The sequence below is a fragment of the Chenopodium album genome, chromosome 19 (genome assembly GCF_948465745.1).
Source record: "Chenopodium album chromosome 19, dcCheAlbu1.1, whole genome shotgun sequence".
NCBI classification, from domain to species: Eukaryota; Viridiplantae; Streptophyta; class Magnoliopsida; order Caryophyllales; family Amaranthaceae; genus Chenopodium; species Chenopodium album.
The window spans coordinates 1,732,365-1,833,984 of record NC_137852.1 but is presented as its reverse complement, the minus strand read 5'-3'; the positions used below and the strand labels follow the sequence as shown (position 1 = coordinate 1,833,984).

The 101,620-nt window shown below is 36.5% G+C and overlaps 12 protein-coding genes and 2 pseudogenes across 13 annotated transcripts; 9 read left to right on the top strand and 5 right to left on the bottom strand.

Moving 5' to 3' along the window:
- Positions 1-438: 438 nt before the first annotated feature.
- On the top strand, positions 439-3,603 carry LOC145593616 (cation/H(+) antiporter 15-like; annotated as a pseudogene).
- Positions 3,604-4,302: 699 nt separating this feature from the next.
- LOC145594773 (laccase-12-like) lies at positions 4,303-7,007 on the bottom strand. Its single transcript, XM_081651107.1, has 6 exons — positions 6,886-7,007; positions 6,608-6,759; positions 6,274-6,518; positions 6,047-6,175; positions 4,654-5,613; positions 4,303-4,557 (listed from the first exon to the last, which is right to left on the bottom strand). Exons 1-6 carry the CDS (start codon positions 6,970-6,972, stop codon positions 4,427-4,429), a joined length of 1,704 nt encoding a protein of 567 aa, XP_081507233.1. The 5' UTR covers positions 6,973-7,007; the 3' UTR covers positions 4,303-4,426.
- A 7,599-nt stretch (positions 7,008-14,606) lies between these two features.
- Positions 14,607-15,788, top strand: LOC145596084 (uncharacterized). Its single transcript, XM_081652515.1, has one exon. The coding sequence runs from the start codon at positions 14,607-14,609 to the stop codon at positions 15,786-15,788; it is 1,182 nt and encodes a 393-aa protein (XP_081508641.1).
- Positions 15,789-18,122: 2,334 nt separating this feature from the next.
- LOC145594464 (sorting nexin 2A-like) lies at positions 18,123-23,144 on the top strand. The gene is made up of 5 exons (XM_081650770.1): positions 18,123-19,301; positions 19,733-19,942; positions 20,791-21,051; positions 21,665-21,751; positions 22,736-23,144. Exons 1-5 carry the CDS (start codon positions 18,297-18,299, stop codon positions 22,814-22,816), a joined length of 1,644 nt encoding a protein of 547 aa, XP_081506896.1. The 5' UTR covers positions 18,123-18,296; the 3' UTR covers positions 22,817-23,144.
- Positions 23,145-23,489: 345 nt separating this feature from the next.
- LOC145595125 (putative leucine-rich repeat receptor-like protein kinase IMK3) lies at positions 23,490-26,060 on the bottom strand. The gene is made up of 2 exons (XM_081651489.1): positions 24,293-26,060; positions 23,490-24,197 (listed from the first exon to the last, which is right to left on the bottom strand). The coding sequence occupies exons 1-2, from the start codon at positions 26,052-26,054 to the stop codon at positions 23,590-23,592; spliced, it is 2,370 nt and encodes a 789-aa protein (XP_081507615.1). The 5' UTR covers positions 26,055-26,060; the 3' UTR covers positions 23,490-23,589.
- A 4,006-nt stretch (positions 26,061-30,066) lies between these two features.
- LOC145594949 (PRA1 family protein B1 pseudogene) lies at positions 30,067-31,127 on the bottom strand (annotated as a pseudogene).
- Positions 31,128-32,039: 912 nt separating this feature from the next.
- Positions 32,040-36,204, top strand: LOC145594948 (presenilin-like protein At1g08700). The gene is made up of 3 exons (XM_081651298.1): positions 32,040-32,102; positions 32,204-32,280; positions 34,062-36,204. Exon 3 carries the CDS (start codon positions 34,314-34,316, stop codon positions 35,589-35,591), a length of 1,278 nt encoding a protein of 425 aa, XP_081507424.1. The 5' UTR covers positions 32,040-32,102; positions 32,204-32,280; positions 34,062-34,313; the 3' UTR covers positions 35,592-36,204.
- Positions 36,205-39,834: 3,630 nt separating this feature from the next.
- Positions 39,835-41,788, top strand: LOC145594943 (uncharacterized). The gene is made up of 2 exons (XM_081651294.1): positions 39,835-40,820; positions 41,017-41,788. The coding sequence occupies exons 1-2, from the start codon at positions 39,967-39,969 to the stop codon at positions 41,654-41,656; spliced, it is 1,494 nt and encodes a 497-aa protein (XP_081507420.1). The 5' UTR covers positions 39,835-39,966; the 3' UTR covers positions 41,657-41,788.
- A 2,028-nt stretch (positions 41,789-43,816) lies between these two features.
- LOC145594623 (uncharacterized) lies at positions 43,817-49,226 on the top strand. Its single transcript, XM_081650951.1, has 9 exons — positions 43,817-44,005; positions 45,613-45,801; positions 46,182-46,255; positions 46,747-46,800; positions 47,686-47,931; positions 48,016-48,078; positions 48,390-48,458; positions 48,687-48,732; positions 48,886-49,226. Exons 1-9 carry the CDS (start codon positions 43,984-43,986, stop codon positions 48,945-48,947), a joined length of 825 nt encoding a protein of 274 aa, XP_081507077.1. The 5' UTR covers positions 43,817-43,983; the 3' UTR covers positions 48,948-49,226.
- Positions 49,227-53,158: 3,932 nt separating this feature from the next.
- On the top strand, positions 53,159-58,585 carry LOC145596083 (uncharacterized). The gene is made up of 10 exons (XM_081652514.1): positions 53,159-53,201; positions 53,312-53,493; positions 53,599-54,360; positions 54,543-54,620; positions 55,048-55,363; positions 55,468-55,667; positions 56,197-56,273; positions 57,089-57,190; positions 57,913-58,099; positions 58,200-58,585. Exons 1-10 carry the CDS (start codon positions 53,159-53,161, stop codon positions 58,287-58,289), a joined length of 2,037 nt encoding a protein of 678 aa, XP_081508640.1. The 3' UTR covers positions 58,290-58,585.
- An 861-nt stretch (positions 58,586-59,446) lies between these two features.
- Positions 59,447-67,355, top strand: LOC145594940 (protein RETICULATA-RELATED 6, chloroplastic-like). Its single transcript, XM_081651291.1, has 7 exons — positions 59,447-60,148; positions 61,357-61,486; positions 62,033-62,563; positions 64,504-64,611; positions 64,816-65,361; positions 66,055-66,168; positions 66,941-67,355. Exons 1-7 carry the CDS (start codon positions 59,538-59,540, stop codon positions 67,082-67,084), a joined length of 2,184 nt encoding a protein of 727 aa, XP_081507417.1. The 5' UTR covers positions 59,447-59,537; the 3' UTR covers positions 67,085-67,355.
- Positions 67,356-67,951: 596 nt separating this feature from the next.
- LOC145596082 (cation/H(+) antiporter 15-like) lies at positions 67,952-72,565 on the bottom strand. Its single transcript, XM_081652513.1, has 4 exons — positions 72,557-72,565; positions 70,873-71,073; positions 69,315-70,337; positions 67,952-69,208 (listed from the first exon to the last, which is right to left on the bottom strand). Exons 1-4 carry the CDS (start codon positions 72,563-72,565, stop codon positions 67,952-67,954), a joined length of 2,490 nt encoding a protein of 829 aa, XP_081508639.1.
- Positions 72,566-79,487: 6,922 nt separating this feature from the next.
- On the top strand, positions 79,488-80,457 carry LOC145594737 (protein EARLY RESPONSIVE TO DEHYDRATION 15-like). The gene is made up of 2 exons (XM_081651072.1): positions 79,488-79,828; positions 80,024-80,457. The coding sequence occupies exons 1-2, from the start codon at positions 79,579-79,581 to the stop codon at positions 80,209-80,211; spliced, it is 438 nt and encodes a 145-aa protein (XP_081507198.1). The 5' UTR covers positions 79,488-79,578; the 3' UTR covers positions 80,212-80,457.
- A 14,792-nt stretch (positions 80,458-95,249) lies between these two features.
- Positions 95,250-96,150, bottom strand: LOC145595666 (copper transport protein ATX1-like). 2 transcript variants are annotated; one of them, XM_081652086.1, is made up of 3 exons: positions 95,947-96,150; positions 95,676-95,751; positions 95,250-95,562 (listed from the first exon to the last, which is right to left on the bottom strand). In XM_081652086.1, exons 1-3 carry the CDS (start codon positions 95,983-95,985, stop codon positions 95,402-95,404), a joined length of 276 nt encoding a protein of 91 aa, XP_081508212.1. In that variant the 5' UTR covers positions 95,986-96,150; the 3' UTR covers positions 95,250-95,401. The 2 variants fall into 2 exon arrangements, with proteins under 2 accessions (XP_081508212.1, XP_081508213.1); XM_081652087.1 differs by having other exon boundaries at positions 95,834-95,951.
- Positions 96,151-101,620: the final 5,470 nt, after the last annotated feature.

Here is a 101,620-nt window from a genome sequence, read left to right as displayed (position 1 = left end):
CTAATCTTGTGCCTCATTTTTATTTCTGGCATATAAATATTAGTAGTTTAAGACAAAATTGTAGATTCATGTTAAATTTAGTAGGACTACGAGAACTGTGAATCTCCTCCTAAATTGGGCATTAATCATCGAAAATTAGGGATTTCACAAATGGTTCGCAAAAACTCAATTAATCCTTTTACGATTATTTCTACCTTTTGCTCTGCCTCCTTCATAAATAATTTCTTTGTAAAACATCTATATATCACACAATTTATCATCTTTTTTATTTCATCTAAATTTCACAAATTTACAAATTTCTTTGCCCCTCAAATCATCTAAGGATGTTGTTAATATTTTTTTTGTCAGCACCCACTAAAAAATTTCTTCCATTTCTTAAAATTCTTCAATCATATTTTACTATAATTTAAAAATAATATAATCAAGGATTCATATAATATGAAATTCCTATTAAAAAAACATTGTGAGAATCATTTTATGCATTTATTTGCATTAAGAAGAGGTATTTTTTATGGAGATGATGTTTTTGAAAGGGTGCTTCCTTTCACCATCATCAGATTAACCCTCTTTTTTGCTATCACTCAGTCTCTTCTTCGTCTTCTCAAGCCTCTTAAGCAAACTGAATTTGTTTGCAATTTGCTGGTATAATTTTCATCTTTTTAATCTTCTTTTTTATGTTTTATGTACCATGAGTTATTCGATTTGATTTTGGATCTATTTGGGTCATGTTTATATGTATTATCAATTACGAAGTACTCCGTAGTTTATTATGATGAATTTATAATATACCGATCAATGTTATATACTTATATGAAGTACGGAATATCAATTTTAGGACTAGGGGGTCATTTTCAATTATGTCCTGTTACGTTATGATTTGGCTAGCAATCGAATACGAGTCAATATTATAGGGCCTATTTGAGAGAGTCCAAATGCTCTGTTCCAAACTTCTAAATTTATTCTAACAATCTACTAGTATATACCATCCAACCTTATACTTCCATCATCTTGTTATTTGTCTAATCGTCTCATATTTCATAATAGATTTGACTATTAATAGATGCTTTATTTTTTTCATTTGCCTACACGATTGCATGATTGTAAATTTGTAATCTTTAATGTCTCGCATATTTGCATAATATGGACAAAGTTAGTATATGAATAGTGAAAAAAAAAAAAAAGTCGTAACTTCTTTTGAATTCGAGTTTTATTTAATATGTGCAGACGGGAATTATCTTAGGACCTAGTGTTCTAGGAAAGATTTACAAGAGGTAGAAGATTGTTACAGATAGGCCAGGCCAAGTACAATTCATCAATGTTGGAGCTTACATTGGTGTACTATATTATGTATTCCTCATTAGTGTTAAAACCAATGTTGGTGTGCTCAAAGGAAGTGACAAGAAGGTTTGGGTTATAGGGTTATCATCCCTTGCCTCGTCTTTCTTCCTAACGGCTTCACTCAATGATTTCTTACATCCCCTTACGTTTAAGTATCCTTTCCTTGTTTACGTATTCTCCCTTCAACATTCCTCCACTTTGTTCACGAACCTAGCTCCGATGTTGGAGGAACTTAATCTTTTGACCACGGAGATGGGCCAACTTGCATTGGCCTCATCGATGACTAATGAAGTCGTGACATGGTGCTTTTGGATGTTACTCATGGTGTCATATTTGTTTGGTATTCGTGGATTTTGTAATGGTGTTATGCCACTATGTGCGGTTGTGGGATTTATTGTGCTTGTCTTAAGGCCGGCCTTAAATTGGTTTGTTAAGAGTTTGCCTCAGGGTGAACCTGTGAAACAAGTCTATGTTCTCGGCATATTACTTGGTGCTCTCATTATGTCATTCATAAGTGATATTGTAGCCGGATCACCTATTCTAGGAATTGCATTTCTTGGTTTGGTAATACCAAGCGGACCTCCTCTAGGTACAATAATTCAAGATCGGAGTGAACTGTTTATCAAGAATTGTTTGCTTCCGTTCTTCTACTTGGCTGTTGGTGATATGACAGATATATATGGTATTAAGAATTTTAAAGTTCATATCGGGTATCAATCAATTCTAGTAATTGGATATTGTGTAAAGACATTGGTTACTATGATGGTTGCAACGTATTATAGTTTAACCCCTAGGCTGGGTTTGGCGCTTGGTCTATTGATGAATACAAGTGGAGTGCTGAATACTATGGTGTTCTTCAGTTATACACTACGTCAGGTACGTTTAATAGCCTTGATTCTAAGTTCTGACTTGAATTGTACATACAAGTTAATCATCTGGTTCGTTAAGTTTGTTTTCAATTATGTTATATATGCATATATGATGTATCCAATTTGAAATGTAATCTGTATATGTAAATAGAAAACGCGATACTTTTACCTAGTTTGCACTTTGCAGTATTCTGATTAGCATCCTGTTTTGATGATATGCAGGCAATGTATAGCAACCAAGCTTCTCATCTTGTGTTGAATAGTTTGGTTGTGACCGCATTAGTAACACCACTATCATACTATTTGCACAAGAAGCGTCCAACAAGACCTTGCATTTCTGATGAAGGTTTAGACTTATCATTCTTAGCAGTGTTAGGGGCTCCTCGTTGGCAGTTACAGATCCTTGCATGCATTGATAGCGAAGATGAGATAGCTGGCATCCTAACCTTGCTCAATGCTACACACCCAACTGAATCTGACCCTATTAGTGTTTACTTGGTACATTTAACCGAGCTTGCTGGTCAAGCAGTGCCGGTCATAATGGATCATGGAGAGCACCGAAGGATATGTGATTACAATGGTTGTGTTTACATAGCAAGTGCCTTAAACAGTTTCTATGAAAGTTCGAAGGGTGGTGTTAAAATTCAACTTATGACTATGATCACGCCTTTTAAGAGCATTCCTGAAGGTATTCGGTTTTTGGCTCAGGACAATATGATTCCTCTTATTATCGTCCCTTTTAAATATAAGAGCCATGCTGAAGCTGCCAAAAGTGCCTCAAGTGACCTTAATCGCAAGATACAGTCACAGATGCCCTGCACTGTTGGAATTTTGGTTCATAGGGACAAGGCTAATAAGCTACAGAGTAACCAAGACAAATTCTCTTATCGCGTTGCAGTGATCTTCTTCGGAGGAGAAGATGACAGGGAGGTGTTAGCATTTGCTACACGGATGTCTAAACATCCTCGTGTTAGCATTACATTGATAAGGATTATGGTAAAAGAATTTCGTCATGTGAATAGGGATGACAAGAATTTGGACAAGTCACGGGTGAGTTTGTTTAAGAATAAGGTTACTAGTAAGGTACGTGCTCATGTGTTCCAAGAGATTCATGTTGAAGATTGGTTACAAGCACTTGATGTGGTTCGGTCATTTGACACCAATTATGACCTTGTGATGGTGGGGAGACGCCATGGTGAGACCGATGCAGATGAGGAAGAATTGTCTGTTTTGTGTGAGAAACCGGAGTTAGGCTTCATAGGTGAAATATTTGTTGCCAATGAACATCATTGGGGAAATACCTCTGTTTTGGTGATGCAGCATTGCAGGCACTTTGGAAGAGAAACTAAAAGATCTAAAATTGTTGGAAGGTGATGAATGATGATCATTCTTCAATGATTTTAAGAGGAAAACAAAACAATCCTCTATTCCTCCCAAGACATAGTAACAAAAATTGCGGATTGTTTAGCATTTTTGCCTCGATTATGTACAACCTCCAAGGCACTCGCACTTGAATGGATGTTTATCAGATATGGGCATCAGGGCATGCTTTGAGATAGATAAACATAAACTTTTGTAGAACTTGCATTTGACTCAAACCTATGATTTATGGTATACTTAATAGATAGTTAGACACTACATTCTGCATCATCTAGGCATCATGTTGTCAATGTTTTGAACACGATTTGCATAACCCGAAAATGCTCCAAAATTAGCCAGACCAATCTGTTTGACAGGTTTACCTCGAATTAGAATTTTAGAATTGCCTTTGCACTTTTCATATCATGGGAAATTTGGAGAATATTTTTTTTTTTTTCTTAGATTGAGGAAAGAACAGCATAGTATTACTTAATACAGTACTAGTATGATATATTTCCAAAAATTGAATTTTTTTCTTTGTAACTGAATTCAATTATAGTACAACTGATCAAAAATATAATAAATCACCAAAATATGTCAGGCTAAACATCTACCCTGTGAGCTGCAGTTGCCTGACTGCTTTTACAAACAACAGAAAACTGCAGCCCTCTTACTCTTTAACCCCCTGACTTATCTAATCCTTACAAAACACAAAATTACAACAAAATAGAACTAATGAACAACTTTTCAAATAATGAAGAATAGTATTTCTTTGTTTTCTATGCACTGAATAAAAAATTTTCCCTTCTCTATACTTTTGAGTGTTATTTCCAGTTTATACTGTTTTTCTGTGATCTTCATCAGCATATTGGCAGATCCTCTGGTGGAGCCTCTAGAGTCTCCAACTCTCCGATTCCGTCTTCGACTATGAAGGCCATAGCTAGCCCCCATGTAATGTGCACATCCAAGTGACAGTGCATCAACCATACTCCTGCAATATAACAAACCACATGAAACAGTCAGATATCTAGTACAATTTTGTCAGACACTCGATCAGCTCTAATTATTTGGATTCATGTTTTAGTACCTGGATTGTCAGCAACGAATCGAATGACAGCCCATCCATTGACAGGAACAGCAACAGTGTTCCTCATGGGAGGGTCAATGAGGTTGAATTTTTTGGTATCAGAATTCGGGTTGAAGTTGCCAAATCCTTGTGCAATGATGTAGAAGTCATAACCATGGATGTGCATAGGATGGTTTTCTCCGGTAACAATGCTGGTACCTTGGATCACAATCTGTACTGTAGACCCATACTTCATCTTATATAACTTAGTGGCTTTCTGAGGCTGCCAGAGAGCGCGACTAACATTCCCTGTGTAGTCGAATTGCAATGGAGGTTGAGCTGGAAAGTCAGTTGTAAACACCCTAGGGATGCCGAATTTGTGTGCTTGTAGGAGGGACCAGTTTGAGGGAAGTACAAAGGAGACATTGTTCATGCTGGCAGCGAACCTGGTTCCATTCGGTCCTTGGCATTGGCTACTGCTGAAGCCTGGTGGGCATTGCAGGAGGCCTAGTCCCACTGTGAAGTGGAGGTTCTCACTGATCTCGAGGGGGACTGGTACACGCCTTGGGCTCCGGAGTTTGTTAGTAAAAGAGGTGACTGTCGCGGTGTCATTGAAGGCCGGTAGGGGTGGGAACACAGGGGTAGGCTTGGCAACTCCCTTAGGTGGACAAGGGAGGGACTTGTATTCGAGGATAGCCGTAGTTGTGGTGTTGTCAAAGGCTACTCCTTGTGCACTTTGGTAAGGCTTGGCAGCGATGTAGTACCGTCCTGGTGCTTGGTTTCCTGAGATTAGGACGTCTGTGGTTTGGCCTGGTCCGAGCATTATGACATTAGTTGTGAATTGCTTGAGGTAGCCTGCATCAGCCCCTACTACCGTGAATGGGTGGTTTGCAACCGAGAAGAAGAGCTCTTGGTTTAAAGCTGCGTTGATCACTCGTAGAAGATGTGTCTCGCCTACGTCGATTGGGACAATGACAGTGTCTGCAGATGGTTGATATTTGGTTAGTTCAACTATTTGTTAGGTGTTTGTATCAAGAAACAGGGGAAAAATCAGAGCAAATTACACTTTTCTGCCTTTTTGGTTGATCCATTATTTTTTAAAAGGGAAAAATAAAATAAGTTGACAAATATGCTTTTCACATTAGGACTTATTTTCATTACATAGTTATATTTTGACCAACAGATTATCAAAGAATAAAATTTGGATTAGATAAAAAATAGACAACTTTATCTCCTGAATTAAAGTAACAGAACTGTTTTTATTAAACTTTACACTAGCTACGAACTATATATGGTAATTTATGCTTACTTTCATACTTAAAAGTCCAATTTGGTATATGATTATTTGTGTAGTAAAAATAGTTAGCATGTCATGTAGACTACAATAATTCAGGTGAAAGTAAATAGCACAAACCTTGCTTAGAGCAGTTGTAGAGGTCTCCTGGTTGACCATTGATGGTGTAGGCATCGGATACGTTTGGGGCTGCTCCGGTCCTAGTAGCTTGTCTAACCACGGAAATGGGGTCACGGTTCCACCACTCTCCTGTTTTTTTTCATAAAACACATGAATGGCATTAGTATATATACTTAGTTTCAATCGCGAAATCTAGTCAATTATTGAGAGTAATCTAATGACTTTACCAAGAATGACTGGTGTTTCGCGGGTAGGCTTAGGGAATGGGTACGGAGTTCCTGGCCTAGGACGAATAACTAAAGCTCCATAGACAGTTGCCCTTAGCCATGAGCTATGAGCATGCCACCATAGTGTCCCTTCTTGTCCTCTAATCGTGAATCGATACGTGTAGCTACCCCCTGGTCGGATAGGGCATTGAGTCACGAATTCAGGTCCATCAGCCCATCCGGTCCTCATTTGTCGCACACCATGCCTAGTAAAATAAATTTTGAAAAAGTTAGATGATTTAAACAAGATTTTATTTTTTGACATATTATGTATGTAATTAAGTGTCAATTTTACCAGTGAACTGTGACATTATATTTAGCTCTGTTAACAACATTGACAACAACAGTGTCACCCTCATAAACCTCCAAAGTCGGTCCAGGTAATTGACCGTTAACTGTTATGGCATTCACAGTTTTGCACAGCCTCTTCACTGGTGTTGCTTGCACCTATTTTACATACATATAAAACGAACCATGCATTAAACTCAAAAAAAAAAAAAAAAAAAAAAAAAAAAGTTATGAAAAACATTGTTACAGTAGCTATTAGATAGGAATATAAATCATCAAACTTACAACAAAATCATGGTATTGAACTTTAGCCGAAGCCAAGGAGAACGCGGTAGCAAAAAACAAGACAAGTCCTAGCACAAAGGAAACCATTGTATGGTTGTTTTTGCTAGAGGTGAACTCTATGTGCATGTGTTGGATTAATAAAAAAAAAACTCTACTAGACTTCGGTTGTCGCGGTCTATTAGTGTTCGTTGTTGATGTGTTTGTCTAAGGTAAGAATGTAGGTTGAGAAGAAATGGAAGCGTGAGAGAAGAGGAGAAGTGAAGGGTGATTATATAGTGAGGAGAAGAGATAGAGAGGAGGGTGGTTTTGAGGTTGGCAGATTAGGTTGAGTATAAATTAGCAAGGAAAATGTCAGCTTAATTAATTAATTAGACAACTTTTATTACTAACATCAAATATAATGTTCAACTCTCTAAAGATTGTGTTTGGTGCACCCACTGGCCTATCAAAAGGGCAACAACAAAAGAAAGTAAAAATTAAAATTAAAATGAAAAATTTTTAGTAAGGAAAAAAAGTTGATTTTTAGCAATTCTTGCTTTGCAAGTATCCTCCTAATTTCTTCTTGTATGTTTTGTCTTTGCTTTGATTTTCCACCTGAATTGATCATTATCTTTTGGATTTTTGTTTAATGGTATAATAAAGTCTAACCAGCTATATTTGGTGATTATAAGGAAATTTCTTAACTTAGACTATTATGGTTTTGCTTATGCAAATAATGCATTTATCTCCTTAACTTGTTTAATGCTAAGTTGCTAACATGTACTACATCCAATCTCCGGCCTGTCCCTTTTTGATTGTCGAATGCAAATGTAATACTCTCTCCGAAATACACACCCACCTTTTACTTAGTCTATGCAATACAGAATAACATTAGTCTATGTTAAAGGTGTTTTAAAAGGTTCGACTCACTTTTATTTTATTTTAATTATTTTTAGCAAACTCTTTTGCGAATTACTATATATGTTCCCTCTTATTGGCTTATTGCACATACATTAGCTACTGATTTTCACTCAATCTCTCATTCTCTCTTACTTTATCCACCTTTTTCTTATACACATACACCCAATTTTTACTTTATATCTATTACTTTATTCGCATTTTTTTACCTTTTTTTTCCTAGAACAATCCTAGAAACAAGAGTTTGAAATAAGTTGAACTTTTAGCTATTGGAGTAACGGTAATATAATTTTTAAACGATAAATACCATACAAAAAAACATAATCAAGGGATCTTAGTAGATTTGTCTCATTTTTTTTGTTTTCAAATATTAAACTTTATAATTACAGTACATAGCTTTGCCCAAAGAATTAGTTATATCAAAAGGCAAAGTGACTTGCCAATTAATCCTCCCTATATTTGTTCAATTGATCCCAACCATTTCTCCAATTTTGGAAATAGTTTCTCATATATGAAAGGAGTACATAGTACTTTCAATAGCTATAAGTTTATAATCCAAATCATAGGTTTATTATTAGTCTATCATTATTTCAATGTAAATTGTGCACGGATCAACAAATATAAATCTTGGAGGTTGAGGATGGGGAAATATGAGGGCCACATATTATATTTCTATTTCTATTTCTCTGACTGATTTTTTTTTTTTTTTTTTTTTTTTTTGACAAATTATCTCTCTGATTGATTATTTGATTGCATAATTATTATCTAATGTCTTTATGCAAGATATACATTTAATGCATAGGTTATTGGTTGAACCATATGTAACATATACTTTGTACTTAGTATAAATATTCAATTTTGAAGAATCAACGGGTGACGTATGTAGAATAAAGAAGGTAATGATGTAAACGAAAATTATTAATCCTAGGTTAATAAGTTTTATAAAACGTGTTTCTAAAATTTAGTAATTAAATAAGTATTTTATCAATTACACATAATTAGATTACACAAGGACCCGTATATATAACTTAATAGCTACTTTGTCTATAACATGATAGTAATCCAGCTTACTTTATCTATTTTCTTTTGCTAAAAGTTATCTAAAAAAACTATCTTGATTCTCATACTATAATAACAAAATAATGAGTCAACTTTTTAATAATTTATTTAATGAGACCAAAGAAAAAACTTAAACCAAATGACAAAAAAGTTATATGAACAAAACTGTATATCCTTGTTGTAATTGTACCTTTTGAAAGTCCAAGGTATACTTTTTAATCTATAACCCAAATTAAAGGCGACTTAATCTAAACCCGAGCATCCTAAGTAATATATAATTTGATTGATTGGTCTAATAATACAAGCTTCGTAGTAGTGTATACTTCGTATTTGCTTATGTAACTTACTATATTTAAACTTCTAAACCTAATTTAAACCAAATACACGGATTATGACTATTAATTCAATTCCTAAGAGAAGAAATTTGGAGGCGCAAGAAGAAGAAAAGGCAAACAAGCTAAGTCTCAAGGTTGAATTGCATAATATGTATAGTTTCTAGATTGTTGAACAATAATAACGTCTTTCGGTACCTATTTTCTATTTTCTTTTTTTTTTTTTTTAAATCCAACTACTGTACACTGATATGTATCATATATAACGTACTTTAGTACGTAAGTTATACTCCATTTTAGAAACTTCTTTTGACTCAACTGTTGTCATTTTGAATATTTAACTGTAAATTTCTTTATCTAAGTGCTAACGTCAAATGTATATCTCTGAGGAATATGTAAGTCAACATCCGCATTTTATAATAAGTTGTTCAACGCATACATCAGTCAGCGCAGCGGCTCTACAAAGTCTATATATGTCAAATACTCAAATCTATAAATTAACTAAAGTAATTACCGCTGATATCATTACTTTTCACATATCAATCTCTTATAAAAAATTTCCCGTCAAAACTAATAATGACATTATTATTTTTTTCAACATAAATAAAAATTTTGAAAATCAAAGGAAGGTCAGACTATGTTATTTTCTTATATTTTATACAGAATGTATGAATTAGGGTTTCCGCTCTTTATTAATTTCTCAATTTAATAGATGTTGATTAAATTGTTTGTACTACATACATATTACTCACAAATAAGCTAAACAATATTGTAAAAATCGTAAAATAATATTTATTTCGTGCATCGCATGAGCCTGATCTAGTGATATACCGGTAATAATCTTACTCGTTTTATGAATTAGTTGTTGCATAATCCTAACTCTTTTTGACTAATAAATTAATAATAATACGATATAATTTTACAACAGCATCATACTTGTTCTCGATTTCTCCATAAATTTAGGGTACAAGAACGACGTTTATCAAAGTGTGAAAAGTCTATTTGAATTATTAATAATGACGCGAGTATTACTTCTATCTATAGTGTTAATTAATGAAGGAGAAACTAAGATAGGTAGTAAATGAAATTTATGAAAGTCGGTCACCAATATAATGTATCGGATTATCCTTCCAAGTATGTTGATAAATGTAAGTACAATATCATACGTGGATAATAATCAAAACAATCTTATTGATGTATAATAAGTATCTCTAAATTAGATGATTGAAGCGTGTTCTTTTGGAATTCAGCAAGAGTCAACATTATGCTTCTTATAACTACCATACTGTATAATTTTAGACCAAAATATTGCTTGGATGTATGAAAGTTACTCGTAATACGGAGTATAAGAGTTGTAGTTTTATTGCTTAAGAATTGCACGATATTTTATGGGTTAAGCATAGGTAGTTGTTACATGCTTACATCCTCATAAAAAGTTAAAATAATTATACTTGGGGCTTAGCTAATAAATGACTTTAATTCGCTCCTCCGTTATGTATGTGGGAAGTGCATGGAAATTCTTATGAAAATAAGTGTAATTTTTCATGTTTTTGTCTATCAAACAACTTTCTATCCGATGCGATTTATTAAATTTTTCACATCCTAAAATTTCCTAAGAATTACATAATGTTGGTTACATTTCCCTTGGGATGTTTTTAGTTACTTCCGAGGGCCGTGTAAGTAACTTAAATTAATTACTCCTTATTGTCTTAGCTAATGCATGGGTGATGGGAAGCAATAAAATTTTAGAAAGTGTAATTTTCCTATATATTTATCAACCAAACAACTCTATATTCTTCCACTTTTTTGGATGTTTTTTTACATCTTTTATATGTTTTTTTATGTCAACCAAACAAGCACTTAACTGAAAAATTTCTCTTGTCCAAAATTCGATCTTCCTTGAGTTTAATTAAATTCGCCAGAGTCTAATAGACTTTATTATACGAATAACTAGCAGCTAAACTAACTAATTATGATGAACCAAGCCAAATATACCTTAAAAAGAAAGGTGTGAACGTCATGTTTCATACTATGCTAGCTAATCTAGCTTAAGTAGCTAAAGATACCAACAAATAAAATAATTGATTAGACTTGCGATTGGTTAGCCTCAACAAAATTCGTATTTGAAATTTAGTTAACAACCATTGGTCTTTTGGCGGATCAAATAATAATTCAAGTAACATTATTATGGATTTTTCCCTTTAATTAGGTAGCCTGTCCATAATTTCAATAGTAATCCTAGCTATCTTTTTCAAACAACTTGATATAGACTATAGTAGTATTAGAATTAGATTATACTTTTATTTGATCTACTTTTGAACCTTTAGAAGATTTTGGCACTATATTGTTTCTCATATGACGCGTTACATAGTTTTGACAATTAGTTTTTGATCCATGAATGAGATTTATTATTTATTTTAGTTTATGTCGCGTGGTGGATGATCCGAAATGCTTAGCTCACGCAACTTTTAGTGTGTTTAGCTGGTTACTTGTTTTTCATTCCACCACGTATTTTAACGTTTGTATTTATTTTAGCAAAATGAGTAAATGAGTAATAGTCTGGACGTCTGGTAATAGGTTATTTAGCGATATGTCATTGAACGCACCTAACATTTTATGTATTCAGTGTTTCATTATTACTAGTATATAACTATATATACCATTATGATACCACTTATTTTACTTGGTATTACTCCATGCAACAAATCTATAGTTGATCGATATGGAATTGAATAAGATAGCCAAATCTTATACGGCTTAGAATTTACTTTGATGTAATTTCTAATATGTCCATTATTTCAAGTAGTAGTGGTAAAAGAACCTACGTTAATTAGCCGGAATATATGAAGTATTGCATGGATGTGTACGTTCATGGAAATTACCTGTTAAAAGAAAATAAATCTAGAAATGTAGAATAAGCCCCAAAAAAAATCAGCAAATTTACCATATGTCAAATATTAAAGGTACAATTCTTAGTCAACTTGGAGAATATACACAAGAAATATCAAAATCATTAGGTAAAAATTGAATTGGCAATGACTTTAATTAGTAGCGAATCTAAAGATTCTTTCTTTGAATTTCTAAAAGAATTTAGTAATGTTGCGTAATGACAGTGAATTGCTCCTATATGCTAGTCATTAGTAATAAGTTTCATTAGCTAAATTATGCATAAACTAGTTGCTATTAGCTGAAAGCGTATCAAGCATGCCAACTACCATAGAAACATCAACAAATTGTACGAATTGCAATTCTTGACCAAATGACCAATCCAATTTGAATTAGGGATTCCATCAAAGAGAGTAAAGGATCGGACATCCTAAATTTTTACATGCATCAACTTTATACCAATGCTTTATAATTTATCATGACAATACATATTTTTGTTAATTGGACCCTATCTTTATACCGAGTAACTTTTGTGGCATTATTGCAATTGTAAATATGTTGCATTGGGCAAACTTCAACGTACTATTAAAAAAAAATAGTACAATTTTTTTTTGTATTGAATTGAAGTGGACTGAAAAGATTTGAATAGGAGTAAAATGAGGTGAGCTAAATTAAATTGAACTAAACTAAAGAAAACTAGAAAAGTCCAAAAGAACAGGCATTAGTCTAGTTAGCCATTATAATCAATTGTTAAATCATTAGAGCGACACGGTTATATGTCTTCATTGGCTCCCCTATTTCCATCCTAATAGAGCGGCACTCCCGTCAATTTGTGCAATGTGTGGCAAATTAGCACAAATTGATATTATGATAAACATCTTTTGACAATAACATCTAAACTGTAGGTAAGATTTGAAATGAAAAGAACAAGCATTACTACAAAATCTTCATGCACAAGGGATTAATGAATGATTCATGCGATAATTATGTGTAATGATTAATTACACTATATTCTCGTTGAAACTAACCTATATAGTGCTATATATTGCCCATATACAAAGACTTAGATATAAAATTAACAAACGTTACACACTATTTGATGAAACGAGGAAATTACAAGACATAGACTAAGATAGGTGAACGAAAAACTTAGCAAACTAACAAATATAATCAAACCCAAAGTTGGTGAGTTCGTTACTGACTTTTATTAAATCTTTTTTGATGGAAAACAACACTTAATTCTTAGTTGGAAACTTGGAATCAATACTCAATAGTATAGGTCGTTAATGATAGAATTGAAAGAAAGAGGAATTTTAGTAATTTGAAAGCTACCTTTCCCGTCAAAGTGCTCTTCAAATCTCACTTGTTATTTGTCAACACTTTTTATTTACTGTATTTTATTTTGCTAGTAGAATACTTTTTGTTCGTCTCTTTTTGTTGAATACTTTTTATTTTGTATAAATATCAATATACATAATTTAGCATCAATATTCAATTATGTATCTTAGAAAATTATTCTTCCTCAGTTTTCCTTTAGTTGACACCTTTCTCTTTTCACGCTTGTCAATGCATGTTTTTAATGATTAATATATCTAATTATCAACATTGTAAAATTATAAAAAGTGGATATTAATAAAATATACATTAAAACGATTCAAACAAGATCCCACATAAATATGTTTTATCGTATTTATAAATCACAAAAGTGAGTTAAATCATCTTGTGTGAATAGTGTAAAAATCAAACGGTGTCAACAAAAAAAATAACAGAGGAAGTATATATTTAAAAGATACACATCGCGACAGATCCAACACATGAATATATTATTTTCTTAATTATACACAAATAGTCTTCATAATTGAAATTTTCTTCTCCTCAAATCATCTGGGGGCTCCAATTGACTTTGTGGGAAAAAAGAAAGACCACTTCCAATTCATTATCGACAAAATCATTGCAAGGATTAATTGTTTAAATACTATCCGGATGTCTCAATCGCAAAAGTTAATTTTTATTAACTCTATCCTAGTAGCTATGGCTCCCATGTACTCGCTTGCTATGAGTTACCTGTCTCGGTTACTGGGAAAATTGATTCCTTGCTAATGCGGTTCTTTTGGGCACATTCGGAAAATAAGGGTATGCACTGGGTTAATAAGGATACTATGCATCTTCCTCGTGGCTTAGGTGGCCTGGGCATCCGCTGTCTATCTTCCTTAAACAAGGCATTGCTTATGAAACAGGTGTGGAGATTTCACTCAAACCCACAGCTGCTAGTGTCTAAAGTTTTTGGTGCACGTACGACCTTTTTGTCCACCAATCCTCACACCAGCCGTTCCTTTTCTGGTCGTCATTCGTATGGCCTACGGGGGTTACTTAAAGCGGATACTCTTTTGAAACAGGGCTGCAATTTGAAGATTGGTAATGGCCTCTCCACTCTTGCTGGGTCGGCCAAGTGGGTCAATGGCCGTGTTCCGGAGTTCAAGCCCGGAATTCCTTTGTCGAGCTTTGCTGTGAAGAAAGTTAGTTTTTTTTATCCATCCTCAGACAAGGATGTGGGACACTGCTAAGGTAGTTGACTGGTTTGTTCCTAAGACAGCCTCTACAATCCTCACAATGGAGGAACCTGATACGACTAAGGAAGACTTTCAGTTCTGGGCGACCACCCCTTCTGGAACCTACTCGGTGAAAACAGGTTATGCTATGCTCCAGTTGCAACTTTCTCCTGTTTCCACACCTTCTAGTACTGATTCCTTCTGGAAAGTACTGTGGTCTCTCCAATTACAACCCAAATGGAAGCTTTTTTTATGGAAACTGCTACATCACGCTCTTGCAGTTAAGGTACAGCTCCAGCATAGAGGTGTTCCGATTCAAGATGTATTATGTGACCTTTGTCGTTCCGAACCAGAGGACTTGCAACATCTTTTTAGAATGTGCACTACTGCACGATTAGTTTGGAGGGGTGGATGCCTTGGTATCCGCTCAGAATTTAATGGAGACCTTTCCTTATCGGATTGGATCCAAGATTATATCCGACTTTTTATTAGTCTGGATGGGCCTTCTAGTACTCGCTTAGGTACCTTTGTCGGTACGCTTTGGAGTTTGTGGCTATGTCGGAATTCCAGAATCTTTAGGGATTCGTCCGCATCTCGCCCGTTTGATTCACAGTTCGCAAAGGTAATGGAATCACATTCCATTTTTGTAGCTTCGGATGCCTTTGCAAGTTCGCCAAATGATGTGGGGGGTGATGGTGGCTCCCCTCATCCGCCTGGTTTTTACGTTGCTCAGCTTGGAATGAATTCTCAGGGGAACGCTCTTCTTTCCATGCAAATAGATGGGTCTTGGTTCAAAGACTCTCAACATGCCGGTATGGGATGGTGCCTGGATAATGATGACCCGTTAGATGATCGGATCATTGGTGGTAGTAACTTTGGGGTTTGTTCTTCGGCTTTACATGCGGAGGCACTTTCTTGCTTGTATGGGCTCCAATGGGCTTTGGATACTGGGTTTCATTCTATCACGGTGTTTATGGACTCATGGAATCTGGTTTCCCTCCTACGGGGGGATGGCCATGGTAATATTGCTTATATTTGGCTCATTCGCAAGATTCAACGTCTAGGCTCAACTTTCCAATTCTGTAGTATACACAAGGCTGATCGTCAGCGCGTTCATAGAGCTCATCTTATAGCAGGAGAAGCGGCGGTTAAGTTTATTAGCTTTAGTATTAATATGTAATCTGTTTGTATCCTTTGTCAAAAAAAAAAAAAAATATATAGATTCCTAACTTAAACAATTAAAAAAAGTGGAGGTGGCAATAGTTATATTATATTTTATTTTGGTGTTTACAATAAATGACTTGTTTTTCATGCTTATTAATTTTTTTGGTTATTGCTTTGGTCTTTCATTTGAGACATTATCTTATATTACTTGAGTTCCCTTCCATGGGTAGTTATAGGTTTGGTGTTGTATTTTTGTATATTAGTATGTTAGTATCCCACAAGCAATGAACACTATCATCTAAGTGCATGTCATCATCTAGATTCGTATTTGATTGCAAATATTACAATGATAAATAATATCACTCCTTCATACTATCTTTGGTACTGTACGAGTAGTAAATAAGCGGGTGTTTGGTTCACATAATTTAGATATAAGATATGCGTTTAGAATTGTTTATAAACTCAAAAATGACAAATTTAATTTAAAAAAATTATACATGTACGATTCTTCTCATCCCCTTTTTTTTTGTTGTTGTTTTGATGCAACTCGTCCTTCTAAATTGCTTCTTATATGATTAATCCTTATAAGATTTAGGGTCTGTTCTAATTGACTGAACTCAGCTGAACTGAACTTAACTGAATATTTTATAAGAGAAGGAAATTAGGAGCTGAATTGAACTGAACTTATTAGAGCTGAACTGAACTAAACTGAATTGAACTGAAAATAATCGTATGAGAACAGGCCCTTAATTTGACTCATAAAAGACTTAATTGTTTGCCTGTTTGGTATCTAGATTCAAAACCTACTATGCTAGCTTCCAATTCTTTCAAAAAGAAATGCAAAACCTACTACGTAAGACAATTAGTGGTCTTTCATGTTTGTTACGGAGTATGTAATTTGTAGTATCGGCCCATACTTTGTGCCAATTTTTATTGGGCTTATTGGTATTTACAGACTAATTTTATGATTTGTATGTTATCACTACTTTGCCCCATTGGGCGTTACCATTGAAGCCTGTAGCCATTTTAGCTATGGGCTATTGGGCTTTTATTTTTTATTTTTTTAAAGTAATTTTTAAGACGCATCTTGAACAGCGCACCCCTAACTAACCCTAAGGCCCTTACAAGAAAAAATCACCCATGTTAACGGATTTGATTAGAGGATTTAACAGTATATCACCATGTAAAATATTTTTGGATTAATCTTATGTATATTTTCATTAGATTAAGTTTTTATAACATATAATTATAAATGTTAATGGTCAAACTTATGCATTAGCGTGTGTGAGAATCAAATTATTTGCGATAACTATAAAATAGAGGCAGAACATAATAATCATTTGTGAGGGTGCATTATTCATTTAAAACTTTTTAGGAATATATATTGCATTTTTTTAATCTTTGAAATATATTTTTTTTTTAGTCAAGATATAATAGTTGTACTCACTAAGTATCCACGTGCTATGAAAATATTGTTATAAACATCCGGGTGCACGATGCACCCATGAGTATTTTGTTCTCACATTAATCATTGTTTTTCATTTTATCATCAAATAAATAACAAAGATTAACCTTGGGTTGCTTGAATGCATAGTTCACCACTTCATCCGAGTAGGGGTGGTAATTGAGTTGAGCAACTCGCGAACAACTCGAACTCGATTTGGTCAACGCTCGGTCAAAACTCGACTCAAATTAGCTCGACTCGACTCGTGATGTTAACGAGCACCTAACTCAACTTGATAAGCTCATGAGCAACTCGATAATACTACCTCCATTACAGGTTATGTGCAACGATTAGGCATTTTCTTTCTCTACTTTATGTCAAATCGTTGCACATAACCTTTAACGGAGATAGTATATTTTATTAATATAGAATTTACAAACAAAATTACCATGTTTAAACAATTTTGACACCTAATTGGTGTTAATTTATATTATCATAAAAGAAAGAGCAAATATTTAATAATAAATATATAAAAAAGAAAACAAATTTTTTTTTTTTATAAAAAAGGCATACGATTAGGGAAAGGCCAAAACTTTAACCGAGCAAATCGTGAGCTACCCAATTCGACTCGAAACTTAAACAAGCACGAGTCGAGCATGTTTTATTGACTTGAAACTTTAGCGAGCATGAGCACATGTAAAAAGTTTTTGAGTCGAATCGAGCACCCCTCAGCTCGTGATCTACTCTTTCGATAAGCACCCCTACACCCGAGTGTATATAAAATTTTTTTCCGTATGCCGTGGCAGAGACGTGCCAAGGTGTACCAATGAAATTCCTGTTACCACGTCAATCAAAGTACTCACCTAGTCCCTCGTTTTCCTCATTATTACTCACTTCTGGAAAATTATTGCCCCGTCCCTAAATCTCCAAATATCAGTTAATCTTTACAAATGACAAAACTAATCTAATTAGGATTACAGATTTAAAGATAATTCACCATTTTTCTCTCTCCTACACTCAACTTTCTTCATCTTCATCCTCAAAAATCCCCAAATTCGTCGAAAATTAGGGTTTTCGAAAATGATGGGACACGATCAAGATTCAACTGATGAAGATTCTCACTCTCAAATGGAGAATTTAGCTCTCAATGATAATTTTCCTCCTCTTCAATCGTCTTTCAATGGTGCTTTTCAGAATCCTCTTTCTCCTCCTCCTGAGATCTCCACTACCGCCATTGATGATTCTTCGGCCGAAACCCTAACTCAATCGAATCAGAACAATAACCAAAACCCTAATTCATCGCTCAATTCGTTCCTTGAACCTCCGTCTTACGCAGATGCAATGTTTCGATCGTTTGATGCAGAAGCTGATGTTGTCGGAGAAATCAACGGTCATGATCGGAGTGATTCGCGGATGTCGGATTCGGAGTATATCTACATTTCGGTGTCGGATCCTGAGAAAGTTCCAGAAGCTTCGAATTCGTTGGTTCCAGGTAGTGGTTCTTACTATACTTACTTGATTACAACTAGAACGAATTTGCCTGAGTTTGAAACTACTGAGTTTAGTGTTAAGAGGAGGTTTCGAGAAGTAGTGACGCTTTCGGAGCGATTATCGGAGACATTTCGAGGTTATTTCATTCCATTGAGGCCAGATAAGAGTATAATGGAGAGTCAAATGATGCAAACGAATGATTTTGTTGAACAAAGGAGAGTTGCAATTGAGAAGTACTTGAAGAAATTGGCAGCTCATCCTGTTATTCGAAAGAGCGACGAGTTTAAGGTGTTTTTGCAGGTGGAAGGGAGGCTTCCGCTTGTTAAAACTACGGATGTGGCGTCGAGGATGCTTGATGGAGTGGTGAAGTTGCCAGGGCAGCTTATGGGGGAGTCTACCGTGGCGCCCGAGGAGGTGGTGCAGCCTGCAAGGAGTGGGAGGGATTTGTTTAGGTTGTTTAAGGAGTTAAGACAGGCGGTGTCGAATGATTGGGGTGGTGTGAAGCCTACAATTGTTGAGGAGGATAAAGAGTTTTTGGAAAAGAAAGAGAAACTTAATGATCTTGAACTGCAACTTAGCAATGTGTCTCAACAGGTACCTCGTTTTTTAGCTGTTTAGTGTTGATAATGATCATTATTTTTGTTTATATGAATTCTATCATGTACTTGTATCTAATTTGTGAAGTTTTGTGGCTGACAAAAGCACAGGAAGTATGTCAGTTCATCACAAAGTAGTAGAAAATTTATTTAGGATTAAACATTTTACTGATAGTATTTGTCAATAATCAATAGTAGAATCAATAGTTGGAACTTGAACTGAGTATTAGAAACAGAACAACAATGTGGAGAATGTAACTTAGTTTACTGGAAATTGCAATTTCATGGAGAAGTCAAAAGTGTATATATCTGACTTCTTGTGTTCAGTCATGCAACCACTTAGTTGTTTCTCTTATTTATTTAGTGGTCAAGAAGTTTTGAGTTATTGTATAATCAGACTGATGTGTGGTAGTTGTGTTATCTGTTTAGGCCGAAATGCTAGTGAAAGCACAGCAAGATATTGGTGAGACAATGGGGGAGTTGGGTTTGGTGTTTGTTAAGATGACAAAGTTTGAATTCGAGGAAGCGCTTTATGAATGCCAAAGAACGCGGGCAGCTGACATGAAGAATATGGCAACAGCTGCAGTTAAAGCGAGTAGATTGTATCGTGAACTGAATTCTCAGACTGTCAAGCATTTGGTAAAGATTTGCATGTTATTATAATATTCTGTGGTAGAATTTTTTGTGGATTAATGTATTCTTATTCTTACCAAATATGTTGAATGTGATCAGACAAATCATTAGTTTAGCTTCATTTGTAATTATTGACACATGCTGATGATTATGTTGAGTGTTTTTCATAGAGACAGTTACTGACTACTGTATGGCTGAACACATTTCATATACCAGTTTGTTCATAGTCTGATATTTTCACTAGATATTTAAAACTAGTGCAGTAGTTTTGTTGAGTTCACAAATAAGATGTCAAATACGAGAAATAGCGTTTTGATGCAACGCATTTATGCATGTCGTGTGTCTGAAAAATTGGACACTGTAACAGTAGATTCAACAGCTACCATTTAACATGGACTAATAGGTGTAGTAATGTTATTCTGTAACTATCTCCTTGATATCTTTAGTTTGATGAAATAGCATATCACAATGCTGGGTCTGCTCTGCTCTCCTTTTCCAGTTCTCTTCTGACATCTTAATACTTTAAAGGGCACCAAATAGGTCTATTGACTTCAGTTTCTTTGTTCATTTTTATGTTGTATGAGAAATATATAGATAATGCTTGTTCTGGTTGGTTCAGAATAACGTTGTGGCCGTAAATCGATGCATTTAGGTAAAGGTTGCCATTGGACATCAGTTTCCATGTTCATTATGAATGTTATATGAAATTGTATAGCCAGTGTTTATTTTTGGACAGTTCAGATTCTCTCGTGGTTAATTAAAGTGTTAAGTTGTCAGTAGGAATGTATGCACACTTTTGAATGAATTTTCAGTGTGGTTTCCAAGTTTAATGATTGTTGTATTGTTTATTTCAGGATAAGCTCCATGATTATCTAGGGATGATGCTATCCGTCGACAATGCCTTTACTGACCGGTCTAATGCTTTGCTTACTGTCCAAACTCTTGTATCTGAACTATCTACTTTAGAGTCACGAGTCGAAAAACTAGAAGTTGCTTCATCTAAAATTTTTGGTGGTGACAAGTCCAGAATGCGAAAAATTGAAGAATTGAAAGAAGCAATCAAAGCAACCGAGGATGCCAGATGCTGTGCAGTCAAGGAATATGAAAGAATCAAGGTAGCCAATTGATGCCTTTTAGTTATCAGGCTAAGTTAGCTTTAGAAATTAGATGTCTCTCTTATTCTGACTTAATGAACTAGGGTTGGATACCCATCAACGGCAGGGTACATGCTATAATTATTCATTTTATTGTAGCTGTTTGAATGCTGATGTGTATTTGTCCTGTCAGTATATACCCAGTGTAGGAATGTTCTCCCAAATTTCCTCTTTCATCTTTTTTTGTGTACATGTGGATTGCCATCTATTGTCACAGAATTCCTTTTTTTCACTGTTCAGTTATAGTATTTGGTCTTGCACAAAGGATTTTTCTTTGGCCCATCTTTCTCTGTGAGTGTTTTCCGTATCATTATGCAGTATTGTGTGGAAACATGTCATGCTATGCTTCATAGATGAGGCTGTTGTTACATAAATTGCCATTTTGTGATTGAAATTTAATGATCATAAATTAGAATTAAAAGTTGTGATACTCTTGTGGTCTTTTGTTAGAGGCAAGGCCTCCACTTCTATTAAGTATTTGTGACTGTGGTAAAATTTATGTTCTGTCCATGGGGGCTTTTGTAATTTTTTCTAATTTTGATACGTCATGTGTAAATTCTTCAATATTTTGCAGGAAAATAATAGGAGTGAGCTTGCTAGACTGGACAAAGAAAGGCAGGCAGACTTTTTGAGCATGCTGAAAGGCTTTGTTGTTAATCAGGTACATTCTTCAACCTCTTTAATCTAAATTCATCTGGCTGGTAATTGGTAAATATTGTATGTATTAGATTTAACCGACTGAATATTAATTGCTACTTGATCAGCTAATCCATACTTTTGAGGTATTTTATAAGTAATTAGCTAGCTTAATATATATCGTGGCACTTTTTTTTTTCTTTCCCTTTTTATGACTGATGTTGAACATCATCTCTAGCTATTGATCCTCAATGCTTATTTTAAGCACCATACTGTACCAATTTGAGATACTACTCCGTATTAAGTATGCCTTTACACCACTGCCAGCTAGACCACCACTGCATTTCCAAGAATTCCAACTTAATCCATTGGCCCCCCATAATCCACATCCAATGACACCAACCACCAACATTAACAACACCTTCACAACACCACTGCCACGAGCTCCACTACCCAATACATTGGAAGCATCACCATTTTATCATTGCCACATCAAGTTAGAACTCCATTGCCTCACCAGTCACCAGTTCACCATCTTTAAAGAAAAACAAAGAAAAGACATCAAGAAGCAAACCACAGAGAGGAATACCAATGACATACCCGATACCTCTTTGAATATGTCATCTTCAAATTACTTATTAGATAAACCTTTTGAAGCAATTATAGCTATTGAAGTCCTAGAGCAGAAACTTAAATCCTTGGTCCCATAGTTTATTCTGTGGGGTGGGGTGGGGTGGGGTGACGTAAAGTGAGGGAGGAGGGAGCAGTGACGGAATAATTTGGGATAGGGAGCAATCATTTCCCTTATTTTATTGGTTAATTTTGAGTTAGTATGATAAGGTGGAGCTCAGTTTAAACTAAGTGGCACATTGCTTTCGCAAACTTTGTGACTTTCTCAAAGTTAAACACCATTTCTACTATCATGCATAGATATGCTGATGCATTTTGTTTGTATTTCCTGTGGTTATTATATGGCAAAATCTAACCAAAATAATACTTGCTTTTGCAGGCGGGATTTGCAGAAAAGATGGCTAGTGTTTGGGAAAAGGTTGCCGATGAAACAAAAGGATACGGAAATGGTGTTAGTTGATGTATTTCTTGTATATACTGTACAATTTTTGTTCTGTTGTTTTTGTAGTCTAATTTTCTGTACAATTGAGAACAATTAAGTTCATTTTATAGAACCCTTTTCCACGTTCTGTACATAGCTAATTATTGAAGAGGTCTGTGTCACCTATTTCACTAATTGTGTTGAGAATCTTGTGATCAAATTTGTTGCATTGTCTGAGGCTTCAGCTGTGTACCACCACATTTCAACTTAATTCTAGTCATTCAGAATGTATTCAATCTTGTATATACTCTAATACCGAGCTTTGCTGGTGTGAATGTTATTTTGAATTGAAGCAGCAAATTACTCAGATGTCTCGTTTTTATTTTGCCTTTAGCATTATTAGTGACTTCCTAATTTTTAGTAAGCTCGATTTTATGTTCTTAGTTATTATTCCTAAATCCTAATGCAGTTAGATCGATGGAAGGATTTGTTTTTTACGAGAATATAGCAGCAATACAGTTTTAATTTGAGCTTCAGGTAATAAGGTGTAGCAGCAATTAAACAATAATCAAACAGAGACCGAACACCGAAGTATTGGAAGTCATTAAAGAATGGACTTTGCTTAGAATAAAACAGATCTCTTGTTCCTTAATGGATGGGAACAAGAGAATTTAACAAACCTACTAATTTATGATCATTTAGGAGAAACTAATAAATAGTAATAGAATTCTATATACAAAGCTCAATTAGCAAAAGATGATCAAGACTACTAATTAAAACACCAAAAATCCCTAAAAGAAACCCTCTAAATCTTAATCACTAGCTGATGGATCACCACCACCGTCATCACCCGAAGTAGTTGCAGTATCAGTCGGCCTGATCTCCTCTAACTGCTGCAAAACCTGCTGTACCTCTGGCCTCGAAGCTGGCGAAGGGTCAACACAATGCAAGCCCAACTTCAAGGTGTTGAGCAACTCATCACCAATAGTTGACGCGTCTTTCATCAACTCCAAGTCAAAAACCTCATTAGTCCACTCTTCTTTAACAATGGAAGCCACCCACTGCGGCAAATCTACACCATCCAGCGCTTCCCCGGGAGACTGTAGCTCCAAGATGATCACCCCTAGACTGTACACATCAGTCTTCGTGTTGGCCTTCTTGAGCTTCGACAGCTCTGGAGCTCGGTACCCTAAGGCTCCTGCAGTAGCAATCACATTTGCTGCAGCTGATGCTGTCATTAGCCTTGACAGTCCATAGTCTGAAATTTGGGCATTGATGCTGTCATCAATGAGGACATTGCTTGATGTCAGGTTGCCATGAATTATATTCTCATTGTTGTGAAGATGGAAGAGTCCCCTAGCCATTCCTTGTATCATCCTCATTCTTGTAGGCCAGTCGACCCGTGTGTCTGGCTCTCGAACTGCAATCGAAAACAGCAGGTTACTTTCCCATCACATATGAACAACATTAGAAGGTAAAATAAGTTATGCAGTAAGATTAAACAAATTTTCTTACCATGTAAAAAGTTTGCAAGGCTTCCTTTAGGAATATAATCAAAGACAAGAAGCTTTTCTCCTTTAGGCCCTAAATAATAGGCCCTCAATGCCAAAAGATTTGGGTGTCTAATCTTGCCAATCATATTAACTTCAGCTTCAAATTCTTTCTGTCCTTTTGTAATCTTTTCTCTCAGTCTTTTTACAGCAACTTGACTTCCATCTTCCAATGTAGCCTTATAAACAGTTCCATATGTGCTCTTCCCCATAATCTCAGCAGTAGCACACAGAAGATCATCTGCTGTAAACACCATTGGACCATCAAAATGAACCAGTTTACCACCGGTTTCGCCTGTCTCAACCTCCGGTCCACCAGACGGGCCTCCCTTCTCGGCTTGTGAGGCCCTCCCCGCGGCAGCAACACCCCCCTCTTTCTCTTGTCCTGACACAGACCTTTTCCTGATCAAGCAGAAGAGTAGTATGCAGCAAAGTGTGAGCATGATCACTAGGAGTATACCTGCTGCTATCAGAATTATGTCTTTAATGCTCAATTTTCGGCCTTTTTTCGCTTCTGCTGAGATGCCAATTGAAGGTGATGGTGCTTCTGAAGGGCATGGAGATGAAGAGCTAAACCCACACAATTTAAGATTCCCAATAAAAGAGCTTGAGTTAAACTTTTCAGAAAGTTCAGTTGGAACTGAACCAGAAAGGCTATTATATGACACATTCAAGAAACCAAGACTTTCCAAATTAGAAAGTGAATTTGGGATTTCTCCACTGAAATCATTGAAGGACAAATCAAGCTGTTTAAGGGTAGAAAGATTGCCAATTGATTGAGGAATTCGGCCCTCGATTCGATTCCTCCTAAGGTTAAGCATAGACAAATTATGAAGGTTACCTATATCTTCAGGCAAATCTCCTACAATATAATTACTCTCTAAATTCAATGTATTCAAAGAGAATAGCCTTGAAATACTTTTTGGAAAACTACTCTTGATAAAATTATGGGACAAATCCAATGTCCTAATACTAGAAAGTTTCCCCAAACTAGAAGGCAATGGTCCTGATAAATTATTGTATTGAAGAGAAAGAACACTAAGGCTACTCGAACGAGTTAACTCGCCGGGTATAGGACCTTGCAAGGAATTATAGCTCAAATTGACCCAATAAAGCTTAGCAGAATTAGCAAGACTAGGAGGGATTTTTCCTGTAAGAAAATTATGGCTAAGATCAAGGGTTTGAAGCAAAGGACACTGGCCTAATGAAGCCGGAATCGAACCCGAAAGCCGGTTATTAAAGAGTTGGACACCTCTAAGATTAGGAAGAAGGCCTATAGAATAAGGGATTGAACCAGTGATAAGATTATCATGAAGACTAAGCTTTCTAAGTGCTTGAAATTGGACAATTTTTTGAGTAATTCTACCTCCTAAATCTTTCCATGGAAGTTGAATTACAATAACTTGACCTTTTGCACATTTAATTCCAACCCAACCACCTGAACAAGCACCAATTCCACTATCATTCCAACTCCTTAAATACCCTTTTGGATCAATCAACTCATTTTTAAATGCTTGTAAACCTTGATAATCAGCTTGTGTAATTACCACCCCATCATATCCACTCTCACTTGAACAACCTTGTTGACATAAAATCATCAACAATTGCACCAACATCAACACCTTCTTGTACTTAAACCCGAAACCGAAATCGAAACCACCAAATGGGGTTTTTTCTTTTGATTGTATCTTCCATTTTCCCTTCTTTTTTTGAGTTTCAATCAACATTTGAGAAATTGGGTATTTTCTAAAATTTGAAAAAATTAATGGGTTTTTTCAAAAAAAAAAATTAAAAATTTAGGTGAGGAGCTGAAAATGAGTTGATGAAACAGGGAATAAAACAGAGAGGAGGAGGGTTTTGTAGTTAAGGTTGACGTTTTTTGAGTATCATAACAGCACGTGATGAGAGAGAAAAATCACGTGAAAAGTTAAAAAACCCGGGACAAACTGTCAGTTTTGCAAATGCTTCAGAGGCGCCTCTTAACGGCTAGTTTTTCCTCTCTTTCTTTCTCTCTCTACAAAAAAAATTATTTTATCTCTCTAAAAGTTACTACAAAATTTTGAGAAATGAGTCAATTTTAAATCTTTATCAATTAAATCTAACGGCTACTTTTTCTTGTTTTTTATGTGAGTTATATGTTCTGAACCTTGACTAAATTACAGAAATTGCCATTGGTAATTGCATGGGTTCATTAATAAGTGCATAAAAAAGTGAACTTTTGGGGGGATTATACGAGGTTGAATCCCAACAGTTTTTTGTGTGTCATTTTGCTGTTTTTATTAATTAAATAATGTAATTTTATAACTACTTTTCAAAATTTTGTTACTATTATGTGTTAGTTGTTGTACATAAAATTGTTACCAACTTTTTATTCTTTAATAATATGATTAAAATAATGAGTTTGGAAGTTCTAGGTGTTGAGATTTGGAAGATTATGACATGAAGCTTTAAATGCATAATTCAAGTGTGTGAAAGAATGATGCTTTCAAACAAAATACAATCTTAGGTATACTTATAGACAAAATACTTGTATAACCTAGAAAGTAGAGATTAGAGAGGGTCGTTATCTTGTTTGTACATTGTAGAAATAGTGGTCCAAATTTCCAATTCCATTTCTATGAAAGTGTAAAATTGATGGAAAGAATTAATTATGGAGTATTGCATAGGATTGATGGAATACTTGTCTTTGTTAACATATTTTTCGTTAGATGTTACTTGTTTCTCTCAAATTAAATGCTACTCTTCATTTGTAAAAATACTATTGAATCATTATAAATGGTTGATTTTACGTTTTCATCTTATATTTTGTTTTTTCAAATATTGTTTGCTATTATAGTTCATTAGCAATAGAAGTTATTTCATCTTATTTTTGTCGGTATGAGCCTTAGTCTTCTAACTCTCCTCTAATGTGAGAATTTTTATTTTGGTCTTGTTATAGGGTAGATTTTTTATGTATAAAATCGCAATGACAATTGACTTCTAAAGTACTTTCGACACGTTAGCAACTAAAAATGATTAGTTTTATTTGTGTCGTATGTCTATACATCTATATGTTAGCCATTAAAGATAAAAAGAAAATTCATAAACATATCAATTTTTTGTAGCGTTCTTTCATTATCAACGAAATTAATAGACTAATGGGGGATATGGGGTGGTTGAAGTTGCATGACTTGCCTCACTAGTCACTACAAACATTGTAGTACAAAGTTTGGAGAGCATTCATATCTCTAGCACTCGAGTTTCCTTCTACCCTTCTAACCCATTAAGGCACTATTAAAATGGCTAACTATTTATAGATGTAGCCATAAAAGGTAACTTTTTTCTATGACCTTAGGAAAAGGATGGCTTTTATGACATCTTGAGGCATCTTTTTTTTTTTTTTTTTTTTTGGGAAATTTAGGGTGACTTGACTATACATAATGCATACCCCACATACTAACATACTTCTTTCATTTTGCAAGATCATACATTGTTTTTTCCCCCTTATATATAAATCACATACAATAATCAAATCAAAATTTGTTAATAACGAAGGAATTCAAACTATAGCCATTTCTGTGAAACAGATAGTACAACTGAAACGACATACACAAGTTTTATATGTGGCTGGTCACACCATGTGATTGGGGCTATTCGGTCAAACAGAAATTACTCGGTCGGTCAGAGATTATCTGGTCAGTGTTTTGGTGTGTGTCAACTGGCCACACAGTGTAACCAAACACACTAAAATGCATTAGACTGTGTATTGATAGACTCTTTAGAACAATGTATTTGAATCTAAACTAACAATCTAAGCAGACAGTTCATTTGCATGTTTACATTCAATGTCAAATCCATATTGTTAGTTATTAATAATTACTCCTTAATAAAATGCCAATGACATAAATGTCAGAATTTGTTGGATTTGAGTTATAAAAAAATTTTGTATAGTGGTGTGTCTAGTTTGTATGGGTGACAAACTGACATCCATTTTAATGTCTAGTTTGGTTAGGTGGAGCCTTGTAGTAGTTGTGTGTAGTGATGGCCTTGGCCCAAAATTAAACTAGTCCGTACTTGATAGATACATCTATGAATGTGAGATTAAGCTTAAAACAAAAGGGAAAAAAAAAAAAGAAAAAAAAAAAGTATGTATATCACTTTTTTTTAGGGCGGGGGGGGGGGGGGGGGGGGGGTGGTGGCATGGTAACAATTTGGTTAGGCTACATTATTCATCAACAAATCATGGATTACAAGGGATTCGACCTATGAACAAAGTTATAATTACGAGTAGGAGCTTAAGATACCTACCTTAGAAGCTATAAGGACATCAAAGAAAATGACACCCAAATAAAAAATATCTCTACTTCTAAGACTTGATCATAAAAGCTTGATGCTATAAGTTTCCATCCTTGCCTGTATGACTATTGACTAGAGAGTGTTAGAGCTTTCAAGACAACAATAATTTAAAGTTCTAAGCAGAAAGTCTAAATGTAGGCATAGGATAAGTCCTAAATCAAAATAATTTGGACTTCGCCTATTCAGCCCAAATTTTTAACAAGTTGAACAAAAATAGTCTCTGGCCCACTCTTCTTGCCCAATTGATGTTATGGCCCAATTTTTGGGCTAGCCAAACCCGCCCAGTTGGGCCAGCATTTGGCAACTTTTTAGATAGTGAAGGTTGAAGATCCGAAAAGCCTGATATCCATAGCACCAGGTTAGGCACATACTGCTGAGTGTCTGAGTACTGACAATGCAACATTCACAACTCCAAGAGAGTGAAAATCTATGCTCATTTTAGGAACACAATCAGCCAATAGATCAATTGGTCGTGACTAAGAAAATGGCCAGTTCTAACTCTACGGCTCTAATTCTCACAGGGAAAAAGCACCACCACCTGTACTTTGTCACGTCTTTATGTTCAATTTTGTGAACCCTACCAGCTAATGGTACCTAAATTCCTTCCTTACACCACTGGCCCTCCCAACCCAAAAATTTCATCTCAGATAATGCAAGATAGAATACTCCATAACCTAATCAATGGAGTTGATATAATTAGAAATGAACACCTAACAAAAGACCTCAAGAATATGGCAGCTGTTGTCCATGATAGATCTTTAATCTTTCAAGATTTTTCAACAAAATCTCCATGCTATTCCATGATCTTGCATCCCTTAAGTTCAAATACTATAGCTCATCTTCACGGTAAATATACATTAGCACCGTATGCATACACTTCGTCACCAATCTTTAGTCAAATTTAGCAATACTAGTGGAAACTAAGCCCCAACAACACCACACCACACCACCCCAATCCCATCCCCCAGCCAACTTATTGCAGCCTGGTAAAGACTATCATGTACAATGCTTGGTTCATTTATTTTCAGGTCATTAGGATCCATCTCAACAACACAATTATCATCTCATTATCTATGAGTTGTGAATAAAGTCAAGTCAAAAAGCATACTCCGAAACATGTAACCTACCAGGTTCATGCGATCTATGAGGTGGTTTTCATGGTCGACAACAATCACAAGAACACACTTTTTCGTACATTCATCCTTCAATGATAAAACTACATAAGAACGAGTGTAAACTAATTAAGAGCTCGATTCAAATATAATCATCATCTCTTCGACAAATCAAGGAATGAATTCAACATGCTACACCACCAAAGAGGCAAAGATAACAATTGCAGCCCATCAAACTAAAAGAAACTTCTCTAGAATAAACTCATCATAATAACAATCAGTAATTAACATCAGTGAACAAGCTCATCATACTATTTCTTTGATAAGCAATAATATTTCATAACAAATTCATCAAATTATAACTACATTCAGTAAAAAGAAATTACACTGCACTGCTAGCAAATTGATCAAAAGCAAATATAAGATCTACTACACATTTCTTGTATTAGATCCAGATCAACTATTAAAATAGCTAGCTACAAAACCCTAATAACCAAAGAATCCCCCCATTTTTCCCCTGTAATATCAGATCATATCAATCAAATCAAACCAAAACCAATACCTCAAAATTCAAATTCAGACTCTTCCGGCAGGATTTGCGGCGGCAACAGCAGCAGAGGAAGCAGCCCCACCAAGGAACGACAATAACCCAGCATTAGGACCTTCTTGTTCATCTAAAAACAGATCTTCAGGAACCCTAAAAGCTCCATGAACAGAAACAATGGCGACCCCAATCAAAGCAGCAGAAATCAACAACGACCCAACACTCGTCAAGAAGATAACAACAACAGTAGAAACGAGGAGAATCCCAAGCGTCTCACGCTCAGAAAACGTGCGACCGAAGATGACGACGGGTTGATCGGAGGGGCGGAAGAGGTAGAGGAAGATCCAAGAAGCGAGGAGAGAGAGAAGGACGAGGAGAGAGAAAGGGTGAGAGATGAGAGAGAAAGCGAGGACAGCGGCGAGGAGAGAGAGGTAATTGACGCGAAAGTAGGCGGCGTTTTTGCGGATGCGAGAGAAAGCGTCGGAGAGATTCTCGGGGCGAGTGAAGGCGGTGCGATCGAGGAGTTCGTACCAAGGGCGGCGTTGCGCGAAGGTTTGACGGAGAGAGGTGGTTAAGCGGGAGATGAAGCTGCGGAATGCGGGGGTTGTGATGGTGGTGGAGTTGTCGGCGGTGGTGGCTTGTTGGGTTGTCATCGGAAGTGTTGCCGGCGACGACATTGTTTGCCGGCGGTTGAACGGAGGAAGAAGAAGAAGGAGAGTTGGTTGATTTTGATGGGAGGATGCAAGATTTGGGGATTATGGTGTCTGTGTGGTTTGAGAATGGGGTGTGTTTTGGGTTAACAATGGCTGTTGTCGGTGGGGTCCCACATCCACATTGTGGATCTTATAGTTGTAATTGGCTCTTTGTGGAAACAAATGGAGATGTATGATGATTGATGATACAACAATTTACTACAATGATTTTGAGAGTGAAAGAGAGGTGACGAGCGAATTGTTTGGTTTGAATGAATATATTTCGTTTGGATGATATTGGTATGTAGTTATTCAAATTGATGGCATGGTTAAGGTATAATTTTATTATTTGAGATTTTAAAATGGATCGTAAATATGGTTGGATTTAGACTCAGTTACAATGATGTTATTCAAATTGATGGTATGGTTAAGGTATAATTTTATTATTCGAGATTTTAATATGGTTGGATTTAGACTCAATTACAATGGTTTCAACAGTTTGTGTGTGGCTGACTGAAGATGTAGTTGTGCATTTTGGTTTTCAAGTTGCATGTCATATCACATACGATAATATTTTAGCTTAAAACTGATGCAATCATGCAATTAATGTGGTATAAAGCATATTAAAAGTGGTCAACAATCATACTATTGAGAGTTTGGGAATCTCCATTGATTTGGTTCATGATATGGTCAAGTCGTTCTTGTTTTATTAGTGATTTTGCTACTATAGATACTATAAGAGGGCGGGAAATATGGAAGCTCATTACCTCTAAATATAAATGATAATCAGTAACTGACTAGTTATGAATTATTTCCCTTAATCGAAATAATTTTGACGAATCTTGATTTACAATAATGCCTAACTTTTTTCCTAAAAGACCCTTTATTTTCTACGCACTTATAAAAAATTAAGAAATTACAAATTAGGCAACTAGCAATTTCCTCATAAAAATAAAAGGCAGCCAAGCAAAACGATGACGTTTAGCCAAGATCTTCCTTTCAATAGTCTCCCACTCCCCTTTCTATCATTCTTTCTCTCTCCCATTCTTCTCTGAATTTTCTCGCAAAAGTCGACTTCTGCTACCTCTTGTGGTAAGACTGACTACAATCTTTGGATCAAAACTATTCACTTGAACTGTCCCTTTTCTCTCTCTAAATTTGATTAATTTCTTGAAATTGTGCTTCAAATCCAGAATCAGCTTCAAATTGGCGAGGAATTCTACTTAATCTATCTCTGTTGATGTGGGTTTTTGCTCGAAAATCATTTCAGGTAAGACTACTAATCTCTAATTATTAATCAATGAACTAATTTGATTTCAAATTGCTTTTTTGTAATGGGTTTTGGGTTAACTTATAGTTTTATGAATGATTATTGGCATTTAGTGTAGTTATTGATACTAAATGATTTTAATTAGTCATGTAGTCTATTGATTTAGGAAATGCTGACTCCCTTTTTTCTGGGCTATTTAACAATTAGGTTAAATGATTTAGAAGGAAAATTGGTTTTGCCATTTTTAGCATTTGATGTTTTAAAGGGTTTGTCCAATTGGTTAGGTTCAATGATTGTTGAAAGTTAGAGATTGGGTTAAGTTTTCCCAATTGGATTTTTGTTGTACAGTTGCAAATGCTTGAAAATCCATGCTCTTGTGCATTACATTGGTGTTACTTGATATTTCTGGTTCCAAGTATGTAAGTTTCATGTTGTGAAAAGCTGGTTAAAACTCCACCCTTTAAGAGTAGAAAGAAAAAATGTAAGATTGGGGTTGTAAATAAGATCTTTCACCTCTGTTTAGATTGGCTTAAGTGATCTAATAAGCATGTACTTAGTGATAATTATAAGTTTGTGAGGGTATTTTGAAAATTGAAAAAGAGAGTGAATTTTATTGTTCTTTCTTGATTTCTAGCTCCTTATTTATGTGTTGTTATAGCTTATTAGGTTTTCTAGATGTTGCATAGTCATTGATGCAGCCCTCAATGTGTAGGTTCAACTGCATCTTTTATACTAAACTACCATGTTTTTGTATAGGTAGTTTATTGTACGGGTAGTTTGGTTTGAGGATTGCTCAAGGAACCTTGTCTGTATACCTTAGTTTCCGTTATATTTTGTATATCTAGCTTGATTATTGTAGGTTGCCTACAATCAAAATAATGAAGTTAAACAAAGATTACCAAAAATTTGTAGATTGCCTCCATTGGAGGTATGACTGATCACTGATGAGTAGTGATTAGTGCTTCATCATCTTCTGCCTCACTCTTGCACTCTGAAGTTCTATTGTGCGTCTATCTTCATCGGAGGTATCACTCTGAGTCTCTGATGAAGTGATTCATCGTTGACTGCTGTTTCTCTTGCATTCTGAAGCTATAACATGCATATGTGCAGAACATGTTAAGGAGAAATTTGGCCAGTGATTACAGAATTAGGTCAATTTGAGGATTCACCATTCTTTTCAAGGATCACAAGAGAGAATTGTACCATCTCAAATTTAGCATGTATAGAATGTGATTTACTCTACTTCATTCATGAAGTAATTTCCATTATAAAAAGAAGGAAAATAATAGTAGAGATATTAGTTTTCTTGTTCTTCAACCTTTTTGATGTTTAAACCTTGCAGGAGACAAAGAAAGATAACCTGTGTGAATTTGTGGTTCTATCTTGTGGATTTGTTTCCCTATAAGTATTTGGCATAGCTATACTAATCTGTGGGATCATAGGGTCTTTGTTAGTGATTAATGATTTTCCAAGCTAACTATATTGCCTTTGCTTAACTAAGTTGCTAGTTATTTGACAATGATACAATTGGCTTTATTGTTTGTGCTACGTGTAAAGGGTTCTTAGGTTTCATGTTGGAACTTATGCAAGTTATTTTCATTATCGGTGATGATTGCTTAAGTCAAATTATTTTATAATTGATGTAGTTATCTGCAACTGAATTATTGTATAGTTAATTTAGTGAAGCTTTTTGTTGGATTTGATAGGATTGGATTTAATTCATTTAGAATGTTGGCTGCTATGGTGTCAAACTAAATTTTTGGGCTTCTACCCTTGTGCAGATCATAGTAGGACTCCATTGGGACATCTATCAACACTGTTGTTTGTCCATGTTGAAACAACTACTGTAAAGGCCTAAAGGGACAAATGAAAATTCATGGAACACCTCAATAAATACGGCTCATAAATCTGTGTGAATGAATCATTCTGTTTGGGCTCATTCATTATTTCCATACCCAAAAAAGCCCCTCAATGGCGTGTCCCTGACCTTCTAGTCCCTTGTCTTCTCTTCTCATCTGCACAAAGTCGCTGCAATGGAGGGGAGCATACTTGATTCCCTTGGCATAGAACTAATCGGGGTAATGTCCCCTGTCTCAATTTGTATGCTCCTAGTTGTCCTTTTGGTATCCATTCTTTCTCCGTCCTCTTCTTTCCCATCTTCCCCTACTCCAACTCCCATTGTCACTGCAGCCAACCTTGTATATTCAGAAAATCCATCCGATTCTACAACCCAAAAATTTGAAGGCGCTCTTCTTAATGCTGCTGTTTTTATTGTACTCATTGCAGTAGTCACCTTCGTCCTTGTCCTCCTTTACTACTATAACTTCACCAACTTTCTCAAACACTATATGCGCCTATCTGCTTTTCTCATCCTCACCACTATGGGGGGTGCCATTTTTCTCTCTCTCATCAGCCATTTCTCTCTCCCCTTTGATGCCCCCACGTGTTTTCTCTCTCTTTTTAACTTCTCTGTACTTGGGGTACTCTCAGTATTCGGCAGAGGGGTTCCAATTATCATTACCCAAACTTACACTGTGATTTTGGGGATCATTACTGCTGCTTGGTTTACCCAATTACCTGAATGGACTACCTGGGTGCTGCTGGTTGCTTTGGCAGTTTATGACTTGGTTGCAGTTTTAGCTCCTGGTGGCCCATTGAAGATTCTAGTGGAACTGTCTCAGTCGAGGGATGATGATCTTCCAGCTTTAGTTTATGAGGCAAGGCCTACAGTTTCCACGTCTGGCGGGGGAAGAAGAAATGGGGGTTTGGGTCTTTTGGTTGGTGGGGTTTCAGATAATTCGTCAGTGGAGCTTCAGAATCTGTCAACAACTGTTGGAAATCATTCTAATGAGGAGGAGATAGCAGTTGATGATGAAAGAGAAAGAATGAGGAATGAAAGGGGTGGTGATCAGGGGGAAACAATACCGTTGGTGGTAGCGAATTCAAGTGAGATTGGTGTGGTAGATGAAGAAAGGTCACCCCTAGTGGAGATGGTTGCTGGAGAGGGGAGAGATGGCGGTGATGGTAATGAGGAATCCATGACTGCTGGTATTAAACTTGGACTAGGAGATTTTGTGTTTTACAGTGTTCTTGTGGGTAGAGCTGCTATGTATGATCTTATGACAGTATATGCTTGTTACCTTGCTATTATATCAGGGCTTGCTTGTACTCTCATTTTGTTGTCCGTGTGTCGTCGAGCTCTACCAGCCTTGCCTATTTCAATTGCTTTAGGGGTGATTTTTTACTTCTTGACTCGATTGTTAATGGAACCTTTTGTTGTTCAGACGTCAACAAATTTGATGATGTTCTGACGTAGCAACTTCCTCCAACCCCAAAAAAAAAGGAATAAGTACTACAGTCTACAGAAGATTATGTTTTTCTAAGAGGGTTGTTCTATTTGCTAAGAGGTGTTTGTGTTGTTTGCTGTATTTCTGTCTGGGCAACAAGCCAACACATTCTTTTTCAAGGTTCTCGACATGGATGATAGAGATTTACCAAATATTTGTCTCTGGTTTTGCTGATGTGTGAATAGAGTGTACAAGAAATGCAATCATCAATTCTGATACTCGTATATTTTACAATGAGAACTTGAGAAGTGGTTTCACTCAACCATGGAAGGAAACGGTGTAGCTGTCAATTAAGATTTTTTGCGCAAATGCTCAACTGTTTCATCATAGTTACTTTGTGCCGAGAAATGATTTTCACCTTCAAGATATTGATTTTGGCTTGTGACCAATGCATAGGAAATTGACAAATTGTGCTCTACCTTACTGATACTTTCTTTCTTTTTTTTCTGCTTCATGTTAAAACTATTTCTTTCTAGAACTAATTGTTCGTACAGTTTAACATTTTTTAGCCTCTTTACATCCTAGGACTAATTTTGTATTCCTAATTTCAGAGTAATTTCAAGTTGATGTTGATTGAGTGCATTGATGTGGGATTACTATAAACATAGCTTGGGTTAGGTTGGCATTTGATTCATTAATTACAACTTGTGGGTGTGCACATCCTTTTAGCTTCAAAGTTCTAAAGTGACTACCTAAAACTAAGTACTTTTTTGGCGGAAATTTATGACCAAAAGTCATAAATGTATGAAAAAGATGATGCCACTTTGATTCTAAGAAGCATATGACTTAATTTCAAACCTATAAAAATAAAAAGGATATATTCTATCTTATCCAAAGATATTTTAGCTGTAATAGTAAAACGTGGGCGTGTATGCGTTTTATGTGTAGAGATATAGACGAGATTTTAATTTAAGTTTTCAATATCATTTCCAAGATTTAGCAAATTTAGCTACATTTGAACAAGACGTCTTAGGCCCCGTTCTTTAGAGCTGCTCTGCTCTGCTTTGCTCTGCTCTGCTTTGCTCTGCTGAAATTTGTTCTGCTCTGCTCTGCTTCAATCTGCTCTGCTCTGCCCTGCTCTGCTTGAAATTAATACTTAATATTGAATTATTATAATAATAATGTATATTTAATAAAAATAATAATAAATAATTAATACTTAATGATAATAATAATTAATATTTAATAATAATAAATAAATAAATAATATTTATTAATAATAATTAATATTTATTAATAATAATACTTCCTCCGTTTTCTTTTACTTGCAACACAGCCTTGTGGCACGTGTTTTGAGCTCTGGTTTATGTAATGTAAATGGACAAATTTTTCATTATAATTTTTACAAATGATACTTAACTCTATTCTAATTTTCGTGTAAAAATTATATTGATAAAATCGCTCGTTTACCCTCACTAATCATCTCCTAAAACTGCGTGCTTAAAAGGTGTGTTGCAAGTAAAAGAAAACGGAGGAAGTATATAATTAATATTTAATAATAATAATATAATTAATATTTAATAATAATAATAATAATATTAATAATAATATAATTAATATTTAATAATAATAATATTAATAATAATATAATTAATATTTAATAATAATATATTAATAATAATATAATTAATATTTAATAATATTAATATTATTAATAATAATTAATTTTTAATAATAAAATTTAATGATTATAATAATAGTAATAATAATAGTAGTAGTAGTAGTTGTAGTAGTAGTAGTAATAATAATAATAATAATAATAATAATAATAATCATCATAATAATAATAATATTTAATATTTAATAACAATAATAAATCATTTCAATTATTATTATAGTATTAGTAGTAATAATAATAATAATAATAATAATAATAATAATAATAATAATAATAATAATAATAATGAAATCTGCTCTGCTCTGCTCGGCTCTGCTTTGCTCTGCTTCAATCTGCTCTGCTCTGCTCTGCTTTGCTGAAATCTGCTCTGCTCTGCTGAAATCTGCTCTGCTCTGCTCTGCCCAGAAGCTCAAAAGAACAGGGCCTTAGTCTCTCTTCCGTTTGTAGTGAATTGTGACACAAGTGTCCTTTAAAGATATTTTTTAAATATAAAATAAAATATTTTGTATTTTAATTATTAATTTCTTACATTTTGATTTGGTAGATGGTGATAAATGACATAAGAATGATAACGAGTGTGATTTTAAAATTATAGTCAATAGCAATATAATTCCACATCTAAATAACTGCGGAGTACTGTATTAACTGCGGAGTACTGTATTTTTCATCGTAAAATTCTATCACTACCCTTTCTAAAATTAGATTATTTATAAATGAGTTATCATCTTCAAATGTTGTTGCGTAATTATAATCTTGTCTCCTAGCATATGATTGATATTGAGCTTACATCAAGCATACACATTGAGGATATACTAGAATTTCTGCCTAACCCTATTATATTATTTAGCGTTATCTATCTTTTGACTCGCATTTCAAATTGTTTTGTTATTTATTTCGTCCACCAACATAGTAACAAACATTCCTTGGCGTGAAGAAGATGAGAAGATATCAGCCTCTTATTTTGAACAGATCCACCAATACTATAATGGTATTAACATATATACGTATATGATTTTCTCTTGATGGGTGTAGCAAGGTTATACATACAGTACCCATATGAGTCATTATTTTCTTTGTTTCGGGGTAGAAAAGATTGTAAGAGACGTAATGCAGATGGTATTCAATTTGATGTTTTTAGTACTAATCTGTGACTTTAAACAATTAATATAGCCGACAAGAATATCATAAACAAACTAGTGTATGCCCCGGGTTGATAGTTTGTGTACTTTTTTTAATTTTATAATTATATTTTTGTATAGTTAGTGTGTGGTTCGGGCATTGCCTTAAGTGTTACTTTTTTTTTTTCCCCTCATATATTTATATTCTATTATTGTGAAAAGTAAATGAATAATATTACCTCTAATTTACATAATAAATGAAAGGAATATACAATATTGTATGTGAAATTTGAAACATAAATAGTAGTTGGTTGAGATGGTAAAGACGATACCATTATGTATAGGAGGTTTTGAGTTCGAGTCTAGCTCAAAGCATGTTTTATTTTGTTAAATAAGGTGACAAACTTATGTGGTGAATATACTTTTGGATGATGATGTGGCATTATGACATGTCGCTTATACTTTGAAGAGTGCCACGTGGCACCGTTCCTTTAAAAGGAACGCCTTTTAATATATAGTATAGATAGATGTTTTCATGGCGAATAGAGGCCTATATAAGCATGAGAAAATCTCGGACATCTGACTAAGAAAGTTTTGAATAATACAGAGTATCAATTTTTAAATATAGCAAACATGAAAAATTGCCCCAAACAAATAAAAAAAAAAAAAATACAGACAGTATTTTTGCCTAATTTGAATACATCCCGACTACATTATGTGTACATGTACTTGAGTTCATCTTCTACATACAACGTACCAATATGAACGGTAATCATTTATCATAAGCTAACTTGAACTAACTTGTGTAACACTTATACCTGCAAAAACAAGCAGTTAATTTTCTGCCTCAAATTCTAAAAATGAAGGGTAAAAATAGGTAAGCTTCAGAGAAAAAAAAACAAAGTAAGAATGAAACTGTTACCAAACATCAGTTATTTTCCACAAAGGCTTTACCTCCTATACTCAACAAGCTAGCAGAAATATCAAAGATGCCATGACATGAGCAATTATACTCCAGCTGATATCATACATTACTAAGTTTAGCAATGTATATACAACTTCAACTTTCCTGATATTATACATTTCCTCTATTAGTAAACTGTAAATGTGATTGGAAACAGACTTTCAGATAAGTCCAACTAGATTTTTAATCATATAATCTAATCACCTTAATTAAAAATCACGACTTTAAGGCGGTTAATATCTGACTCATCAGATCATGAGATGTCAGCAGTACAAATCTCATAAGGAACTCAGAGGAGGTGTTTACTTAGGCATATTGCTTCAGCTTGCAGTAACTTAAGCTAACAGAATTTTACCAAATAAAGCTTGTTCATATCCAAAATGCTACAAGGCATCTCATTCTTGTACAAGACATCCCCAAAGAATCGATTTCTTGCGCGATTCACCAATCATAGGCCTCATATATAATTAATCAACCTTCTTAAGGTTCTATGTTCTTTAGACTTTCCAGCATTATTATTGCTTCCTTTTGACCTTTTCACCTTGCTGGAATCTAGCTACAAAAAAAGTTTCTTCCTCCCGACCAATTCTGAGTCTATAAATAGATTCAAAGCTTGTCCTTGAATCGCAGAGAGTAAACATGGATATTGTTACATGTGGAAATGCCGATATATGGGCATGGATCCAAAACCTTCCACCACCAACTCAATGGAAGAAGGATTCCATGTCAACATGCATATGCTCATCAAACACATCATTGGCAACCCTTAGTCTCAACATAACCAGAAACATTTCAACCCAATCACTTTCTTTTGCCATATTCGCAAACTTTAGTCTCCGTGTAACCCTTTGGATCTCAAAACCAGTATATGAATCTAGTAATTCCTCAAACCTCCTGAGTGATGAAAACACAATATACAATCTCATTTCAAATTTCATCCAAGATGTTCTCAAATATGGACCTGCCAAACAAACTCATCCCTTCATAATACCCAAATTTAACTCTCCGCCTAACTTGAAAGACATCTTCAATGTTTCCTTTCTTACCTTAGTTTTCTTAGTTTGCATTTATGAAGCTCCTACTGATCTTCGTTACAATTGCCTTAAATCACTAAAAGATATGCTTTCGACTTCCCAATCTCGTGAAGCCTCAAAGCAACTCATAAGGCTCTTAGGGTCTAAAACCGAGGAGCAATGGATGAGATGCCTAAATCTTGCTATCACAAACTGGAAAATGGAGCTAAGAGCAGCTAATCGCATCCTCAAAGGACCTTCTCCTCTGTATTCTCATGGTTTTTCAACTTCTGGGTTGTGGAAAGTTCAGCTATATTGCCCTCTAATAACCATGGAAGTCGAGAACACTAACGGTTCAGCTGATGAACGTTTAGCTTTTTCTCTAAACTACCACCATCTGGAGGGTGTCATTCAGCTCAACTATAAAACCATAGTAAGGGACAAATGGATAGAAGTAATGGTAAACATCGACAATATAAGGTATTTAGTTATTTAATATATTTACACATCCACATCAATATGCTTGTAATTTGATTTTATTAGAATTAATCTTCAATATTCTGAAAATACTGATATGTACTCCGTACCATTTTCTTCTTGGCTTTATTAAAGTATTTAGCTCAATCTTGTAAGTACAAAGTTTGATTTATGTTTTATATTAAATCTTCTCTTACAGACTAGATGTCATCCGACTTGTAAGTGAGAAAATCCTAAATGATCGAGGAGCAGGGGCAACAGAAAAGCACTTCCCTTCAAGAATCTCACTCCAGGTCACTCCAGCATCTCAGGCAGACATCTTAAGCGTCTCAGTAAGCAAGTCTTCAGAGAATCCCAAGAAGGAGATAGGAATAGAGAAGTCAATAGAAGGATCATTCGAGCCTCTAAACAAAGTGGGAGTACAAATATCAGCAGGAGAGACCACAACAACAGTCTTCACACCATGGAAATTTGAGGAGACTGCTAAGGGTGACAGTGGGGGTTTGAACTGGTTTCTGCATGACAGTGGAAATGGGAGAGAGGTCTTTTCGTCTAAGCCTTCTGTGATGAAATTGTTTCAGCCTAAGGCATGGTTTAAACACCGGTATTCTAGTGCATACAGGCCTTTTACCAGACAGGGAGGGGTCATATTTGCAGGAGATCAGTATGCAGAGACGGTATGTTGGAAGGTGGACAAATCAGCTATCGGGAAGAAAACAATGGAATGGGAACTAGCAGGTTGTATTGGATTAACGTACTGGCCAAACAAATACAGGACATTGTACAATGAAACGAGGAGGGCTGAGTTCAGAGAGACTCTGCAGCTCACTCTAATGTAGCTAGATTAGAGGCCAAGTGGGGTAACCATGTAGAATGTAGATAAATTGAAGTTTAGCTTATCTCTAATGTTATGTTGCACTGTAATGTAATATATTCTCTTTCAAATTTTATCATTAATTAACTGTTTAACCTACAAACCCGTATGGCTTGTGAAGCCGCTAAAGGGCAGCGAGTTGATCAACTGTTTTCTTCGATTACTCTAGTTAATGCAACTACACCCAGTGGCGCAAAAAAAAATATATACGACACGAGTCCATAGTTCACAATAGAGTCATTATACAATATCACCTCTATGGAAATAGACATTATAACTAAAGGTATTTAACTTACAAGTGAACAAGTCAAAATTAGCAATAAAGACTAAATTAATTGGATATCATTAATTGGATTTCAAGTTTTCAACTTTCAATAGACTAAATTTTCTATGATAACAAGAACTAACAAATCAACAATAAATACAGTACTTCACAAAATTTGTTTAAGCAATTGTAATGAACATGTAGAACAGCGACAATGTAAAGCAATGACAATACACAATGCAAGTTTTTTTTTTAAAAAAAATGAATAAATTATGCAGTAAAATAAATCCAATTAACATTAAAGTGTAGAATATGCAATTAGATTGAAAATTAAAGGTGAGAGTATTAAAGAGCTCAGTAATTTACCAAAAACAAGATAATTCCCTACAAAAATTAAAGAAGAGAGGAAAAAAGTGAAATTTATCATGTCAAAAAACGTTCAAAATAAGCCCAATTGAGAAAAAAAAACTGTTCTAGCTATGATCATAAGATTAAGTATGATGAAATTTTCGATTATCTAAACCCTAGGAATTGAATTACTATCAAATTAAACAAGAACAAAAATAATGCAATTACATAATAATACATTGAACATAAGATTAAATAGCGAATACCAGGTCGCCGTCGCCGGTTGTAGAAACGCCACTAACTCGGCCACTTGAGCTTTTCCTTAGCTGCTTAAGTAGGTATTACACAATTACACTACTATCATTCTAGGATTTGGTAATTGCTCTCTCCGTCCTTAAATAATTTCCCCGCACGTTTTTTTACAAATTTTCATGTGACCGCCCACACTCGGATTTAATTATTGAGGAATTTCTCGATCCTTATTCAAGTTTTTTTTAAAAAAAAAAATTATAAGAAGGATCATGACTATACCTCCCTTACACTTTTTTTGGTCCAATATTTACAGGCCACACCCTTAAAAATAGTGGGAAGAGTAAGAGAATCTATACTCCCAAGTACCCTCAATTGGTAGAATTCGAACATGGCCTCAAATTAGAAACTGAGATAAGAGTCTTACCAAGTGATCCAACACTTTGTTAGTGTATGACTTTGAATATAATTACTCCATACTACTTTTGTTTTCAAAAGGTCTTAACAAATACGAGTATAAAGTACTGTATTAATTAAACACACAAATTGGATTTTGAGAAAGGTTTGATGTGCTGAATAGGTGTATGATTAAGTGAGAGTTTTTTTGTAATCAATATTTATCCTTTGGCTCTTTCAACACCCAAGATGATTAGTAAAGCCATGTAAGTAGAGTTAGCCGTCTATTACACGACCAATAATCTGACTAAAACTAACACGACACAAACACGAAAAAAACATGAAGATGACACGACACATCACAAAGCTAACCTCGACATGACCTATTTTGATAAGCTAGCCAAATTATACAATCATCTTACAATTTGTATAGTTTTTGTCAAGCTTTGTGAACAACACGAAATGTACACGAGATCAAGACACAACACGACACAACTTTTTTCTAGCTCTACACGAAATAGGTTTCCAGTATTATATTTTTGATGGAGCTCTGCTTCGTTAACCTAAATAAAAGTATACTAAAATGATAATTAGTAAGGGATTAGTGGATTACTCATAGAGTAAGGATGAAAACTTCAAAAAAGAACTAAGGATTACATGGTCTAATGGTAAAGAGTGAAACACACAAACTTGAGCTTATGTAATCCCCTCTACGAGCAACTTAAAGGTGGAGATTCCTTTATCCTTTCACCCACTCAGGGTCTTACTCGTTAAGGCCCTAACCCGAGAATAGTTATGATATCTAAAATGAGAACCTGCGCACGGCCGTGAATAAAGAGTGAACTTTCACAGTTATGACATAAAGAAAGAGGGGCGGACATTTCGAAGCAATTTTGGGCAATAATACTTCTTCCTCACCTTTTCCTCCAACTTCTTAGACTTTCTTCTTACTACCCAACCTTCTTTCTCTCTCATCCCACAGATCTCCTCCATTTACCCCTGCATTTTCTTGTTTGATTCTCCAATTCATTTTCATGGAAACTGCCGCCTTCCGACGTAAGCCTTTCTCTACCCCCTCTCTCTTTCTCTTCCCTTTTGTTTCTGTATGCTATTGTTCTTCATTTTGTTACCTTCATTTTCCTGTTTGATTTATGCTGTTTTTGCTGTAATTTTGTTCAGCTTGTTTATTATTCTTTGATCAAAACAACCCCTTTTCCCAGCTTTTTTCTAGATTGGAATTGTAATTGTGTTGATGGGGTGTTTAGTTTTTATCGCAAATTATCTTCTGTTGTGTGATTTTTTAACTTCAACCTGTAATTGTTGATTGGTTGGTCATATCTTTGATTGATTTAATTTGGGAAAGTTTGAATGACTAATTTCCCCCCTTTATATTAGTGTCAATTGAGGTGATTATGTCGAATTAGTACTATAGACTGATAAAAGTTACTGTATTGATTATGTAGCTAAGTAATGTTGCATAAATCAGATCAATTTTTTTTTTTTTTTGCGAAATGTGGTTTCCTGCTTGTTACATTTGTGATTATGGATAGCAAAATTCCAAAAGGACTTTGTTGGGTTGTAGTGTAGATTGGCACTTCCATGAACATTTGCCCAGTTTTTGAGGCTTTTGATGAATTTAACAACAATAAGGAACTAAGGGAGAGTTAATACAAAAAATGATGGGGTCGGCTACATGAACGCACATGAATCGCTCATATAAAATATCCTGTGTTTATCTTCACCTCATGCCATATGATCTTCGAGATTCAATTGTGTCTTGTCTTGTTTTACCGCTTCAATCGGTCTACCTCAACTTCTTTGGATTGGTGCCTACTTCGGAGGTCTTCATTGTGGATACTGTCTCAGCTACCCTACCTTGATCATTACAATTTACTAGTAGTGTGAAAGCCATGGGTATTCTTAGCTATCCAGGGGATAAATAATTCAAACATCATTTTGATTCAGTAGTGATTTCGATTGGAGTTTTATGTTTAGGGAGGGATTTGTGGACTTATGTTACATACTCTTCAGAATTCTATCTTACATACTAGTTATTTTATGATGGGATGGTTAAGATGAGATTTATATGGAAGAGGACATAACATGATAGCATGACCCATGTTTTATGCTACAGATGAACATAATTTGCACCTATATGCTTTGTAAAACTTCTGATTCGAGCAAGTTCTGAACTCTCTTTTCGCCTTTAGGATGTGGTGATAATCTTAAAACACACACTACTACTACTTTCCCAATGAAAATGTATAGCTTTGGTTACTACGACCGTCATTAGTTTTATTCTTCTTAAAAAATCAGTGAGAATGGACTCTTTCTCTGTTCGAAATTTGTTTTATAATGTTTTGAGTTAGGCCTATTCAGCTGAACTGCATGAAAGTGTGGCTTTGTTCTGTAAATATATAATGTATAGTTTGCCTTCATTCTGTGCTTAATTGTTGTTTCTGGTCCCAGATTTATAATATCCAGATCTTGTACTGTTTTGTGAATTCTATCTGTATTTAGGAGCAATAAAAATATGATGTGATTATGTGTATTTACCCTTGATGCGTCATTTTGTCTTTAATTGGCCTATAATAGCATAATGATGGTATGACACTGAGACAACACTGCTTTTCTGTGTGGAACTTGGTATTTCTGCATCATAGTTTCTGCTGGCAGCATTTCACATGCCTGTTCTTCGCTTGAGAAGCCTGGTCTGGCTTCCTGGCCCACTGTGGTTCGATCGCACTGCCAATCCCTCACTGTTGGAAAGCTCACCTCCTCCTCCAGGCAAGCAAGAATTGTAGTGTCATGTGCAAAGACACCTGAAACAACTGTGTCATCCAATTCTGATGGTGTGTTCTTTATTGTTAGCTTGTTTTTTTTTTTTTTTTTTTAAATCCTAACATTCATTCCGTCTTTTCCCTTAAGTATGCCCTTCCTGATTTGACTATAGCCATGGGATGTCTTTTCGAATAAGTATAATGAACATGTTCAATTTGAAATAATTGAATGTCCCTAATATGCAAGTAATTAAAAACATCCTCCTGGAAACTCGTGCCTTGCAACATTGCGAGTCAGAAATTTCAAGGTGGATAATCTGATTGGACAGGAGGGAGCAAAAGCTTTGCAATTCTCTTTTGTTTGTTTTGTTGTAGCTTTCTTGATAGCAGTTCATGAATATGTTGCTCTTTAGTCATAGCATTGACTATAACTTAATGACCTTATTGGACAGCTCCAGTAAACAACAGATCAAAAGGCTCAATAGAGAAACATGCTGTGCGCACCACTTTCCCCAATGCATTTGAGGTATGATGGCTTCTTTTCAACGTGCTTTTTCATGATGCATGTTAACATAATTTGTGCATTATGTGCAAAGAGAATTTTATTCCGATAAAATATACATTGGCAGCTCTCTTTAGTTAAACCCATCTCTTTCATGCAAGAGACGCTTACAAAATAAAAAATATTCAAAGCATTATGTTATAGATGTCATACTCATCATTTCCATACAAGATGTGTGCATCCTTCACTTAAATTATTTATTAGCACCATTTTAACACCCTCTAGCTAGTATTGAGAATTGGAAGAAACAAAGAAGCAAAAAGCTGTGCTTGGTATTTTAATTGATAATATTCAGATTTTACAACCTTAAAAGGTAGGGGGGTGGCGGTATCTACCTCTCATGTGTTATTGATGCTTAGTATATAAATCCTTTAGGGGGGAATCATGAAAGCTTATTTCTCACACGTTTCATCTTTTTAGTTACAAACTGTTTTAATGGCTAAAACTTTCTTCAGGCATTGCTCTTGGAGGTTTGTGATGAAACAAGTGTTGCTGAGGTACAGCTTAAGGTAATGCTTTTTAATTCAAATGTAATAGATGGTTTGCTTTTACATGTTAAACTCTCTCAGGTAATCTTGAAGTTTATAAGAGATCGAGTTTTGAGATCTCCATCTGATTACTAACGCTTTAATTAAAGTTATAATGATGGAAGTCAAACAAACTTGTCTTGAGTTGATATTTCATGCAAAGGTCTCTAGAATCGAAGTTGCAAATTTAGGGGGTTTTGTGTCCATTCCCAAAAAGATTACTGTTTTGTTGATTAGGTTAACGTTTGTGAGATGAATTTTTTTACTGGGAGTAGTTGGGATTCCAGACTTTGAGACTAATTTTACATAATTGCCTTTGAATCCTATAGATATATACTCATGAAATTGTGATTGTTCTATTATAGCCATGTCAGACGAAAAAGCATATTTCTGGAAACAATTATGTACAGTACGACATATAAGAGTTGCCACAAATCATTGCTTGTTTGATCACCTTGAATGCTTGGGATTTCACCGATTTCTAACACTTGTGCAGACATACATGTAACTGAGCTGAGCCTGTTTTATGTGGTTTCTACTGATGGCTAGTTATGCATGTTTTCTTTTCTAATATCCAATAATTCATCCAACACTCTAAATGTTTCATTTTGGTGCTTCTAGTACCCAAAAGTTTTCTTCACTGTGCTGTCATAGAAACTTTTAGTCTTTAAACTTCTCACAGTACAATTGGTTTTTTTTTTTTTTCTTTTTCAAACTTTTGAGCATTGCTCCATAGATGCAGAACTGTGATCTTCACGACAACTTAGTGTTCTGTTTGACATATGGGCTTGGCCTTTTTTGGGGGGTTGGTGGGGAGTTATTTTTAATCAACAGTTGTGTAAGTTTGTAGCTTGTAATGTGTTGCAGGTTGGAGATTTTGAGATGCATCTTAAGAGAAATGTTGGAGCAATGAATGCTCCGGTTCCAATTGCACCACCCATACCAAGTGAACCCATGGTTCAATCAGCTCCTGCCGCACCTTCAGCATCAGCTCCAAAATCTCCTGAAAAGTCCAGTCTCTTTCCAACTGCCTCCTCAGCAGTATCTTCAAAATTGGCTTCTCTAGAAGCCTCTTCTGGAGCCAGTGGGTTTAAATTAGTATCATCACCAACAGTATGTATTTAAATTTTCATCTCTATATAACAACTAAGAGACTAGCGTATCACTAAATCTTTTACGGTTTTATCCCTTGTTCAGGTGGGCTCGTTCCGGAGAGGAAGAACAGTAAAGGGCAAAAGGCAGCCTAATAACTGTAAACAGGTAACAGTTGAATATGGAGTAGGCTGTATGTATAAATATATGATTATCCAGCAGATCTTTTGAGAACATCTTTGTTGAAACTGACGAAGTAGATTATTTATCTCTGAACTGAAGGCCTGAAGCAATGGGTTTTGCTTGATATTCATGCACCTGTTGACATTCATAAGATGAGAACTTGATTAATGCTTTATTGCTGAGGCAGTAACATGTTGAATATACAATTTTGATTTGGGTTTTTCGTGTGAGTGAAATGTGGCTAAATATTTTTTAATCGGACAAACCCTTCTCATATTACTGCCAATGAAATGCAGGGTGATATTATCAAGGAGGGACAAGTGATTGGTTACATTGATCAATTTGGAACTGAGCTTCCTGTCAAGGTTAGCTTCTGTCTATGAATCTTTCTTGGCGAAAAGCTTGTATGGTTTTAAAAGTAACTGTAGGGCAAGGCAACTTCTTACTTTTTTGGGGAGGATGGAGTGGGGCTTTTAATTTCTCACGAGTGATCAGGGCGCGACAGTCTCGCTCAAAACTTGCTCATTTCCTTTACATTTCTCATTGACAATGCTGGTATATTCTCGATAATAATTTAATTATTGAATGAGCAGTCGGACGTAGCTGGTGAAGTCCTGAAGCTGCTCTTTGAGGAAGGAGGTATGTGAAAAGATGATTTTCTTATTCAAAACCTTTTATACAGCATAAATAAACCATAATAATTCATAAGGGCTTCCCCTAGCAAAAATGCTTCTTTTTCAGCTTTCTCCATTTACAATTTTAACTTTTTTACTCTGCAATTGTTTCCTGCAGATGCTGTAGGCTATGGTGACCCCCTCATTGCTGTTTTGCCATCATTTCACGGCCTCAGATGAATGTTGCCTCTTTGATCTGTCGATTCTGCATTTATTTTATTTCGTTTCAGCCACCCTAATGTTTCAGTTAGTATACTGGTTTTTGTTTGCTTCTTGTTCTTCAATTAAAAAGAGAACTTAGATGTAGATATTTGTTGCCATTTAGCAGCATTTTGAAGCAAAAGGCATGAAGAATCTGTTCAATTACTGAACGATGGTTTTCTTAGTTGGACAAAAAACAGCATACAATGTATCGATTTGTTACTTTTGTATCTCAGTGTTGTATGATCTTTCTTGATACATTGGATTCGGAAGCAGGTATTTCTCTCAATTTTATGAGCTTTAGTTGTTCTATGTATTTCTACTCGCGTTTTCACTGGTAGCTGCAGTCACAAATTGGGATCATCATACATGCACGATGTATAATTTCAATTTCTTGAAAAACACACACACACACACACATCAATTGATTGACTACAAACTTATGGATTCCTGATTTTTGTTAAAATCTTTAGTAAAAATTTATGCATCACTTCATTATTGTTATTTTCTTTTCCTACATGTATGAGGAAAGTGGTGTGTTTTCAAAAGTTTTTTTTTTTTTTTTTTTTTTTTTTTTTTTTTTTTTTTTTTTTGTGAGTTTCGCAAGTATCTACACTATCTTAAGATTTTTTTGATGGCACATAAGGCTCACATTATCTAATCTATATCATACTCTTGCTTTGTTAAAGCAAGAGAACTAGATGCTTGCGAAAACAACTTCCTTGGTTGTAAAACACACCTTGAGATTCATGTTGATCAATCGAATTGATAATGTCATTGGTCATTCCAAGTTGTCGACCTACCAAGATAGTCAAGTACTCTGGTAGACTTCTAGTAACAAAGCGAATTTTTCCCTAACTTGTCACTATGTAAATTATTAGAATATGTGGTTCAAAGAAAAAAAAAAGAAAGAAGAAAGAGAAGAAGGATGACAGAAGAAGAAGAGCCTTAATGCCTTATTGAGTACGTACGGAGTACTAAGTAATGGTAATTCTATTTCCTAAAAAATAATGGTAATTCTATTGCATTAAATGTTGTTCAAGTGAGAATTTAATAAGAGGACCCTTTAGAATTAAGATGTGTTATAAAAAGCACTTATTTTTTCCTTTTTGTTTAAAAAAAAAAAAAAAAAAAGGAATAAGGGTGATTTGACTGATTTTATAATATAAAGTAGAAGTCACTTTACCATCTTCTCTTAAGAGATCTAAATAAGATTAGATGTTTTCGCCCTTATTTTGATGGAAGCTCAATTGATGTAAAAGCACTTTATAATTCAACTATAATTCTGCTTTCTATTATCTTTTTTTTTTCTCCTTAATAACTGCATGGTTTTAAAATATTAACAATAGAGACAAATATATTTAAAACATAATCAATATGAAATACCCGGTATAATTTAATAAATATATGCGAAACATAATATGTATCAGAAAAAGTTACAAATACACAATATCAAATCTTTTTGAGAGGTTTATATCATTATATTTTGTTAATATCTTATACGAAGTATATTGTTATTTTAAAAATTGAAATCATTTCAACGTCTATTGGATGTTAAAATTCAAATTAGTGATTGTTAGAATCATCAAAAAATTAAATCATTTATGATACAAAATGAAGTACAACTATTAGTGTCAACACAATTGATTAACATTTTGTCGGTCATAAATATTGTATGTTCTTACAGAGATCTTGTAACATGATTTACTCTATTTTTAAAAGGAAATATATCATATCTAGATATCCAACTACGCTTGATTTAATACGGTGTATATACTTCTAATTACAGACTTTCAAAAAAAGAGACATAATTAATGAGTCGTGACACATTCACATTGTTGAAGCTACTTTAGATTTATTACACATGTTACAAACCACCTCCACAATTAACACTTTCACTATGAAATGACCCAAAACTTCCACCTATACCAAAAATATTACTAAATAATAAAACCCAAAGCATATAAAAATGGTAAATTCCAATTATAATTGCATAAAAATCAAAGGGATACCCTATTCTTTGTATAAAACCAATATCACAAATGGCAAAATCTATCCAAGCTACACAACAAACAATAGGGATAAAACCGTAATTCTACACCTATATCGTGTCAGTTCATTCATCCCGTACATTTCCTCATACAGTGTACTATTCCTTTTTCGCGCTTCATAAACCCAACACTGTTACACTTACACCACCACCTTTTCCACTTCTCTTACGCATACTTCATTTTTCTCTCTCCTCTTTCCAGAATTCCGGTACTTCTACTCCGTTAAACGCCGCCGAATTTCGTCTCTTGCTTTTGAAGTTGCTGGAAGCGTCGTGAATTTGCTTTTGATCGTCGTGAAATTGAGGTTTGAATTCCATTTTTGGCAAAATTTTGATCTTATTTTTTGGTTATTTTTGGAAATTTTCTCTTTTTTTGTTAATCTGCTGAAATTGTTTTTGCAATGCTGTTTTGTGTGAGTTTTTTCATTGTTTGTTTGCGTTTTTGTAGAATTATCATGTTTATGTTTGTTTGTTAGTATTGTTACTATTAAGCGTTTGGAAATGTTGATGTTTTTGTTGAAAAACTTTGATTTTTTTTGCTTGATTTTGATTTTGTATTGATTTCTATGTTATTTTTGACGATGAATTTGTGGAAAATAATATGAATTTATAGTGTATTTATTTCATTGGATGTGCTTAGGGATATATGTTGTGGGTTTTGGAGACTTATTAGGTTCATGTTGTTAATTTTGATGAATTTACTTATTTGATAGATGTTTAAAGCGTTGTTGTTGCCTTTAACGATTTAAATTGATGATTTCACTACACAATTACACTAAATTTGAGCTTAAATTATGGATGTAGCTTTGCCTTGATGTCGAATGGATTGTGGTTTATTAGAGTAGTGGCTATTGTTGTACATTTGAGCTACAGAATTGTAATTTTGAACATCCGATATTGAAGTAGCTCTACCTTATGGTCCTTGTCTAGATACTACCCCGTCAATCTAGAAGTAATAGTCACATATGCTACTTTGGGATGTTCGAAAGAAATGTATGTTTTAATGTGAAATTGTGATGATTGACGATTGGACTGTCCAAAAGCCCCTTTGAAATTGTGTGATGGTGTGAGTGTAAGAGATATATTTTTAATTTAGTCTCTTTTAGTGAACCATGTTTTTAATTATTTTTGGTGCGAAAGTGCAATTATTAATTAGTACTATATTTATGGACGGAGAGAGTATTATGCTACATGCAACAATTTTCTTTGGTTTGAAATTTTTGCTGAGCGATTTCTGTTATTGCGCTGAGCATGAACAAGATGGTGTCACTTTCACATATGTTGATTATACAGCATTGTTTAAACATGTGAACACAGTATGCAGTATGTTAGTGTGATTAAGATTATAAGCTCATATCTTCAAATTCTTCACTCCTATATTTTGGTTACAATGATTAATTGACCTTTTTTTTTCAAAAATTAGCTCAACTGCTCAAGTATTATGTAAACTGACCCAACTGGTTTTGTCTAGTGGTATTTGCAGTCAACAACAAAGTCTGTGAGATGTGTGTTTAGGGTGTAGTAATTTTGAGGTTTAATGCAGATGTTCAGGTCCATCATTTGAAACCTCTGGGTGTCTAGTAAAAGTTGGTGATGATGGTTTTACTTTGTTACAGGGTTACATCAAGTCAATTTTTTCATTGATAGTTTGAACACAGCACATTATTGATCAGTAATTGTGTTTAACTGCTTATGATCTGAATGGTGGATGGTGTATATCTTACCAGCTCCCTGGAGAAATTAGGATAACTTGTTAATACATAATGTCGGTTTTTAGTTAACTGTAGAATCATGTTACGGCCTTATGGGATGCCGGATGTGTATTCAATTATGAGTTGTGCATAGGAATTATAATCCTGGAAAATACATATCGCTTTCTCTTATTACTATTACCGAGCTTCTTTTTTCCTTCATTATTTGTTTTGTTATGTTTTAATTGTGTAAGTATGTATTGGAGTTGGCTTTAACTTCTTATTCGAATATGCATTAACTTTGGTTGATAGGATGGGTGCTGGTAGGAAGACACAGTCTGTACCGTTGCAGAGTAAGCCACCTCCGCAACATACGATTAATCAAAATCCCTGGTCGGCTCGTAGATTGCCGAAGAAAGACCTCATTGCTGTTATCTTTGGTTGCAAACATGCCACTTTCAATGAAAGCGTTATCAAACAGCTATTTGGTTAGTTAGCCACCTATTACTCAGATTGATATATTTCTTTTCATAATTTGCACTTTGCTATAAGTATTCACAATCTGGATTTTTAATCAATCAATTTGCTGCATTCTTGAACAGGCTTACCCTCAGCACATATTCAGTATGTGCAACATATTACTCCAGGCATGCCTCTATTCCTATTCAACTACAGTGACAGAAAACTTCATGGGATATTTGAGGCAATATCTCCCGGTCAATTGAACATTAATCCTTATGCATGGACCTTAAATGGCGAAGATGAGACCCCATTTCCTGCACAGGTACTTTTGTCATGATATAAATTTGATTCTTTACTGTAGGTAAAGTTATCCAGGCAAATCTAGCTACTTAAAAGTTGACATAAATATTTTTGTGCTTGTTATAAGGTTCGTGTGAAGGCTCGTATGCCATGCCGACCTCTTACGGAAGAGCAGTACAAGCCTATTCTTGCTAATAACTACAGCAGCTATGAGCCCAACCATTTTTGGTTTGAGTTGGACAAAGTCCAAACCAATAAGTTAATCTCTTTATTCTCAGCTTCTCCAGTTAGCCAAAGTGCTGCAGTCCCTCGCACTACAGCTAAATGGGGTACTCTGTTTAAACAAGCAATTTCTCCAATGGTTCACCAAGAAGATGGCAACTTAGGAAATGGTAAAGATAAACAAATAAAGGAAGCTGCAGCTGATCAAGATGTAGCAATGAGGCAGGAAAATGTTAATACTTCCTCTGAAGGGAAATCATGGAGCTCTTTGTTTAAACCTGAGTCTGATTCTACTCCAATAAAGGAAGAAGAAGACTCCAACAGTGAAGGTTTTTCAAATATGTCAGAAGATGAAGCTTCTCCTGCTATGTCTGAAGCCATTTGCGTGGATGAAGCTTCTCCTGCTATGTCTGAAGCCATTTGTGTGGATGAAGCCCCTCCTGTTATGTCTGGAGCCATTTGCGTGTATGAAGCTCATCCTGTTATGTCTGAAGCCATTTGTGTGGATGAAGCTCCTCTTATGACAGAAGTTCCTCAATTTGAAGAAGCTCCTGATGTGTCAGAAGTGACCTATGTTAATGAACCACCAATTCCATCAGAAGTGAATTATTTTATTGAAGAAATTAGTTCAGAGTTGAACACAGATTATCATACTGGTGTTAATAAGGTACCATACTTGTCACTTTATGCTTTTGTTGATCGAAGTAATTTTTAATTGATCACCAATTCACCATAATTGTGTCAAAGTAACTTATTTTGTTGATTATTTTTGTTTTTTAAATATCAATTTCTTCTCACTTCTCTCCATCTTTTAGTGTTGCTGATCCTTAGAGTATCTATATTGTGTAGTTGATCCAAGTCATTGGGGAGATGAAAGCATTTCAGTTGGATCAAACGCGGAGAATCCAGAGCTTGGAGCAAGATTTGGTAGGGATTTTCCAATACAATTTGTTGCTTTTTTTTTTTTTTTTTTTTTGGGTTTTGTTTTGGTAATTTACACCTTATCATTGTTATATTTTGGCTAAGTGGTTAACTATCAAAAACCACAAAAGTGGTCTTGAATTCAAAGGCCAAGGGTACAGATCCCAAAACAGTAATCACGAATACGATACAAAATGAACTGCAATCTCTAAAATCAAGCTCTATCTGCCAACTTTATAATTAGTTTGCATGATGTTACTTTAGAGAAATGTCCTCCAGATTGTTTGGACACTGTTTTTACGATTTATTCCCCACCCCCCACCCCCCCTTTCCCCCTTTTTCCAGCTGTGGTTTTATAATGGACATTAGCTTCTGATCAGTTGATGTGCAAGAACTAACGGTTTTGTTTGATTGTGACTATATTGACATGCAGATGGAAACCAAAAAAAAGGTTTATGAGTTGGAAAATTTTTGGGGATTGGGGATGTCCCTGACCTCTCATTCATGTGAACATGTTGAGGATCTACAGTTCAAGAGAACTTGTCAAGATTCCTGTCAATCCATACTTTTAGTGGGTGGATTTAGTGGCTCCTCTTGGCTTCGGGACTTGGATTTGTACCTACCTTTTGAAGATGTGACGCAATCTCTTGAACCAATGAATACTATCCGTCCATATGCTTCTGTGGTGAAACATAAGAATGCATTATACATTTTAGGAGGTGGATATGGTACATCCTGGTATGACACAGGTACTAATCATTTACATATGACTCATTCCATCTTCTCTCCTATCTTTTAATGCTTATATTGTAATTTATCATCACTAATTCTGATTCTTCTTTCATGGTTAAAGTTGAATCTTATAACCTGGAAAAGGATCAGTGGATGAGCTGCCCTTCGTTGAACAAGAAGAAAGGGAGTTTGGCAGGAGTTTCTTTCTTTGAGAAAATCTATGCTATAGGTGGTGGAAATGCTAGTGACTGCTTCTCGGAGGTTGAACTACTTGATCTGAATGTTGGAAAGTGGATCCCTACCAGGTCAATGGCGCAAGAGGTAATGTACATAATACATCCTGCTACTATCAAGTTTTTGCTCTACCTCTGATTATATGCTTTTATGTAAGCAATCCTTTCTGGTTCAATTACATGCAAAAACCACATTTGAATATTCATTCTTGCATTTTGATTGTGCTGCTGAATATCTTGTTCGTCTAGAAATTTAACTGTCACTTTTTTTTAGTCTTGCTGAATTGTCCCAAAGTTTTTACTTGCTAGCTGGCGTAGTTTTTAGAATGAGTGATCAGCATCAGCATTTCGCTTAAGTATACGTTTTTGCCTTTTCTCCTTTATGATATGGCTTGGTTCTTTCTCAAAATGTTGAAATTTTATAAGCATTGTTCCTGATCTAGAAGCTTAAGAGAGGTTTCCCCCAACCTTAAGTACCAGTAGGCACGTTGAACTATTCAAGTGTTTGCTGTCCAAAGTGTATTATTGTAGGAACAGGAGGTCTATTTGAGTAAATATTTCATCTGTTAATTTCTGTCATAGCCCAATAGAGTGATTCTCTTCTTGTGAACGTTCAGAGGTTTGGCCCAGCTGCAGCACAAATAAATGGCGTGCTCTATGTTGTTGGTGGATATGATGGTCGTGAATACTTAAGGTAAGTTACAATGCCTTTACATTCCTTGTTTTTTATTGTTGGTTGTGTGATGTATAATGTCTTGTCCCTTGACAATGACTTTTTTTTCTTTTCTATTTGCTGAAATCTGTTGTGATATTTAGGAGTCTCATGGAGGTTTATGTGTTAGTGTTTCAAAATGGTATATATGTCACACTTTATGAAAAAAAAAACAAGGCGTTTTAAGACTATTTATCTAAAAGGTATTGGATTACTTAGGTCAAATCATTTACCAAGCCACCAATTCTATGTTGCAAGTGCAAGATTGTTATGAGTTGTAACAAGATCATCAGTATATTATTGGAGACACTACAGTTATTACTAAAGATATTAGATCATTTATGCAAATTTTTATTTTTTTCTAAACCAAGATCATTTATGCAATTAATACTCTATACAGTAGGATTTTGATTAATAGTTTGCGAGTTGTGTGGTCTCCCCATGACAGGAATCTAATCTTAAAGTCATTCACCAATGAAGGTAGGGGATAGAGGTATATCCTTTTGCTCTAGGAATAAATCAGTGTACATTAATTCTGACATATTTCTTCAAGCTTTTTTATATATTTATTTATTTATTTTAAATAAATGTTTGAGAATTTTCTGAAGTAATTTATTTTTGTGGCTCCTCATTACTGGTTTATTCATGATCCTGTATTTCTAGTTTGCAGTTCCTTGTCAGATGTAGTTTCTGTTATATATTTGTTAAAAAAATTCAGTCTACCACCTCCTCCTGAAATGGCTTCTTCTTTAAATTTTTTGTCATGGTTGAGAATTCATTTAGCACTCACTTTGCAGTTCCATGGAAAGATTTGATCCTCGTGCACAATCATGGACTAAGTTAAAGAGTATGAACACAAGAAGAGGATGCCACTCTCTGACTGTTTTGAATGATAAGCTGTAAGTACTCTTTCTCATATTCGGAATTTGTGATAGTTGATCAAGGTATCCCCTCTTCCCCCTCCTATCTTTGATATACTTGGTAATCTATAAAATGGTCACTACTCTCACAGTCTCACCACTACTCTTTCTAGTAAGAGGGGAAAGAGACCAGTGAAACAGCAGTGGCTACAGAGTGTAGTTTTAGGATTCTGCCTTTCTGAACTCTGAATTACTTATTACTAGTACAATATACTTGCACACGTTGGAATTTACATAAATTAGATTTAAGGACGATCACTTAGATACCTCTCTCATGTAGCCTAGTATTAGCAGTTGCTAAGAGACTATTTACAGCACACTTGTTTTACGAAGTGAAAAATACAAAAGACTAGAAAATTAGAGTTTGTCATTCTTTCAATATTTCAATTAGTTATCACAATTCTCCTAGTGTACTTTGCTAAATTCCCATTCGTTAATGTGAGATAGGGTTTCTGTCAATTTCTATCTAAACTGTATTCTCTATCTCTGATATAATGTGAATTTTGGATAAAAATTCCATTTATAATGATCTCTTATTTCCCATGGCCATTCTACTAAGAATCAAAGAACTGCAGTGTAGTCTGTAACTCTGTACTCTAATGCTTACTACTATAAAACTGGTTTTATATTGGTTTATATCAAGTGTGAATGTCACATGCACCAATTACCCAGACAAACTCATTAGCATGCTTCATGTGTAGGTATGCCATTGGTGGGTATGATGGAGCTCAAATGGTGCCCACTGTTGAAGTTTTTGAGCCTCGTGTCGGTTCATGGACAATGTTGGAACCGATGAAATATGCCAGAGGATATATGGGTTGTGTGACTCTTGAGAACACTATCTACGCAATAGGTGGGATGCAGGAGAACGAGGAAATCCTGGACTCGGTAAGCAATTAAGCGTGCTTTTCTTAAGTAAACTTTGCTGATTAAAATAATTTGTAACATTGATAATAAATTCCTCTTTCGCCTTTATTTTTGGTGGTAGGCGGAGTGTTATTCTGAAGGTAAAGGATGGCAACTAACTGACCTGAAGGCTGTTGGGAAAAGATGTTTTTTCTCAGCTGTTGCGGTGTGATACTGTGATGTATTGACGTGATGAGATCGAAAGTCTTTGTGAATGAAAAGTTTGTGTATATGTGGTTAGTTTCTAAATTAGCCATCTAATTAACAACTTCTTAACCAATATCATTATGAGAACCTAAAGTTGTAATTCTATAGTACATGTAAGAGTTGTAAACTTGTAATGGTGGGTTTTTGTGCTTTGGCCATGGTTGATTCCAATAGAGTTCTAACCCCCACATGATACAACATAGGATGAGTTCATATTTAAGACTGATCTCGATTATTACAACTTCATACTGTTTTCTTCTTTCTCTCTGTTTTTGCTTGCTTTTGGGTCCAAATGAGAATATCATTTTGGCTCATATCATGGGATGTGATAAAAATTTAGGCCATTTATGATTTATGGGATTAAGGCTTTGATGGATTGGGTCCGGATGAGCAATACAATTGGGAAAAGGAGGATCTAAATGAGTCAAAACCTCATTGTTTGTTATTACTAGTGAATTGCGATTGTCCAAAATTTATATTTTTCTTTTGCTTTCTTGGATTGAACTGGCGACTAAGTTCATGGCTACACAGTTTTTGGATTAATTTGCATCTAGCTTCAATAAGTGTATTGGTGGTAGTATGCTTAGTAGAGTAGTAGATGCTGTCATCTCATTGCCATTAATTTAGGCATTACAATAATCTTTTTTGTTCATATATAAGCCACATTTGTTTACCATGTTATACCATACCATTAAACTCTACCCAAAGGACTTTGAATCCCGAAATCAATCCCAATCGTTAATTTAAAGTTTTGAAAATTGATATTTAAGAAAATAGAACAAAGTTTACGTCGTTAATCAAACTTGTATGATTAGGTGCACATGGTAATTTTCCTCTAGGAAAAAAGACATACCATTGAAAATATTTATAATTTTTTTTTTTTTTTTTTTTTTTTTTTTTTTTTTTTTTTTGTGAGGAAATTATGAATTTATACTGGATAATTAGCTAAACCCAAAAGGTGACAAAAAGTAGAAAATTTCTCTATTGGACAATCAACTAGTACAGATCAGCAAATCAATTCGCCGCAAAATCCACGTCAGAAAACAAAAAAAAAAATCCCGACCTTTTTATTCGTCCCACAATTTCCCTTTTCATTTTCCTTTTATTTTTGAGGCAGAAAATTATCCATGTCTCCATTTATTCTCCTTCCATTTCTTCACCAAGCTCTTTGAGCTGCCCTGTGAATGTATCACTTTCTCTCTCCTCGCCATCAATGAGGCTTCAAGCTCACCTTGGCGTTGACTACATTCCACGGCTTCTCCATCACTCCGCCGCCACTTTCTCGCCGGAAAATCCTCAAATTCCGGCGAACAATATCCGTGTTTTCCGGCGAGTTCTTACCTCAAGATGCCGTTTTACTATCCGAAATTCCGGCGAAAATCACGAGAATTCCGACGAAGTTAGCCGCGGAAGAAGAGGTATTATTTTCACACCATTGCTTGCTGTTGGTGCTGGTTTCCTCCGATCGGCGGTTGTTAAGGCAGACGAGAAGCTTCCAGAAGCGGCGGTTACTCCGGCGACTCCGCCGCCGGCGGAGAAGAAGGTGGAGGAGATATCGTCGAGGATATACGATGCGACGGCGATTGGAGAGCCATTAGCGGTGGGAAAGGATAAGAGTAAGGTGTGGGAGAAGGTGATGAATGCGAGAATTGTGTATTTAGGTGAAGCGGAGCAAGTTCCGATTGGCGGCGATAAGGAGTTAGAGGTTGAAATTGTGAAGAATTTGAGGAAGAGATGTGTTGAGAGTAATCGTACTCTTTCTTTGGCTCTTGAAGCTTTTCCTTGTGATTTGCAGGAGCAGCTCAATCAATTTATGGATGGAAGGTTGAATTCTCTATTTTTCTACTTTTAATTTGTCATAATTTATGTTATTAATTAGTCACAGTTGTGTTATCTTGATTTTGTTAGTGATTTTGTTGATTCGTGAATGTTTTAGCTTTAATTTTGTTGATTTGATTGTACTTATATGAACGGAACTTATCTTATACGGAGTATGAACTTATGACAGTTTCAATTCGTATTTATGTGTCCCTATAATTCTTAAATCGAATTTAAAAGTGTTGGTCATGGACTATTATTGTAGCTCGTTAAACCTTCAATGACACTTGTCTGAATTTATTACTGTGGAATGTATCACCATGATTTGATAAAGCTATTTATCTTTAGTAGATGGGCTCTGAACTTATTACATTGTATATGTACTCGTAAATTACATGGTATATAAGTGTGTTCTGTTTTCAATTTATGTGAGTAGGTATTGTGGAAATGGTTTTCAGTTTCTGTTGATTTGTTTGGATTATAAGAGAACTTTCATTGTATTCCAACAAGTTTTCTTAGTAGTTGGGATTTTGCTTGTCAATGCATTAGGTCTTGGATAAGGTTCTTCTTTTTCCGTTGTGTTTGTTGAACTGACCTTTGAGCCTCAGACGAATTAATAATTGTCTTTCTGGAAAATTTACCTACAAAACCCTTGAAATTTAAGCTTGGGGACTTGCTACCATAGGACTATTCCTTGATGAGTCTTTGGAATTTAGGTGTTATGGCTTTGTTATGGCAAATGGCTTTTATCCCGTTTTTGAAATGGTTTTTGGCTTTTAGTTTAATTAATTTGTCTAGTAGTTAAAAAATTATGGCAAATGGCTTTTGAACTAGCGGATATGCTAACAAACGATTTTACCCTACTAATAACTAAATAACACAGTACTGACAGCTGGTCAGATAAGTAAATTGCACAGGCCAACATGTGTAACTCTAAACCTGAGATGCCGTAGAAGGCCATATTGGGTGGTGGTCAATACTTTAGAGGGTGACAAATTGGCTATATTTGTGCTTGTTGTCGAATCAATGAGCTTAGTAAGCAGTCTTAAAAGTCTATGATAACAAAGTTTCAAATTGTTGTAGGGTGTCAACTATCTGCAACCCTGGAGCTCATTGTGCTTTACATGATCTATGAAACTATGCATGAAATTGGTCTTCCAGTCAAATCTTATCAAGAACTCCTATTTCTGAAAAATTTGTGAAACATTTGACAGGATAGATGGGGACACCTTGAGGTCTTATACAGCACACTGGCCACCTGAGCGATGGCAGGAATATGAACCTCTTTTAGGTTACTGCCGTGAGAATGAAGTTCGCCTGGTTGCTTGTGGTGCTCCACTTGAGGTGCTTTTTTTTTTTTTTTTTTTTTAATTTTTTTTTTTTTTTAAATTTTTTTTTTTAATACCTGTGTGTTTGGGATAATTACATCATCCAAGAGCGATATTTTATTTAATGCTAATATACTATTTTTTAAGACACCATGTAGTACTGCAAATTTTGGTGTCTCTGTGTAGAATGGGCCTTAGGATATTATGAAGTCATTTGCCTATTTGACATGCGTATTGTACTATTGTTTTCCTGAAATGTATGTTCTCCTTCATCATCTTTTATAATCCAGGAAATTAGGTTTTGTGTTGTGTTTCCTATCTCATGGTTCTCTGGTTGTGTATCTGCTGTTAAAATATGTGGTCAGTGAATTTTTACTCCTCTCCTTTCACCCCCACTCCTAAAACAAAATAGCCAAATGAAATTACAGTTATTATTTTTCATAGCTGTAAGCCTGTAATGCTTTCTTTTGGATGTATGTGCTAAAAGTGTTACCAAATCCTTTCTCCTTTTACATTTATTTTCCAATTTTAATGGTGGTAAGCTTAATTTTAATACAACTAGGTGATGAGGACAGTCCAAGCTGAAGGCATTCGCGGACTTTCAAATGCTGATCGTAAAAAATACACTCCTCCTGCTGGTTCAGGATTTACAGCAGGCTTTAATGCCTTTTCTCGTAAATCATATAAGGATCCGACTTCTTTAAACGAGGCGTTAACTTTTGGTCCAAGCTCATATCTCTCAGTACAAGCTAGGGCTGTTGAGGATTACACTATTGCTCAGGTCATTCTGCAAGCAGTGACAGATGAAGGAGCTTCTGGGTTGCTTGTTGTTATCACTGGTGCAAGTCATGTCATTTATGGACCTCGAGGCACAGGAATTCCAGCAAGAATTTCAAAGAAAATGCAAAAGAAGAACCAAGTTGTTATGCTACTCAACCCAGAAAGGCAATCTATGAGAAGAGAAGGAGAAGTTCCTGTGGCCGATTTCTTATGGTACTCTGCAGCTAGACCTTGCAGTAGGAATTGTTTTGATCGTGCTGAAATTGCACGTGTCATGAATGCTGCTGGCAGGAGAAGAGATGCACTTCCTCAGGTAACTTTTTTTTATTGTTATTACTAAAAATGGGTTGTCTTCAAGACCGCTATTTAATACATTTAAACTCAGACTAAATAATTTGACCTCTTACTTTGGTTAAGCTACTTTCGTTGAATGCTCCCTGATTTTAGTTGTTGATATTTAAGACTTCACACCTCTTCTCAAGAGAAACATCCACCAGGAACTTGTATGGCTAACTTTTTTTCAACCTAGAAGAGAAACAGGTCAATCTGCAATGGACATTATTTGTTCTTTACTCACTTATGGTGTCTGACTGTCTTTAGAAATAAACCCTTCTTCAATAATTACTGGGGTGCCTGCAACCCTCAAATATCTCTAGAATTCCATGCATTGGAACTATGTAACAGAGTAGCGGTGTCTTGATGGGTACATTCCCATGAGAAATGCAAATTGGTTCCGTGCTTTGCAGCCATGGTAACATATTAGCAACCTTGCTATGCGTAATATTCTGTATATTAGTTATCACAGTCCTTAAATTACCTACATCTGAATTTTGCTATCTATGAATCATCACTTGCTAGAATGAATGTCACCCTTCAAAATAAGAGAAAAATTCAGTGGAGGGGAGTGATTTCAGATACTTGTAAAGAAAATCAATCAAAGCCTTAATCCCATAAGCGGGGTCGGCTACATGAACCAAAAGTAATTATTCGGTATAGTTATCCACAAAAATCTTCTTCCTACATCCCTTATGATCAAATACCTCATTCTCATGCAAATCCATATGCTTCATATCCTTCCTAACTCCTTCCAACCAAGTCGGGGATTCTTGTTATAAAGAAAACCTTTATCTAAATTCATGTTATAAAGAATTAAAGCATCAAATGTTACATGATGGCAGTCAGGTTACAAATGTGAAACATTAGATTCCCTCTGTTATAAACTAACTTAGGAGGGGCACTTTGGGAAGTCTAGTATTATTAGGTTAGTAGTTTTTAGCTTAGTATAAATAGAGAGAGGGAAGAAAGAAGAAGGTAGGCAGAAATTTGGTGTGAACCTTGAGAGAGTTATGGCCTAAAGCCATTGTTGGAGAGTTGTGAGCTAAACCTATCATGTGTAATCCTTCCACCATTATCAGTCAATACTAAAGCTTCCATTTATATTTATTCTTCATATTCAGTCAATTTACAAAAATCAAATTATATAGTTCAATCAGTCTTTTCCTCTCTATTTCCTGTTATTTGTGTGAGTTAAGTTAGCAGTAATTCTAGTTCATTACACCTTGCAAATCGACATTGAGATATTTCATATAATGAGTAACTCAAGGTTTTAGTTTACATCCTGGAAATGTACAATAGATTTTATTGGCTATCTGTCTTTCAATGTCTTGGGAAATCAATGTACGAAAGGAGAGTTGTGATATAATCAACATGTTTCAGATTTCATCTCAATTGAAAACTTGTTTTGTGATATCCTAATTAACATGTTTAATAAATCCGTAATTAAAGAGACTTGTGTAAGTTCTTTTCACATTATCCTCTATAAACAGAGGACGCAAAACATATGTAATGATGAGATCTGATTTTTAATTATTTTTTTAATTTTATTTTTATTTATCTTGCTTATTTCTTGACATAAAATACGACAGTGTTTGTTCTTGAGTTATCTTACAAACATTAAATAAAAACTTCTTGTAGAAATCAATTGTCTCTTTTTTGTATCTCAAAAGTTTTATCATTTCATCCTCTTGTATGACTTGTATCTTAATTGAAAACCGTTATGAAATTAAACCATAAGGAAAACGATATTATCATCTGCATAGAACACTTATCCAGTCCTCTAGTATACTAAAACCCGAAATTGTAATATATTTGCTCTCATCAAGTAATCAAGAAAGTTTTTAGCAATAGGTATCAAGTGTATGTTTCCCTAGCATTATTCTTTGACCTGATCAATGGTCTTAAAATGCTTCTCAGGACCTTCAGGAAGGACTTGATCTTGGTCTCGTGTCTCCGGAAGTGCTACAAAACTTCTTTGATTTGGAGCAGTATCCCATTATATCAGAACTTACTCATCGGTTCCAGGTAAGCTAGTTGTCAGAGTAAATGCTTAGTTACTTATCCTAATTTCAAAATGCATAGAGCTGTTTTCTTTACACTTTCAAGATTGTTTATTTTCAAAAGCTACAAATGACTTAATTTTGTTTGGGGAGGGAGGTTGGGGGGTGGGGGGGAGTGGAAAGAGCCCAAAGAGGTGACTGTATCATAATGTATATGCTTTCTGTGCAGGGTTTCAGAGAAAGATTATTAGCTGATCCAAAATTTTTAAACAAATTAGCTATTGAAGAAGCTATATCACTGACAACAACTCTAATTGCACAGTATGAGAAACGGAAAGAAAATTTTTTCCTGGAAATTGACTATGTCATTACTGACTCAGTCAGGGGAGCTGTAGTTGATTTCTTTACTGTTTGGCTTCCAGCCCCAACCCTTTCCTTCTTATCTTTTTATGAGATGGTTTCATCTGATAGTATGGATTCTCTAAAGGGTTTGTTGGGATCCATCCCAGATAATGCTTTTCAAAAAAATCCTGTTGGGAAAAACTGGAATCTGAATCACCGGCTTGCATCAGTGGTTTTTGGTGGGCTGAAACTTGCTGGAGTTGGATTTGTATCAAGCATTGCTGCTGTTGCTTCTTCAAATATCCTATATGCATTACGTAATTACCTCAATCCATCTCTGGTCACAAACCAGAAGATAAAAAGATCACCAATCCTAAAAACTGCTGTTGTCTATAGTAGCTTTCTTGGAACATCAGCAAATCTCCGATACCAGGTAAATTGATCTTTGGCTAATATAATTGCAGTCATAGCAACTTTGATTGGTATCATGCAAATATTGTTTGTTGTTACCTTATACTTCTAATTGCATGCAAGGTGCAATCTATGTACCATCTCTTGGTAGCATCGTTGATGCTGCAAAGGTTTGATATTAACAAAAACAGTTTTTTTACTGCATGTCTGCATGCAAAATTCATACCAATTATACCATTTAAATAAATTTACGTAGGGCCTCCTCATATGCCATTGGAGAATTTATCTCTTTCATCTATTTGTTAAAGCCCATGGTGAGCGAGCTATGTAATTATTAACGATTGCTTTGGAAAATTATATTATCAAATACGACAATTATATATGCTTGTCCGTACAAATTACTAGATATTCCATTTGCCAATACACTAATTTAATAGATTTTATGAATAACTGTAACCTTTATCTGAGGTCTGTGCAAGGAAATAAAGATGTCTTTTTGTAAAGTAACTTAGTTGCAAATATTTTTATACTTTTTATAAATTACTATGTCTGATGCATAGAAACAATGGCCATAGAAGTCTCTTGACTGTTGATATAAAGCAGGAAACTGGCTCTACTAGTCCATGATAGGGAAGAAGAGTCGTGATTTGTGATTCCCTTTACCTTAGCATTGTGCAGTTGTGATATGTTACTAATTTCGGAACTTTTGCTGCAGATTATTGCTGGTGTAGTTGAGCATCGTATATCTGAGCTCCTACCTTCTCAAACGCTGCTTGTAAACATGCTATCCTTTTGTGCGAGGGTAATAAATTCCTATTGGGGAACCCAGGTTAGCTTGCCATTTCATTATCACTGCTGAACAGTATTTCCATTCATACTTTTTAGCTCACTCTTGTCTGATAATTAATAACTGGGAATTCGTACATCTTTCTTTTGAGCTAGTTTAATCTGCTCGATAACACTTCATGAGCTTAATTTATATTTTAGTCCTTGATACTGTTAATTAGTGTCGATTTGTCAAGCTCAGTCATATTTTGGCACAAAATTAGAAGCGCACACAATATAAACACTACAAGTTTGTATATTGTATTCATTTAGATATATCGTTAAATACTCTTTTTAAGTTTAGTGTTGCTACATAAGAAATCTATTTGTTCAATTTGAGGGTTTGGAAAGAAGCAATTAGCTTTTGTGGGAATGATCAATTTGGCAAGTGAGTTTTGGATGCTCAAAGACAGCTCATGGCTCTTAAGTTTAACATAGCTACTTTTTTATAGTGTCTTGCTTAATAAAGCTATTGTTATTATCACTGCATATTGCTTTGCTGCCAGTGCAGAATTCTGCCTACTCTTTGGTACTTTATCCATCTCATAAGTGGATTATTTTCAAATTACAAAAGAATAGAGGAATATTCATTTATTCCATAGTCATATACTCACATATACAAATAATACAATACCCAGCATGATTCGTTCCAATGCAATTTTCAACTATATTTGGGATCTCAAATAATACCATATTCTTTTTTTACTATATTTATGAATTGAAAGGAAAATATCAAATAGTTCCAATGCTTATGACTTTTTTTTTAAACTCTGCAGCAATGGATTGATTTGGCACGTTATACTGGGCTGCAGACTCGCAGTGTTGAATCATCTCCTGATGTTTCCGATTCTGTTGAAGCTTCTTCCGTCGAATGCAGTAGCTCAGATGAAACCAATGTCAATGACATTAAAAATCAGTGAGCTTACATTTGATTGCATTACTATTTATACTTGTATGTAATACATGTGCTGATGCCTAGGTCTATAGATAACAGGGCAAAGCAGATTTTTTCAAAAAAAAGCACTTCCTTAGATTAGGACTTTTTTGTATGACATCACACTAGGAGAGTGACATGTATTACTGTATAAAAATGAATATAGTTCGCTGACTGATATATACTATAGCAGCAATTTTGGGCAAAGCCAATAACTTTTCCTGCTTCAGTCCTGTCCTCTCTTTTCATATTCTCTATAGGAATCCCATCTTTGCAGTAGGGTACCCTATGTGATTTTCAAGTGTTCTATTATGCTTATGAAGTTTAAATTGTACAGTTTTCTATTCCAATATTGATGATCATTTGTGTGATGTCTATGTCCTTCTGTAGGCCGTAGTTTCTGTAAAAGGCACGGCATTATTTCGATCATACTCATAAAGATTGGTGGTAGGCATTGGATTGGGACTGAAAGGTTAGTAGTTCAGTCTTATGAGAAAGATTACGATTATTAGGAGAAATCGAGGTCACAATGACTGTGTTAAGATTAAGGCAGATCTTTTATCCCTGAAACAATTAGAAAATTTTAGTGTTCCTGCAATTTTTAGTGAAGTTTAATTGACTTGATCAGTTGACCCTGTCACTGCCTACTTAGGTGCCATGAGGTCTTCCATTTCATTTACGAGTATATATTGCAAGTTTGAGGAACTATAAACTTAGAAATTTTTTTGAGATAGGCATTTATACAGATTTTAGATACAACCTAGACATCTACTAGACCTATTTTTCCTATGCTACACCAATCTAGAAATCGGGACTAATCTAGGACCTATTTTTCCTAATAGGATTTGTGAATCTATCTATAGTAACTGTCCGTCATCGGGCTATTTTCATCATCTATTGAAATTTCCACCGATGGGTTATGAAGGTCACTTATTCTTTCAGTAAATGGCTCATCATGTACATACATATCCCTATTTTGTGGCACTTGACCAGTAGATGAGTTGATTTTTCCGGTCATCTTTTGTTGATGTACAACCAACACGGATGCTGTGGTTTTAGCATCAGGAGAGGCAAGTAAGTCACCGATTACACCAAGCTCAGGACATTCACTCCATTCATGGAGTCCAAATAGAAGCGGGGAGTGCTGATGGCTTCTTCCCACTAGTATTAGATCATAGCTATTATCCATAGTTCTAATAGATTCAGCCAACCCAACGCCATCTTTTACCAATGTTTCCTGGTACATGAACCGCTCATTTCCAGAGTTAGCCTTCTTATAGAACTCAATGGTTTCACTTTCATGCTTTCTCTCTCTTGAAGTATCCCGACCTAAGAGAAGAAAACGGATGACTGTTACTGCAACTTGCTCATGCTTGACCATTCTAGCTCCATAGGCTAGTGATTCTATGTCATCTACCCCTCCGATGAAGAGCACAGCAACACGATAGATTGACTTGTTATTGAGAATTGACGAAGAACCATTTATTGGACCTCGGTCAATGAGAATCCCGAGTGAGCATGGAACACACTCGAGTAGCTTAAGGTTCATCTCCTTAATGGGCCGGTTCACTGCCTCCACTGTGCCATCTATAGCCCATTGTTTGTGAAATGGCAAGATTACAAAGTTGGCTCTCTTGTCAGATGCCACCCTGCATACATCATCATGCATGGCATCAAAGTGAGACATATTTGTGTAGACCTGCACTGAGGCTTTGCCTTCATTTTGTCTTTCATATTGCTGGAAAGCATTAGAGATATGGTTACTACATGAGCTGGTTGGCTCAAGGGTTCGCTGGGGCCTGTAGGCTAAGAGCATGGGCGCTGACTTGCCTACAACTTCTACTAGGATGACAACTATGACTGAAATAGGGCTTTCTTCGGAAGCACCTGAGGCTTCTAGAACGTCTACTAGGGTAGGGACATTGTTGTGTTGGTGAACACACACCACCATTTTCATCTCCCTGTCTATCTTGTGATGTTGAATGGTCATCCTCGTCACTGGAACATATCTTCTTGAAGGACCATAATAAATTTTGACAAGAGGAGATATGATTGCAGTCACTAATGCTGCAGAGAGTACCAGCACAGTGAAGTCCTGGCCTGATATTTTCTGTAGTTAGCAAAGAATTGTGTTAGGCATGGAAACAAAATAACCCTAGATTGAGAATACATACTGTTAGAAGGTCTCCATTTTTAGAATATGATTGGGTTCATACCTTATCCTCTAAGACCAAGTTGTAAATGATTAGCTCATTGATGCCCCTGGTATTCATCACGAGGCCAAGCACGAAAGCCTCTTTAAAAGGTATATTGCCATGCATTGCTGGTATCATCACTGCAGCAAACTTAGCAGCTACTCCAGCAAAGACAATTATTCCTGTCTGCCATGATTTCCTGAAACCAATACTGAATATATCTGTCTTCAACCCGCCAATGGCGAGAAATGTAGGATAAAGCAACCCGGAAACAAAGGTATCCAACTTTGACACAACTGCAGCTCCGAGAGGTGATGAATTGGGTATGGCTAATCCCAAAACTACAGGTCCGAGGAAGTAATGCTGTCCAACAATCTCACTTAGCAGGGTAGATATAAACAACACTACAAATATAATGCTTAGTTGCAACTCATTCACTCCTGACGAGGTTGAGGGTGCAATTTTGGTTCCTTTATATGGTACCAGGAACCGCAACAGGAGATACCGAACCACAACAACAATACTCACGATGAAACCTAAGATGGACATGATTGCTGCCATCGACCTTAGGAAGCCCTCTTCCTGAGTCTCAAAGTATGCAAACACAAAGGCACAGGTGCTCAAAACAAGGAGGTCATAGAACATAGAGGTGGCCACAGCTAAGCGGCCCACCTCTGTGTTGAAGATCTTGAGCTCAGCCAAAAGACAAGCAATGGCTGGGAAAGCAACTAAGGATTGGGATCCCACTAGTAGAGGTAAGGATTTCCGGAGTTCAGATTCGATGTTAACTGTATTCATAATAGCAATGGTAACAGATAGGGGAATGATTAGAGTAAAGATGAAGAGGGACATGCTTATTGAGATGGCGATTTTTTCGGGCTTAAACATTAAGCTAGCATCCATCTTTACCCCAATAGAGAACAGGAAAAGAACAAGGCCAAAAGTGGATAGTGTTTCCATGATTACATTTCCTCTTTGAGGAAATAAAATTGCTGCTACATTTGAAGCTTTCCCAAGAACTGATGGCCCTAAAATCACACCACCCTGCATTTCAAATCAGATGAAATTTTAATTTGGATAACTTCATAACTAGTTACAAAAGCATCATTTCGTAATGTAGTCTATGTTGCACTAAAGGCAAGTTCAGCGCGCCATGGCACAATGCACGGATTTCGAGTTTGTGCACAGGGTGTTATGGTCATAACACACAGGAGCAATCTATTTGTATCTTAAAATTTTGGTTCAATTTTGCATAAATGACCCCCTTCTCTCAAATGAGACCACTAAAACATTAGATGAGAAAATAGAAACTCTTCACATAACCTATTGTTAACTTGTTACACACTTTAGCCTCATATTCACATCTTACAATATTTTTTTATGATCATACATCAAATATGACGGAACTTAATCAATAGTCGTCCATTCTTAACCATCTCCTTAAATTCGACGTAAATTATTACTGACTACTTGACTTGAGCATCAAAGGATTCATATGTTGCATACTAAAATCACACGTACGAAAAACATACACATTGATGCATCTTTTAGATGTTGTCGTGGAATCGAAAACACTTACAAGAATTTGACATACAATGGTGGATTGTCCAAGGGGCCTAAGGCAAATCTCGGCAGCTTTGGAAGTGAGGGATATCAAGATGAGTTGAGCTAAAAGAAGTGGAACGCTTGACCGCAAAGGATTGTTACCATACCACATACCACGAGAATTGACCATTGTAGGGTTATGGCAATACATTGATCTGTTTGCAAACGTTTCCATCTCCAATGCAATCAACAATCATAACACAAATCAATAATTGTTGCCTTTTCTTTTTGTTGGTATTTTTTTGGTTGAATATATGATTATGTTAGGGGAAATCAGAGAGAAAAAGAAAAGAAAAGTGATAGTTTGTCTTTGTTTTTTTTTATTGAATGATCAACTTTTTTGGGGAATGAGGTGCATGAGAGATTGAGAGTAAAGGGAGGGTGAAAGAACGGACATTCTTTTGAATCAAAAGAGTAAAGCGGTGATTCTTATTTTCTATATAGGGTTTTTTTTTTTTAGTTGTTATATATAGTTGGAAAATTGATACTTGCGGCTATATAAAAATGAAAATCAATAGAGAAAACATGGACAAAAATACTAATTTTTTTTTGTAATGAAACAAAAATACTAATTCAAATACCAATTTTAGGTATTTGTTTAAATTAAACATTATTTTTAATTTTTAATTTTTTTTTCTCATGATTTCTAACTTTTATACACCATGATACGAAATATTATACTTTAAATCTATATTTATTTGACCCATAATTCTTGATACAATATTACATCAATGTAGTAATAAATAACGGATCAACAAGGCTAAAATGGGATGATGCTTAAAAGACTAAGTCTTTAGATTGAATTCTATCTTAAGAATAGATAATTGTGAGTAACTCAAATGAATTGGTACAAATGCTATAGGATTGAGGTACTACTATATTGATACTTTATTAATTATACAATGTTAACCGACAACTGATCCAATTAGCTCACCTACTTGCTACTTGCTACGGGATCAACATGTTCGTTAATATTCGTATTCTAATGTAATTTAATTTCTTTAAGCTAATGTTTTTAAAAAAATATTGAGAAGAAAAAAGAAAGTAGCACAATTATTTAAATGGGGCGTGACGTGAGTCATGTTATTAAAGCAGTAAAAATGAAATGTGTCATCTCTCAGGTGGATGAGGTTATGGATTAGAACAAACTACAATGACGTGTTACTCATTAATTAAAATTTAATTTAATACATTTAAAAAAAAAAAAAAAAAGAATAGCAGTGTATTTAGCCCTTTTGTTTCTTCCCACGTGTCGGCTGCTCCCCAACTTGCGTGGACCTGCTCCACAATAATATTAATATGGACCCGAGGTCTATACACATGCAACTGACATTATATTAAACATAGTGATCCTTATTTTTAATATAGTAACCTTATTTTAACATAATAACCTTTATTAAGAGTTGTATAACGTTTAATACTATTGTGAACTTGAAGTACGACGTTATGACTCTAATTTTTAACGTAATGACCTTTATTATTTATATTGACCTTATAAAATATTTCATTAAAAAAATTAACTTCTTATAGCCTTATTACCAAAATGACTTTTATTTTCAACATAGTGACCTTCATTTTATTATAGTGACTTTTTTTTTTATTAATAAAACAACCATAGTTTATCTAATGTTAGTGGTCCACAATAAATTAGTGTGAACCAGGTCCATTTAAGAATTTGTACTAAAGCTCACTAATCCTAACCCATCGCCTGAAGGAGTTATGTCTTCGATAAGTGCAATTACTAGATATATCAAAGGATCACAGTTATGGAGATAATAAGTTCATACTATAAGGTTGCCAATGTCTATTGCTAGATATGACAATTGGTCTTTGGGCTTGTCAAATGGTCCAAAGCCTTATAGGATGGATCCTACAAGGTCACACACTAGAGTATTGGGTTAAACAAGTTGGAGGCCCATTATTGGGCCTCATGAGTATATGACACACCTTATGTTTGGGCTTGGATTGTAAGTAGAGTTTAATTAGGATTTGGACATGGTTTTATTTCTAGATATGATTTATAAATATAAATCATGCCTAGGGTTGTATGACATAACAATTTACACAGTGTGAATTGTCAGACAAGCAACCAAGAAATCCCAAACCCTAATTCTCTCTCTCTCAGTTTCGGCCCTCTCTCTCTCCTCCCCTTGTCCGTGCGTTCCTCCTCCCTTGGTGGTGCGTGGGTGGTGTTGTGGTGTGCTCGTGTCTCTAATCTCCGTTGAAGGTTGATTGAAGCGTTCGATCACAACTAACTAGCATTAGTGGAGGTTTAATCCGTGCTCGTGGACTAAGTAGAGGAATCACACGTGGGGTTCTTTGTCTCCCTTTTTGTTCTTGCTCGATCACTTGTGGAATCACGCTTCAAAGGTATAATTCTTACTTCTTTATGTGTTATGCATGAGATCCTTGGTTTGGTGCTATGTGAATATGATTCATGTTATTTCCGCAATTAGTACCTATAATCTCCTACATCGCCCACTAAACTGATTTTTACAGAGTACTTAACAAAATGCACAGGCTTTTTACACTTTCTCCTCTGCGGTGTTCTTTGATGATATATTGTAATATGCTCTGCTCTGTCGATTCAATCTGCATTGTTTTGCTTTATAATGTTATGTTGTGCTCTGTTTTGCCCGCCCAAAAGCTTAAAAAAACCGAGATTAAGGGCCTTTTTTGATTTACTGAACTGAACTGATTGGAGCTGAGATAAACTGAACTAAATTAAATATTTTATGAGAGAGGGAAATTTGGATATGAACTGAAAATAAGCCAAAAAAAACGGACCCTAAATTTATAACAATAATATTCAATTGCCCTCATCATTAAATTATAAATACGTGTAACATTACATACCTAATGCGCACAATGAAATAATTTACTCCGTAATTACTAAGTACCACTAACACGCATAATATAACATCCAATTATATAGAATTATAGAAAGAACACTCCCCAACAATCTCCTTAATTAAAGAAGCGGTTGATCATAATTGGTACTCCGTAGTCTATAATCCACACTTTTTGAGGAAATTTTGAGGTTTCGGGCCCGGTGGTAAAAAGTGTTAACACCCTAGGGGATATATTTCGGCGTCATATAATGCCGTTTGAAACCATATATGATCATTATATGTTGTCATCAACGTACATGGTAGGCTTGAGTTTACGAAATCAACGCAAGTTATGAACGGGTAAAATGACCGTTTAAGAGCATATTGGATGGTTCAACCGACCCAATCGGACATCCGAAGGATATTAGAGACCAGAGTAAACATCTCGGCGATTTTTATTTCCGGGCGAAAAAAGGTCAAAAAATTACAAAATCGAAGGCTATAATCCACGCTTTTTGAGGAAATTTTGAGGTTTCAGGACCTGGTGGCGAAAAGTGTTGAGACCCTAGGGATATATCTCGGTGTCATATAATGCCGTTTGAAACCATGTATGATCATTATATGTTGTCATAAACGTCCGTGGTAAGTTTGAGTTTACGAAATCACTACAAGTTGTAAATAGGTAAAATGACCGTTTAAGGGCATATTGGACGGTTCCACCGACCCAATTTGACTCCCGGAGGATATTAGGAACCATGGTAAACATCTCGGCAATTTTTTATTTTCGGGTGAAAAAAGTCAAAAACATACAAAATTGAAGGCTATAATCCATGCTTTTTGAGAAATTTTGAGGTTTCGGGAACCGGTGGAAAAAAAATCTTGAAACCCTAAGGGATACATCTCGGGGTCATATAATGCCGTTTGAAACCACATATGATCATTATATGTTGTCATAAACGTCTGTGATAGGCTTGAGTTTACGAAATCACTGCAAGTTGTGAACAGTTAAAATGATCGTTTAAGGGGATATTGGATGGTTTGACCCACCCAATTGGACTCTCGGAAGGTATCAGGGACAATGGTAAACATCTTAATAATTTTTATTTCCGGGCGAAAAAAGGTCAAAAAATTACAAATTGAAGGCTATAATCCACGTTTTTTTAAGAAATTTTGAAGTTTAGGAGCTTGTGGCGAAAACCTTGAGATCCTAATGGAGATACATCTCGGGCTCATATAATGCCGTTTGAAACCATATATGATCATTATATTTTGTCATAAACGTCCGTGGTAGGCTCGAGTTTACAAAATCGGTGCAAGTTGCGAACGGGCGAAAAAAGGTCAAAAAATTACAAAATTGAAGGCTATAATCTACGCCTTTTGAGGGATTTGAGGTTTCGAGGTCCGGTTGTGAAAAGCTCTGAAACCATAAGGATACATCTCATGGTCATATAATGCCGTTTGAAACCACATATGATCATTATATGTTCTCAAAAACGTCCGTGGTAGGCTTGAGTTTATGAAATCGGTGCAAGTTGCGAACGGGTAAAATGACCGTTTAAGGACATATTGGATGGTTCTACCGACACAATTGGACTCCCGGAGGATATTAGGGACCATGGTAAACATCTCGGCAATTTTTATTTCCGGGCGAAAAAAGGTCAAAAAATTATAAAATCGAAGGCTATAATCCACGCTTTTTGAGAAAATTTTGAGGTATCGGGGCTCTGTGGCGAAAAGTGTTGAGACCCTATATCTCGGTGTCATATAATGTCGTTTGAAACCATATATGATCATTATATGTTGTGATAAACGTACGTGGTAGGCTTGAGTTTACGAAATCAACGCAAGTTATGAACGGGTAAAATGACCGTTTAAGAGCATATTGGATGGTTTCACCGACTCAATTTGACTCCTGGAGGATATTAGGGACCATGGTTAACATCTCGGCAATTTTTATTTCCGGACAAAAAAAGGTAAAAAATTACAAAATTAAAGGCTATAATCCACGATTTTTAAGAAATTTTGAGGTATCGGGGCCCGGTGGCGAAAAGCCTTGAGACCCTAAAGGATACATCTCGAGGTCATGTAATCCGTTTGAAACCACATATGATCATTATATGTTGTCATAAACGTCTGTGGTAGGCTTGAGCTTACGAAATCACTTCAAGTTGTGAACGGGTAAAATGACCGTTTAAGGGCATATTGGATGGTTCCACCGACCCAATTGTACTATTGGAGGGTATTAAGGACCATGGTAAACATCTCGACAATTTTATTTCCTGGCGAAAAAAGGTCAAAAAATTACAAAATTGAAGGCTATAATCCATTTTTTTTAGGAAATTTTGAGGTTTCGGGGCACGGTGGGGAAAGCCTTGAAACCCTAATGTAATACCCGAATATTTTATGATTTTATATATAGTTTATATTTATTTATTAAATAACTTTCCTATTCTCATATTTTTATCTTAGGGTTCGGAAAGTTTTAAAACCCTATTTTAATTTAAATATGACTCTTTATTTTTTTAAGCGTATATAAACTATTTAACCCTAATAAGTTTTTGATATATAATAAAGTGCAGCCGTGTCTTTGCTTTTAAGAGTTCTTAACTTCTTATTGACTTTGTTTATTTTGTTGGTGCGTGAAAATCAATTCACCAAACACTTCCACCTCTTTAATTATGGATATACAATTATCACTCTATATGAGATCAAATTTTGTATCTTTGCTTATTAATTTGGAGTGCACTATGCGTGATGTGACTGATGTCTTGGATCGCTACCCAAAATTCACAAGTTCGGCAGCCTTCGTTTATTTTTTTTTTGAACCGAACGGTAATCACACAGATTTATTTTAGAATTGTTTGTATAATTATTGCTTTATATTATTATTGTATAATTGGATATTCATATGCTTGAGTGTATATATATTTGATTGACGTATATAATTTTATGATATGATCTGATTTAATTGTCTTGTTATTATTGTTATATTGATTGATTGTGTTATTTTTCTAGGGTTTTTAATGTTATTGCTATAGGGAGTATTGTTCTTGAGGTTTTAGGGTTATTAATGCAGAGTATTATTTTTTTGGGTAGATATGATTATATTTGGGTTATTAGTATGTGTTTTAAGATTTGAGATATTATGAACCGAATTGTTTGTTATTTATTTGGGAGCATGTGCCATTGTTGAGATTGTTTATGAATAATTATTTGATCGATGTGTGAGATCAAAAGGTTGAGAATTACTATATTTTATTATTGGTTTGAGGCTCGGCGTTATAGACCTTAGTCCTTGACATGTTGGTAATGAGATAATGATCATAAGTTAAGAATGAGGTACAATCATTATTATTTATTTTTCTATAGTCCCCTACAGTGGGAATTGACCCGTATGTGGTCTGGTTCAAGGTGTTTATTTTCTGGTTATTGAGAGTATTCAAGTTTTTATACTTGTTGGTTTTATTCGAATTACCCATGTCCAAGGCTAGGTATAGAACAATGAGCATGGCACACTTATGGGATAGATGAGTTAATTGAGTAAAGGAATGAATTACTAATATTCGAGGTTGGATCTAAAGGATATTTGCAGAGTACACAGTTTTAACCCTTGAGGTGTATATGTGTAATGTAGTTTTGAACTACATTGTATAATAAAGCTAGTAATGTTGATCATTCTATTATTCCTTGTATTCTGATATGTGGTGATTACTCAGCTTTTGCTGACGTGTGTGTTATTTTGTTGTGCTACTTGTGTTTGCGGCCATGTCTTTTTTCTTATGGTGGCCCTGCGACGATCTATTTTGGAATTTGTCCTTAATGGTGAGCAGACAAGATTGTTTTAGCAGGTTGATCAAGTGATCGTAGCTAAAGGAGCTCAAGTGATCGATTAGTATGCTATAACGAGTTTATACAGTTGTATAAATAGCTCACCTAGTTTATTGGGTTGTAATTATTGGGATTTTGTAAGCCTTAACACTTGACAGATTGTCGAGTGTGGCGGTAATACCTCCGATTTAGGTGTATGCTTCCGCAAATTTTATTTAAAGGTTGTTTGTTTTTCCTTTATTTATTGTTTATTATTAGTTAGTAAATCGGGGGTGTTACACCTAAGGGATACATCTCAGGGTCATACAATGCCGTTTGAAACCATATATGATCATTATATGTTGTCATAAACGTTTGTGGTAGGCTTGAGTTTACGAAATCACTGCAAGTTGTGAACGGTTAAAATGAACGTTTAAGGGCATATTGGATGGTTCCACCGACCAATTGTACTCCCGAAGGATTTTAGGGACCATTATAAACATCTTGGCAATTTTTAGTTTCGGGCGAAAAAGGTCAAAAAAATTACATAATCGAAGGCTATAATCCACGCTTTTTGAGGAAATTTTGAGGTTTCGGGGCCCAGTGGCGAAAAATCCTTGAGACACTAAGGGATACATCTCAAGGTCATTTAATTCCGTTTGAAACCACAATTGATCATTATATGTTGTCATAAACGTCCGTGGTAGGCTTGAGTTTACGAAATCACTACAAGTTGTGAACGGGTAAAATGACCCGTTTTAGGGCTTATTAGATGGTTCCACAGACTCAATTTGACTCCTGGAGGATATTAGGGACCATGGTTAACATCTCGGCAATTTTTATTTCTGGACGAAAAATGGTCAAAAAATTACAAAATTAGAGGCTATAATCCACGATTTTTGAGAAAATTTTGAGGTTTCGGGTCACGGTGGCGAAATTTTTTTGAAACCCTAAGGGATACATCACGGGGTCATATAATGCCGTTTGAAACCATATATGATCATTATATGTTGTCATAAACGTCCGTGGTAGACTTGAGTTTATGAAATGTGACACAGGTAAAATGACCGTTTTAGGGCATATTGGATGGTTCCACCGACCCAATTGTACTCCTGGAGTGTATTAAGGACCATGGTAAACATCTTGGCAATTTTTTATTTCGGGCGAAAAAAGGTTAAAATATTACAAAATTGAAGGCTATAATCCACGCTTTTTGAGGAAATTTTGAGGTTTCGGGACATGGTGGCGATAAGTCTTGAGACCCTAAGTAATACATCTCGGGAGTCATTTAATTCCGTTTGAAACCACATATGATCATTATATGTTGTCATAAACGTCCGTGGTGAGCTTGAGTTTACGAAATCACTTCAAGTTTTGAACGGGTAAAATGAACGTTAAAGGTATATTGGATGGTTCCACCGATCTAATTGGACTCTTGGAGGGTATTAGGGGTCATGGTAAACATCTCGGCTATTTTTATTTCCATGACTCGGGTACAGGTTCTAGATGGGTTGGGTTCTAGTTCGGGTTCAGATTGTTGTAAGGTCGGATTAAATCGGTTGAAGGTTACTCTCAGGTCGGGAGCAGGTTCGGGTTCAGGTCGGATCAAATCGGTTGTCGGTTAACATATGATCAAATTCAGGTCAGTTTTTATATATTACTCCGTAGAACTTTAATCCAAATCACACCCGATATTTATCTTCATTTTTAATTACCGTTAAAATTAAACAAGATTCTTGTTGACTATGATGAGTCATACATACTCCGTTTAAGATTTCTCATCTAGAAAAATCCGTACTAGTCTTTGGTTTTATCCACCGACCCACAACTTTCCCATTTCCTTCCTCCATATCCAAAACCAAAACCAAGTGTCATTTCCGTAATTTTACCAAACTCTAATACCCTTTTTTCACTCTCACTCCCTCTTATAAATACCCCCTTCACTATTTCATCACCTAACATTATCCATTATACACCCAATTTTCATTTCTCAAATCCTATCCAAAAAAAAATATCACCAACCTCAAAAAATATCTTCAACAATGGATGTTCTTCATCCTCAATCACCTCCAAGATCATTAGCATCATCCAGATTAAATCCTGACGCTCCGATCTTCGTCCCGATGAAATCGTATCAGACGGTCGAGGATTTCTCCGATCAGTGGTGGGATCTCGTTCACTCTTCTCCCTTTTTCCGAGATTACTGGCTTCAAGATTGCTTTGATGATGTTGTTGATGATTTTGATCTCCCTGATTTCGATGACGCCTTCGAAGAACTTCATCCTCCTAAACGTAACGTTTTTTTCTCTCTTTTATTTGATTTTTTAATTCGGTTTTGATATATGCAGCCGTAAGAGCTAACTATAAGCACTAAATAACAATCGTTTTAAATTTATGACAAAATTACGTGTTAGTGAGTCTGTCGGTGTTATTATTAAAATCAAGTGTCGATTGGTGTAATTAATATTTTAATTTGTGATTTTTCAGCGGAGGAGAAGGTAGCGGTGGCGGCGGAGGAGGAGAAGAAGAGAGAGAAGGAGCTGATATCAATGGCGGCGTTGAAATGGATTGGATCGAATGGAAAAGCGGTGGAAGCGCCGAAATATTGCGAGAAAGCGCCGAAGGTTGTGAAGAGTGTGAAAGTGAATCCAAGGACGATTCATCAGCCGCGTTAGATTGAGTTGATGTTGAAGAGCTTTAATTTGTTCTTTTTAATTTTTCTGGGTTTTTGTATAGAGGAAACTGTTGATTTAGTTTATCTGACTTTGATTTCGCAGTTGTTTATTTGGTTGATTAGAGTTAAGTTGTTTTGATTTGATCTAGATTCTGATGAAAGTTTAGGCTTTCGTCTTTGTATTTTGTAATAACGCTCTTGTTTTCGATGATCAAAATTAAAAGTAAACGAAAGGTTAGAGTTCAAACTTTGATTTGTGATATCAAATGTGTTATTGTTATGTGTTAAGTAAAATAGTTATGCTGTGACTGATGCGTTAAGAATATCGGAAGTGAAAACACAAACATTTGATTTAATTATTGTTTCGGGTGAAAACAATGGGACCTTGCCGAAGGTCCAATGAAGTGGTGAAGACTGGGCTCGGTCCAAGTGATGTTGGGCCGAGGATTTCCTGCACAGCAAACACACGTAAACTAGCCTCGGGGGTGTTACCGAGGAAGGCCCCTCCGATGCTAAAGTCAGTACAATGTGTAGAGAGAAAGCTATGCCAGAGAATTAATTGCTTGAGGCTTTGTGTGTATGAATCTGTAAAAATGTAATATTGATGGCTTTTATACCTTGGCATATATGGGAGAAGTGGGCTTTGGCCCAATTGACTTGCCTTGTGGACTGATCTTGACTTTAGCATAATTGGAGAATTGAACCTTGACCTTGGGTTTTTAATTGGATCATTTAATGACTAGGCCCAATTGAACTAAATTGGACCCAAACAACTTGCCCCCCAGACCCGATTTGGAAGTATGACGGGTCGGGTTTAACTAACCAGAAAAAGGAGGGAAGTAAATGATTTAATTAATCCAAAAAGTTTGAATTTAAACCGCAATTAATGAAATAACGGCGGCTGGATGGATAATTTATGGAAGTTGGACGGATAATGGGTGGTTAATCAAGAGGAGATGTGTTTAACGGTTACTTAGTGGGGTATTTAAGAGAAATTAAAGGCGCGGACTCCCAGAATTCCCATTTCTGGAAATATAAGCAAGAGAACCGCTCTCTCTCTCCTCACTTCTTCACAAACACGAACTCCGACTTGCGCAAAACCCTTGAATCCGCATCAAAACTTCCTTGAATCCCCGAGAATTTAAGCTTAGAAACTGAAATTCGTCATTCCGAACTCATAGATCGGCAAATTCCGCTTCAAAATAAGGTAATTTCCTTTGATTTTGTTTGATTTTCTTCGAATTCGAACTCTTTCCCCTTTTTTCGACTTTTTCTTCGAAACTCAACAACGGTGAGAGGAGTTAGAGGTAGAGCCCGTGCTCCAAGAAGGGCAAGGCAATTCCCCGATCCCAGGAACAGGACTGGGACCTGGAACGGACAAAGAGTGGGGTCTGACCCTGCTGAAGGAATTAGGGCGACTCCAATTTCATCGGCGCCTCCTGAAGGAACGGAGGAACCGAGCGTTTCTGGGCGGGACGAAGAAGTTCCCGCCGATCTTTGGGATGTTCTCCCCGGATATCAGGAATGGGAGGACGCTGAAGTAGCCTCAGCCATGATAAAGAACTGCCCCTACCCTTGGTGGGTAAAGCATGCCGATGTGTATCGGTTTGCTGAACAGACTGAGCTGCATTATGGCATCATGGAGGCTGATGGGTATTGGTGCAGAATGCCCGTTGCATCGGACAGAATCCATCGTCCACCCCCGGGGTATGTGGGGGTGTACACCAGACAGCTTCAGTATGGGCTGAGGTTCCCTTTGGACTTATTTGTCCGAGATTTGCTGATTCACTACATGATCTCCCTGTGTCAGCTAACTCCTGTCAGCATCCAAAGGGTGATGACATACTTATGGGTCTACAAGTTCATGAAATACATCCCCAACTTGCACTGCTTTAAGAAGATCCATAAGCTGGTGCCGAATATCCAGAGTGGACATGGGGATCATGGTCCTGGGTGGTTTCGGATTGAGTCTCGGCCTGGTTATCTGACAATGTGGCCGAATGATTCTTCGGATAAGGAGTGGAGAGGCCAGTGGATCTGGGTTAGGGCGCCCACAGATCCAGACCATCCTTTCGTCTTCAGCGCTCCCCGATACCTCTCCCTCCCTGACCCAGAAATGCTCAGCTTGGGCCCTTTAGAAAACGATGGCCAAGGAGATCGTAATCTCGATCAGGCCAACATTTTTGGGAAGGCTGATAACCCAAGGGGGAGAGGTCGTCTGAAGACCATTCCGGCAACTTGGCTCCCTGATAACCATTACATCTTTCAGGAGCATATGCTTGCTGCTGTCGGCCTCAGCCGAAAGTTTAGAGATGGTAAGCTATTTCGGCTGGGGCCGAAGCCTTTTATTTTTATCTTTTTGCTTTCGCATTTATAATTTATTCAGCGTTTTGATGTTGCTGAACTGACTTGCGCTTATTTTCTATGTTCAGTGCTGAACGAGATCACTGCCAAGGTTGACTACGAACGTCTCGGCGTTGACCAAAGGAGGACAATCCTGAACCGAGCCCCTTCCATTACTGAGTCCAAAGATCGCGCTGTTCACTTGGACTCAACTCACTTTCAGATAGAAGCTTCTGCCCTCTATCAGCGGCAGAAACCCTGGTGGAAGAAGAGAGATCCTTGGAGCCAGTTGCTGGACGAGGAACTCGAAGCTGCTCGTACTGCCGAAGAGGTTGCACGAGCTGCTGAAGCTTTGGAAGGAGGAGAAGGGTCCTCCAGGACTGCTGAAGAAGAAGCAGCGGCAAGGGCAGCTGAAGAAGAAGACGAGGCTTTGCTGAAGACCTCGGTGAGTTATACTTAGCTTTTCAGGCTTCAGAATTTCTTGTTTTATTTTTATTTTTTGCTCACGTTCTTCCTGCCCCCCTGTCTTTTGCAGTCTGAAGAGACCAAAAGACGAAGAGAAGGGAAAGCTCCTGTTCGTCCCGAAGATCAAGTCCAGGAGGAATCCGAATACTCAGAAATGGACGAACAGCCCCTTCGAAAAAGGAGAAGACGGATGGCCATCATCGGCCCTCACGACTTCTAGACAAGGCCGATGTCTGTCGGCATAAGCATAAGGGAACCTGAGGAAGGTGGTGGATCGCCGAGGGTTCCTCAGCCACTACCCCAGTCCCCGCCGAAGACCCCTCCACCACCTCCTGAGATGGAGGTGGATCAGAAAACTCCCGATCCCAAGGGAGGGGTTCCAGCAGAAGAGGTTCAAGAAAGTGCCGAAGGGCACAATGCTGAGAGTGCTGAGAAGCCCGTTGCTGAGGGTTTCTCAGCTGATATCGCCAGGGAGGTTGAGGCTTTCGTCCTCAGCCTGAAGAAGAAGTAGAGGTCATAATCATTGACTCTGCTGAGAAGGAAGAGAAGGCTCCTGAAGAAGAAGATGCTGAGCCCTCTAAGGTTCAAGAAGCTCCTGAGTCTTCCTTCCCTCCATTCCAGACGCTGCATTCTGGAGAGATGGGTTTCTCGGCCCCCCGAATTCCAATTCCAGATCATATATGGGACCTCATTTGGGGCCAGAACCGAGAAAGTGCTGCAGCCTACTTCGGCAATTTCGCTGGCTTAACCGAAGTAGATAGGGCGAGGATCTAGTCGCTGAAGGCCACTGCTGGGATGGGCGAATCCAGCAGATCAGTTCCAGACCCTGCAAGGTCGAATCAACTGCTGATGATGCAGGTAAATCCTTATCCTTGTTTTTATTTTTCAATTCAGCTCTTCAGTTCATTTTTTTTTAACTGAGTTGTGCCTCTGTTTCCAGTTTGTGCACAATCAGACTCTCACTGTAGAGCTGATAGACTCCCTGCAAGACAGGGTCGACGCCGCCGAACATGCAAGAAAGGTGGCAGTCGAGGAGCTGAAGCTTGCTCAGCTGAAGCAAGCAGCAGCTGAGGAGAAGCAGAAGGAGGGGGAAGAATACGAGAAAAAGGCTGCTGAAGCCCTCCAAACCTTCTGCGCTGCAATGGAGAAGGAGGTTTTTCCCCCATTGATAGAAGGGGAAAACTTCCTTCGGGATCATCTGGGAGTGGACATCTCCAAGTTCAAGGCTGCCATTGAGAGCCGAATTCGAGGAGCTGCTGCACAGGCTGAGGTGCAACAAAAATTAGAAGCTTTGGAAGCCAGTAGAATGGCTGCTGAAGAAAAGCTCCAAGCTCAAAATGTCCAACTCTCAGAGGCTGCTACTGATGCTGAAGCTGAGAAAGCCAAGCTTCAAGAGGATGAGGATCAGCTAAGGGTCAAAGATGATGAGCTGACCCAAGTGAAGACTGAAGCTTCAAAGGTTCAGCAAGAGCTGAACGAGCAGAAGGATGCCTCCTCCAAGCTCGCTGAAGAGCTGAACCAATCCAAGAAGGACTTGGAGGAGGTACAGAAGAAGCTGGCAGACGCTGAAGCCCTGCTCAAGGTCCGTATCTATACTCAAGAGGAGTATGATATGGGTTTCAAGAATGGGTTCAGAGTGTGCCGAAGACTCTGTCTTCATGTTGAGCCGAAGCTGGACTGGTCCCAGTGTGCTGAATGGGTCCAGGATCCAGAGGATCCCCATATGAAGTTCCCCACTCCTGTTGAAGCTGAGATCCTTGCGGCTGAAGAAGCCGAAGAAGAAGAAGAGAGGAGGGAACTTGAAGCCGAACAGCGGGAAAGGGAGGCTCAGCAGGGTGCACAGCCTGCTTCATCTGCTGGAGCTGAGGCCACTATGGGACCCAGCGCTGCTGATCAGTCTGATCCTCGGGCTGAAGCATAGGAACTCGGGCAGTCGTCTGCAGAATCTTGCGGTTCATCATGCGCTCAACTTTAGACTTGCCGCTTCTGAAATTTTTTGCCTTGTTTTTTGCTTCAGCTTGCCTTGATGTACAAACTGCTTTATCTGTTTTTGCATGTACTTCGGCAGCTGTATTTTTCCGCCTGTGGGCGACTGCCGATATTTCATTATGTCCTTTGAACAGTCTGAACTTTGTAGCTCGTTTTCTGAGCATTTGAGCTTTATCTGATGCATTTTTCTTCAATTGCTTTGTCTTATTTTGAATGCTTTACTGTTTCTGAACTTGAGAAATTTCGCAAAAATTTGCTAAGTACAAAGCTTTCAGCTCGAAGAATTCTGCTGAAGATAAACTTGCACTGATAGTGCTTCTTGTCCCCCTTAGTAATCTGAAGACTCAGGTCTTTGGATTACTGAGTTGGGTTTCTGTCTATCTTTAAAAATGGATATCTGAAATACAAGGCGAACTGAAGGCAATGTTTCAGATAATGGCTTTCTGGGATACAAGGCTCAGTTAAGGCAATATCCCAGACTTGTCCATGGACTCATGTCTTTGGAGAACAAGTCTTACTGAAATTTAACTTCAGCTGAAAGACCAGAGTTCTTTAAAAAGACGAGTTTGTCAGCAATCTGAAACCCAGTTACCCGAAGGCGAAGGTTTCAGACGAGGCTGAATAAAAACCCTTAAAGAGTAGATAGAATGAAGAAAACTTGAAAGAATAAAAAGTTGCAAAAATAATAGAAATGGTGGCTCTGAAGCCTTTCATTAATAATTCAAAATGTACTTACAAAGATTGCTCTGCCCCGAAGGGTTTACACATGATATTTCTTAAGTACATCAGCATTCCAGTGATTTTTCAGCTCAGTTCCATCTAACTGACGAAGTCTGTATGTCCCTGGCTGAAGCTCATCATAAATTTCATAAGGTCCCTCCCATGCAGCTGAGAGTTTCCCATGGATTCGGCCTTTCTGAACTGCAGCAGCATTCCGAAGGATAAGGTCTCCAATTTTGAGAGGCCTTGCATGGACCCTTCGGTTGTAAAATTTGCTGATTCTCTGCTTGTAAGCAGCCATTCTGTCTCGGGCTGAGTCTCTCACTTCGTCAAGGAAATCAAGGGATTCCTTCATAAGTTGCTCGTTCTCAGCCGAGAAGTGGTGCACTCTTAAACTTTCAAAGCCGATTTCCACTGGAAGAACGGCTTCGGCACCATACACCAGCTCAAAAGGTGAATAGCCCGTTGCCTCTTTTTCAGTTGTCCGAAGCAACCAGAGGGTTCCTGGGAGCTCCTCTATCCACTTAGACTTTTGATCTTCAACCCTTTTCTTCAAAGCATTGAGGATTTGTTTATTTACAGCTTCGGCTTGGCCATTACTTTGTGGATGACAAACTGCTGAATATGCCAATTTGATGTCGAACTGGTCTGTGTACCGCCTCAGCGGTAAATTATCAAATTGCCTCCCATGATCGAAGACAAAGACCTTCGGAATACCGAAGCGAGTGATAATGTTCTGCCAGATAAATTTCCTGACAGTTTGCTCTGTGATGTTCGAAGCTGCTTCAGCCTCAATCCATTTGCTGAAATAGTCTATGCCGACTATTAACCATCTTTTTTGGTAAGGTGCATCTGGAAAGGGTCCCAAAATATCCAGCCCCCATTGGGCAAATGGAAGCGGATTTAGGATCGGCTGAAGGTCTCTAGCCGGCTGATGGATGACTGGTGCGAATTTTTGGCATTTTTCGCATTTTCGGACCAGCTCCTTAGCGTCCGAGATCATGGTGGGCCAGTAATATCCGGCCCTCAATGCCTTGTGGGCTAGGGTCCTTCCCCCAATGTGGTTTCCACAAATGCCGAGGTGAATTTCCCGAAGGATGTAATTTGCATCTGTTGGTCCCCAAATTTCAGCAATGGGGCTGAGAAGGACTTTTTCAGAAGCTCTCCTCTGAAGACGATGAACCTTGAGCTAGTTCTCTTCAGCTTGGAGGCCAAAATTCTGTTTTCGGGAATTTCTTCCCGAAGCTTGAAAGCTAGGATGGGGTCCATCCAGCTGGGCTCTGGGTCGGCGCAGCACACTTCAGGTGCTTCGTCGACATTTCTTTCTCGGCGCACTTCCACATATACAGATCTGTTCAGCTCGGTGAGAGTTGAACTGGCAAGTTTGGAGAGTGCGTCGGCTTGAGCATTCTGACCCCTTGGGATCAGCTGCACTTCAAAGGTCCTCAGCTTTGCAATTACTGATTTGATCTTGGCAAGATAAGTTATCATGGAAGGCTCTTTGGCCTCGTAGCTGCCACCGATCTGATATGCAACTAGCTGAGAGTCTGTTTTCAGACAGACATGCTTCGGCTTCCAGAGAGATGCACAATTCTAGGCCTGCGTTTGCTGCCTCATATTCAGCTTCGTTATTCGAAGCCTTGAAAGAAAATTTGAGTGCATACTCGAAGGATTTGCCTTCGGGAGAGGTTATCACTACCCATGCCCCCGAACCATTTACGGTGGAGGATCCATCCGTAAACACGGTCCAGATTTTGTTTTCATCGTCTAACGTCTCTTGGTACGAGCATTCGGCCAAGAAGTCCGCTAGAGCTTGAGCCTTGATGGCTGTTCTCGGCTGGTAGCTGATGCTGAATTCAGTGAGCTCGAAAGCCCACTTGGCCAGCCTACCGGATTTTTCAACTTTGCCGAGAACTTTTTCCAGCGGCTGATCAGTTAAGACCACTATCTGATGGCAATCAAAGTAGGGCCTCAACTTCCGAGCAGCTACCACTACTGCAAAGGCAACTTTTTCAAGTAGAGGGTAACGAGTCTCGGCATCCGTCAGAGTGTGACTGACGAAGTAGATCGGTTGCTGAATTTTATTTTCTTCCCTCGGCAGCACTGCACTGATGGTAGCTGGGCTAATAGCTACGTACAGATACAAAGTTTCCCCCTCCACTGGGCTAGCCAGAGTTGGGAGTTGAGCCAGATGCTCCCGAAGCTGCTTGAAGGCCTCTTTTTGCTCCTCTTCCCAAACGAGCTCTTTTGTTTTTGGGAGTTTCAAGGCTTTGAAGAAAGGTAGTCCCTTGTCCGCAGCTCTGGAGATGAACCTCGAGAGGGCTGCCATTCTTCCGGTGAGCCGCTGAACGTCCCTCTTTGTTTTCGGCTCAGGAAGATTAAGAGCTGCTTTGACTTTGGAGGGATTGGCGTCAATCCCCCTCTTGCTGACCATGAATCCAAGGAATTTCCCTGACTTCACGCCGAAGACACACTTCTTCGGATTCAGCTTCATTTGATGCTTTCTTAAGGTGGCGAAGGTTTCAGCCAGGTCCATAACATGGTCTTCAGATTTTTTGCTTTTGACGATTGAATCGTCAACATAAACTTCCATGTTTCGGCCTTTTTGATTGGCGAAAACCTGATCCACCAGCCTTTGATAAGTCTCCCCCGCATTTTTCAATCCGAAGGGCATCATTTTGTAATTGTACACCCCGGCGTTCGTGACGAATGCCGTCTTTGCTCGGTCGTCGGGGTGCATGAAGATCTGATGATACCCCGAGAATGCGTCCATGAAACTAAGCAAGGCGTGGCCACTCGTCGAGTCGACTAGCTGATCGATTCTCGGCAAGGGATAGAAATCCTTCGGACAAGCCTTATTTAGGTCCGTGAAGTCAACGCACATTCTCCAGGTACCATTGGCCTTCTGAACCATCACCACATTTGCCAGCCATTCTGGATATTGACAAGGCTCGATGAAGCCTGCGTCCAGCAATTTTTTGACCTCGGCTGCGATGTCTCGGTTTTTATTTGCGGAGTAATTCCGCTTCTTTTGCTTGACCGGCCGACACGTTGGGTCGACGTTAAGCTTATGGGAGATGAGGTCTGGACTTATCCCAGGCATATCGGCTGCCGAGAAAGCAAACACATCTCTGTTGTCCCGAAGGAGTTGAATAAGTTCGCAACGGGTGCTCGGATCGAGGTCCATCCCAATTGTTACACATTTCTCAGCATCTCCTTCGGTCAACTCGACCGTTTCAGTCTGCTGGTCCAGGTCCATTGTTGATGGACTGGACTCTTCACAATCTGGCCTGCTGTCTATATCAGCAGGCGTCCCATACTTTTTCTTCTTTGGCTGGCTCTCTAAGTCTTTCGGCTCAGATGAAGAACTAGCCTTTTCTTTTTCTGACCCTTTTTCTTTGGGTACAGAACCTTGGGCCGAAGCACTTAGACCTTTTGGCTTCTTTGTGCTCGGCTCTCTTTCTTTTTCTTTCTCCTCCTCATCCTCATCGTCGTCGTCTGGGCGACCAGTGGATGGCTTGAGGTAGTTGCACTTTCGGACTTCCTTTTGGCTGCCCAGGATCCTTTCGGGGAAGCCGGCGTCTGAAACGTAGACCATCAGCTGATGATAAGTTGAGACAACCCCTTGGATCTCGTGAATTATGGGTCTCCCCAAAATCACGTTGTACACTGAAGGAGCGTCGATGACCAAAAATTCGGTCATGACATTCCTAGCTGCTTCGTCGCAGCCGATGGTGACAGGAAGTAGAACTTTCCCGTCAGGATACTGGGTAGGATACCGGCGTAAGGTGCTTGGGATTCAGCCTGATTTGATCATAGGCCTTTCGGAACAAAATGTTTGCTCCGCTACCACCGTCAACTAGAACTTTGCTGACGTCGTGGTTGGCCACCGTGGCGATGATCACCAACGGGTCGTCGTGAGGGTACGTCACCCCCCGGCAGTCAGCGGCTGTGAACGTCATGTTCGGCACCGGTGACTGGGGTGGCTGGACATCAGCATGATTCACCTGGTGGGTCAGAGCCCTGAGGTGACGCTTGTGCTCCCTCCGAGAGCATGTTCCTCCCGAGATAACATGGATTGGAGGGAATTTTCCTTCCGCAGTTTTGCTGTTCTTTCGGGGGAAGTCGATTTCTTGCCGAGAGTCTTTTTCGGACTTCTCAGCCTCTTTCTTCTCGCGGTGATCCGCGATATATTTTTTCAAGTATCCTTCCGGACCATGTCCTCGATTTGGTCCTTCAGCTGGATACACTACTCAGTGTTGTGTCCCGGTGATTCATGGAACTCACACCACTGATTCTTATTTTTTCGCTGATACCACTCGGGGAGCGGTCTCGGCTTTCTGTAACTCTGCTCCTCCTTCGTCACACTGTAGATCTTAGCGCGCGGAAGAGAAAGCGGAGTGTACGATTCATATCTGCCCGCGAAAGGAGCAGATTTTTCTTTCTTCGACTCGTTGGCCGAAGATTGTTCCGAGGCTTTCGCCTTTCCCTTTGCCTTCTGGCCTTGGCCTTCAGACGAGGGTGCTTGTTTTTGTTTCCCTCCCCCAGATTGAGGTTGGGTTTTTGCTTTGTTCCACTCTTCAGCTCGGATGAATTTATCCGAAGCATTCAATGCCTCCTCCAAGGTCCTGGGTGAATTCATGACCATGAAGTCAGAGAACGGCCTAGTTCTGAGGCCGTGCTGAAGGGCGAAAACTGCCAGCCCTTGGTCCAGCTGAGAAATGCTGGATGACTCGTTGCTGAAGCGAGTCAGATAGTCTCGGAGGCTCTCGGCCTCACCTTGCTGCAGTCCCATGAGCTCTGCAGTAGTCTTCTCTCGGCGATTTGCCGTGGAAAACTTGCTCTTGAACTTGGAGAACAGATCGTCCCACCCAGTAATTGAGCCTTCTTTAACTCCCTTGGAGATCCACGCTTGCGCGACCCCCTTGAGAGTGGTTGGGAAATACTTGCACCAAGTCGCCTCGGACCTGGGGCAGAGATGCATGTGAGCCTCATATGAGGCAATGTGGTCCTTCGGATCCGAAGTTCCATCATAAGTAATGTGCGACGGGATTTTAACCGTCGGCACATGAGATTCCAGTATCCATTGCTCGAATGGAGAACTGGAGGGCAGCATTACGGCCTTGCCCTTATTCCCAGCCGAAGGGACCGCGTTCCGCCCTCTCAGAGAGGTAGAAGTGGTTTTCGTCCCTGGCTGGGAGGTCTGGGCCTCGGCCGCAGGGTAGGAAAGGCGGCTGTGCACGCTCCGTTCCCTATCGCCGAGACGGTCGTGAACGCTTCGGCGAGCAGTTTCTGGCCGAGAGGCAGAACTGCTGCTTTTACGGGTTCTGCTCGTAGTGAGCTGAGTGGAAGACTCCCTGAAGAAGTGAGAGTTCCTGTTTCTCTCCCTCTCGGTTCTCCAGGTATCCTCCTCCCATTCGCCAAGCTCCTTGAAAGAGGAGAGTTTCCCCCCTCCTGGCCGAGGCTCCTCCGCTGGTTTCTGGTTTGCGGAGGGGTTCGGTCGCGTGGAGGTGGTATGTTCTGGGCCTTCATGGCTTCCATGAGGACCGCTAGGGCTCTCACTACCTCCTCCGAGTTGGGCCCTGTCAAGGGTGTCCTCGGCTGAGAGCGAGAGTAGGTGCGAATGCTCCGGGATTGGCTCCGGGCATGAGATTGGGTCCTTTGACTGGACCGGTCGTCCTCATTTGACCGAGGCGGGCTCGGTGGATGATTGGACTGGATGATAGGAGATTCGGATCTCTCCCTAGGCTCCTCATGAGAGTCGGGTCCCGCGGAGGGGCTCCTATCCCGAGGAGGAGACAGGCTAGAAGTGGGGCGTTCCAAGGGACCCCCTCCTAGTGACTTTCGGCGCTTTCTCGGAGGAGAAGCACCGTCGTTTTTGTTTCTTGCAATTCTTAGCCATCAAAAACTAAGATTGAGGTAGAACGATTGAAATTGGCTTAAAGATTTTTTGAAAGTCTTCCCCACAGACGGCACCAAATTGTTTCGGGTGAAAACAATGGGACCTTGCCGAAGGTCCAATGAAGTGGTGAAGACTGGGCTCGGTCCAAGTGATGTTGGGCCGAGGATTTCCTGCACAGCAAACACACGTAAACTAGCCTCGGGGGTGTTACCGAGGAAGGCCCCTCCGATGCTAAAGTCAGTACAATGTGTAGAGAGAAAGCTATGCCAGAGAATTAATTGCTTGAGGCTTTGTGTGTATGAATCTGTAAAAATGTAATATTGATGGCTTTTATACCTTGGCATATATGGGAGAAGTGGGCTTTGGCCCAATTGACTTGCCTTGTGGACTGATCTTGCCTTTAGCATAATTGGAGAGTTGAACCTTGACCTTGGGTTTTTAATTGGATCATTTAATGACTAGGCCCAATTGGACTAAATTGGACCCAAATAATTATGATACGGAGTAATTTGCGAGTAAAGATGTTTAATTCAAGAAATCAAGCCTTGTGTCAAAAAAAAAAAAAAAAAAAAAGAAATCAAGCCCGTTGGCCACTTGGCCCCTGGTAGGATGTGAAGTACTGTGGACTAGGCTGCTTTGAGCTCGGGTTCCTACAAAACCCGAGCCCGAACCCATCATGTGGTCTTGAGTCTCTTCATTGTTTCAGTAGGCTCACTAATTAACCATCTTAGACTTCTTGTGCTTGTTTTATTTTATCTAATGAAATGAAAACAAAATGTTACAAATACGGCAGAAATACTTGCGTGGACCTGGTCCACAATAATATTATTGTGGACCCGAGGTCTATACACACACAACTGACATTACATTGAACATAGTGACCCTTATTTTTAATATAGTAACCTTATTTTTGACATAATAATCTTTATTAAAAGTTGTATAACGTTTAATACTATTTTGAACTTGAAGTACGACGTTATGACCCTAATTTTAACATAGTGACCTTTATTATTTATATTGACCTTATAAAATATTTCATTAAAAAAATTAACTTCTTATAGCCTTATTACCAAAATGACTTTTATTTTCAACATAGTGACCTTCATTTTATTATAGTGACCTTTTTTTTTTATTAATAAAACAACCATAGTTTCTCTAATGTTAGTGGTCCATAATACATTAGTGTGAACCAGGTTCATTTAAGAATTTTTGCAAATCCGGAGTATATTTTGTATATTTTATCGGAGTAATCGAAGTAATCAAACTAATTATGAAACGGCTTACAACTCACTAGTCACTACATGACATAAGCCCAAAAATTAACCCATAACGGACTTGTCATGATCATTTTAAAGAGCTAACCGATTCAACACATTCTAACCAAATGTAAGTGACAATGACTGTTAGAGACTGTGTACTGAAAATCAAATACTACAGTAGTAAAATGGTACAGCAAAAAAAAAAAAAAAAAAAAAAAAAAAAAAAAAAAATATTAGGGATATAACCGAACACCAAAAATTAGTACTGTAGGTAAAAATGCAAAGAGGGAAAATTAGGAGGGAAAAAAACAATTAAGTTGGCATTTGAAATGGGTAAATTTTCGATTTGATTCATTCCTTTTTTTTTTTTTTTTTTTGACAGGAAATTCCCTCCATACAATAAATTTCTACAGAGCTATTTTCCCTCTACGATGCCAAAGGGAGGAGGAAGAAGCCGAAAATCATCGTCTAATGGTCAACCCACTTCTTCAATTATGGTTTGATACTCTATTTTCCTTTCTTTCTTTCTTTCTTTTTGTTGCGACATTTTTAGTATGAACTCTTATGATTTCAATATGTGTTCAAGTTTTGAATTTATAGAATTTGATTGTCAGAATAATTAAGATTATGCAGTGTAATTTGCAATTTGTATAGGAAATTTGCACAATTGATTTAATTTGTGATTTGAAAAGCTTTCATATTAATTTTTCAATATAGGGTGTTTGCAATTGTGCTACAGAATGTATTACGAAGTACTATATGTCTATATCTTTATGTGCCGTAAATGTAGTTTTGAGCTTGTTCATTTGGTTAAAGTCTTAAGGGAGTGATACCTAAGAACCATGTGCGCCCCATCAATCTTTTTCCCTTTACGGCATAAAAAAAAATAGGAAAAAGAGAAGTTTCTAAATCTTGATGTTATGTTGGTTCAGTCTTGATTTCATAGAATCATAGACACATGTTGAAGTGTTGAACTATTTAAGAATAACAATTGTGTGGATTATCAACAAATTTTATTGAACAATTGTGTGGAGTATTAACTGAAATCGCGCAATGTATACTTATTATCCTGTTCTTCTGTACCTATCTCTGCTTAATATTAGCTGCGTTTACATAGGTGAATGATCAACCTCATCAACACAACTCAGAGGATGTCTGGTCTCAGCCAAACTGGCCACCGCGTCTAGAGAAAGTGTTTGTGGAGTTGCTACTCGAAGAAATAAAACTTCAGTATTTTGAAGTCTGTGCTACTGGATTCTCTGAGCAAGTTTGGGATCATGTGTCTGAAGAGTTCAGAAAAGAAACTGGTTTAGATTATGACAAGAAGGAGCTCAAGAAACATTTGGCTGTGTTGAAGAAACGTTATCGTATTGTGAAACCATTATATACTCACCCTGGCTTTGGCTGGGACTATCGGCGAAAAATGGTAGATGTAGATGATGAAATGTGGAAGGATTACCTCAAGGTATGCATCATAACATATAATCTGCTGTTTGCTGTCAACATATAAATACTCTGCTTGAAACTTGTCAATTTTATTTACTGGTGGACTTACATGACAGTTTTAGGCTTGTATTCAACTAGAAAACCCAATTTGTTAAAGCTCGATTATATTTTTAGGGTCTTGAATACAATTTTTCCAATCGAAAATAGTATGAAAACAATTCCCGGCTTAATCAACTGATATGACAGGTTTAAGTGAACTGAATATGTATTGGTCTCATGCAGGTGCATCCTGAAGCTGCACCTTACCGAAAGTATAAATGTCCACTCTATAATGATCTATGCACACTATTTACAAAATCTAGAGCTACTGGACAGTATGCTATATCATTTGGAGGTGGGGGGATTACTCGAGTTAATAACTCTAGTGCACGAGGCAGCAACAACAAACGTAAATCTTCTCAACCATTGGATTCGGCTCCTGGGAAGAGAATGGCACTGCTACTCAGAATACAGGAGTAGGCAGCACAACCAAAAAAGGAGCAGCTTCCATTCCTGATGGTAAATGCATAATCTACTTGGACTGATTATGCTTGGTTATTCTCTCTATTAGTGAAGACATAATTTTTATTATTTTTTTTTCTTTTGACATAGACGATGCACCTTAGTGTTTATTTGTGGTTGCAGTAAATTAAAGGAACAAGGTTTAATATTTGTAATTATGCATATGTAGTTTGCTTGTGATAATTTATCTTAACCAACAATTAAAATTAAAATTAAAATTAGCCAACAATTGACTGCCTATCAAAGCCTTATTCTTGTAGTCAACATGAAGTAAAGAACAAAAGTTTGGAATCCTCTAAATTATAGACCTTTCTGTTAGAAATATATGAGGCCATCAGCAAGCAGACAACACCGGGAAGATAAATTGGGATCAAAATTGTAAAATCAACAAGATCTGAATTGAATTACACTACATGTTACATGTATATACTACTGCATAGTTCACCCATATGCTGTGAGAATTAGCTAGAAAGATTCAGAATTCTTAACAAAATGCAGAAATAACATCACATATATCCTGCTGACACATTGGTTGATTCTTCGCGATCATCCCAACTGCTAGCTGTCTTCCCAATTTTATGGATCACTCGTATCACCTCCTCCTCTGTGACATTACCCGTCACTGTGACTTTGTTAAGCCTTGTATCGATGTTGTAAGTTTCAATATCTAAACCAAGAAAAAGGGGAGAAAATCAACAATATAATAATGAAGTAGTGAAACAGAATTTCCTGAAAACAGGATGTAATATTGAATTTTTCCAGTGTTATATCATCCTTTACCTTCAATCTTCTTGATGGCCTTTAAAATTTTTTTGATGCATTCATCACAATGCAATCCCACCTTCAACTCAACCATCTGAAAATGACGCCGAAATAATGGTGTTAAGTAATTAAAGATCATACAATAACTGAACAAGGAAAATAAGATTCATACTTACATTTGTCATAGTTGATGAATTGCAATATACAAGACTCTTGGTCTAAGAAAGAGCTAAGAAAATTAGAGAACACTGAAAATTGCTAATGTTTTTGCATTTGTTAAGGCTAATACCTGTATATAAACATGACCATGAAGCCTGAGGTGGGGCATTAGATTCTTCTTTTCTGGTGATGATAATAGTAGTATAATCAACTTTAGGTAAAGGTGAAAAATTCAATTTTATTCCTGCTTTTTGGACTTTAAATTAGGATGGTTCTTTCATACATACGCGTTTTATTATGGAGTACAGTTGAACAATCATGAGCAAGCAATTATATGCATCATATTCACCTATCATACTCATTTATTGTAAGGCCATCTTAGACATGTATATACTCCGTATATAAGTATGATGGCTTGATTATGTATACAGAGTAAAACGGCCATCATAAGTTTTGAGTTTTGACGTTCATCTACGTAGTATTTTATTCAATTATTGGTCATGAGTAAAAGGTAATACACGCGATAAGGGCCTGTTCACTTACGTTGAAATTCAGTTCAGTTCAATTCAGTTCAGTTCAGTTCAGCTTCTAATTTCCTTCTCTTATAAAATATTCATTTTAGTTCAGTTCAGTTCAGCTAAGTTCAGTTCAGTTCAGTTCAGCTAAGTTCAGTTTAGTTCAATTCAGTCAATGAAAACAGGCCATAAGTCAATTTCAACAATATAATCACTTCAAAATAAACTAATTTTACCAAAATTTTCAAATAACTAGCAATAAGTATATTGTACGAGCTTATTTATGTTTTTTTTTTTGTTCAAATCCTACTCGACTTATTACTTTTGAGTTGTGCCAGTTGATTCCCCAAATGGGGGTATAATCGTCTTTTTAAATACTAGTGGAAGGATACATGTGTCTTTTCATGTACTAGTTGAGGGGTACATGTGTAACTTTCTCACCAAACAATAATAACAAAGTTGCAAACAGTAATTGGACACCTCACCAAAAGTACTGAACAAATGACCACACTTTTTCAATATATTTACACAAATACCACCAGATTAACAAAATTTCGTTATCTGCCAGATAAACTTGTATTTTCCAATTACTTTTATAATTTTGGAATTATGTTGTTAAGGGTTTAACACATCTTATAATTTTGGAATATGTGTTGTTAATGGTTTAACACATTTTATAATTAGAAATGATGAATAAAACCTTCTACTAGAAAAGCGATGCGACTAAAAAAGCGGAGGAAGTATAAGAAAAGACATAACGAGGTCACAATGTCTCATGCAAGACGCCTTGAAGCCCTAGACTTGGTGTTTTTTTTTTTTTCGGCCCATCGATCCAAAATTGTACGTATTGCTTATTGTTTATTTTCTTAACTTAATTAATTGTAATGAACACGTCTCTATATCATATAAGAAGTAAGATCTTGTAGTATTTAGGGTATGTTCACATTTACTGTATTGGATTGAACTGAATTGATTGGAGCTGAACTGAGCTAAACTTAACTGAATTAAATATAGCTGAAATAAATATTTTTTGAAAGAAAATTAGGAGCTGAACTGAACTGATTAGAAATGAACCGAACTAAACTAAATTGATTGGAGCTGAATTGAACTGAACTGAAATTAAGCTGAATTGAACAGGCTTTTACTGTATCTTTTTAGTTTTTCGTACTCGTAGTTTTAACATGCATGGTTTCATTGACCCCTAATCCAACAATCCTAATAGAAATTGCTAAAATATAGTGTCCTTTAAGATTTTTTTTTTTTTAAAAAAAATAAAAATAAACTTTCATATTCATTCACTTTATAAAATTGTAACGAATAAGGTATATTATTTGCTATGTGAAATTGATTGGAAATAAACTAAAGTATCACGATGAGTAATAGATGATATGAACACCACAAATCCACCTTAGTTTAATTACTTTCTTCCATTGACAGCTTTAAAAATAAGAATTTAAAGTCTTGATTTTTTGGAAATCTATCTATACCGCTATAATTGTTAAGAATTTAACACATTTTATAATTTTGAAACCTAGTTTTTTGCCCAAGTAATGCTCGGATATTCACAAGAAATAAATATTTTATTTATACATAGTTATTGTTATTCTTCTACGAATATTATTTATGTGATATATTCTTTCCTTTTTTTAATCAATTTTCTTATTATACTTTAAAGCAAAAAAATTTGACGGAAAATATTTTAATATGTACATGACGTGTGTACTTCTAGAATAATCTTGGTGATTATATTGTATTGATTGATGTGTTGTTAAGATCAATTAAGAATGTACGAGAGGTTAAAGTTGAATGATTTTAGCATTTCGTAACACTTTTCGTAAAACGTATTCGTGAATTAACAAATTACGTAAAATTTACATATATATTGAAATATATATAAGAGTTTAGGATATCCTAATTAATATAAATGGACTATCCACATGATCATTGGGTCCGCGTATATAGCTCGATTTGGGTCCTATTTAGTATTTTGGTCATAACCCAATATGAGATGAAGAAAAACATACTCACACCCCTTAGCCATTAGAGCTAGAAGAAGAGTAGTAATGCCGACTAGAGCGAAAAAATACACCTTAAATCTCATAATTATTCGACGTACAATAAAGCCCATCATTGGAACAAGAACTACACCTAAGGTGATAATGAAAACGAAGAGAATCGGGTTCGAAATTAATGAGCAAAAAACTTGAAAACTTAATTGGTTGGTTTTTTCTGATGAAAAAATAAGAATGTCCGGTTTCGGTTACATTTGTTTCCATTGATGGGAGAAAAATACAAAGGTGGATTGTTGAGGAAGGAAATGGAAGGTAGCACCGTAGGAGAGAGTAAAGGAGGCAAAAAGTGTTTAATATAAGGGCAAAATAAAATGAATGGTTTTCTTTGTCCTAAGCTAAAAACCTAATTTATTTAAATAATGTAGGGTGAGCATGGGACGGGTACCCGTACCGTTAGCACTAACGGTTCGGGTACCCGATAACCAAAATCACTAAAAGTGATACTCATAACCGGAACCGATAAGTTCGGGTATCCGGATTTTCGGATCGGTTATCGGGTACCCTATAAGATATCTAATAATGATAATTAAATGTAGTTACTATGATATAATTTACAATTAATTAACAACAATACCATATGATCTTGACCAAATTATTAATAATATTACTAATCATTGATATTATAAATTGATTATGAAGTAAAGTAAAAGTTTAGTTTTATATTAATAGATTTAAGTAGGGAAATTAAGCAAAATAAATGTTTATCAGATCGGTTTGGGTAATCATTAATTTTAAAATGATACCCATAAAGAACCATACTCGATAACAAATTATCGGAACGAGTACCTGAACTGTTATGGTTATCGGATCGGGTACCCTAATTTTCGGACCGATTTTTCGGGTTTTTAAAATAATGGGCCTTGTATCACTACTCCGTGTCAAGTATTAGTCTAATTCTAATATTTGTGGAATGGAGAAATACTTCTTTTATTGCTACTCTTTTATTTTCTCGATCGTTTAAACAGAGATAGAGATAAAAGTATGTAAAAAAATGGAAAGTGTTGTAACTAATTAAAAATTTCTCAAATAGGAAAGTGTAGGAGTGTAGCAACTAAAAAGAAACGGAGGAAGTAACAAATGATTTTAAACCAACTAGGGGTATTCGCCAATGGGATCCAATGTCGTCTTATATTTTTGTGTTGTGTTTAGCGCGTTCATCTCTTATGATTGAGGATAGGGTAAACCAAAAATCATGGAAGCCAATAAAGGTAACTAAATTAATTTCACGTATTATTTTACGCTGATGATATGTTCCTTTTTGGCCAAGCTAACTAATCATAATAAGCTTTGGGTCAGAATTTTTAAAGAAATATTTAAATAGAAGTACTTCATTTGATTGTTAGTAATTTTAAACAATTTTTCCATAGCTTAAAATTAAAAACGTAAAAACTTGTTGGGAAATTCTCAATGATAGCCATTTAGTTTTGCACATTCTCATTGGTAACAAAATATTCAACAAATTCTCTTATATAGCAATACTTTTTATAAATTTCCCAAATATAACTATATTTTTACAATTAGCAACTAATTAGCTTTAAATAAAAAAGAATTAAGCTAATATTTAACAAAAAAACAACAAAACTAACTGTAGGGAATATTTCAAGCACTATGATCCCAAGCTTGAACCCTACTGTGATCATACACTTAAGTATGGTGGCGTTCCAAAGGGAAGAAAGCTAGAGCAAAAGAGTCGCCAACAAGTTTTAGGAACTTGTAAACCCAAAAAACGATCCAAGGGACCGTCAACTCCATAAGGTCTTGAACCAAATAGGGTTCGGGGATGAGGGTACGAATCCGATCTACAAAAGAAAGGACCCGCCCTATAAAATAGGCCTCTACTTTGTTCTGCTCGTATTCATGTGCGCTTTCTGACTAACATGCAAACATTATATTAACCCTAACCTGTTTATCTATGTTGGTTGAATATTAATGCACAAATAAAACTATTATTGGCGATCACTTGAATTAAAATCATGTTAGCCTAAACCAAATTATTAATTATCTTATTAAGCGTGATTTCAAGTACAAATTCCCTTTAACAAGCATAAAAGATGTGATCAAGCAATAACAATAAAATAAAATATCAAGCAACATAAGCATAATCATCAATAATAATAATCATAATACAATGATAATCATGATAAGGTATAATAAAGCTTAATAATAACAGCAAGATCCTAGGCATGATACTAACAAGATTAATAACAAATCCTAGCATGTCACTAAGCATTAAAGATCAAAGTTTTAATCCTAACATGGTACTAACATGATATTTAGAAAGAATAAGGCACCCTAAACATGGTACTAGAAAGCATTAAATAACATCCTAACATGATACTAGGAATTAAACATCCTAACATGATACTAGGAATTAAACATCCTAACATGATACTAGGAATATTGAATAATAAACATGCTTTCTACATTGTGAAAGAGAGTAATAAGATTACATACTTTGAAGCCTCGTATCTCTTTCTAATAACAAAATACACAAGTTAGTAAACTTCAATGAAAATAATAAAGAATAATTAAAGAATTAAATTAAAATCAAATTAAATAAAGTTTTGACTAGATTTGGACCAAACCCTCAGAAAATATTAAACCTTGCACGTCTAGGGCGAAGACAACTTCGAACTTGGCTAGACGATTCTAAGTCTTGTGAATGCGGAATATTGTGTTTGTAAAAGCTAGTTTAGAAAGAGAGAGAATAAGAATTAAGTAATTCTTAATGAGAGTTGATGAAAGTTGATGATTGAAAACGGAGTTTTGGGACCCTATTTATAAGGAAATAATCCGGAAAAGTATGGAATTTGATAAGGAATAAAACTACACGCTGTCGCCAGAAATTCACTCTGTCGCCAGAAATTCACTCTGTCGCGAGGCGACAAACTTGTCGTTTGGCGACAGTCTGACTTAGACGCGCTTTTCCACGCGGAATCCGATCTTTAATCAACTTGATCTACGGAATCCGTACAGAAGATAAAAACGTGTTTTCAAAGATAATAATAATAATAATAATAATAAAATAATAATATTTTATTCCAAATAAAAGTCCATCTTAAAATAAATAATTATTAAATCTAATAATATTAGAATTAAAAGGAACTTTCTAGAAACTTCTAGAAAGTTATAATTAATCCTAATAATTTTAGGAATAATAATTAACATTGGGCCCTCCTCTAGATCATTGGGCCGTATGTAAATAATTAACCGGGTC

What these genes read in the sequence shown, in the direction of transcription:
- LOC145594773 (XM_081651107.1), bottom strand. Translation starts at nt 6,972, where the DNA reads ATGGTTTCCTTTGTGCTAGGACTTGTCTTGTTTTTTGCTACCGCGTTC. An exon ending in TATAATGTCACAGTTCACTG is followed by an intron (nt 6,519 to 6,607) that starts GTAAAATTGACA and finishes TTATTTTACTAG; the next exon opens with GCATGGTGTGCGACAAATGA. An exon ending in CGAAACACCAGTCATTCTTG is followed by an intron (nt 6,176 to 6,273) that starts GTAAAGTCATTA and finishes GAAAAAAAACAG; the next exon opens with GAGAGTGGTGGAACCGTGAC.
- LOC145596084 (XM_081652515.1), top strand. Translation starts at nt 14,607, where the DNA reads ATGTGGGACACTGCTAAGGTAGTTGACTGGTTTGTTCCTAAGACAGCC.
- LOC145594464 (XM_081650770.1), top strand. Translation starts at nt 18,297, where the DNA reads ATGATGGGACACGATCAAGATTCAACTGATGAAGATTCTCACTCTCAA. An exon ending in AGGAATATGAAAGAATCAAG is followed by an intron (nt 21,052 to 21,664) that starts GTAGCCAATTGA and finishes AATATTTTGCAG; the next exon opens with GAAAATAATAGGAGTGAGCT. An exon ending in AAGGCTTTGTTGTTAATCAG is followed by an intron (nt 21,752 to 22,735) that starts GTACATTCTTCA and finishes TTGCTTTTGCAG; the next exon opens with GCGGGATTTGCAGAAAAGAT.
- LOC145595125 (XM_081651489.1), bottom strand. Translation starts at nt 26,054, where the DNA reads ATGTTGATTGAAACTCAAAAAAAGAAGGGAAAATGGAAGATACAATCA. An exon ending in CCTTGCAAACTTTTTACATG is followed by an intron (nt 24,198 to 24,292) that starts GTAAGAAAATTT and finishes TTTCGATTGCAG; the next exon opens with TTCGAGAGCCAGACACACGG.
- LOC145594948 (XM_081651298.1), top strand. Translation starts at nt 34,314, where the DNA reads ATGGAGGGGAGCATACTTGATTCCCTTGGCATAGAACTAATCGGGGTA.
- LOC145594943 (XM_081651294.1), top strand. Translation starts at nt 39,967, where the DNA reads ATGGATATTGTTACATGTGGAAATGCCGATATATGGGCATGGATCCAA. An exon ending in GTAAACATCGACAATATAAG is followed by an intron (nt 40,821 to 41,016) that starts GTATTTAGTTAT and finishes CTTCTCTTACAG; the next exon opens with ACTAGATGTCATCCGACTTG.
- LOC145594623 (XM_081650951.1), top strand. Translation starts at nt 43,984, where the DNA reads ATGGAAACTGCCGCCTTCCGAC. An exon ending in TTGCTGAGGTACAGCTTAAG is followed by an intron (nt 46,801 to 47,685) that starts GTAATGCTTTTT and finishes AATGTGTTGCAG; the next exon opens with GTTGGAGATTTTGAGATGCA. An exon ending in GCTGCTCTTTGAGGAAGGAG is followed by an intron (nt 48,733 to 48,885) that starts GTATGTGAAAAG and finishes TGTTTCCTGCAG; the next exon opens with ATGCTGTAGGCTATGGTGAC.
- LOC145596083 (XM_081652514.1), top strand. Translation starts at nt 53,159, where the DNA reads ATGCCACTTTCAATGAAAGCGTTATCAAACAGCTATTTGGTTA. An exon ending in AGAGCTTGGAGCAAGATTTG is followed by an intron (nt 54,621 to 55,047) that starts GTAGGGATTTTC and finishes ATTGACATGCAG; the next exon opens with ATGGAAACCAAAAAAAAGGT. An exon ending in ACTGTTTTGAATGATAAGCT is followed by an intron (nt 57,191 to 57,912) that starts GTAAGTACTCTT and finishes CTTCATGTGTAG; the next exon opens with GTATGCCATTGGTGGGTATG.
- LOC145594940 (XM_081651291.1), top strand. Translation starts at nt 59,538, where the DNA reads ATGAGGCTTCAAGCTCACCTTGGCGTTGACTACATTCCACGGCTTCTC. An exon ending in CTTGTGGTGCTCCACTTGAG is followed by an intron (nt 61,487 to 62,032) that starts GTGCTTTTTTTT and finishes TAATACAACTAG; the next exon opens with GTGATGAGGACAGTCCAAGC. An exon ending in ATTCCTATTGGGGAACCCAG is followed by an intron (nt 66,169 to 66,940) that starts GTTAGCTTGCCA and finishes TAAACTCTGCAG; the next exon opens with CAATGGATTGATTTGGCACG.
- LOC145596082 (XM_081652513.1), bottom strand. An exon ending in CCATTGTATGTCAAATTCTT is followed by an intron (nt 70,338 to 70,872) that starts GTAAGTGTTTTC and finishes TTTGAAATGCAG; the next exon opens with GGTGGTGTGATTTTAGGGCC. An exon ending in ACTTGGTCTTAGAGGATAAG is followed by an intron (nt 69,209 to 69,314) that starts GTATGAACCCAA and finishes TGCTAACTACAG; the next exon opens with AAAATATCAGGCCAGGACTT.
- LOC145594737 (XM_081651072.1), top strand. Translation starts at nt 79,579, where the DNA reads ATGGATGTTCTTCATCCTCAATCACCTCCAAGATCATTAGCATCATCC. An exon ending in AGAACTTCATCCTCCTAAAC is followed by an intron (nt 79,829 to 80,023) that starts GTAACGTTTTTT and finishes GTGATTTTTCAG; the next exon opens with CGGAGGAGAAGGTAGCGGTG.
- LOC145595666 (XM_081652086.1), bottom strand. Translation starts at nt 95,985, where the DNA reads ATGCCCCACCTCAGGCTTCATGGTCATGTTTATATACAG. An exon ending in ATGGTCATGTTTATATACAG is followed by an intron (nt 95,752 to 95,946) that starts GTATTAGCCTTA and finishes CGTCATTTTCAG; the next exon opens with ATGGTTGAGTTGAAGGTGGG. An exon ending in GGCCATCAAGAAGATTGAAG is followed by an intron (nt 95,563 to 95,675) that starts GTAAAGGATGAT and finishes TTCTTGGTTTAG; the next exon opens with ATATTGAAACTTACAACATC.